The 144179-nt window shown below is 46.0% G+C and overlaps 1 protein-coding gene across 2 annotated transcripts; it reads right to left on the bottom strand.

The window, feature by feature from the left end:
* Positions 1-23262: 23262 nt before the first annotated feature.
* On the bottom strand, positions 23263-114999 carry LOC311227791 (phospholipid scramblase 2-like). Of its 2 annotated transcripts, none has more exons than XR_014619624.1 (9): positions 114455-114601; positions 111391-111479; positions 76000-76421; positions 75330-75372; positions 70101-70321; positions 52310-52471; positions 30039-30200; positions 25318-25571; positions 23263-25248 (listed from the first exon to the last, which is right to left on the bottom strand). XR_014619624.1 is itself a non-coding variant. In XM_084313602.1 (9 exons), exons 3-9 carry the CDS (start codon positions 111401-111403, stop codon positions 25512-25514), a joined length of 1083 nt encoding a protein of 360 aa, XP_084169728.1. In that variant the 5' UTR covers positions 111404-111479; positions 114455-114492; positions 114747-114999; the 3' UTR covers positions 23263-25511. The 2 variants fall into 2 exon arrangements, 1 of the variants encoding a protein (XP_084169728.1); XM_084313602.1 differs by adding an exon at positions 114747-114999 and having other exon boundaries at positions 23263-25571; positions 114455-114492.
* Between the last annotated feature and the right edge of the window lie 29180 nt (positions 115000-144179).

Below are 144179 nucleotides of genomic sequence, written 5' to 3' on the forward strand. Positions count from 1 at the left end.
GTGAGGAGATCCGTTTCCACGTCACTGAATCCCCCCATAACCCCATCGTGCTAGGCATGCCTTGGCTAAAGCTACACAACCCTGTAATAAATTGGCCAACGGGCTCAGTCACAAGCTGGAGTGCTCACTGTCACGCCTCTTGTCTACGGTCGGCGCGGTCATCACTGGGAGCCACAGGTTTTCCCGTTCCCAACGAACCTATTGACCTTTCGACTGTTCCTCCAATGTATCACGATCTAGAGGCTGTGTTTAGTAAACAACAGGCTCTCTCCCTGCCACCTCATCCCCAGTACGACTGTGCTATTGATTTGCTCCCGGGAGCCCCGCTCCCCGCTAGTCGCCTGTTTAACCTCTCACGCCCAGAGAGAGTCTATGGAGAAATACGTCCACGAGTCCCTGGCCTCTGGCATTATTACCCCCTCCTCCTCTCCTGTCGGTGTGGGGTTCTTTTTTGTGTCCAAAAAGGATGGCTCCCTTCGCCCCTGTATCGACTACCGGGGTCTCAACAACATCACGGTCAAGAACAAGTACCCCCTGCCATTGATAAACTCTGCTTTCGAACCCCTGCAAGGTGCCACCATTTTCTCGAAGTTGGACCTCAGAAATGCCTATCACCTTGTCTGCGACCGAGAGGGTGAAGAATGGAAGACAGCCTTTAAGACCCCGCTCGGACACTTCGAGTACAAGGTAATGCCTTTTGGGTTGACCAACGCCCCTGCTGTCTTCCAGGCCCTTGTCAACGACGTTCTCCGTGATGTCCTTAACCGCTCTGTCTTTGTTTATCTGGACGACATTCTGATTTTCTCCCGCTCTATGGAAGAGCACATCCAGCATGTCCGCCGGGTCCTCCAACGCCTGCTGGAGAACAAGCTGTTCGTCAAGGCGGAGAAGTGTGAGTTCCACGTCTCCTCCATCGGGTTCCTCGCTACATCATCGAGGGCGGCAAGATCCGGGCGGATCCCGAGAAGATCAAGGCGGTGACCGACTGGCCCCGTCCCACCAACGTCAAGCAGCTCCAACGCTTCCTGGGGTTTGCTAACTTCTACCGGCGTTTCATCAGGGACTACAGCTGGGTCGCTGCACCCCTCACCCAACTCACCTCGCCTTCCGTGCCCTTCGTCTGGTCAGACAGAGTGGACTCCGCCCTTCACCTCCGCGCCCATCCTCGTCCAGTCGGACACGTCCCGCCAGTTTGTGGTGGAGGTGGACACCTCATGTACCGGAGTAGGGGCGGTCCTTTCCCAACGCTCCACTCTTGACCAGAGACTGCATCCCTGCGCCTTCTTCTCTCGCCGCCTGACCCCGGCGGAGGTCAATTACGATATCGGGAACCTGGAGCTCCTGGCAGTCAAACTGGCCCTGGAGGAATGGAGGCACTGGCTGGAGGGATCGGAGATCCCCTTCCTGGTCTGGTCTGACCACAAGAACCTCGCCTACGTCCAGACGGCCAAGCGCCTGAACTCCCGCCAGGCACGCTGGGCACTGTTCTTCACCAGGTTCAATTTCACCCTGACCTACAGGCCAAGCCAGACGCCCTCTCCAGGCAGTTTGTTCCCGAGGAGGGTTCCGCGCACCCGGACACTATCCTCCCCTCCTCCTGCCTGGTGGCCGCCACCACCTGGGAGATCCAGTCCATCGTCCGGGAGGCCCAGCTCGTCCAGCCTGATCCAGGTAACAGCCCACCTAACCGGCTTTTTGACCCCGACCTTGTCCGCTCCCAGGTACTCCAGTGGGTCCACGCTTCCCGGTTCGCCTGTCATCCTGGGATCAACCGTACCCTGTCCCTGCTGAAGCAGCACTTCTGGTGGGTCACCATGAGGGAGGACACCCGCGACTTCGTCCTTGCGTGCACCGTCTGTGCTCGTGGGAAGGCTTCCCACCAACCACCTGCCGGGCTCCTCCGGCCGCTCCCTGTTCCCGGTCGGCCCTGGTCGCACGTCGCCCTGGACTTCGTCACCGGTCTGCCTCCCTCACACGGTAACAGTCATTCTCACTATCGTGAACCGTTTCTCGAAAGCCGTGCACTTTGTTGCTCTCCCCAAACTCCCCTCTGCTTCAGAAACCGCAGACCTGATGGTGCTCCACGTCTTCCGCCTCCACGGGATCCCGGTGGACATCGTCTCCGAACAGGGACCCGCAATTCATCTCTCAGGTCTGGAAGGCCTTCTGTCGGGCCCTGGGGGCCACGGTCAGTCTCTCCTTCGGGTTCCACCCACAGACCAACGGTCAGTCGGAGCGGGCCAACCAGGACCTGGGATCCGCCCTCCGCTGCGTGACGACCCGGGACCCCTCCGGCTGGAGTACGTTCCTGCCGTGGATTGAGTACGCCCACAACTCGCTGTCCTCCGCGGTCACAGGTCAGTCTCCCTTTGAGTCCTCTCTGGGCTACCAACCCCTGCTGTTCCCTGCACAGGAAGAGGAGATCGCCGTTCCTTCGGTGCAGGACTCACCCCCCGTTTTGTTGGTCCCTACAAGATCTTGTCCATTATTAACCCCTCGGTCGTTAAACTCCAGCTCCCCGCCATCATGCGCATTCACCCCTCCTTCCATGTCTCACAGCTGAAGCCGGTACTCTCCAGTCCCCTGTCTCCTCCTGCTCCAGAGCCTCCCCCTCCGCTGGTCATCGATGACCACCCGGCCTACATTGTCCGGCAGCTGCTGGACGTGCGTCCTCGTGGCCGTGGACATCAATATCTCGTGGACTGGGAGGGCTATGGCCCCGGAGGAGCGCAGCTGGGTCTCCCGCGGGATGATCCTGGACCCTGACCTCATCCGGGACTTCTATCAACGTCACCCGGATAAGCCTGGAAGGCCGCCAGGAGGTGCCCCGTCGAGGGGGGGGTCCTGTCACGATCGGGGCTCGAGCTTGCCAGATGAGGATCAATCAGCGCGGCTGCAAGGGATTACCTCATCAGGCGGGTCCTATATCACCTGGCAGATTCTGTCATCCGGTGTCGCAGTGTTAAACTGCCTTCCCAGGTACGACGTCTCAACCTGAGGCCCTGCTAACCCGCTCTTGTTGTTATTCCCTGTTCTAACCTCCCTCTCTTGTGCCCAAGGACTCCGTTCCAGCGTGCCCGTCTGGACCCCTGGTGCTGGACTACGGAGTTCCTGCTCTCACCCCTGACACAGCCAGTGTCCACGTTCTCCCGCATTGCACAAGGAGTGCATCTGCTTCAAGACCATCCTCCCGCACTGCACAAGGAGTGCACCTGTTCAAATAACATTATCTCGTACTGCACAAGGAGTGCACCTGTGCTACCCCCCAAGAACATTCATCCCCGTCTGTTGTACATTCCTGCATGTGATTCTTGTCTGCTTGGGGGAAACAATTAAAACACCCTAAACCGCTCCATTCTCTCTCCTCCTGTGTTCGCTATTGGGCTCCGCAAGAACCCCTATCCTCACATTTATGACGTCCAGTAAGCGATTTGCAGTTCCATTTGGCTCACAGTTTCCTGCTGTATGCCGTTTCAACCGGTTATCTGGCATTTCCAGCAGTCACCCAAGGTTACACAGTCTTCTTTGTTGAAATTACCCGTTTTATCAAGTCAATGATACCACAAGGGCACGCAGGTTAAGCACCATTGTGATTGTGTCGGGTTATTTGACATTTGGGAATGTTGGAATTAAAAGGGGGGGGGGGGAGTGTTATAACGTGAGTTTATTAAAACTGAGTTAATACTAATTAGGAATAGTAAATAAAACAAATCCGTTCTGGCCCATGGACTATAATGGTAGGAGTAACATTCCATGTCAGCCTTCTGATGAAGCTCAACACAGATGTGGGACATGCTGATGAGCTCCTGCTACCCGGACTGTTACAATCACAGCCAGGGCCTCTCTCTCACCTGCTGCTTCCACGCCCTTATATGGGCAGCTTCCTGTCGCTGCTTCCACACGCTGTCAGCCAGGTTCAATCTGCACACCTGAGGTCATCACCAGCCCTGACAAGAGACCTGCGTTTCCTGCCACTCCCTGTCCGAGTGTTGCTTGAATCTGGAGACAGCGGAGATGCAGCACCCTGGCAATCTTCTTTTTTGACACCCAGCGTCCATGGGGTCCTAACCCCCCCCCCCTGGGGCTGGGGTAAGAGGGGGAGGCGCTGTCGCCCAGCGTCATCGCCACTGGATCACAGCTGGAGCAACATCTCCTCTAGGGTTGGTCGGTCTGCAGGGTCTTTAGAGAGACATCTCCGCAACATATCCTTGCATCCTGGAGGGCGAGAGAGAGCTAGAGAGAGAGAGAGAGAGATTTTGGTGAAAATCTTTGCTGTGTGTAATATGTCTGCATTTACATGTTAAGCTCTTATCTAGAGCAACTATAAGTGCTTAAGTGCTCCAGTAAAGTTTGTGGGTGGGTGTGAGCGTGTGTGTGTGGGTGTGAGCGTGTGTGTGTCTGTGTGTGTGAACGTGTGTGTGTGCCTTACCAATGTAGGGATCAAGGTAGAGGATGTCTTTGCAGCTAAAGAAGGGGTTGTAACCATGTAGCATGTAGTACAACACCATCCCCAACTGCCACACTGTGAACTCCACTGCCTTGTAGGCCTTAGTGAGATACCACTCTGGAGGAATGAACGTTCCTGGAGAGAGACAGAGAAAGAAAACAATATGAAGAGAAGAAGAAGAAGAGAGAGAGAGAGAGAGAGAGAGAGAGAGAGAGAGAGAGAGAGAGAGAGAGAGAGAGAGAGAGAGAGAAACAATATGGAGAGAGAGAAACAATATGGAGAGAGAGATAGAGAGACAACACTTCTTAACAACCTGCCCACTATACCAAGACATCAGAGACATGCTTCCCACAAATTGCAGAGAGAAAAGAGACTTTGAAATCATTGGCAAATAACTCAGAACTCCTATACCTACTGGGAGAAATACAACAATGTGCAAACGCAGCAGCAAGATTTGTGAGCTGCTGTGACAAGAAAAGGACATCCAATGGAATGCAACCACCATAAAGACTGTTGTGGTACCATTGACTGGCATTTCATAAACAATATGTCTGTGTAAAGTAATTATGCAAAAACATAAGGGGGGCCCTTTTAGAGCAAGGGTGGTTTAAACTGCTGTAACCCCCTCCATGTTAAACTGTATCGCAAATAGGAATCAACCCCCACTCGAACAACTTCTCAACACCAGAACAAAGGGACTAAAATGTCACACCCAACTGTTAACAAATTTCAGCAGAGACAGCTGACAGGAAGAGCAGATACTGGCTCTGATAGTAAGACAGGAGTAAAGATCATTAATCAATAGGACATGTTTCAAAGTGAAATGAAAAAGCATGATACTTGATTGGCTTTGATTTAATTGACAACCCTATAAAGAAACCAAGAAAACAGCTATATAGATAATTAGAAATCAAGAATCCTGGTATATTTATCACAGTTATATTACAAAGATTCAGTCTGGCAAAAGCAGGCTTGTGATATTTCATATAGGCAATTTGGTATTAAAATATAGACAACGCCACATCGGTTTAATGCTGAATATAGATGTAACTCATTATATTAAAGCTACAAATTAGAAAAGGTTCTAGTGTTCAACTGCCAATTCATTCTCTCTTGGATGGGGGCCACGCCCCCCCCCCCCCCCCCCCCCCCCGTTGCTGCAGGCAACCACATGACGAGGAGATGTTGGGGCAGACAGCCCCAACAGAAGACCGCCTGTTTTTAGATACTTGTGATTGGTTGAACCAGTTTAAAAATAGTGAGGTCATTTAGCCTATAAATATTGGATCAGTAAAGTTAGTTGATAGGCCAGACCCCACCCAGGGGCCTGCGTCTCCACTGTTCTGCCAGGGAATGCTGTTGCCATACATGTGAGTAAAATCATGGAACCCACTGTTGGTGTTGTTTAGTGTAAAATGTAAAGATCCCTATCTTTGACCAGGTTTAACATGTATATGGCTCAGTACATTCTCTCTTCATTGACATAACATGACTACTGTTTTTGTGTACAAACTTGTTTGATGTGTAAATCTCAACAATCCTTTTGTACAGCATGTTTGATGTACTATGAATAAATCCCTGTATGTAAATAACCTTTTCTCCACCTTTGGCCCCGAGGCAATAAATATATGAGTTTGAATTAGAACTCTTGTTGTCTGACTACACGTTTATTCTCTTGCTGGCTATTGGAGTCAGATTGAGGACCTTTTCTATCATTCTGCCTTTTTCCCTCCAGTTAGCAACCTGTATGCACTGTGATTAATCTAATGTATTGACTTAAGATATACCACACTGTCAATCACACAAAAAAATCCTTCTGTACTACATGTAAACGTATGTTTCCCATGTCAATAAAGCAATAAAGAGATAGAGAGACAAAGGGCTGGGTAGTGAAGGGTCAGAACAGAACAGAACAGAAGGATGGAGGGCTGGGTAGTGAAGGGTCCAGTAGGATGGAGGGATGGGTAGTCAAGGGTCAGAACAGAACAGAAGGATGGAGGGCTGGTAGTGAAGGGTCCAGTAGGATGGAGGGATGGGTAGTCAACGGTCAGAACAGAACAGAACAGAACAGAAGGATGGAGGGCTGGGTAGTGAAGGGTCCAGTAGGATGGAGGGCTGGGTAGTGAAGGGTCAGAACAGAACCACATACCTTCTATATCCGTATACAGTCCATCATGCAGGTCGCAGCCAGAGCCAAAGTCTATGAGCCTGAGGCGCGGGACGTCAGAACCGGTTTCTACCAGGATGTTCTGAGGTTTAATGTCCCCGTGTAGAACTCCTCTAGAGTGGACCTCTATTACAGCCTGAACCAGCTGCCTCATGAAGACCTGGAACACAGAGAGAGAGAGAGAGAGGAGAGAGAGAGAGAGAGAGAGAGAGAGAGAGAGAGAGAGAGGAGAGAGAGAGAGAGAGAGAGAGAGAGTGTTGATGAAACAGAGAGACACACACACACACACACACACATACACACACACTTACACACACACATAACACAAACCACCTACCATGGCTTGGAGCTCCGGCAGCACCCCCCCTTCTCTCTACTCTCTATGTAATGGAGGAGGTCGGTGCACGGGACGGGTCTCTCTAGGACTAGCAGCACCTCCTGCTCCAGGCGGTACCAGTCCAACAGCGCCACGGCTGCGCTCTGTCCCGGCTCCCCTGCCACCCTCAGCAGTAGCTGCACCTCCAGGGGGACCTCATCCATTGTTGAGTCACTGAGCCTCACCTGGGTGTAGAGGACTCTGTCCTGGATGTAGCTGACGTTGTCCATGGGGATGTGTTTTATCGCCACCTACAGGACAGACACAAAAACACTCTTCTATTGTCTGCAACACTTAGAGACTTAAAGGGAAGATGAAGCAGTGCGATAAATACATATTCATAGCATCACATTAGTATTTAGATAAGCCACAGAAGAAGTCACGTTATAAAAATAAGCAGTTTCTAAGAAAAAACGATTTGTTGTGTACATTTCTGAAGCATTTAGCATTATGGGCGCGGCCATTTTGTTGCTGACGTCATACCGTGGCTTGGGTGTATACACTCTGGTTAGCTGCCTATATTGAATGGGTCAGTCAGCAAATAAAATGTTGCCTACAAAACAACGGGACCGCGGTGGTTCTGTTTGTATTGCTCCTGGCTGTTCAAACTAATTTTACCATGTGAGAGAGAGGAAAGTTGGTTAATTTCCACAAACTACCAGTGAAAAAAACAGTGTTGTTGACATGTTGGCTCGGGCTGCCTGCACCCAGACGGCGCGACCAGCCTGTTGGACAGGGAAGGAGGATCTGCAGCGAACACTTCATTGCCTCGGATTATGTTGTTGGGGTGGGATGTTTGTCCAGAAGACCACTAATCAGCTGAAGCCGGACGCGGTTCCCTCGGTCTTCGACAGACAGACCGGCGTTAGCTCTCGGGAGCGATCGCTAGCTAGTTGGCACCAGCCGGGGCCAGGCGTTAGCTCTCGCTAGCTAGCGTTAGCAACCGGAGCGTCGCGGAGCATTCAGCCTGCTGGCTACCTAGACCCACTTCAACCAGCGTCGCGGAGCATTCAGCCTGCTGGCTACCTAGACCCACTTCAACCAGCGTCGCGGAGCATTCAGCCTGCTGGCTACACAAGCTGTGTAGCCAGCAGGCTGAATGCTCCGCGACGCTCCGGTTGCTAACGCTAGCTAGCGAGAGCTAACGCCGGGCCCCGAGAGCTAACGCCGGTCTGTCTGTCGAAGACCGAGGGAACCGCGTCCGGCTTCAGCTGATTAGTGGTCTTCTGGACAAACATCCCACCCCAACAACATAATCCGAGGCAATGAAGTGTTCGCTGCAGATCCTCCTTCCCTGTCCAACAGGCTGGTCGCGCCGTCTGGGTGCAGGCAGCCCGAGCCAACATGTCAACAACACTGTTTTTTTCACTGGTAGTTTGTGGAAATTAACCAACTTTCCTCTCTCTCACATGGTAAAATTAGTTTGAACAGCCAGGAGCAATACAAACAGAACCACCGCGGTCCCGTTGTTTTGTAGGCAACATTTTATCTGCTGACTGACCCATTCAATATAGGCAGCTAACCAGAGTGTATACACCCAAGCCACGGTATGACGTCAGCCATGACGTCAGCAACAAAATGGCGGCGCCCATGTTGAAAACAGGGATATTATATTATATTTTTCAGACAAATAAGATAGATTTCACATTTGATTATAGAACCCTGTCTTACACAAGGTACACAACAAACAAACTAGGATCACATTGCTCACTGCTTCATCTCCACTTTAATGTCAAGCAAATGTTCTATGAATGTATGTATGTGTGTGCGTGTGTGTGTGTGTGTGTGTGTGTGTGTGTGTGTGTGTGTGTGTGTGTGTGTGTGTGTGTGTGTGTGTGTGTGTGTGTGTGTGTCAATTAACTTTGAATCTAATCAATTCAAAATGTAAACTGAAATTGTCATTTACATGTTAATGATGGGACATCCATTCTCATGTATTGTCAATAGGCTACATAATTCAACCTTCTCGTGCCTGAAAGTGTTTAAACGTTTTACTTTGAATACAAATCAACTTTCTTTCATTGAACTGATCCCAACCCAGGTGTATATGACTCACAGGTAGCTTGTCCTCTTTGCGATAGCCGGCCTTCACGGCTCCATAGCCTCCTTTCCCCAGAAACTCCTGTTCCTCATACCGGAGCTCAAAAGCCGCTTTGACCTGCTTTGACCATTCCTCCTCCTCCTCCTCTTCCTCATCCTCCTCTGTCACCACAAGATGGAGCCAGGGGTGCAGCAACAGCTCCTCTAGGGTCGGTCGGTCTGCAGGGTCTTTAGAAAGACATCTCCGCAACATATCCTTGCATCTTGGAGGGCAAGAGAGAGCTAGAGAGAGAGAGAGAGAGATTTTGGTGAAAATCTTTGCTGTGTGTAATATGTCTGCATTTACATGTTAAGCTCTTATCTAGAGCAACTATAAGTGCTTAAGTGCTCCAGTAAAGTTTGCACAAATTCCAGTATTGGCAACATAGCAAGTAGGCAGAGAAAGCGGCACTAAGAGCAGGCTAACAGCCCAGTCAACAGCTTGAGAACAGGAAGCCTAAAATAAAGATGTTCCACAATGAAGGACTATGCTACTAACAACAAGGACGCTTTTTGCGCATGTCTGTCTGTGTGTGTGTGTGTGTGTGTGTGTGTGTGTGTGTGTGTGTGTGTGTGTGTGTGTGTGTGTGTGTGTGTGTGTGTGTGTGTGTGTGTGTGCGTGCGTGCGTGCGTGCGTGTGCGTGTGTGTGTGTGTGTGCCTTACCAATGTAGGGATCAATGTAGAGGATGTCGTCGAGGGTCTTGAAGGGGCTGTCACCATATAGCATGTAGTACAGCACCACCCCCAACTGCCACACTGTGAACTCCACTGCCTTGTAGGCCTTAGTGAGATACCACTCTGGAGGAATGAACTCAATGGGTCCTGGAGAGAGACAGAGAAAGAAAACAATATGAAGAGAAGAAGAGAGAGAGACAGAGAAACAATATGGAGAGAGAGAGAAACAATATGGAGAGAGATAGAAATACTACACTTCTTAACAACCTGCCCACTATACCAAGACATCAGAGACATGCTTCCCACAAATTGCAAACACCCAAAGAGACTTTGAAATCATTGGCAAATAACTCAAAACTCCCATACCTACTGGGAGAAATACAACAATGTGCAAACACAGCAGCAAGATTTGTGAGCTGCTGTGACAAGAAAAGGACATCCAATGGAATGCAACCACCATAAAGACTGTCAATCACACAAAAAAATCCTTCTGTACTACATGTAAACATATGTTTCCCATGTCAATAAAGCAATAAAGAGATCGAGAGACAAAGGGCTGGGTAGTCAAGGTGTGGTATCCATTGACTTGAAATTATTAACTTCAATGAGCAATGTGTAAACTTTGGGTGACCAAATGCCCAAAAGGTGGGGTTAGATCCTGGGGGCAGTTTCAACTGACTGCCCTACACTAAACATCGTAAATAGCTCACCAGAGAGAGCTGTGTAATCACCAGGCCAAATCTGGGGTGTGACAGTTGCATTGCAGAATGGAGCAAACAACATTACAACAGGAAACTGTGAGCTAAAATGGGACTGCAGATCGCTTACTGGACATTGTAAAACCCCCACTAGGACAACTGTTCTGTTGTGTAAATAGCACCACATTCCGGGGTGTGAGCGTTGAATCAGTGAACAGGAGGCCAAATGGAACTGATGTGCCTCTTTGGAAACAGGACATTAATGTGTAGAACTGTACTATCAAAGGAGACAACTGAGAAAAGATAATCTGTGTTAAACAGGTATTCTCTAGTCATAAAGCTCAGCACTTTACAGGGTTTAAAGTATACTGTGAAAATTGGACAAAGGCTATTCTTAAAACATAATTGAATATAGGTACACGTAGAATATAAATATCTATAAATGTTAGATTCTGGGGTATCAACTGTGTCAACTGTTTATCATGTAGTCCATACAATTACATAAATAGAGACAGGCATTCTAAGTAACTACAAGCAGACTGTTGGTTCATCACTGAAACTGCCAATGTCTGTTATGATAGTTTAATTCAAAATATAGACTGCTCAGTATTGATGTCTGGTATTGAACCATAGATAAAGAATACACTGTGTTAATGCTGGATATCTCAAATTCATTACACGAACCATGTACATTAGAAATGCTTTAGTATTCAAATGGTACACAAGAAATGTCAATATCTGTTCATCCTCTTTTGGGGGGAGAAGCCAGCAAATGCCACCTCAGCAGAAGCCACAGATAACAAGGCCCCCTGGGCTGAAGGACAACACGCCCATATATGGACATGGAGGTCTTTGGGCAGACAGAGGAAGAACACAGGAACAGCAACCTCTTGTTTTATTATGGAGACATTTCATTGGTAAAGACCATATTTGGATGTAACTCTGATTGGCTGAAAATAGTCTAACTTGTGATGTCATGTTTAGTATATAAGAGAGAAACAGTGTTAAATCAGATTAGGCCAGACAACCCAGTACGTGAGTAACCATGATAACAACTGTTGGGTTGTCTAGTTTAATGTGAGGTCATTGCACTGGACCAGGGTTAACCATGTATTGCACAGTATATTCCTTTCATTTACAAACATGACTAATATGTGATTGCTATTCTGCTTGGAATGTTTAAAGTCTGTCAGAGGTCACCAGCGAATTGATAACCATGTATTAGTTATTTGTTTGATGAATGATTTAATCCCTGTATGTCTAACCTGCTTTTCCACCTTGGGCCTCTGGCAATAAATATGAGTTGAATTCTAGCTCGGTTGTCTTGACTACAAGCTTATTTCCTCTCTGGCTAGTGGAGTCAAAAGGGGGAAAACCACTTCACCATTCTTCTTCTATCCAATTCAGCAAGCTATGTACACTGTGAACTAACCTAGGATGTTTACATAATATACGACAAAGGGTCAGAACAGAACCACATACCTTCTAAATCCGTATACAGTCCATCATGCAGGTCGCAGCCAGAGCCAAAGTCTATGAGCCTGAGGCGTGGGACGTCAGAACCGGTTACCAGGATGTTCTCAGGTTTAATGTCCCGGTGCAGAACTCCTCTAGAGTGGACCTCTATTACAGCCTGAACCAGCTGCCTCATGAAGACCTGGAACACAGAGAGAGAGAGAGAGAGAGAGAGAGAGAGAGAGAGAGAGAGAGAGAGAGAGAGAGAGAGAGAGAGAGAGAGAGAGAGAGAGAGAGAGAGAGAGAGAGAGAGAGAGAGAGAGAGAGAGAGAGAGAGAGAGAGAGAGAGAGTATGTTGATGAAAGAGAGACACACACATATACACACAAACACACACATAACACACACCACCTACCATGGCTTGGAGCTCCGGCAGCACCCCCCCTTCTCTACTCTCTATGTAATGGAGGAGGTCGGTGCACGGGACGGGTCTCTCCAGGACTAGCAGCACCTCCTGCTCCAGGCGGTACCAGTCCAACAGCGCCACGGCTGCGCTCTGTCCCGGCTCCCCTGCCACCCTCAGCAGTAGCTGCACCTCCAGGGGGACCTCATCCATTGTTGAGTCACTGAGCCTCACCTGGATGTAGCTGACGTTGTCCATGGGGATGTGTTTTATCGCCACCTACAGGACAGACACAAAAACACTATTCTATTGTCTGCAACACTTAGAGACATAATGTCAAGCAAATGTTCTATGAATGTGTGTGTGTGTGTGTGTGTGTGTGTGTGTGTGTGTGTGTGTGTGTGTGTGTGTGTGTGTGTGTGTGTGTGTCAATTAACTTTGAATCTAATCAATTCAAAATGTAAACTGAAATTGGCATTTACATGTTAATGATGGGACATCATCAATAGGCTACATATAGTGCCTGAAAGTGTTTAAATGTTTTACTTTGAATACAAATCAACTTTCTTTCATTGAACTGATCCCAACCCAGGTGTATATGACTCACAGGTAGCTTGTCCTCTTTGCGATAGCCGGCCTTCACGGCTCCATAGCCTCCGGCCCCCAGACGCTCCTGTTCCTCATACCGGAGCTCGAAAGCCGATTTGACCTGCTTTGACCATTCCTCCTCCAAACTTTTAACAATACTAAACGACATGGCCCCCCCTAAGAACCACCAGGGTAAAAAATCGCGCCGAGCCGTGGATGCACACTGAAATACTGATCGCTATGAAAACCAGAGACAAAAAAATGCTCAGAGTTTCGTAAAAGTCAGTCAAAGCTTACCAAAAGCACGAGCAGTGAACTCCAAGCCCACGTGACTGAACTCAAACTGGAAAGAAACAGACTAAGAAATGACGTAAACTCTACTATTATTAGTATTATTATTATTATTATTATTATTATTATTATTATTATTATTATTATTATTATTATTATTATTATTATTTTATTTGTCAACGGTGGTTGGTGCAGGGGTTAGGGGGTAGGAGTTTTTTATTTTAAATGAGGCAAGGGGCAAGCCAATGCATGTAATTGGCAAATAATTTAAATGTATGTTTTATGTGCATTGTATGTGCATTGTATGTCCTGCCTTTTCTTCCAAAAAATGAAATAAAAATATATTAAAAAAAAAAAAAAATACGTGAACTCCATGATCAAAACTACAACAAAATATTTCATCAATGACAAAACTGAGGAAAACAAAAACATAGAATGGTCTATTATGACATCATACTGTGACATCACAAATGTTCTAGAATGTACTATTATGACATCATACTGTGACATCACAACGGAACATGTCTATTTGAATAATATAAATATAAAAACATTACATTACAGAATCCATTTCTGCATGCTTCAGAGTTGTACCAGAGGATATAGCGTTATTGTATTTATTAGTAGAGGCAAGAGGAGCAGAGAAGAAGGAGATAGTGTGTGTTGAAGATGAGAAGAAGAAGAGGGTAAACAATCAAAAGTAGGTTTACCAGAGGCCTAACTATGGCACATCACTAGCGTAGTATAAGAACTGAGGAGGGCAGTAATACGCCTGCGGGAAATTCAAAAGAAGAAAGAAGAAGAAGAAGAAGAAGAAGAGCTCATCAAAAGAATGGCGGAGGGCAGTAATACCATAGATATCTATAGAAGTAATACGCCACGATGCGTCTACACTGCCGGAAATTCTAAAGAAGAAGAAGAAAACAGAAATCAGGCACAGAGGCACTGAAAGAGGATTTCACCCATCTAATGAGCACACTAGACAAATATCAAGATGTATCCATCAGTGGACCAATTGCATGCTTTTGCAGAGGAAAATAAGCCTTCCGTCGACTCCTTCAGACATTAAGCACCCCCAGCCCAGATGGAATGATAAAAAAATATAAAAATAAAAAATATACTTTTATTTAAAAAAAAAATGTCATAGTCGACTAATAGTCAACTATCGGCTAATTTTGGCGACTACAAATCGACTATACAAATCCTTAGTCGGGGACAGCCCTACAGGCAGCTTCATTGCTTAAGGCAACCTTCTTGCGTTCAGCGCCCCACGTGACCACGCCTAGCACGCGCCCGCGGCGACACGGCAGCGCCAGAGCGGAGCGGCAGAGCGGCAGCGGCAGAGGCACGCAGGTTGCCGCGGCATTATGTATACGCAATCCCCCCTGTTTTAACATCGACGGTTAGCTCAACTCGTTCGCCAGCTTGCTGTGGAGCCTGCGGTCCAGTTGGTGACAAGTTCGAATCACTTCAATTTCTTTTTTTTACGTTTAAATAATTTATCGCCTCTCTATATAAACGTAACTAGAGTCTGTCTTTCTTTCGCCGGTTAAGTTTAGGCATTCTTTCGGAGTTGGTTAAGGTTAGAGTTTGTCTTAGAGCATGGCAATATTTCTTTCGCCGGTTAAGTTTAGGCATTCTTTCGGAGTTGGTTAAGGTTATGGTTAAGTTTAGGCATTCTTTCGGAGTTGGTTAAGGTTAGGGTTAAGTTTAGGCATTCTTTCGGAGTTGGTTAAGGTTAGAGTTTGTCTTAGAGCATGGCAATATTTCTTTCGCCGGTTAAGTTTAGGCATTCTTTCGGAGTTGGTTAAGGTTAGGGTTAAGTTTAGGCATTCTTTCGGAGTTGGTTAAGGTTAGAGTTTGTCGCAGAGCATGGCAATAGAATGCCTGTCTTTCGCCGGATCAGCAGCCTATTTCCGCTCTGCCGCTCTGCCTCTCTGGTCACATGGGCGTCGTGGCCAATCAGAGAAACGCTGAACGCAAGTAGGTTACCTTAAGTGTTCACGCCTACAGGCAACTACCGCCCTGTTTCTATCCTTACCTCCATCTCGAAAGTCATGGAAAAAATAGTATACGAACAGGTCGAAAAGTACCTTGCGGAAAAAAATCTAATCTACGAATTCCAATCTGGCTTCAGAACGTCCCACTCCACTGACACATGTCTCCTCTATTTAAATGACCACATCAAACAAGAGGTGGACGCGGGCATGGTCATGCTGGACCTACAAAAGGCCTTCGACACTGTCAATCACACCATTCTGATTGACAAGCTAAAAGCAATTGGTTTTGATAGTCTATCTGTTATGGTTTGTAAACAACCCCAACAGCACGACACAGACAGGTAGTTCAGAGTTAGCCAAAACCGAAGGGCGTATTTATTTTCACAAAACAGAAATGTGCAACCACAATGTTAATCCATTTGAGGGGAATGTCCTTTAGCCAGGTTGGGCTCTGCGGCTCTGCAGCACTGCCCTTAGCAGAGTTGACTCTGCGGCTCTGCAGCTTTATACTCTCCCACTCACGGGGAAAATAGAAATGGAGAATGTCATTAGTTCCAAAACGTAGGAAATACCAGGCAGAGTCCAGTAACAAAACAATCAACAATTCTTCAGTGTTTGAGGAAACACACAGGCAGAGTCCAGTAACAAAACAATCAACAATTCTTCAGTGTTTGAGGAAACACACAAAAAACAGACGAAGGCAGTGAGTCCAGGGCAAAAAACGAGGATATCGATTCATAGAAAAATAGTCTTCCAAAAGACTCACCAGAAGCAAGGTCGAAGTGGGAAGGAGGCAGAGAGAGAACACAGCAACAACCTCCAAGGGCGCACTGGAGGAACACGAGAGGGAACAGCAGTAGAGTATGTGGTGACAAAACGACCCGACACAGAAATGATCAGAAAACCGAGTATAAGAGTGCTCCCACCGAGCTGATTGGAAACTCCTCTCAGGTGCGTGATGGTAATTGGCACTGAGAAGCGCGCAGTACTGGACCAGCCCAGTGAGCTGGATGCAATCCTACCTGGAGGGGAGAGAACAGATGGTGGAGGTAAACGGTACCCTATCCCCCCCTCCCAGTGAGCTGTTCCACAAGGAAGCATACTAGGACCGCTAATGTTCCTAATTTATGCAAATGACATGTCGTCAGCTTGTGACTGCAACTTGTTCCTGTTCGCGGACGACTCAGCCCTGCTGGTCTCTGACAAGAACAAGTTACTGGTTGAAAAAACCCTCAGCTCGGAATTAGGCAAAATCTGCATATGGCTCGCTGATAACAAACTATCATTACACCTGGGCAAAACAGAGTCCATTCTCTTCGGTTCAAATAACAAACTCAGCAAGACCGACAGCTTCTCAGTTACAGTGGGTGACAATATTGTCACAAGGAAAGATGAAATAACATACCTAGGTTCCATCCTAGAGGCAAATCTTTCCTGTGACAAAATGGCATCCAATGTAATTAAAAAAGTCAACCAACAAACTCGATTCTTGTACCGGATCTCCTCTCTGGTAAACAAGAATACCCTGAAGACTCTGGCAGGAGCACTCATTCAAGGGTACTACGACTATGCTTGCACCTCAAAGCACCTCAAAGGCGCTAAAAACAAAATTACAAACATCTCAAAACAAACTGGTCAGACTACTGCTTGACCTTACTCCTAGAACCCACCTCACCCCTGCCCACTTTGACAACCTAGGATGTCTTAGAGTAGACGACAGAGTACAGCAACTTGCAATGGGCCTGGTCTACAAGATACACTACACGACTAAGGTACCCATGTACATGTCAAAATACTTCCCAAAGGTCAGTGAATATCACGATCACAACACCAGAGGGAGCTCCACAAATCATGTTAAACCCAGATTCGGCTCAAACAAGGGACTAAACACGTTTCGCAATTATGCCACATCAATGTGGAACGCCCTACCCAAAGCTGTAAAGGAATGTGAATCACTACCCACTTTCAAAACCACTCTCAAAGAACACCTACGGGAGACTGCAATTTGAAACTGGCCCCTGTAAATGTCCTAACCCAACCCCCTCCAATGTACAGTAAATGACCAAGTATGGTTGTCAATATTCCAATGTACAGTTTTGCTTGTACAGTGTCCCCCACCCACCCCTCCTACCCAACCACCTCCAATGTACAGTCCGTCCCCCCCCAACCCTACCTACACAACCTCCTCCAATGTAGTTTCTATGTCAAATGTATATACTCTCTTTTCTGGACTCTTTTTGTATCACAAACAGTACTGTATTTGCAAATCTGGTATGTCATAAATAAATGTATAGATGTAGCAGTACTGTCTATCTGTATGTCGTGTGTGTCATGTTATGATTAATTGAAAATGGGGGACCCTGATGTAAACAAGACGGAAGTCTTTCTCTGGTCTGCATCGCCTTAACAATTGTATGTATTGAGCTGTACTGTACTCATTCTGCAATCTGTTAATAAAGTTTTCAATAAATCAATACCGCCATTATAGAGAAAGGCGCGGGAAACTCGGTTGAACACGCACTTCCCACATGCAGCCAGGAGAGGGCGTGATGAGCTCATTATCGACCGGGAAGTGAGGTTTAGCGGCCAGGGCTCCGTTCCATTTCAGCCTGTTGCACCTTGTGACGTCACTGACTCGCCACAGGCTGAGTGAGCTAGGAAGCAGTTGACATACTGATGATACTGACCAACTACCTAAAGGACCCCCTTGAAAACAAGATAGCATATCTCAAGGGGTTTATCCTTCAAATAAATGTCAATATTGCTACGTAGCAGTGGCGTCGTTAGCCCTGAGCTTCCGGGGCTTTAGCCCCGGATGTTTTTCTCCTAGCCCCGGATCTAAAAAAAATTAAAAAATAGTTTACATTTTTTTTTTTTTCTTTTTTTTTTTTTTTACTTTTTCTTTTTTTAATGTCAGCATCCCCATTGTCTGTGCTGAATGTTTGTTAGTGTTTGGTATTTTTGGTTGGTTTTTAGTACTTTTAAACATCCATTTTTAGTAAGTAGTTTTCATTTGATCCTATAATTTTTTCATTCACCGATTTGTGGACTTTTTTTTAGTGTCCTGAAAGGCGCCTTATAAATCAAATGCATTATTATTATTATTATTATTATTATTATTATTATTATTATTATTATTATTATTATTATTATTATTATTATTATTATTATTATTATTATTATTATTATCATCCAGGAGGGAAAAGACACTTTGGATAGTAGGGACTGCATCTCTGCCTGTCCTGACCAGGAAACACTTTGCAACTGTGATCTCCTCTGGCAATAGTTGGATATTGTAATGTGTGGCGAGGGGTTGCAGCAAATCCACTGTGAGAAACTGGTCTGAGGCTGGATAACATGCCTGTATGCCTCTCATAAGTTGTTATCCAACTCATGAGAACCTGCTCTCAAGCTCTTGCAGCATTCTGTCGACGACTGGATAGAACAGTCTCTGTCTCAACCAGGGGCGTATCTAGACCCAGCACTTCAGTAGGGCACAGAAGGGCACCAACAACTACGAAGCAGGAGCGCGCAGCGCGACCGCGAAAAAAATTTGGCCGGTTTTGGCCGGTTTGTGGGCGAAAATGGGTGGATTTTGTAACTATTTTTTTTTAACTTTATTTCGGTTTTAGGGTTAGGTTAGGGTTATGTTATTTAATTATTTTGGGGAGCCAGCCCCCCAAACTCCTGAAATGCATAGAAATCTATGAAATAAATAAAACAATCTGACATTTATATTAAAAAGAGCTAGCCACCCAAACCCCTAAAATACATAGAAATCTATGCATTTTGGAACAGTTACTATATATATAGTCAATAAAGCATTTAGTCATACTTAAAGTTTAAAGTGCTTTACTTGCATTGAACATTGCATTGAACATTGAACATTGAGGAGACATCATTAGAAAGCACAATGTATGTTTCCATAGTTACGCAGATGACACACAATTGTACATCTCCGCTGAACCAAATGATCACACAGCTATAAACTCCATTTCCGCCTGTCTCTTAGCAATAAACAAATGGATGACGAACAACTTCCTAAAATTAAATGAGGGCAAAACTGAAATCCTACTAGTCGGTCCTATAACAAAAAGAGAAATGTTACAGAGCAATATGGGGCAACTTACTCCTTGGATCAAACCCGAAGTTACAAGTAAGTAACCTACACTGGCTTCTGGTAACATTTAGAATTGATTTCAAGGTCCTCCTCCTTATATACAAAGTATAAACATTGTGATCATCTACTACTGGTCTATTGAAGGTTCCAAGCCACAGTCTAAAGAAAATCAGGGATGCAGCCTTTGCTAACTATGCACCAAAGTTATGGAACACACTACCTATGGACATTAGGGAAGCTAGATCTTTTAATATTTTCAGAAATAGGCTAAAAACGTACCTCTTCACCATAGCCTTCTAATACACCCCGCTGTTGATTGTACTGTAGCACTATTTTACTCTGGCCATTCTATTGCATAATTTTACTATCTATTCTACTATTCTATTATTGCACTGTATTATTGGTGTGCAAACCAGTCAACTTACAAAAAAGAGCCTGTTGGAGGATTTCAACAAGATAAATGCAGTGCAAAATATTTCACTATAATATTTCAAAGCGAAGTAAAAAATATTATAATAATTATTTGATCATGTTAAATGATCATTGATCATGTTAAAAAAGGGAAAATAAAAAACATTTGTTAAAAAAAAAAAATAAAATAAAAATCATCACTGGGGCACAGATGATCATCACTAGGGCACGTGCCCTAGTGATAGTGGTCTAAATACGCCGATGGTCTCAACTGATCTCCTGAGCTGAGGTCTGAGCTTGTGCCACAAGATGACTCAACTACATACTCGTCCATCCTTTTCTGCTTCCTCCTTTGGCTGGTAGTATGTTCCTCAATCCATTATATGGCCTTTGTCCTGTCATACATGTCCACTGCCATCTCTGAGGTGCGATAACCTTTGAGTGTGTCCTGCACTGTGCTTTTAAATAGTACAGATATTGAAGATGTGCACTTTAACGCAGCAGCACCTGGAGCCATCCATACCCATGTCCAGTGTCCTATAATAAGCTTTAATCGAACCCTGGTTCATTTCCTCGGATAGTCCGGTTGGTTTGGGGTGGTGTGAAAGCTCATTCACTCTTGCAAGTGAACCCTGCTGCGGTTCATTTGATATGTGAATGCAAAGCGGACCAAAGGCAGGAAAAGACCCAAAAATCTAATATTTTTTTTATGAGAAGACTGAAACATATGTATATAACGAAACACACAATACAGTTTTTTTTGATTGCCTAATCATGATTTTGAAAACGGGGCCCGGTGTTTCAAAACACACAATTAGCACAACCACACACACAATTATCACCTCAGATCCTTTGCTAAATTAAAGACTTGTCAAAACCATACACTAATTTATAAAAACTACATTTTGTTACCATATGATACACACGTTTCATATGACTTAATTCTGTTTGAACCAGTTACACACACTGCTGTGCTTAACCTAAAACACATTTAGCAATTCTACTTCTCAGTGATTAGAGTACTGTAAGTGAAGTACGCAGAGAATGTGCAAATATACAATAAATTCACCAAACACTACACAAGACCAATGCTGTAGACTGAAAATATAATTTATTTATCTACATATACCCAAATCAATGATGCAGACTGATGAAAAAAATTACATTTTCTCTCCATATACCCAAATCAATGATGCAGACTGATGAAAATATAAATGTTCTCTCCATATAACCAAATCAGTCAACATTTCAACATGGAGAATCACAACAATACATGTCCCAGTTTTCATGCTACTATGTGCATAACACTGTAAGCTCAGCAAATATCAGACAAACATAAAATACTGTATCCAGTACAGGTTAAAATTACAGTAAAACAATTTTTTTTTGAAAAAATGTAAACAGAAAATATTATCTCTTTGCCTAGCTGGATCTGGCAAGATAATTTTTTGTGATTTTGACTGATTTGGGAAAATGGGAGAAAATGTATATTTTCATCAGTCTGCATCATTGGTAGTAGTGTTTGGTGAATGTATATATTTTCACGTTCTCTGTGTACAGTACTTCACTCTCCTTCCATTTTGGTTGAAGACAGGTGAACTCACCTGCTGCATTTTTATAGTGCTTAAACCTGATGGTGTATCTACAATTAAGCAATGGTGTGTTTGTGCATCTGATGGCTTAGTGTGTTTAACCAATTGGCTCATATGTGTGGTAATTTGACATTCTGTGTCTAATGTAATGCAAGTGTGTTTAGTGTTTTGCAAATCACTGTGTGTATTGTTTTGCAAAAAGTGTGAGGCTGACATTGTAGGGGTGCAAATCTGGGCCTATATTTTGCTCCTTGAGTGTAAGGTTTTGATAATTGTGTAATACTTTTGATTTGAGTGTTTATGCAATTGAAGAAAACTGTAAAGACTAGAGATGAACTGTTTATTTCTTTTGTACATAGGCTGTGCATATGTTTGTTTATTTGCTTATGTGTATGATTCTTAACTGTGTTTTTATTTTGTTATTGGTGTATATGTGTGTATGTATGTACAGTATATGTATATATATTATATATATATGTATATTTGTACTCCTGTTGGGGCTTCTTGGACCAGATCAATGTTTTATCTGGCTAAATAAAGGTTAAATAAATAAATAAGAAACTGATGATTTGGTCTTGTTAACTTTGAATTTTCTATGGGGACTGCCCAGATCCCTCTCATGGACCTGGACCTCACTTTGAGAACCTCGAATGATTCTAGTTATTCAGTATTCATCTCTAATTACTCTAAAATTGCCTATTTCTGTGTTTAAGAAAAACACATTGCGGGCTGAAGCCCCCAATGTTTTCTAACCCTAAAAACGCCCCTGCTACGTAGAGAGAGAGGGTAAATAAAATTCCACAAAGAATGGATTGTACGGAGCAAGTTGCACCCTTACTTAAAATTCATTATGAATTGAAAATGGGGGACCCTGATGCAAACAAGAGGAAAGTCTTTCTCTGGTCTGCATCCCCTTAACAATTGTGTGTATTGAGCCGTACTGTATTGTACCCATTCTGCAATCTGTTAATAACATTTTCATTCAATCAATCACCGTGCAGAATGACCAACTACCTAGATATTGCTACGTAGAGAGAGAGGGTAAATCAAATTCAGTTTAAGTCTATGTGTTTTACACACGTGTATAGTATATACAGTGTAGGATAGCAAAAGGACTGGACCTAAATGGAACTGTTGTCAGTACTTGGGTAGTGGTGGAGGTGGGGAAGGAGTGGAGATATCCCTGAAGGGCCAGTGTTTCCAATCGAAAACGGATGCAATCCAGAAGGTTTTGTGAGACCTGCTCTCCTCTCTCTACCCCCCCCCCCCCCCCGCTCTCCTCTCTCTACCCCCCCCCCCCCCCCCCCCCCTAACCCTAAAAACGCCCCTGCTACGTAGAGAGAGAGGGTAAATAAAATTCCACAAAGAATGGATTGTACGGAGCAAGTTGCACCCTTACTTAAAATTCATTATGAATTGAAAATGGGGGACCCTGATGCAAACAAGAGGAAAGTCTTTCTCTGGTCTGCATCCCCTTAACAATTGTGTGTATTGAGCCGTACTGTATTGTACCCATTCTGCAATCTGTTAATAACATTTTCATTCAATCAATCACCGTGCAGAATGACCAACTACCTAGATATTGCTACGTAGAGAGAGAGGGTAAATCAAATTCAGTTTAAGTCTATGTGTTCTACACACGTGTATAGTATATACAGTGTAGGATAGCAAAAGGACTGGACCTAAATGGAACTGTTGTCAGTACTTGGGTAGTGGTGGAGGTGGGGAAGGAGTGGAGATATCCCTGAAGGGCCAGTGTTTCCAATCGAAAACGGATGCAATCCAGAAGGTTTTGTGAGACCTGCTCTCCTCTCTCTACCCCCCCCCCCCCCCCCGCTCTCCTCTCTCTACCCCCCCCCCCCCCCCCACTGACCTGAGTCACACCCTGAGTTAGTGTGATTGATACAGTACTGTGTAAGAACTCATAGGTCCCTCACTGACAAAGAAAGGAAGCATGGCACAAGGACACTATATTTATTTGGACAAACAGACAGATGGTTTCTCTCATATACTGGGCAGTAGAAATGTACACTAGTCGCATAATGCTTTGAGGCAAAGATCACAAGGCATAGACTCTGAGGTATAGAAACTGAAAAAAAAAAGGTCCATCTTAACAAGTGTTAACTTCCTCTTTATTCCCCGTGGAACAGACTGCCTGCTTCCACCTGGTCCCCAGTTAGGTTTGTGTTTTCAAGTTCAGATGTCACAGTTTTCACAATTTAATCTTAAGAGTCGTCAAATCTTCTCGACCCCACTGGCGGTTTTTCTCTTTCTTAGTAAGATTTTCGACCCAATGCAAGCTTAAAATGACTTGTTAGAGCACTTTGATGACATCATCAACACGCAACAGATCTGCATAGCATCAATTCTTGCAACAACTCGCCTCTTGTTATTAACATTCTGAATAAGTTCTCCCATCAGTAACATAACTCCCCTTTCAAATCTCTGTTCACTGTGGCTAATATTTAGGTACATCATTTTGCTGTGTACACAAGACTAACTTCATAAAATAAGGTAGTTTATACAAAAACAGCTTCTATATTCATTATAGTAATCAAACGGTATGAGGGAAAGACTCATTCTGTTATACTGGCTTGATAAATATATGGCCATATAATGAAATGTTGATACAGTGTACAAAACTACATATTTATAAAAAGAAATAAGAAAAATGTTAAATGGTTAGTATATTCTTAGGCACTGAGCAACGTAGTGAGGTTAACTTATTATCCTTTGGCAAAGATATGTAGGTGAAAATATTGCACTGCAGGTTGTTTTCTGTTATATTGGAATTATTATGTTCTATCGAACATTTGGGGGGAAAATAAAAATAAAAGTGTCTTTTGTGAAATGTAAACAATGTAAATTTTTAGTGAAGGCTTGATGATATGCACATTGATAGTGGGTGCTACTGTGGGTTACGTGCACAACATTAATAGGAAGAACAACCCACACATCAAGGTATCATTTAGACCTCTTTATGGATCAAAATTATGACAATATTTGCATCCCTGTTGGATCACCGACCTGATGAAGATCCACTGTGGATAGAAACCTTCGTCATAATGATCGACAAAAGTCTAAATTATACCACAGTGTGGGTTTTACTTCCAAGTAGAAAATGTGAATTAGTTTTGCTTAATGGGATGTGAAAACACTACAGCTCAATATCTTAAAACTATTGTGAATGTAGATAGAACCTTGTAATTCCAAGCACAAGGGGAAAACACTGAAGTAAAAACGAATCATTTTCTTAGAAATTACTGGGGAAAAAGAAACCAGTACAGAAAGATAATATGAGAATTGCAATTTTTTTCCTTTTGGACGGAAGCACAATTTGAGACGAGGAACACCTTGACTCAAACGAAAGGCCAGGTAAAAAGGTATTGCAAAGTAAAAAATGATCAATTATCATAAAGATTATTGCTAAAAATTAAGGTTAAAGGAGAGTGCTTGTCGTAATTTTCACCTAAAAGGTTGTTTGTAAACCTGACCCTTACCTTAATCCAACCCTTAAAAAAACAAGGATTTATTTTGCACACATCCAAAACAGTTTTCCACACATTCATTTAAATTAGTTTCAATACGGCCACTAGTGATGTCATCAGGGACATTGAATCCTAGTAGTGTGTTGAAAGTATTCAACATATGTAGCAAATTATTTTGTCTCTTTTGTTTATAAAATTTTTTTTTAAAGAAAATTACATAATTTCATAGCTATAATTAACACAACACAAGGATTCAATGTGCCCACGGACATCAGTGGTGGCCACATTCATTCAAGCTCATTTACTCTGTCAAACTAAAATAATGTGTGCAAACCTGAGTTTTTGGATACATGTGAGGTTATGTGCAAAATAATTCAGCATTGTTTTTTGGTGAAGTGCCCTTTTAAGGTTTGGACTAAAGGTCAGAGGTGAAAATGATGACGAGCCTGACCCCCACCTGATGGACCCCCACCTGATGGACCCCCACCTGATGGACCCCCACCTGATGGACCTGATGGACCCCCACCTGATGGACCCCCACCTGAGTAGTAATAGTAATAATAGTAGTAATAGTGGTAAATGTGTGTCACAAAGGATTCTGGACTTGGCGGTGTGGCTGCTTCCCGCTGGCCTCGTGTGGCTGCTTCCCGCTGGCCTCGGGATGATGACGTTAAAGAGTTTAGAGAAAGTCCTCCTGGTTTCCCTCCACAGTTTCCTCCACTATGAGAAGACTGTGCTGCGCTGGTTCATCTCCCCGACCTTCTCGAAGAACATGAAGTCCTGTGAAGGATGAAGGATCTTTGATTAAACACCTGCTATCAGAAGAATAGACAGTCAGAGTGACAAGCTACAGAAGATGGCCACAAACGAGTGATGAAGAGGACGATGTCATTGCCCTGGAATAAAAAAAAATGTGACTTACTTTTTAGTACTTAAGTACATTTAAAAGTAGAAACTTTTTGACTTTTACTCAAGTGTGTTTTGAGCCAGATACTCTGACTTTTACTTGAGTAACATTTTGAGACGGTACCCATACTTTCACTTAAGTATAATTTCTGGATACTTTTTACACCCCTGCTTTCACCTTTTCACCAATCATGTCACTTCACTTTGTGTCTTACCGTATTACAGTATAGTGCAGATGTATTTTTCTTCATCAAGTACTTATGTTTTCTTTTTTCTTTTTTTACTCAATTTTTATTTGCATTTTTGGATTACAAGCATACAAACAACATCATCTTTGAATATTATTATCATCTCAGTCGGTCTTCCAGGTACATAATACATAGACATAATGTACAACACCGTTAAACAGACATAAACAATAAAGAAAAGATTTTAATACCCAAAAACAGAAATAAAAAATACCGACTTAAGCAAAAGTTCCACAGACATAAATAATAAATTGAAAAAACATAAAACAATTGTCATACCCAAATGATAGAGCTAGAAAATACTAACTAAAGCAAAAATGTGCGACATGGGTTCAGAGACCCTCCTTGAACCTCTTTCCTCCTTTACCCTTCTCCCTCTTGTGTTGCATTTGTTTCTTCCTCTGTGATGTCGTTTTCGTTCCCCTTTATAATCCTCCCACTTTCCCCATCTTAACCCCAAATTTCTCTTCCTGTAGCCTCAGCATGTGTGTTATCCTCTCCATATCCTGTATCTCCTCTACTATTCCTACCCATTGTGCTATTGTCGGTGGGTCTTCCTTGTACCACAGTCTCGTTATTGCTTTTCTGGCCGATATCAACATTATCTTTATTAAATATTTGTCCCCCCCTTGTATTCCCTCGTGCGTCAGGTCCCCTAAGTAAAGCACCAGTCCTGTTTGTGGTAACCTGTATCCTAATATTCTGATCATTGCTTCCCCTATATCCTCCCAATACCCCTTCAGCTTCTGACATCCCCAGAACATGTGCGTGTGATTTGCCCCCTCCTTCCCACACATCCTCCAGCATGCTCTTTGTGTTGGTGCATATTTTCCCTTCAGCTCTGGGGTTATAAAGAATCTAAGTACTCATGTTTTCATGAAATGTTACACAGTGAAGGTTTAAGCATAATAATAATAATAATAATAATAATAATAATAATAATAATAATAATAATAATAATAATAATAATAATAATAATAATAATAAGCCCATCATAAGTAATCGTAGAGCCATATGGAATCCGCGATCACGGAATCGCGGACGGAATCGCGGAATTGAGCAATAAAAATGGAATCAACATTTTTTTTTTTTTTGCTGTGAGACTTGTACAGCACTTTGTTCAACTTTGTCAGTGCTGTAAAGTTTAAACCTTTTTAAATCTTAGACAAACAAAACATTTCATGAAATATTGTAAGCCGTCATTTGAGGCTTTATAAAAGCAGCACAATGAACACAAATCTGTCAGTGCCGAGTCCGACCTCATCTTAAATAACAAACAGCATTGCTTGTTGTAGTTAACAAAGAGAGGCAGAGTTGATTTTGCAAAAATATATATAATATATATATATATTTTTTTAATAATCGAATTTTATTTTCATATTCGAATCCCATGCCCATCGAACGAAGCTTAGAAGCTTCGAAGTATTTAAGACAGCCCTATTAAATGGACTGTTATATCTTATTAAATTGTGGACATTTATTCATTCCCACTTATTAGACACTATTTCTGATGGTAAAATGAGCGTACAAAGCAAAATACAGAATTCTGAAATATTCAAACGTAAAAAACGGAACTTGGAAAAAAATTAAATGGAATTTGGAAAAAAATAAAACGGATTTCATATGGCTCTAATAATCGTTGTGAGCATACTAATAATACATTTTTAAAGACAAACATTGAAATGTATGGACATAGTGAAATTCAGAACTGCACAAATGATGTTCAAAGCAAGAAATAATGTACTGCCAGGTAATACTCAAAAACATTTTAGGGGTCGAGAGGGAAAATATGATTTAAGAAGGAATTATCATTTAAAACAACCCTATGTCCGCACTACTCTTAACACTTTCAGAGCCGGCCGTGTTTTCCTTTTTACCCCCTTGAATGCCCATCATCCACTTCAATGTTAGCGTTAATATCGCCTAATCTATGTTTTAAATTATGGCTATGTGTCTAATCTGCCCGTCGCTTATCAATGACTCATTTTCCAGTCAACATTGTCGAAGCGGATTGTTTTTTTATCGGTTCATTTCCGTTTTTATAGCATTTTGAAAAGCCCTCGTTTTCAAGGAAAATTAAAAGATTCCGTGATAAACGCTCTGTACTGGAATATTCTAGAACGTTGTCATTTTTCGGCCTATTTATGAATCGTTTTCAATTAAACGCTAGATTATCGATAGTATATGTGTACGTATGCATGCTATATAGGCAAGCTGAAAATCGATTATCTTAGTTCCTGATCGCTCGCACAGCCACACACACACAGGGGAAAAGCTTATATCTCCGTGAAAACAGGTCTGATTATCCTAAGACTGGTAAAATAGATTCCTTACCGGAGATCAGATGGTATCCAAAAAGATTATTCCAATTCCTGATCGCCATTCCAAAAATCGATCCTTTTATTGATCCAATGCTACATACTGTAAACACATATTACACGCTGTTCTGAAGCTCCACAATGAATCCGATCGGCTCGGGTACATGCGTGAGAAGTAAAATGTGGTTCCGGATTCTTTTTTTCTCATCCATTTTCATTGAGTCCATTCCAAAAGGGTGCATTACCATCTGGGAGACGATAGGGGGCGCTTTTTTCACATCTGAGCTCCTGATGGTTTCCCAACGGTAGACTCGGTTGATGAAATATGAATTCAGATCGCTAATAAAAAAATAAAACGATATTTGTCGTCGTGGGCATTCAGGGGGCGGGCTGATAACACGTGTTATGTCGTCTGTGGCATCCAAAGTGAAGGTTTGTGTGTTTCAGTTTGTGGTGTAATCCTGTGGAACGGCTTAGATGAAGAAACTAAAATGAACATTGTACAGTTCAGAAACAGGTTTAAGAAAACTCATTGATGAGTACAAAAACAAGGAGCTCTATAATGGTTACTTTATATATTTTAATTTCTACTAAAATGTGTTATTTCTATTGATGTTTATTTTGTTTGTTATTTTAGGTTGTAAGAGATTTAGTTTTATGTATGATATTGTGAGGAAGGGGCAAGACTAGATAAGCATTTGCTTCCTTCTGCTCCTTCTCAAACTCATTTGTTTATCATTTAACACTTTGATTACCACTGGTGAACATGGTAAAACGTGGTTGAATGCCGGCACCCACTTCAATGATAGCGTTGTGAACGCATAATCTCTGTCTTAAATTATGGCTATGTGTCTAATCTGCCCGTCGTTTATCAATGACTTGTTTGCAGTCAACATTGTCGAGACGGATTTTTTTTTTTTTTTTTTAATCGGTTCATTTCCGTTTATAGCATTTTGAAAAGCCCTCGTTTTTCAGGACAATATATAGATTCCGTGATAATCGCCCTTTACTGGAATATTCTGGAATACACAAAAACATTGTCATTTTTCGGCCTATTTATGAATCGTTTTCAAATAAACGCTAGATTATCGATAGTATATGTGTACTTATGCACGCTATAGAAGCGGGCTGAAATATCGATTCTCTCATTTCCTGATCAGTGCGCACACACAGACACACACACACATAGGGCACACGTTGATATATCTGAAAAAAGCTCAGATTACCCTAAGACTGGTAAAATAGATTCCTTACCTCAGATCAGATGTTCTCCAAAAAGATTATTCCAATTCCTGATCGCCATTCCAAATATCGATTGCGTTTATTGATTCAGCGTTGGGTGCTGGAAATACATAATCCACACGTTTTCCGGGCCGGCGATCAACTTGGATCTCTTCAGATGCTTCGCCGGAGAAGTAACATGAGGAGGCTGGACCCCCCCCCCCCCCCAGGGAGAGACGATAGGGGGCGGTATTTTCCCAATTGAGCTCAGAGAGAGTCTGCAACACTAGCGTGAGGCTCGATTGATGAAATATGAATTCAAATCGCCAATAAAAAAAAATACGACAAACAAACGCTATATAGCGTTGCCGGCACTCAACTGGCGGCATGAACTAACGACAAAACGCGTCGCTGGCACTCAAAGTGTTAATGAAGAATTTAAGATTTAATTTTAGATTTTTTTCTTTAGTTTATCCTTTTTATTGTGTTTTTTATATGGTTGATTGTTCGAGATAAAATAAACTCAGCTCAAGCAAAACAACATGAATACTTACAATGAGGAAGCAGGCTCCCATCAGCACGGCCTTCATCTTTACGTCCATGTCCAGGGGGAACTGGATGCCGAAGTTGTCCGTGTCGGTGAAGACCTCCTTCAGAAGGCCGCTCCACTGCTTACTGATGCGGCCGATGCGCTTCCCGCCATCTTTCCCCTTCAGCTGCAGAGGGTTAAAGTACAATACCATGTTGTTACCACTGATGCATAATAAAATGGATGGATTCATTTATTTATTCAAATGTATTATTAATTTATTATAATCAGTCTGTTAAAGTCTGTTACCGTATGTGCTACAGTACAGGGACTAAGGCTTATTATTATTAGGTATACTAGTATGAATCCACACAAACGGTATGTAGTATTTTAATACAATACTGTGGTATCCACATACTGCCAAGTGTATCTTTTAAAATACCGGCATCAATGATATATTTTATTGCTTTACAGTTGTAATTTTGATAAAGAATTTTGCGGTGGAAGTTGAATGAAAGTCTCATTACAATTCTATATCTAGAAAAAGACAAAGAAAAGGCACATGACATTGTAATATGTATTGGAAAGGCTGGAAACCATCAAATAATGTTATATAAAAAAGTATGGCCATATACTTCAGTCCAAACAGACATGGACCACACACATTGACAGTGTTATCAAGAAGGCATGACAACGCCTCTACTTCCTTAGGCACCTAAGGAAGTTCAAAGTGAGTCAGAAGATCCTCAATAACTTCTACTCATGCACAATAGAGAGCATCCTGACTGGCAATATCACCTCCTGGTTTGGGAATAGCACTGCACAAGACCGTAGCAGACTACAGAGAGTGGCCCGTTCAGCCGAACGCACAATTGGAGGGGGGCTTCCCACTCTCCAAGACATTTACAGCAAGCGCTGTATGGGTAAGGCTAAGAGAATAATCAAAGACCCCAGCCACCCAAACAACTGCCTCTTTGAACTGCTGCGGTCAGGCAAGCGATACCAGAGTCTCATGGCAAGCACAGAGAGACTCAGAAAGAGCTTCTATCCCCAGGCCATCAGGATGCTCAATGAACAATGAACAACACACACATCCACACGCACACACTCACTTTAAATAAACAACACACTGTAGCACCCACTTACCCACTTTAGACACTAACACACACTTTATATTTATTGGCATCAATCCCATGCACCTCATTGCACCTCACCACCACAAGGTGGCACCACAAGCTAAGCTATACCTCACCATTCTACACTGTACTGTATAGTAGCTGACTGTATAGACTGTACAGAAGTATAGACTGTACATATACTGTATATATGTATATTGATCATTTCTGTTTTGTTTACACTTGTTTACGTACTTGACTTTCTATTTTATACTTATATTATACTATTTTACACTATCTTGTTATTTTATCTAGCACACTCTCAGGAGCAAAACAGAAAGAAGCATTTCATGCAAAAGTATTTGTATTTCTGTATGACAACTAATAAAGAAACTTGAAACTTGAACTATAAAACCACCTATCACAATATAATTTGATTAATCACAATTATCTGGGTAATTCGACAGATTAGATTCTAGATTGCCATTACAAGGCTTCTAAATTGAGCTAATCTTGACAATCTGTAAGATTAAGCAAATGAATGATTTATAGTTCAACGGTGATGAGAACCTTAATTCTATGAAAAGACTGAAAACTGAAAAAAAAGGAAATTGGGAAATATCTTGGAAGCTAGAATCTTGATTATAATATCCATCAGTGTCAATTAAAGACCAGGTAAAGCTAATTCAGAGATGTGTTTCTAAACACATTACAGAAAATTGTTGCTGAAATGTGAAAATGTGAAAATATCAGACTACTGTATATATAACTGAACTGTGGAGTTTAACCTTTTTGTCGTCAGGATCTTTTGGGCGGACCTGGTCCGTCCAGTGTGTAGTTAGAAGATGCAGAGCGTAGGGGTCTTGAGGGTGTGTAGTTAGAAGATGCAGAGCGTAGAGGGTCTTGAGGGTGTGTAGTTAGAAGATGCAGAGCGTAGAGGGTCTTGAGGGTGTGTAGTTAGAAGATGCAGAGCGTAGGGGTCTTGAGGGTGTGTAGTTAGAAGATGTAGAGCGGAGGGGTCTTGAGGGTGTGTAGTTAGAAGATGCAGAGTGTAGGGGTCTTGAGGGTGTGTAGTTAGAAGATGCAGAGCGTAGGGGTCTTGAGGGTGTGTAGTTAGAAGATGCAGAGCAGAGTGTAGGGGTCTTGAGGGTGTGTAGTTAGAAGATGCAGAGCGTATGGGTCTTGAGGGTGTGTAGTTAGAAGATGCAGAGCGTATGGGTCTTGAGGGTGTGTAGTTAGAAGATGCAGAGCGTAGGGGTCTTGAGGGTGTGTAGTTAGAAGATGCAGAGTGTAGGGGTCTTGAGGGTGTGTAGTTAGAAGATGCAGAGCATAGGGGTATTGAGGGTGTGTAGTTAGAAGATGCAGAGTGTAGGGGTCTTGAGGGGGTGTAGTTAGAAGATGCAGAGTGTAGGGGTCTTGAGGGTGTGTAGTTAGAAGATGCACAGTGTAGGAGTCTTGAGGGTGTGTAGTTAGAAGATGCAGAGCATAGGGGTATTGAGGGTGTGTAGTTAGAAGATGCAGAGTGTAGGGGTCTTGAGGGGGTGTAGTTAGAAGATGTAGAGTGTAGGGGTATTGAGGGTGTGTAGTTAGAAGATGCAGAGTGTAGGGGTCTTGAGGGTGTGTAGTTAGAAGATGCAGAGTGTAGGGGTCTTGAGGGTGTGTAGTTAGAAGATGCACAGTGTAGGAGTCTTGAGGGTGTGTAGTTAGAAGGTGCAGTGTAGGGGTCTTGAGGGTGTGTAGTTAGAAGATGCAGAGCGTAGGGGTCTTGAGGGTGTGTAGTTAGAAGATGCAGAGTGTAGGGGTCTTGAGGGTGTGTAGTTAGAAGATGCAGAGCGTAGGGGTATTGAGGGTGTGTAGTTAGAAGATGCAGAGCGTAGGGGTCTTGAGGGTGTGTAGTTAGAAGATGCAGAGCGTAGGGGTCTTGAGGGTGTGTAGTTAGAAGATGCAGAGTGTAGGGGTCTTGAGGGTGTGTAGTTAGAAGATGCAGAGTGTAGGGGTCTTGAGGGTGTGTAGTTAGAAGATGCAGAGCGTAGGGGTCTTGAGGGTGTGTAGTTAGAAGATGCAGAGTGTAGGGGTCTTGAGGGTGTGTAGTTAGAAGGTGCAGAGCGTAGGGGTCTTGAGGGTGTGTAGTTAGAAGATGTAGAGTGTAGGGGTCTTGAGGGTGTGTAGTTAGAAGATGTAGAGCGTAGGGGTCTTGAGGGTGTGTAGTTAGAAGATGCAGAGTGTAGGGGTCTTGAGGGTGTGTAGTTAGAAGATGCAGAGTGTAGGGGTCTTGAGGGTGTGTAGTTAGAAGATGCAGAGCGTAGGGGTCTTGAGGGTGTGTAGTTAGAAGATGCAGAGCGTAGGGGTCTTGAGGGTGTGTAGTTAGAAGATGCAGTGTAGGGGTCTTGAGGGTGTGTAGTTAGAAGATGTAGAGTGTAGGGGTCTTGAGGGTGTGTAGTTAGAAGATGTAGAGCGTAGGGGTCTTGAGGGTGTGTAGTTAGAAGATGCAGAGGGCAGGGGTCTTGAGGGTGTGTAGTTAGAAGATGCAGAGCGTAGGGGTCTTGAGGGTGTGTAGTTAGAAGATGCAGAGCGTAGGGGTCTTGAGGGTGTGTAGTTAGAAGATGCAGAGCAAAGGGGTCTTGAGGGTGTGTAGTTAGAAGATGCAGAGTGTAGGGGTCTTGAGGGTGTGTAGTTAGAAGATGCAGAGCGTAGGGGTCTTGAGGGTGTGTAGTTAGAAGATGCAGAGCGTAGGGGTCTTGAGGGTGTGTAGTTAGAAGATGCAGAGGGCAGGGGTCTTGAGGGTGTGTAGTTAGAAGATGCACAGTGTAGGGGTCTTGAAGGTGTGTAGTTAGAAGATGCAGAGCGTAGGGGTCTTGAGTGTGTGTAATTAGAAGATGCAGAGCGAAGGGGTCTTGAGGGTGTGTAGTTAGAAGATGCAGAGTGTAGGGGTCTTGAGGGTGTGTAGTTAGAAGATGCACAGTGTAGGAGTCTTGAGGGTGTGTAGTTAGAAGATGCAGAGTGTAGGGGTCTTGAAGGTGTGTAGTTAGAAGATGCAGAGCATATGGGTCTTGAGGGTGTGTAGTTAGAAGATGTAGAGCGTAGGGGTCTTGGGGGTGTGTAGTTAGAAGATGCAGAGTGTAGGGGTCTTGAGGGTGTGTAGTTAGAAGATGCAGAGGGCAGGGGTCTTGAGGGCGTGTCATTAGAAGATGCAGAGCGTAGGGGTCTTGAGGGTGTGTAGTTAGAAGATGCAGAGCGTAGGGGTCTTGAGGGTGTGTAGTTAGAAGATGCAGAGGGCAGGGGTCTTGAGGGTGTGTAGTTAGAAGATGCAGAGCGTAGGGGTCTTGAGGGTGTGTAGTTAGAAGATGCAGAGGGCAGGGGTCTTGAGGGTGTGTAGTTAGAAGATGCAGAGCGTAGGGGTCTTGAGGGTGTGTAGTTAGAAGATGCAGAGGGCAGGGGTCTTGAGGGTGTGTAGTTAGAAGATGCAGAGGGCAGGGGTCTTGAGGGTGTGTAGTTAGAAGATGCAGAGCGTAGGGGTCTTGAGGGTGTGTAGTTAGAAGATGCAGAGTGTAGGGTCTTGAGGGTGTGTAGTTAGAAGATGCAGAGTGTAGGGGTCTTCAGGGTGTGTAGTTAGAAGATGCACAGTGTAGGGGTCTTGAGGGTGTGTAGTTAGAAGATGCAGAGCGTAGGGGTCTTGAGGGTGTGTAGTTAGAAGATATAGAGTGGAGGGGTCTTGAGGGTGTGTAGTTAGAAGATGCAGAGCGTAGGGGTCTTCAGGGTGTGTAGTTAGAAGATGCAGAGCGTAGAGGGTCTTGAGGGTGTGTAGTTAGAAGATGCAGAGCGTAGGGGTCTTGAGGGTGTGTAGTTAGAAGATGCAGAGCGTAGGGGTCTTGAGGGTGTGTAGTTAGAAGATGCAGAGTGTAGGGGTCTTGAGGGTGTGTAGTTAGAAGATGCAGAGCGTAGGGGTCTTGAGGGTGTGTAGTTAGAAGATGCAGAGTGTAGGGGTCTTGAGGGTGTGTAGTTAGAAGATGCAGAGCGTAGGGGTCTTGAGGGTGTGTAGTTAGAAGATGCAGAGTGTAGGGGTCTTGAGGGTGTGTAGTTAGATGCAGAGCGTAGGGGTCTTGAGGGTGTGTAGTTAGAAGATGCAGAGCGTAGGGGTCTTGAGGGTGTGTAGTTAGAAGATGTAGAGTGTAGGGGTCTTGAGGGTGTGTAGTTAGAAGATGCAGAGCGTAGGGGTCATGAGGGTGTGTAGTTAGAAGATGTAGAGTGTAGGGGTCTTGAGGGTGTGTAGTTAGAAGATGCAGAGTGTAGGGGTCTTGATGGTGTGTAGTTAGAAGATGCAGAGCGTAGGGGTCTTGAGGGTGTGTAGTTAGAAGATGCAGAGTGTAGGGGTCTTGAGGGTGTGTAGTTAGAAGATGCAGAGCGTAGGGGTCTTGAGGGTGTGTAGTTAGAAGATGCAGAGTGTAGGGGTCTTGAGGGTGTGTAGTTAGAAGATGCAGAGTGTAGGGGTCTTGAGGGTGTGTAGTTAGAAGATGCAGAGCGTAGGGGTCTTGAGGGTGTGTAGTTAGAAGATGCAGAGCATAGGGGTCTTGAGGGTGTGTAGTTAGAAGATGCAGAGGGCAGGGGTCTTGAGGGTGTGTAGTTAGAAGATGCACAGTGTAGGGGTCTTGAAGGTGTGTAGTTAGAAGATGCAGAGCGTAGGGGTCTTGAGTGTGTGTAATTAGAAGATGCAGAGCGAAGGGGTCTTGAGGGTGTGTAGTTAGAAGATGCAGAGTGTAGGGGTCTTGAGGGTGTGTAGTTAGAAGATGCACAGTGTAGGAGTCTTGAGGGTGTGTAGTTAGAAGATGCAGAGTGTAGGGGTCTTGAAGGTGTGTAGTTAGAAGATGCAGAGCGTATGGGTCTTGAGGGTGTGTAGTTAGAAGATGTAGAGCGTAGGGGTCTTGGGGGTGTGTAGTTAGAAGATGCAGAGTGTAGGGGTCTTGAGGGTGTGTAGTTAGAAGATGCAGAGGGCAGGGGTCTTGAGGGCGTGTCATTAGAAGATGCAGAGCGTAGGGGTCTTGAGGGTGTGTAGTTAGAAGATGCAGAGTGTAGGGGTCTTGAGGGTGTGTAGTTAGAAGATGCAGAGTGTAGGGGTCTTGAGGGTGTGTAGTTAGAAGATGCAGAGCGTAGGGGTCTTGAGGGTGTATAGTTAGAAGATGCAGAGCGTAGGGGTCTTGAGGGTGTGTAGTTAGAAGATGCAGAGGGCAGGGGTCTTGAGGGTGTGTAGTTAGAAGATGCAGAGCGTAGGGGTCTTGAGGGTGTGTAGTTAGAAGATGCAGAGGGCAGGGGTCTTGAGGGTGTGTAGTTAGAAGATGCAGAGGGCAAGGGTCTTGAGGGTGTGTAGTTAGAAGATGCAGAGCGTAGGGGTCTTGAGGGTGTGTAGTTAGAAGAGGCAGAGGGCAGGGGTCTTGAGGGTGTGTAGTTAGAAGATGCAGAGCGTAGGGGTCTTGAGGGTGTGTAGTTAGAAGATGCAGAGGGCAGGGGTCTTGAGGGTGTGTAGTTAGAAGATGCAGAGCGTAGGGGTCTTGAGGGTGTGTAGTTAGAAGATGCAGAGGGCAGGGGTCTTGAGGGTGTGTAGTTAGAAGATGCAGAGCGTAGGGGTCTTGAGGGTGTGTAGTTAGAAGATGCAGAGGGCAGGGGTCTTGAGGGTGTGTAGTTAGAAGATGCAGAGGGCAGGGGTCTTGAGGGTGTGTAGTTAGAAGATGCAGAGCGTAGGGGTCTTGAGGGTGTGTAGTTAGAAGATGCAGAGTGTAGGGTCTTGAGGGTGTGTAGTTAGAAGATGCAGAGTGTAGGGGTCTTCAGGGTGTGTAGTTAGAAGATGCACAGTGTAGGGGTCTTGAGGGTGTGTAGTTAGAAGATGCAGAGCGTAGGGGTCTTGAGGGTGTGTAGTTAGAAGATATAGAGTGGAGGGGTCTTGAGGGTGTGTAGTTAGAAGATGCAGAGCGTAGGGGTCTTCAGGGTGTGTAGTTAGAAGATGCAGAGCGTAGAGGGTCTTGAGGGTGTGTAGTTAGAAGATGCAGAGCGTAGGGGTCTTGAGGGTGTGTAGTTAGAAGATGCAGAGCGTAGGGGTCTTGAGGGTGTGTAGTTAGAAGATGCAGAGTGTAGGGGTCTTGAGGGTGTGTAGTTAGAAGATGCAGAGCGTAGGGGTCTTGAGGGTGTGTAGTTAGAAGATGCAGAGTGTAGGGGTCTTGAGGGTGTGTAGTTAGAAGATGCAGAGCGTAGGGGTCTTGAGGGTGTGTAGTTAGAAGATGCAGAGTGTAGGGGTCTTGAGGGTGTGTAGTTAGATGCAGAGCGTAGGGGTCTTGAGGGTGTGTAGTTAGAAGATGCAGAGCGTAGGGGTCTTGAGGGTGTGTAGTTAGAAGATGTAGAGTGTAGGGGTCTTGAGGGTGTGTAGTTAGAAGATGCAGAGCGTAGGGGTCATGAGGGTGTGTAGTTAGAAGATGTAGAGTGTAGGGGTCTTGAGGGTGTGTAGTTAGAAGATGCAGAGTGTAGGGGTCTTGATGGTGTGTAGTTAGAAGATGCAGAGCGTAGGGGTCTTGAGGGTGTGTAGTTAGAAGATGCAGAGTGTAGGGGTCTTGAGGGTGTGTAGTTAGAAGATGCAGAGCGTAGGGGTCTTGAGGGTGTGTAGTTAGAAGATGCAGAGTGTAGGGGTCTTGAGGGTGTGTAGTTAGAAGATGCAGAGTGTAGGGGTCTTGAGGGTGTGTAGTTAGAAGATGCAGAGCGTAGGGGTCTTGAGGGTGTATAGTTAGAAGATGCAGAGCGTAGGGGTCTTGAGGGTGTGTAGTTAGAAGATGCAGAGGGCAGGGGTCTTGAGGGTGTGTAGTTAGAAGATGCAGAGCGTAGGGGTCTTGAGGGTGTGTAGTTAGAAGATGCAGAGGGCAGGGGTCTTGAGGGTGTGTAGTTAGAAGATGCAGAGGGCAAGGGTCTTGAGGGTGTGTAGTTAGAAGATGCAGAGCGTAGGGGTCTTGAGGGTGTGTAGTTAGAAGATGCAGAGGGCAGGGGTCTTGAGGGTGTGTAGTTAGAAGATGCAGAGCGTAGGGGTCTTGAGGGTGTGTAGTTAGAAGATGCAGAGGGCAGGGGTCTTGAGGGTGTGTAGTTAGAAGATGCAGAGCGTAGGGGTCTTGAGGGTGTGTAGTTAGAAGATGCAGAGGGCAGGGGTCTTGAGGGTGTGTAGTTAGAAGATGCAGAGCGTAGGGGTCTTGAGGGTGTGTAGTTAGAAGATGCAGAGGGCAGGGGTCTTGAGGGTGTGTAGTTAGAAGATGCAGAGGGCAGGGGTCTTGAGGGTGTGTAGTTAGAAGATGCAGAGCATAGGGGTCTTGAGGGTGTGTAGTTAGAAGATGCAGAGTGTAGGGTCTTGAGGGTGTGTAGTTAGAAGATGCAGAGTGTAGGGGTCTTCAGGGTGTGTAGTTAGAAGATGCACAGTGTAGGGGTCTTGAGGGTGTGTAGTTAGAAGATGCAGAGCGTAGGGGTCTTGAGGGTGTGTAGTTAGAAGATATAGAGTGGAGAGGTCTTGAGGGTGTGTAGTTAGAAGATGCAGAGCGTAGGGGTCTTCAGGGTGTGTAGTTAGAAGATGCAGAGCGTAGAGGGTCTTGAGGGTGTGTAGTTAGAAGATGCAGAGCGTAGGGGTCTTGAGGGTGTGTAGTTAGAAGATGCAGAGCGTAGGGGTCTTGAGGGTGTGTAGTTAGAAGATGCAGAGTGTAGGGGTCTTGAGGGTGTGTAGTTAGAAGATGCAGAGCATAGGGGTCTTGAGGGTGTGTAGTTAGAAGATGCAGAGTGTAGGGGTCTTGAGGGTGTGTAGTTAGAAGATGCAGAGCGTAGGGGTCTTGAGGGTGTGTAGTTAGAAGATGCAGAGTGTAGGGGTCTTGAGGGTGTGTAGTTAGATGCAGAGCGTAGGGGTCTTGAGGGTGTGTAGTTAGAAGATGCAGAGCGTAGGGGTCTTGAGGGTGTGTAGTTAGAAGATGTAGAGTGTAGGGGTCTTGAGGGTGTGTAGTTAGAAGATGCAGAGTGTAGGGGTCTTGATGGTGTGTAGTTAGAAGATGCAGAGCGTAGGGGTCTTGAGGGTGTGTAGTTAGAAGATGCAGAGTGTAGGGGTCTTGAGGGTGTGTAGTTAGAAGATGTAGAGCGTAGGGGTCTTGGGGGTGTGTAGTTAGAAGATGCAGAGTGTAGGGGTCTTGAGGGTGTGTAGTTAGAAGATGCAGAGGGCAGGGGTCTTGAGGGCGTGTCATTAGAAGATGCAGAGCATGGGGCGGTTAGGTGGCCGAGCGGAGATTGCGTTCGTCACCAGCCCCGGAGCTGTGAGCTCGATTCGCCTGTTCGAATCCAGCTCACAGCTCCGGGGTTGTCACCAGCTTGGCTGGCCGTCTGCACTGATACAATTGGCTGTATCAGAGGGTGGGAGAAGCTGGCGGGGTGGGTCCGGGTCGTTGTAAACAGCGACTCCTACAGTTCGGTCGGGGCGCCTGCTAAGCGCGGATTGGACGTGAGGGGGATAGTGTGGTCCTCCCACACGCTACGCCCTCTCAATGAGAATCCGCGCTGCCAGGTGAAAAGAAGCGGTGATTGGCTGGACGTGTGTCGGAGGAAGCACGTGGTAGCCTCCACTCTCCCAGATGATCTGACTGTGGGGGGTAAGTGCGCAGCGATCAGGAAGGGACTGGGAATTGGCATACGACTAACATTGGGATGGGAGAAAATCGGAGGAAAATGGAGGGGGAAAAAGACCAATAAAAAAAAAAAAAAGATGCAGAGCATAGGGGTCTTGAGGGTGTGTAGTTAGAAGATGCAGAGTGTAGGGGTCTTGAGGGTGTGTAGTTAGAAGATGCAGAGTGTAGGGGTCTTGAGGGTGTGTAGTTAGAAGATGCAGAGGGCAGGGGTCTTGAGGGTGTGTAGTTAGAAGATGCAGAGCGTAGGGGTCTTGAGGGTGTGTAGTTAGAAGATGCACAGTGTAGGGGTCTTGAGGGTGTGTAGTTAGAAGATGCAGAGTGTAGGGGTCTTGAGGGTGTGTAGTTAGAAGATGTAGAGCGTAGGGGTCTTGGGGGTGTGTAGTTAGAAGATGCAGAGTGTAGGGGTCTTGAGGGTGTGTAGTTAGAAGATGCAGAGGGCAGGGGTCTTGAGGGCGTGTCATTAGAAGATGCAGAGCGTAGGGGTCTTGAGGGTGTGTAGTTAGAAGATGCAGAGTGTAGGGGTCTTGAGGGTGTGTAGTTAGAAGATGCAGAGTGTAGGGGTCTTGAGGGTGTGTAGTTAGAAGATGCAGAGCGTAGGGGTCTTGAGGGTGTATAGTTAGAAGATGCAGAGCGTAGGGGTCTTGAGGGTGTGTAGTTAGAAGATGCAGAGGGCAGGGGTCTTGAGGGTGTGTAGTTAGAAGATGCAGAGCGTAGGGGTCTTGAGGGTGTGTAGTTAGAAGATGCAGAGGGCAGGGGTCTTGAGGGTGTGTAGTTAGAAGATGCAGAGGGCAAGGGTCTTGAGGGTGTGTAGTTAGAAGATGCAGAGCGTAGGGGTCTTGAGGGTGTGTAGTTAGAAGATGCAGAGGGCAGGGGTCTTGAGGGTGTGTAGTTAGAAGATGCAGAGCGTAGGGGTCTTGAGGGTGTGTAGTTAGAAGATGCAGAGGGCAGGGGTCTTGAGGGTGTGTAGTTAGAAGATGCAGAGCGTAGGGGTCTTGAGGGTGTGTAGTTAGAAGATGCAGAGGGCAGGGGTCTTGAGGGTGTGTAGTTAGAAGATGCAGAGGGCAGGGGTCTTGAGGGTGTGTAGTAAGAAGATGCAGAGCGTAGGGGTCTTGAGGGTGTGTAGTTAGAAGATGCAGAGTGTAGGGTCTTGAGGGTGTGTAGTTAGAAGATGCAGAGTGTAGGGGTCTTGAGGGTGTGTAGTTAGAAGATGCACAGTGTAGGAGTCTTGAGGGTGTGTAGTTAGAAGATGCACAGTGTAGGGGTCTTGAGGGTGTGTAGTTAGAAGATGCACAGTGTAGGAGTCTTGAGGGTGTGTAGTTAGAAGATGCAGAGCGTAGGGGTCTTGAAGGTGTGTAGTTAGAAGATGCAGAGCGTAGGGGTCTTGAGGGTGTGTAGTTAGAAGATGCAGAGTGTAGGGGTCTTGAGGGTGTGTAGTTAGAAGATGCACAGTGTAGGGGTCTTGAGGGTGTGTAGTTAGAAGATGCAGAGCGTAGGGGTCTTGAGGGTGTGTAGTTAGAAGATATAGAGTGGAGGGGTCTTGAGGGTGTGTAGTTAGAAGATGCAGAGCGTAGGGGTCTTCAGGGTGTGTAGTTAGAAGATGCAGAGCGTAGAGGGTCTTGAGGGTGTGTAGTTAGAAGATGCAGAGCGTAGGGGTCTTGAGGGTGTGTAGTTAGAAGATGCAGAGCGTAGGGGTCTTGAGGGTGTGTAGTTAGAAGATGCAGAGTGTAGGGGTCTTGAGGGTGTGTAGTTAGAAGATGCAGAGCGTAGGGGTCTTGAGGGTGTGTAGTTAGAAGATGCAGAGCGTAGGGGTCTTGAGGGTGTGTAGTTAGAAGATGCAGAGCGTAGGGGTCTTGAGGGTGTGTAGTTAGAAGATGCAGAGTGTAGGGGTCTTGAGGGTGTGTAGTTAGATGCAGAGCGTAGGGGTCTTGAGGGTGTGTAGTTAGAAGATGCAGAGCGTAGGGGTCTTGAGGGTGTGTAGTTAGAAGATGTAGAGTGTAGGGGTCTTGAGGGTGTGTAGTTAGAAGATGCAGAGCGTAGGGGTCATGAGGGTGTGTAGTTAGAAGATGTAGAGTGTAGGGGTCTTGAGGGTGTGTATTTAGAAGATGCAGAGTGTAGGGGTCTTGATGGTGTGTAGTTAGAAGATGCAGAGCGTAGGGGTCTTGAGGGTGTGTAGTTAGAAGATGCAGAGTGTAGGGGTCTTGAGGGTGTGTAGTTAGAAGATGCAGAGTGTAGGGGTCTTGAGGGTGTGTAGTTAGAAGATGCAGAGCGTAGGGGTCTTGAGGGTGTGTAGTTAGAAGATGCAGAGTGTAGGGGTCTTGAGGGTGTGTAGTTAGAAGATGCAGAGTGTAGGGGTCTTGAGGGTGTGTAGTTAGAAGATGCAGAGCGTAGGGGTCTTGTGGGTGTGTAGTTAGAAGATGTAGAGTGTAGGGGTCTTGAGGGTGTGTAGTTAGAAGATGTAGAGCATAGGGGTCTTGAGGGTGTGTAGTTAGAAGATGCAGAGCGTAGGGGTCTTGAGGGTGTGTAGTTAGAAGATGCAGAGCGTAGGGGTCTTGAGGGTGTGTAGTTAGAAGATGCAGTGTAGGGGTCTTGAGGGTGTGTAGTTAGAAGATGCAGAGCGTAGGGGTCTTGAGGGTGTGTAGTTAGAAGATGCAGAGCGTAGGGGTCTTGAGGGTGTGTAGTTAGAAGATGCAGAGCGTAGGGGTCTTGAGGGTGTGTAGTTAGAAGATGCAGAGGGCAGGGGTCTTGAGGGTGTGTAATTAGAAGATGCAGAGTGTAGGGGTCTTGAGGGTGTGTAGTTAGAAGATGTAGAGTGTAGGGGTCTTGAGGGTGTGTAGTTAGAAGATGCAGAGTGTAGGGGTCTTGATGGTGTGTAGTTAGAAGATGCAGAGCGTAGGGGTCTTGAGGGTGTGTAGTTAGAAGATGCAGAGTGTAGGGGTCTTGAGGGTGTAGTTAGAAGATGTAGAGCGTAGGGGTCTTGGGGGTGTGTAGTTAGAAGATGCAGAGTGTAGGGGTCTTGAGGGTGTGTAGTTAGAAGATGCAGAGGGCAGGGGTCTTGAGGGCGTGTCATTAGAAGATGCAGAGCATGGGGCGGTTAGGTGGCCGAGCGGAGATTGCGTTCGTCACCAGCCCCGGAGCTGTGAGCTCGATTCGCCTGTTCGAATCCAGCTCACAGCTCCGGGGTTGTCACAAGCTTGGCTGGCCGTCTGCACTGATACAATTGGCTGTATCAGAGGGTGGGAGAAGCTGGCGGGGTGGGTCCGGGTCGTTGTAAACAGCGACTCCTACAGTTCGGTCGGGGCGCCTGCTAAGCGCGGATTGGACGTGAGGGGGATAGTGTGGTCCTCCCACACGCTACGCCCTCTCAATGAGAATCCGCGCTGCCAGGTGAAAAGAAGCGGTGATTGGCTGGACGTGTGTCGGAGGAAGCACGTGGTAGCCTCCACTCTCCCAGATGATCTGACTGTGGGGGGTAAGTGCGCAGCGATCAGGAAGGGACTGGGAATTGGCATACGACTAACATTGGGATGGGAGAAAATCGGAGGAAAATGGAGGGGGAAAAAGACCAATAAAAAAAAAAGAAGATGCAGAGCATAGGGGTCTTGAGGGTGTGTAGTTAGAAGATGCAGAGTGTAGGGGTCTTGAGGGTGTGTAGTTAGAAGATGCAGAGTGTAGGGGTCTTGAGGGTGTGTAGTTAGAAGATGCAGAGCGTAGGGGTCTTGAGGGTGTATAGTTAGAAGATGCAGAGCGTAGGGGTCTTGAGGGTGTGTAGTTAGAAGATGCAGAGGGCAGGGGTCTTGAGGGTGTGTAGTTAGAAGATGCAGAGGGCAAGGGTCTTGAGGGTGTGTAGTTAGAAGATGCAGAGCGTAGGGGTCTTGAGGGTGTGTAGTTAGAAGATGCAGAGGGCAGGGGTCTTGAGGCTGTGTAGTTAGAAGATGCAGAGCGTAGGGGTCTTGAGGGTGTAGTTAGAAGATGCAGAGCGTAGGGGTCTTGAGGGTGTGTAGTTAGAAGATGCAGAGGGCAGGGGTCTTGAGGGTGTGTAGTTAGAAGATGCAGAGCGTAGGGGTCTTGAGGGTGTGTAGTTAGAAGATGCAGATGGCAGGGGTCTTGAGGGTGTGTAGTTAGAAGATGCAGAGGGCAGGGGTCTTGAGGGTGTGTAGTTAGAAGATGCAGAGCGTAGGGGTCTTGAGGGTGTGTAGTTAGAAGATGCAGAGCGTAGGGGTCTTGAGGGTGTGTAGTTAGAAGATGCAGAGTGTAGGGGTCTTCAGGGTGTGTAGTTAGAAGATGCACAGTGTAGGAGTCTTGAGGGTGTGTAGTTAGAAGATGCACAGTGTAGGGGTCTTGAGGGTGTGTAGTTAGAAGATGCACAGTGTAGGAGTCTTGAGGGTGTGTAGTTAGAAGATGCACAGTGTAGGGGTCTTGAGGGTGTGTAGTTAGAAGATGTACAGTGTAGGGGTCTTGAAGGTGTGTAGTTAGAAGATGCAGAGTGTAGGGGTCTTGAGGGTGTGTAGTTAGAAGATGCAGAGTGTAGGGGTCTTGAGGGTGTGTAGTTAGAAGATGCAGAGCGTAGGGGTCTTGAGGGTGTGTAGTTAGAAGATGCAGAGTGTAGGGGTCTTGAGGGTGTGTAGTTAGAAGATGCAGAGCGTAGGGGTCTTGAGGGTGTGTAGTTAGAAGATGTAGAGTGTAGGGTCTTGAGGGTGTGTAGTTAGAAGATGCAGAGCGTAGAGGTCTTGAGGGTGTGTAGTTAGAAGATGCAGAGCGTAGGGGTCATGAGGGTGTGTAGTTAGAAGATGTAGAGTGTAGGGGTCTTGAGGGTGTGTAGTTAGAAGATGCAGAGTGTAGGGGTCTTGAGGGTGTGTAGTTAGAAGATGCAGAGCGTAGGGGTCTTGAGGGTGTGTAGTTAGAAGATGCAGAGTGTAGGGGTCTTGAGGGTGTGTAGTTAGTAGATGCAGAGCGGAGGGGTCTTGAGGGTGTGTAGTTAGAAGATGCAGTGTAGGCGTCTTGAGGGTGTGTAGTTAGAAGATGCAGAGCGTAGGGGTCTTGAGGGTGTGTAGTTAGAAGATGCAGAGCGTAGGGGTCTTGAGGGTGTGTAGTTAGAAGATGCAGAGCGTAGGGGTCTTGAGGGTGTGTAGTTAGAAGATGCAGAGCGTAGGGGTCTTGAGGGTGTGTAGTTAGAAGATGCAGAGGGCAGGGGTCTTGAGGGTGTGTAATTAGAAGATGCAGAGCGTAGGGGTCTTGAGGATGTGTAGTTAGAAGATGCAGAGCGTAGGGGTCTTGTGGGTGTGTAGTTAGAAGATGCAGAGGGCAGGGGTCTTGAGGGTGTGTAGTTAGAAGACGCACAGTGTAGGGGTCTTGAAGGTGTGTAGTTAGAAGATGCAGAGCGTAGGGGTCTTGAGTGTGTGTAATTAGAAGATGCAGAGCGAAGGGGTCTTGAGGGTGTGTAATTAGAAGATGCAGAGCGAAGGGGTCTTGAGGGTGTGTAGTTAGAAGATGCAGAGTGTAGGTGTCTTGAGGGTGTGAAGTTAGAAGATGCACAGTGTAGGGGTCTTGAGGGTGTGTAATTAGAAGATGCAGAGCGAAGGGGTCTTGAGGGTGTGTAGTTAGAAGATGCAGAGCGTAGGGGTCTTGAGGGTGTGTAGTTAGAAGATGCAGAGTGTAGAGGTCTTGAGGTTGTGTAGTTAGAAGATGCAGAGTGTAGGGGTCTTGAGGGCATGTCGTTAGAAGATGCAGAGTGTAGGGGTCTTGAAGGTGTGTAGTTAGAAGATGCAGAGCGTATGGGTCTTGAGGGTGTGTAGTTAGAAGATGTAGAGCGTAGGGGTCTTGGGGGTGTGTAGTTAGAAGATGCAGAGTGTATGGGGTCTTGAGGGTGTGTAGTTAGAAGATGCAGAGCGTAGGGGTCTTGAGGGTGTGTAGTTAGAAGATGCAGAGGGCAGGGGTCTTGAGGGTGTGTAGTTAGAAGATGCAGAGCGTAGGGGTCTTGAGGGTGTGTAGTTAGAAGATGCAGAGGGCAGGGGTCTTGAGGGTGTGTAGTTAGAATATGTAGAGTGTAGGGGTCTTGAGGGTGTGTAGTTAGAAGATGCAGAGGGCAGGGGTCTTGAGGGTGTGTAGTTAGAAGATGCAGAGTGTAGGGGTCTTGAGGGTGTGTAGTTAGAAGATGCAGAGGGCAGGGGTCTTGAGGGCGTGTCATTAGAAGATGCAGAGCGTAGGGGTCTTGAGGGTGTGTAGTTAGAAGATGCAGAGTGTAGGGGTCTTGAGGGTGTGTAGTTAGAAGATGCAGAGCGTATGGGTCTTGAGCAGGGGTGGGGAATTATTTTTCCCGGGGGGCCGAATGAGCAACTGAAAATATGTTCGAGGGCCGGGCCAAAATTCCAAACTCAATTATGCATAATATACATTTTATTTCTATATAAAAAGCAGTAAATGGCATTGTTTTGACCCCTGGTAAGAGTGTATGTTATTATTTGGCAATTAAAAGGTGAGGTTAGCTTTCAAAAATATCATTTATTCAAATAGAATTTATTTCCAATATGTGAAACATTAATAACAAACGGCATGTATGAAAAAGTGCTATACAAATAAAGTTATTATTTTGAGTTTCATATTGTGACGTACGTGGGTTGGTCATTATCATTATTACTGTATTTGGAAGACCATGTGAACATCAGATTAGTATCATTTGTATGTGTGTGTGTGTGTGTGTGAACATGAGAGCTAATGATATCTCTTCTTCTCTTCCTGTCAGGTGCTGCCCGTCCCTACACTGAAGGGTGCTGATTGCCTAATGAGTGACAGCTGATGGCAATCACATCAAGAGGGACGGGTGCACAAGTAGCTGACAGCACACACACGTCGGGGCGCCTCATTGTGTCACTTTCCAGTGACCACCGTGTATGAGGTTGCCTTTTTTGATCACATGAGTGTGGATTGATCCCCATAGCTGTGGTGTCCTAGGAGGGGCACGTGGTTGTGTTAGTTGTTAAGTGTTGTTTGTATAATATGTATATCTTGTTTGTCCTCCCCTACCTTTTCCCCTGTGCACCATGGAGGAGGTTTAAATCCCTACCTCCATTAAATACATGATTTACTATTTGGAAAACGTCTTGTGTTGTGTCTTTTTTACCTACCTGGGACATTGTTTTGAAAGCATTTACTGAGAGAGGCTGCTTTTGCTCATGTGCAGCCAGCTCCAGTGTTATTCTGTGTGGTCCTTAAACCTTCGTACATGACACATATACTATTGAAACAAGGATTTTCTTAGCTTTCTAAAGACATCACATCATCTTATAGCCAAAATAAACAAGACATGTCACTGAACTGTGTAAAGAAAAGTGTCCCAGTAGCCTTTTTTACTTTACATGCCTATATTAAACATTTAATGTTTTCAGAACTGTGCAAAAAAAAGAAAAAAAAATTTCACTTGCTATATTTCCACATTTTAGTGTTCTTCAGCTCTTTTTTTTTTTTTCATTCAGTGTGATAAATCCAGTCTCTGTTGAGCTTTAACAAGTCCATCAAAGTCAGGTTGCATGTCTGAGGTGGAGATGCGAAGCACAGCTGCCAGATGTTCATCAGTGAGAGAGGATCTGTACCTGGACTTGGTAAACGTCATGACTGAGAATGTCTGTTCACATATAGGTGGATCCAAAGAGAACCAACATCTTCTGAGCATGTCTCCTCATGTTTGGAAAGTTCTCCTCCTTGAGAGCAGAGTAGAACTCTAGCAGTGATGCTGACTTAAAGTGCTATTTCAGTAGTGAATCAGACTGCAGGTCAATGAGTTCAAGCTGAACAACTATCAACACTGCAGGTAAAGGGAGAGGAAACCAGCTGCATTTCATCCTCAACCTTTTTGAAATCTTGAAAACGCCTTGAAAATTCATCATGCAGTGCTCCCAACATGGATGAGTACCTGTGCCGGTGATCAGCTGATGGTTTGACTTCTTTCAGGGTTTTCATGTGTTTGAGATTGTTGCTGCCTATAGTTGCCTTGAAATTAATTGCAACTTTGTCATGAAGGCTTTCACATGGCTATGCATTTCATGAGCAAAAATGCCCTTGCCCTGCAGTTGTGTGTTCAGTAGGGATGGGTACCATTCACATTTGAACCGATACGGTACCGGTACCTGTGAATCGATACCGGTACCCAACGGTACCCCTTTTCTGTACTTTAGTCTCCAAAAATGTAATCTACCTACCTCAGTTGTGAAAAAAGAAATCCAAACTTCAAATAACCACACTTTCGACCGTTTTCGGCTTGCCCCGACTGCTTTGTTGTTGAATCAAGTCAAATCCTAGGTAAGCGTATATTGTGTGTGTGAACGTTGACACGAAAAAAAAAAAAAATAAAAAATATTATCATGTAATCTTTCGCGGGCCGGTCAGAATCATCCCGCGGTCCGTACAATGCCCAGGTCTGGTCTTGAGGGTGTGTAGTTAGAAGATGTAGAGCGTAGGGGTCTTGAGGGTGTGTAGTTAGAAGATGTAGAGCGTAGGGGTCTTGAGGGTGTGTAGTTAGAAGATGCAGAGCTAGGGGTCTTGAGGGTGTGTAGTTAGAAGATGCAGAGGGCAGGGGTCTTGAGGGTGTGTAGTTAGAAGATGTAGAGTGTAGGGGTCTTGAGGGTGTGTAGTTAGAAGATGCAGAGCTAGGGGTCTTGAGGGTGTGTAGTTAGAAGATGCAGAGTGTAGGGGTCTTGAGGGTGTGTAGTTAGAAGATGTAGAGCGTAGGGGTCTTGAGGGTGTGTAGTTAGAAGATGCAGAGGGCAGGGGTCTTGAGGGTGTGTAGTTAGAAGATGCAGAGCGTAGGGGTCTTGAGGGTGTGTAGTTAGAAGATGCAGAGGGCAGGGGTCTTGAGGGCGTGTCGTTAGAAGAGGCAGAGCGTAGGGGTCTTGAGGGTGTGTAGCTAGAAGATGCAGAGTGTAGGGGTCTTGAGGGTGTGTAGTTAGAAGATGCAGAGTGTAGGGGTCTTGAGGGTGTGTAGTTAGAAGATGCAGAGCGTAGGGGTCTTGAGGGTGTGTAGTTAGAAGATGCAGAGCGTAGGGGTCTTGAGGGTGTGTAGTTAGAAGATGCAGAGGGCAGGGGTCTTGAGGGTGTGTAGTTAGAAGATGCAGAGCGTAGGGGTCTTGAGGGTGTGTAGTTAGAAGATGCAGAGGGCAGGGGTCTTGAGGGTGTGTAGTTAGAAGATGCAGACGGCAGGGGTCTTGAGGGTGTGTAGTTAGAAGATGCAGAGCGTAGGGGTCTTGAGGGTATGTAGTTAGAAGATGCAGAGGGCAGGGGTCTTGAGGGTGTGTAGTTAATGCCATTACCCAAAGCATTCGGGTCAGCCCTACATAAGATAGCCAGCTTTGAAGGACATTGCGTTTCCTGGAGTGAAACAACATCTGCTAAGCCAAAAATTCAGGGCCCTCATTCATCAACGTGTCTTACGCACAGATTTGTGCTTACCCTGTGCGTACGATCATTTCTAAGCAAAGAGTGGGATTCATCAATTTCAACTTGAACTTGACTTTGTGCTTATGTCTACGCACAGCTCTGAGCACACTTAGCTGACGCCCAGTGGTAGAATATATTATTACAACAAGGAAATGAGCTTCTGTGCATTAGTTTCAACACTGGCGGAACTTCTGTATGAACCGTAATTCATTATAGTTCATTGTAAAATAGCAACAGTAGTGTAATTATGGTCAAAACCCTATAAATAGCATTTGGAATAATAGATCTTTCTCTCAGAATGAATGCAGCATGGTTTATATAGCGTTATCGGAATATACGGGGTGTAGGCTACTGACTGACTGCGCTCCGCGTATCTCAACTCGTTATTATTTTGCGCACAGACCGCAGAAACACGGGAACGTTTTGATTATATTTAAAAGGCTTTACGTTAAACGAAACAAGTGGAGTTTCGAAGCTGTAAGCAGAGTCATATGAACACCCACGATATAGTGTTCTTCCCCCTTTTTACTGCATAAGAAAGAATAGAAAACGCATTGCAATGACACCAGATAGTGGACAGACTATGTATATGATGGGATTCAAGTTCGCGTTTTTGTTGATCATAGGCATGCTGTCAGAGTATGATATCTTAATCAAACATTCTAGAACATTTGTCGTCACAGATCATGTCCTAATAGAACATAGGCTATGGCATGGTCCATCGTGATATTGTGTGGACTGTTATTATTACTGTACCGGTACCACCCATTGTGACAACAGCCTTGTGAGTCCCGCACACAAACATGATGGAATTCAAGTTCATGTATTGAAAGGCAGGCTACATCATACATGCAGTGAGATTCATTGTTCTTGTATATGCTCTCGTATTATTGTTTATATAGGCTACCCAATACTGACATCAAAATAGATTGTAGTATGCCTCTAGAAATCATATGCAGCAGGTAGAAAATTGACGGAAGATCCATCGCGATTTGGAATAAAATTGAGGAGAACTTTAATCCCTGGGTATTAATCAAACAACACGGGAAAAGGCAGTCATATTCCAGCGCGGTCTTTATTAGTGTTTGCGCTGCCCAGGCAGCAATGGTTAATAGATATCATATCCGACATCACCGTAAGTGTACACGTCTGTCAGCCTGTCTAACGAGTTGAGTCCTAACAAAGAACATATTACATGCTGGTATGCTGATAGAGTAAACTATTATATGAATATGATATGATATAAGGTATACACTGGTCCGTCGCATACACTGGTATGCGCAAGTTACTGTTGCATAATGTAGGCTATGGCTGCTATTATATGTAATTCATATAGGCTACCTAATAGTATATGATTTTTAGAGGCATCTATTTTGTTGTCGGTAATACCGACAACAAAATAGATGCCTCTAAAAATCATATTATAGCCAATCGAACACAACTAATAAAGGCATTCATATTACAGCACGGTTATAATGACACACAACCAACGCCAAACAGTGGTCAACGAACGGTCTTTATTAGTGTTTTGAGCTGTCCAGGCAGAATTGCAGCAATGGTCTTAGGGAGCCGTTGATATCTGACATCACCGTGTACAAGTCAGCCTTTTATTTATCCCATAACACGCGTTGTGTCTTCTTGGTTCGACAGCGCCTCAGTGAATAATCTCCCGTGGAGTTTCTCAGAGTTCCGCTCGGGTCAGTCCATTATTTCACATCCCAAGGGGGGTGTTTCATGACCATATATGGATAATCATGCACGAGCATTGACAGTAGAACAAAGTGGTATTCATCAACACGGGGGAGCATAGGACCTGTGTACGCACGGTTGATGAATCCCAATATTTCCGTGCGTACACTCATTCTACATTCTGTGCTTACGTGTGGAAATAGAACATATTCTACGCACACGTTGATGAATGAGGGCCCAGGTATCTAGAACATGTCTTTATCGTAGGTATCTAGAACATGTCTTTATCGTAGGTATCTAGAACATGTCTTTATCGTAGGTATCTAGAACATGTCTTTATCGTAGGTATCTAGAACATGTCTTTATCGTAGGTATCTAGAACGTCTTTATCGTAGGTATCTAGAACATGTCTTTATCGTAGGTATCTAGAACATGTCTTTATCGTAGGTATCTAGAACATGTCTTTATCGTAGGTATCTAGTACATGTCTTTATCGTAGGTATCTAGAACATGTCTTTATCGTAGGTATCTAGAACATGTCTTTATCGTATCTAGAACATGTCTTTATCGTAGGTGTTGTAGCCAATTTAATGATTGTCTGTTTTTGTATTACTGTATGAAGGCACCGTGTCATCATGAAAGTGTTGACCAATTAGCAGGCAGTGGGCTCAGGAGGCGGGGCTCACGTGTGCTCAAGTGCAATCTATATGTATGGGTTCACAGGTGTGCAGCGGCAGGGAATTTGGGTAATATTCACAGGGAAGCCACACTATCTTTTTACCGTGCTCGTTTGTTTGTTTTCAGTTACTTTGCGTCAATTTTTTAGTTTATTTTTTGTATGCTTATATTTGTCCACACCGCAAGTAGTAATAAAACACTCTCAACAGTGACCAAGGAGAAGACATCATTTATTATCAACAAGCGTCACGCGTAGGAAAGAGCTTCACCCAGTATTCCCTCACTGGCAACATTTTCTTGTTAGGTTGCCCTTACAGTAGGTATCTAGAACATGTCTTTATCGTAGGTATCTAGAAGCACTATCTTTATCATCATCAGCTTAGAGCGTAACAGTAAGAAGCATTTTGTATAAAAGTATTCTGTACTTCTGTATGACAACTATTAAAGAAACTTGATACGAGCATTACCTTGATGTCAGAGACCTGAATGGGAATTTGGCCGGGAACGTCGGGGAACGCCCCATTCTTCATGATATGACCGTGGTGAGTCGGTACCTCAGTTCAACATCTGATCCAAAGGACGGCACTCACAACCGTACGGTATCAACGTCACCGTAACAGCGATAGAGACGGTATAACGCCACAGAATTGAATCTGCTTCACCAGCCAAAACCCCCACACCTCCACACTTCCTCCCGACGGGCTCACCTCAAAGTTGACGTCCCCGCAACAGTTGCAGGCAAAGCAGGGTCCCTCCAGTTTCATAACCGTCTCCTTGTTGGGCCCCTGGATGGAGAAACGTGGAACACAGGGATTCCAATCCTGCTTCACGTAACCAATGGTGGTGCCGGGTGGAGCCTGGACCTCCATCTGTGGTGACAACACACATCCTGTTACACACATCTACACACATCCTGTTACACACATCCTGTTACACACATCTACACACATCATGTTACACACATCCTGTTACACACATCCTGTTACATACATCTACACACATCCTGTTACACACATCCTGTTACACACATCCTGTTACACACATCTACACACATCATGTTACACACATCCTGTTACACACATCCTGTTACACACATCTACACACATCCTGTTACACACATCCTGTTACACACATCATGTTACACACATCCTGTTACACACATCCTGTTACACACATCATGTTACACACATCCTGTTACACACATCATGTTACACACATTGTAACTGAGGGGTACAATTCCCTGACTGTATTACTAGATATGATACTTACTACCACTACCTTTGTACTTAATATTCGGCCACCCAGTACACGGCATAAATATATTATGATGAACACTGTCACGTAGATGAAACGGATCCAACACAAATGTACGAATTAGAAATAGGTCTTTATTTCTACACAGCGATGGTGTGTAGAGCAAGCACTTAATCAAATCAATCACATTTATGAATGGGAATTAGTATGCACTTTTATGGCAAGAGTATTCGTCGGTATATCAATAGAGAATGTCCAATCTCTGAAGGCGCAGGTGGTACATATACGACCTGGAATAGTTTAAGGAATAACAGCAATGATACTTTAATGATTATATACTGGATACACTAGGGGGGGTTAATCCGGTCGCTTGTAAGCCGACAGGAGTAGGAAGGGGGGGGGGGGGTAGAATCCGGCTGCCTCATCCGGCCAAGGGTATCCCAGGTGAACCCACTGTAGTGCCGTTCAATGCGCCGGCGATCCTTGGACCACAGATGAAAGCAGGTGGACTCTTTGTGGGCCGGCGTCCTCCGGTCCACGGAGGAGAGACGTGAAGCGACCTCGTCTTGCAGAGCGTCTCCTCACCTTGCGTCCTCTCCAGGGGGGGGGGTTCCAACACACGGCAGTGTCGGGGGTCTTTATCCATGGAATAATCAACGTATACAAAGCATAATCCGTGCCTGGGAAGGCGGGCTGTCGTCGGTAGAATAATCCGGTATACAGGTCCACTCGCTCGTCGGCTCTGGGGCTCCTCGGGTGCAGCTTCACGTGGGGTCAACCACCCTGGATAAGCAGCCAGTTCTCTGCCCGAAACGATGGGGTACTGACTACGGTAGTATTCTCACCGCACGAAGCACTATATATTAACAGACTATTATTAGCTTAATAGACTACGTCCAACTCGACGATATAGTGCCAAATATGACTATTCAAATATTAATATACACGATGTCTCAATACCGATGGTAAGCCGAACTTGGCCTTACTCCCACACGTGGCGTCGCGGGGAGGCTTTACGTCTGTGACTCTATTGGAGGGTAAGAAACTGGACTGAAAAGGAAGTCCTACTTTAGTAGCGCAGTATATATACGCACTATGAACAAATAGTCCCATTAGTGGTGCGGTAGCCAGATTCCTACGCGGAACTAGGACTTGTTCGTACATGTTGAGCGGTACGTTTGAACTGGGTCTAGGGGGTATGGCAGCCTGGCACCAAGGTCTCGACCAATAGTAGAATGGAGACTATTATGGGATGTTCAGTAGGCTAGAATGGATATTCAATGCATATTGTACAAGGAATATACAAGGGATATCAAGGAATATTAGAGAATATACAAATACAATTAAATATATATATATAAATAAATATATATATTCGGTTTAATCTGGCCCTTCACAACAGCCACCCCCTGATTGGTCCCAGACCTAATCAGTTAAGCAGAGACAGATTAATCGCGTTGTCTATTTACACATAAGGGTTTGCTGTAGGGTCAGTCAACTTCACAAAGTCATAGGGTTATAGGGTCATGGTCATCATCGATTGTGTCTGGGAGTCGGGGCAGTTCTATGAGCCTCGCCACGGGACGGGTGTAAGTGCGACCCTGGACAAGCACTTCAGCTGCTCGGACCTTGCCGTCGGCACCGGTGATCACTTTGCTTACGCGGCCGGCCGGCCACATAGCTCTGGGCAGTGATTGATCAATAATCATGACGACTGTTCCTTCTGTCAAATTGTCTCTCTCCTTTACCCACTTCTGGCGGGTCTGTAGAGACGGTAGGTAGTGCAGTAGGAAACTGCTCCAAAACTTGTCGGCTAATACTTGGCTGTACCTCCACATTCGTCGGGCCGTTCGCTTCTTCAGGCCGGTACATTGTCTGGGGTAATGCAGGATCTAGCCGCCCCATCAGGAGTGTGTTGGGGGTAACTGGGTAGATAACAGTGCTCAATCCACCGAACACAGGCTTCTTATTTTCCACCTCCTCTGGACTTGCTTCCCTCGGGATAGGCATGGGCCACTGTCCTTCCGGGAGTCTTAGGAATGCGGGGCCGTCACTGTAGACATTGCGACGGGTGAGGTCATCCAGGGGCATCCCCCGGGTGATGACGTCAGCTGGGTTCTGTTTTGTATCAACGTAGCGCCACTCTGTTTCTCCGGTTAACTCTTCGGTTAAGTCTTGAATCTCGGTGACTCTGACTCCCACGAAGACTTTGTACTTGCATGAGTCCGATTTGATCCAGGCGAGTACTGTCGTGGAATCTGACCACAGGATTGTTCTAGACACCGGTATGGTGAGCTCACGTTGGATGAGCGTGGCTAGGTGCGCTCCGGCTAGGGCTGCACAGAGCTCTAGGCGTGGGATAGATTGTTGCTTGCGTGGGGCTATTCTCGAGCGGGCGAGGACAAATGCTGTGTAGATCTCTCCCCCCCTTTCTTGGGCCCGCAAGTAGGCTACTGATCCGTATGCGACCTCTGAGGCGTCACTGAAGACGTGTAAGTCCATTTTACATGTCTCTGGCCTCACCGTGGGTGGGAAGTAGCTTCGGCGCATATTAACGCCTGGGAGTGAGTGGAGCTCCATCTCCCACTCTCTCCAGGTGGATGCAAGGTGTGCGGGAATGGGGTCGTCCCAGCCCTGGTCCTTGTCCCACAATGCTCGTACAATCATTTTTGCCCTGGTGGTGTACGGTAGAATACATCCTAGCGGGTCATATTGTCGGGCGAGTGTTGTGTACACACTCCGTCTGGTGGTCGGCGCCGCCGCCGGCCTTCCCTGCTCCGTAGTCAGGGGCTTGTGTCTGTAGTGAAGCGAATCTGTTTTGAATCGCCACACCAATCCCAGGGTCATCTCCTGGGCTTCTCCCGGGATTGTAGCCATCCAGGTCTCGCTGCTGGCTGCCTTGTCCTCGGAGGAGAGGCTGCGCAGTACTTGCGGATCGCTGCTGGCCCACTGCCTGAGATCAAAGCCGCCTTTGATCAATGAGGCGCGGAGTTTAATCAGGAGAGCCTCGGCTTCTTCCTGGGTTGAAAGGCTTTGTAGACAGTTGTCTACGTAGAAGCTGTTCTTTACGCTGTGTCGGACCTCTTCGTCCGCTGCTGGGTCCTCTGCTACATGTTTCTGTAGTGCAAATGTAGCACAGCAGGGGCTGCACGTCGTTCCGAAGGGGAGGACTTCCCATTGGTAGATGGCTGGGTGCTCATCTCCTGGCTTCTCTCTCCATAGGAACCGTAACAGGGGCTTGTCCTCCTCTACTAATCTCACCTGCAGGAACATTCCTTTAATGTCCCCGCTGATGGCCACCTTTTCCTGGCGGAAGCGGAGTAGAACGCCGAGTAGGGAGGGGCCGAGTGTGGGACCGGGCAGTAACTCTTTATTCAGATTTTGGGATCCGATCTGGTAGCTGCAGTTAAATACTATGCGGTCTTTACCGTTGTGATGGACCTTGTGGTGAGGCACGTACCACGATTCAGTGGTCTGGTCAGCCTCTTTAATGTCCATCTTTGTGACGTGTCCCGCTGTGATGAGCTTCTCAATCTCAGCGCGGTATACACTCTCTTGGGCGGGGTTCTTGGCTAAGCGCCGCTCCGTGTTCAGCAGGTACCGTTCTGTGGCATCTGTCTTGGCGTGGAAAGTAGGCATTCCTTCTCGCCGCAGGAGTGGCGTGGCGTATCTCAACACGCCGTTGACCGGGACTCTCTTGGTCCCTGTCTCGAGGAGGTGAATGGCGTAAATGTCATCTTTAGAGCGAATGTCGTTCTTTCCGTTCTTAAAGGGCATTTGTTCCAAGGTCCATAGCCGCTCTACGTGTTGCAGGAGTGCGGTTTCTCCCTCCGTGACTCGGGAGTGGAGACATCTAGTGGCTGTACTTCGGTTGAGAGATTTGGCGAGCGGGCCTTGGAGAGTCCATCCCAAACGGGTCTCGACTGCTGCAGGACAGCCTCGGGGTCCGGTATGAACCCGGTCTATCGGGACAATGAGGTCTGCATGGTCGGAGCCTATCAACAGGGTCGGCATAGCATTGTCTATGAGCGGGATCGGTAACTTGCGCAGATGTACATATTTCTCCATCAGCTTGGCGACGGGGTATGTGTACCGCGACAGTCCTATTTCTTGGCTGGTGAAAGCGTCTGTAATCTGGTACCGTCGCTCAGGCTGGCCGCTTGCTGCGATAGAGAATGAGACATTCTCGCCCTTTATCGTCTTCAAATCTCGTCTTATTGTCCGAATTGTCATTTGGGTTTCGCTTCCCCGCAGCCCTAGCTGGGCCGCAGCGGAGGCGAGCAGCAGGGTCTTCTCGGACCCGTCATCGAGGTCGGCGTAAGTGTCCAGGACTTTATTCTAGTAGCTTAGTGTCACACTCACTACTTTTAGGAGTACTCGGGCTCCACTGCTGCTGGCGGGATCGATGTACATGACGCTCGCTTTGCTGCTGGATGGTGCGGGTGAAGGGCGCCGTCTGTTACTGTCGTGAAGTATGTCCAGATGGGCTCCATCGCACTTGGTGCACCTTTTCTTTAAGCGGCATTCGGCTGCCATGTGTGAGCGCGCACAGCGAAAACAGCGCTTGTTGGACTTTATCCATTGACTTGCTTCCTCCGCGTTCAGCTTGGGGAAGGAGTCACATTGCGCTAGCCAGTGTTCTTTCTCACAGTAGGGGCACACTATCTTCCACTTCTCCGTTCTGGAGGGGGTACTGTGGCTCCTGCTGCTCGGTACTGACTCCGATTGGTGCATCACAGTCACCGATCTTCTTCCATCATTTAGTCGTCTGGTTCCTTCTCTGGAGCCAGGGGTGCTCCGTCCGAATGTATCTAGCCGTAGGCTGCTGACTTCTCTCGCCAGGAAGTCTGCTAGATCGAGGAGGTTCGGTTCGGGGCCATTCGGGTCTCGGTGGTCTCTCTGCCGCCTAAAACGCTCCTGTCGAGCGGGCGGCAGCTTCTCCAAGATCCTTTCCACATTTGAGTTGGCGTAAAGTTCATGCCTCCCCTTCTCTCTCAGCGCTCCCAACATCCCTACCAGGGACTGCACTCTGATGGACAGGTCGTCCAGTGCTCGATTGTCTATTGCTGGGGGTAAGCGGTCGATGTGTCGGATCTCCTGGATCACGTAATCCCATATGCGCCCATACCTCTGGTCCAATGCTACCAGCGCTGCTGTGTATGGGGTGGTGGAAGTTGCGTAGGCGAGCGCTATATTATGTGCGCGGGGTACCTTTAAGTGCTTCAGTAGGATGGTGTATTTATGGCGTTCATCCAATACATCCACCAACATGGTCTCCAGACACATGCGGAGTTCTGTATACTGGGCCCGGTTCTCTTGGGTGAAGTCGGGTACCATAGGCGTGCCAATGTATGACGCTGACTGTGGATACATCGGCGAGCGTTGGGGGAGAGGCCTCCTAGGCGAGTCTCCTCCCGCTCCTTGGTATGGGCTGGTACCGGCAGTGTACCATGGCCCGCTTGTCCAGGTGCTGTTCCTCGGTGCGGGTCGTGCGTCGTGCTCACCCGTGTATAGAGTCGGGGGTCTGTAGCGCAGCTCCGCGGGAGTATAGCCTGGGCTGTACCGGACCTCCTGGTCCGGTAGAGTACTGTGCTGTCGTCGGGCGTGGTTCTCCTCCTCTTCCTCTTCGTCTTCAGTTAGGTCATCCAGTGCTTGTAGTCTCTGGTTTAGCCTCTCCACAGGATATGCTGCTCCTTCCCGGTTGCTAGGTCTCGCTTGGACCGGTGGGGGGAGGTGGTCTGTGGGGGGTATAGACCTCGTCTGTTGGTCAAGTTCAGGGTTGTTTACTCGGCTAGGGGATGCCGCCCTGGAGGTGTGTCTAGACGAGTTCCTGGAGCCTCTGGCGGAGGGAGAGGGTGTTGTCCGTCTGATCAGCTGTTCTATTAGTTGCGCTTGCTGTCTGTCGCGCTCTGCGTCCCGTAGAGCACCAGCAGCTGCTCGCTGGCTGTCTGCTCGGTCTCGGGCCACATTCTCTTCCCTCTGGATGCGTCTTATTTCTAGACGTATATGCTCTTCTTCGCTCCGCTGCTGGATCTGCAGTCGGTCGCGTTCAGCAGCGGCGTTCAGGCTGATGAGGAAGGCCTGCTGTAGGGTCCTCTCTGCCTCGCTGGGAGAAGGCGGTTGTATAGGGGAGCCTTCCCTCGGGGTACTCCTTGCGGAGCCTTGGAGCTCTATCTCCACGGTGCTCTCCCCGTCTTCTTCCGTGCCGAGTTCTCTCTCGGTAGCGTTGTATTCCTCCCGGGACTCGTCGGGGACTACTTCTTCAGTACTGGCGGGGTGTGAAGTCATGTCTGGTTCCCACTGGTCCCCACCGTGAACTTGGTCAGTTACATTAGAACCCGTAGGGGCCTCTATGGTCGGGGTAGTCTGGGCGTTGGGGTTAGACATACTTTTACTTTCTAGTTTTACCGCGTTTACTGTTAGTAGAAGACTAGGTTGTTGACTGACAGCGTAAGCCTCTAAGTACTGAGGGAGCCGTCGTTCGCGCTGCGGGCGTTGGTTAGGAGGATCGTTTCGTGGAGTGTTCATCATAGGCCATTTCAATATTAATAACACTATATTAATATTACACTGATTACCCTCCGGCTCGAAGGACCAATTGTAACTGAGGGGTACAATTCCCTGACTGTATTACTAGATATGATACTTACTACCACTACCTTTGTACTTAATATTCGGCCACCCAGTACACGGCATAAATATATTATGATGAACACTGTCACGTAGATGAAACGGATCCAACACAAATGTACGAATTAGAAATAGGTCTTTATTTCTACACAGCGATGGTGTGTAGAGCAAGCACTTAATCAAATCAATCACATTTATGAATGGGAATTAGTATGCACTTTTATGGCAAGAGTATTCGTCGGTATATCAATAGAGAATGTCCAATCTCTGAAGGCGGAGGTGGTACATATACGACCTGGAATAGTTTAAGGAATAACAGCAATGATACTTTAATGATTATATACTGGATACACTAGGGGGGGTTAATCCGGTCGCTTGTAAGCCGACAGGAGTAGGAAGGGGGGGGGGTAGAATCCGGCTGCCTCATCCGGCCAAGGGTATCCCAGGTGAACCCACTGTAGTGCCGTTCAATGCGCCGGCGATCCTTGGACCACAGATGAAAGCAGGTGGACTCTTTGTGGGCCGGCGTCCTCCGGTCCACGGAGGAGAGACGTGAAGCGACCTCGTCTTGCAGAGCGTCTCCTCACCTTGCGTCCTCTCCAGGGGGGGGGGTTCCAACACACGGCAGTGTCGGGGGTCTTTATCCATGGAATAATCAACGTATACAAAGCATAATCCGTGCCTGGGAAGGCGGGCTGTCGTCGGTAGAATAATCCGGTATACAGGTCCACTCGCTCGTCGGCTCTGGGGCTCCTCGGGTGCAGCTTCACGTGGGGTCAACCACCCTGGATAAGCAGCCAGTTCTCTGCCCGAAACGATGGGGTACTGACTACGGTAGTATTCTCACCGCACGAAGCACTATATATTAACAGACTATTATTAGCTTAATAGACTACGTCCAACTCGACGATATAGTGCCAAATATGACTATTCAAATATTAATATACACGATGTCTCAATACCGATGGTAAGCCGAACTTGGCCTTACTCCCACACGTGGCGTCGCGGGGAGGCTTTACGTCTGTGACTCTATTGGAGGGTAAGAAACTGGACTGAAAAGGAAGTCCTACTTTAGTAGCGCAGTATATATACGCACTATGAACAAATAGTCCCATTAGTGGTGCGGTAGCCAGATTCCTACGCGGAACTAGGACTTGTTCGTACATGTTGAGCGGTACGTTTGAACTGGGTCTAGGGGGTATGGCAGCCTGGCACCAAGGTCTCGACCAATAGTAGAATGGAGACTATTATGGGATGTTCAGTAGGCTAGAATGGATATTCAATGCATATTGTACAAGGAATATACAAGGGATATCAAGGAATATTAGAGAATATACAAATACAATTAAATATATATATATAAATAAATATATATATTCGGTTTAATCTGGCCCTTCACAACACACATCATGTTACACACATCATGTTACACACATCCTGTTACACACATCCTGTTACACACATCATGTTACACACATCCTGTTACACACATCATGTTACACACATCCACACACATCAAATGCTTTATTAGAATCCGCAGATCAAATCACACAACGCATGGGATTCAAATATTAGGTTCAATTTGCTTTCAGGACATCCATGTATACAAAAACCATCTTCTCTGCCCCATAACCCCCAAACCCCCCCCCCCCCCCCCCCCCCCCCCCCCACCACCTCAATAATAGCATGTCATCGCAATGCACTTAAGCCTGTTGTGGTCCCCTGACAGTGTAACCAGAAATAGTCTGTACTAGAGTTACACGCTATGCCACATGGGGGACAGCAGGGACGACACGATTGGTCACTGGTCACTTAGCAACCGCTAATGTGTTTTGCATGGCTCCGGCTCACGTACAATTATGTAAAAATAAAAGTGGTCAGATGAGAGACGTGTGCTCAGGCCCCACGGGGACATCCTGTCTGTCACTGATGTGATTAAACAGAGACAGAGGAAGGCTTTGAAGGTTCTGGTGGACAGATGGTCGACAGAGGACCAGGACGTGTCCAGGAGACGGTTCTGTCGACAGAGGACCAGGATGTGTCCAGGAGACGGTTCTGTCGACAGAGGACCAGGATGTGTCCAGGAGACGGTTCTGTCGACAGAGGACCAGGATGTGTCCAGGAGATGGTTCTGTCGACAGAGGACCAGGATGTGTCCAGGAGACGGTTCTGTCGACAGAGGACCAGGATGTGTCCAGGAGACGGTTCTGCCGACAGAGGACCAGGATGTGTCCAGGAGACGGTTCTGCCGACAGAGGACCAGGATGTGTCCAGGAGACGGTTCTGTCGACAGAGGACCAGGACGTGTCCAGGAGACGGTTCTGTCGACAGAGGACCAGGACGTGTCCAGGAGACGGTTCTGTCGACAGAGGACCAGGATGTGTCCAGGAGACGGTTCTGTCGACAGAGGACCAGGATGTGTCCAGGAGACGGTTCTGTCGACAGAGGACCAGGATGTGTCCAGGAGACGGTTCTGTCGACAGAGGACCAGGATGTGTCCAGGAGACGGTTCTGCCGACAGAGGACCAGGATGTGTCCAGGAGACGGTTCTGTCGACAGAGGACCAGGATGTGTCCAGGAGACGGTTCTGTCGACAGAGGACCAGGATGTGTCCAGGAGACGGTTCGGACCGACCAGCGGGCCACCGGAATTAAGAAAATCCACATTTGCACCGAAACTACCAGGAACTGTTCAATAGCCACGAAGTGCATTGCACAGAACATCAAGTACATAATTGGGCGAACAAGAAAAAATACAAACATTTTATAGCAATGGATCTTTTGTGCGTAGATCACTAGATATATCGGCTTGTAAAATGTTCGGTTGAAAGCAGATGACGTTGGCAAAATGGACGTTAAATACTTAAGTTACAAACCTAGGACTGCTCTGGCAGCTGGGGGGGGGGGGGGGGTAATACTTAGCTCAATTAAACAAAAAAAATTCTGCTGCGTATTTTAAGACTTTTGGTTGAAATGAAATGCTGATGTTCAGTGCGGCAAGCACCCCAAGCTTCCTGGACTACTACCCCCAGAGTGAAGTACTACCCCCAGAGTGAGGTCTTTATGGGGGTAAAATAATCTCCTGGAACTTCTGTTTAGACCCTGGTCCCTGTAGTGCAAAGCAGTTCCTGAACAAGTCCCTAGTTCCCGGGGAAGGTTCCTGCGGTTCTACAAACATTAGCAGGTCATCAGCATAGTCTGTGATTTAGCTGCACAGACAGTGTGTGTGTAACACTGTAGATAACATGGGTGTGTTCGCTCAAGTGTATTATGATTGATTATTTTTTAGGGTGGGGTTGGCACTCAATGCGATACAGTATTTGAGCTGCATAGGACTTGGGATATTTACAATCCCGCTTGTAGTAATCTGCGCTTACTTGAGTCTTGGTGTATTGAGATATTGAGAATCGGGGGTCACGAGAGAGGGCGGTACGGTGGCACAGTGGTTAGCACCGCCGCTTCACAGCAAGAAGGTCCCGGGTTGGAACCCCAGCAGGGGGCCTTTCTGTGTGGAGTCTGCAATTGTTCTCCCCGTGTTCGTGTGGGTTTCCTCCAGGCAGTGGTGCAGTGGTGATTTCATAAGGGGTTGCACTGTGTTTTAATGACATCACGTGCGTACGCGCGTGCTCCCGCACATGCGCATAAATGTTCCCTCGCGAATAAAGACAATGCCTGATTGCCTCTAGGAATGGAATGTAACACGTTTCATTCAAAGGATTTGTGTGAATGGTCCAACTGTAGTATTTGAACACACCTGACGACCTGAGCTATTGCCATTCTCCCATTTCCCCAAGAGTCAACCTCAGTGCACTCATCCACTTCAGGGTCGATGAGTGGACACGATTCTCAGTAAAACCTCAGTTCTACTGCGTTTAACGTGCGCTTACTGGTTGTCGCGTAGTAACAGTGCTTTCACTTTGACAATTAGGAACGTCTGTTCCCTCTCTTCTTCTCTTTAACCCTAACATGCACTCATAGGTTGAAGTATAACCGGCCAGTTGTGTTGACAAAGGCCTGTGTCAAAACACTCCTTCACTTCATAAAGGCGTGGGCGACAATACTCTGGTGTTCTACCATGTTCAACACGAGTCACCATGGAGACACTAGCACATGACTAAGAGGTTACAATATCTGTTTCTGCCTGCCATGGCATCATGGATGTTGTGTGGGCTGTTTCAAATCAAAAATCAAATCAAAAAATCAAATCAAAATCAAAAGAGCATGTGAGCGGAGGGCGGCTACGTGGCGTAGTGGGCAAGGCGCAGCTGGTCGTTCATACTAATACACATTGGCCGTATTAGGGGGTGGGAAACTGATGGGTGGGGATCGGGCGTTGTGGACAGCGACTCCTACAGGTCGGTTGGTGCGCCTGCGCAGTAGAATCAGGAAGTGTCGGGGGCAGCGTGAGCCTCCCACGCGTTACTCCTCGCCACTGAGAGATCGAGCTGCGCAGGTGAAAAGATGCAACTGCTGTTACCTCAAGTACCGGAGGGGACTCGTGCTATGTATGACTTAGTCCACATTGCAGCCGGCTTGTGGGAGGCAAGAAACAGCGTTCGTGACAGGGGAGGGTTGAATTGGATGATACGAAATTGGGATGGGAGAAAATATAGAAAAAATGGGAGAAAAAGTGGATAAAAAAAAAAGAGCATGTGAGCGGAGCGGAGCGAGGAGTGGAGCGGTGGATTTTGAAGTGAGCGCGGAGTGGGCTTTAAAGAGCTCTCCTCCGCTCCGAGCCGCTCAGTGCACACCATCACACAGTGGTTTAAACTGACCTAATATACATGTAGTACAATGCCAAAGCAATAGGTGGCGAACTGGCGATGTAGTTCAAACATGAAGGCCATTTTCAACCAATCAGAAGGGTGAACGCGCTCACTACACATCCTGCTAACAAGTCAAAACAGAAATGAAATCTGCTTTAAATCTTTAAATCACCTCGGGACTCAGGTGAGCTAGTATTTAGCAACATTTATTTTCAGCAAGAAACAAACAAAGTGCAATAAAAAAAAAGGTGTTCTGCCTCATTTATTGATGAAACGAAACCAACATCAACACAATGTACCACCAAGAGCGGAGAGTTTAGTCTCACAAAAAGAGCGCCGCTGACGTTGTTAGCTTACATGCTAACGTGAATGGGATCTGCCAGTATAAACACTTAGCATTGCGGCTAGGCTAGCTACATTAGCATAGTAAAGCTAGTAGAATGGTTGCAAACGTTATTTAACAGATTTCAGAACGGGTACAATACAATACGGCTCAATACAAACAATTGTTAAGGGGCCCAGGGGGTGCAGACTGTTGTAGTTTGGTCAAATCAAGCTAATTTACATCATGCTCCAAAAAAAAGAATTCTGCTGAGCGGGCCAGAGCACTGAGCGCTTGATGCGCAAATGAAGATGGAACTAAGCCGTCCCGAGCGAAGAGCGGATTTCTCGGCCGCTCCGCGCCGCTCACATGCTCTGTACAGTATGTAGGGCTGGGCGATATGGAAAAAAATCATATCGCGCTAACGATATGATAATTTTATTTTATTTCTCGATATCGATAATTATCGAGTTGTTATAAGTATAAAAAAAAAAAAATTTTTTTTTTTTTTTTTTTAACAACAGATGTATGTTTATTTTGCAGCAATTCTTTGTCGTTGCCGCCATCTTTAGTGTTACATCCCCTCACACTCCAGTTCTCAGGCTGCAGCTGGTTTAAAAGCTAAAGTAAACCGGCTTCTCTGCTGGCTGTGGCTCCAGAGGAGTTGAACAGTTCTGGCTCTGCTAGTTTATTTTCGATCTTTTGGCGCTTTTTTGGTGGACAAACCACCGCACATGTGCACCGTGACTCGTGACTGGAGTCTAGTTCTGCTAGCACACATAGCCTACTGTGTACAGACGGTTTCAAAATGGTTCCTCTGGGAGAGTCCCTGCTCTGAGATGGTTCCTCTGGGAGAGTCCCTGCTCTGAGATGGTTCCTCTGGGAGAGTCCCTGCTCTGAGATGGTTCCTCTGGGAGAGTCCCTGCTCTGAGATGGTTCCTCTGGGAGAGTCCCTGCTCTGAGATGGTTCCTCTGGGAGAGTCCCTGCTCTGAGATGGTTCCTCTGGGAGAGTCCCTGCTCTGAGATGGTTCCTCTGGGAGAGTCTCTGCTCTGAGATGGTTCCTCTGGGAGAGTCCCTGCTCTGAGATGGTTCCTCTGGGAGAGTCTCTGCTCTGAGATGGTTCCTCTGGGAGAGTCTCTGCTCTGAGATGGTTCCTCTGGGAGAGTCCCTGCTCTGAGATGGTTCCTCTGGGAGAGTCCCTGCTCTGAGATGGTTCCTCTGGGAGAGTCCCTGCTCTGAGATGGTTCCTCTGGGAGAGTCCCTGCTCTGAGATGGTTCCTCTGGGAGAGTCCCTGCTCTGAGATGGTTCCTCTGGGAGAGTCCCTGCTCTGAGATGGTTCCTCTGGGAGAGTCTCTGCTCTGAGATGGTTCCTCTGGGAGAGTCCCTGCTCTGAGATGGTTCCTCTGGGAGAGTCCCTGCTCTGAGATGGTTCCTCTCGGAGAGTCTCTGCTCTGAGATGGTTCCTCTGGGAGAGTCCCTGCTCTGAGATGGTTCCTCTGGGAGAGTCCCTGCTCTGAGATGGTTCCTCTGGGAGAGTCGTCCTCAGTTCCTGCAGTCAGAACTACAGTCGTCCTCAGTTCCTACAGTCAGAACTACAGTCGTCCTCAGTTCCTACAGTCAGAACTACAGTCACTCAGTTCCTGCAGTCAGAACTACAGTCGTCCTCAGTTCCTGCAGTCAGAACTACAGTCAGAACTACAGTCAGAACTACAGTCACTCAGTTCCTGCAGGCAGAACTACAGTCACTCAGTTCCTACAGTCAGAACTACAGTCACTCAGTTCCTACAGTCAGAACTACAGTCACTCAGTTCCTACAGTCAGAACTACAGTCACTCAGTTCCTGCAGTCAGAACTACAGTCACTCAGTTCCTGCAGTCAGAACTACAGTCACTCAGTTCCTACAGTCAGAACTACAGTCACTCAGTTCCTACAGTCAGAACTACAGTCACTCAGTTCCTACAGTCAGAACTACAGTCACTCAGTTCCTACAGTCAGAACTACAGTCACTCAGTTCCTGCAGTCAGAACTACAGTCACTCAGTTCCTGCAGTCAGAACTACAGTCACTCAGTTCCTGCAGTCAGAACTACAGTCACTCAGTTCCTGCAGTCAGAACTACAGTCACTCAGTTCCTGCAGTCAGAACTACAGTCACTCAGTTCCTGCAGTCAGAACTACAGTCACTCAGTTCCTACAGTCAGAACTACAGTCGTCCTCAGTTCCTGCAGTCAGAACTACAGTCACTCAGTTCCTGCAGTCAGAACTACAGTCACTCAGTTCCTGCAGTCAGAACTACAGTCACTCAGTTCCTGCAGTCAGAACTACAGTCGTCCTCAGTTCCTGCAGTCAGAACTACAGTCGTCCTCAGTTCCTGCAGTCAGAACTACAGTCACTCAGTTCCTGCAGTCAGAACTACAGTCACTCAGTTCCTACAGTCAGAACTACAGTCACTCAGTTCCTACAGTCAGAACTACAGTCACTCAGTTCCTACAGTCAGAACTAGTCACTCAGTTCCTACAGTCAGAACTACAGTCACTCAGTTCCTACAGTCAGAACTACAGTCACTCAGTTCCTGTAGTCAGAACAAAAAGGGGGAACTTCCACCAACAGTTCCTGAACTATGAAAAGATCACAGACCAACATTGTGATAGGTGAGATCAGACCAACATTGTGATAGGTGAGGGGTCAGACCAACACAGTGATAGGTGAGATCAGACCAACATTGTGATAGGTGAGGGGTCAGACCAACACAGTGATAGGTGAGATCAGACCAACACAGTGATAGGTGAGGGGTCAGACCAACACAGTGATAGGTGAGATCAGACCAACATTGTGATAGGTGAGATCAGACCAACACGGTGATAGGTGAGGGGTCAGACCAACACAGTGATAGGTGAGATCAGACCAACATTGTGATAGGTGAGATCAGACCAACACAGTGATAGGTGAGGGGTCAGACCAACACAGTGATAGGTGAGGGGTCAGACCAACACAGTGATAGGTGAGGGGTCAGACCAACACAGTGATAGGTGAGGGGTCAGACCAACACAGTGATAGGTGAGATCAGACCAACACAGTGATAGGTGAGATCAGACCAACATTGTGATAGGTGAGGGGTCAGACCAACACGGTGATAGGTGAGGGGTCAGACCAACACAGTGATAGGTGAGATCAGACCAACATTGTGATAGGTGAGATCAGACCAACATTGTGATAGGTGAGATCAGACCAACATTGTGATAGGTGAGATCAGACCAACACGGTGATAGGTGAGATCAGACCAACATTGTGATAGGTGAGGGGTCAGACCAACACAGTGATAGGTGAGATCAGACCAACATTGGTCTGGTCACCCTCGATCAATATATGATGGGGTGTAAAAAGTACCCAGAAATTATACTTAAGTGAAAGTATGGGTACCGTCTCAAAATCGTACTCAAGTAAAAGTCAGAGTATCTGGCTAAAAACACACTTGAGTAAAAGTAAAAAACGTTTCTACTTTTAAATGTACTTAAGTACTGGCGGCTATGTGGCGTAGTGGGCAAGGCGCTCGCCACGAAATGCTGGAGACGCTGGGCTCGTCAGTTCGAGCCCAGCGCTCCACATTTGCTTTCAGTTTAGCTGGTCGTCCGTACTAATACACATTGGCCGTATTAGGGGGTGGGAAACTGATGGGTGGGGATCGGGCGTTGTGGACAGCGACTCCTACAGGTCGGTTGGTGCGCCTGCGCAGTAGAATCAGGAAGTGTCGGGGGCAGCGTGAGCCTCCCACGCGTTACTCCTCGCCACTGAGAGATCGAGCTGCGCAGGTGAAAAGATGCGACTGCTGTTACCTCAAGTACCGGAGGGGACTTGTGCTATGTATGACTTAGTCCACATTGCAGCCGGCTTGTGGGAGGCAAGAAACAGCGTCCGTGACAGGCGAGGGTTGAATTGGATGATACGAAATTGGGATGAGGGGAAAATATAGAAAAATGGGAGAAAAAGTGGATAAAAAAAGAATGTACTTAAGTAGAGCTGCCGCGATAACCGCATTACCGCGGTATCGCTGTTGCATCACGCTCACCGCAGAGTTAGGCTGAATACCGCGTCACCGCTGTTTTTTATCATAATAATAAAGTTGGCTTGCGGCTTGCGGCTTTGCAGATATACCCTACTCGGTTCCAAGCGACCCTATTGGGTAGAAGTGGTACCAGAAAAGTCATGTGAAACATTGCAGACCACTGACTGGTCAGAAGAGAGACGCGTCACAGTTTGGAGGCTCTGAACAAAAACAGAACGCCGCCATCTTTACTGCCTCGCTAAGGATGCATTTCATTCAGGATTTGTTTGCGACAGGACAGAACCAAGTGCAATAAACAAAAAATAATGGATTCACTGTGTATTCTGCCTTATTTATTGATGAAACAAAACCGACATCAACCCAATTTACCACCGAGCGGAGAGTTTAGTGTCACAACAAGATCGCTGATGTGTTAAGTTTGTTGTTGTTATTAGCCTAATACTACCGTCAGCCGATATACACGAGAGGTAACGTTAAACCCGGGTTGCTTGGTAGAATACACAATGAGAGGTAACGTTAGCTTTGGCAGAATAGACGCAACGAGAGTATGGTTAATGTTGTTATTGATTGATTGATTGATTTAAACTGTGTTAAACTCTGGCTTGCTGCAAGCTCTCGGACATGGCTATGCCCACGGAGCTTTCAGTGTACACAAGCGAGCGGCCCCGCCTGCATCCCCACACGGAGACAAACGGAGTAGTACCTGGCTGCAGTGGAAAAGGAACGAAGTACCAGGTGCCTAAAGCGGGTCGAGTCGAGTAGGTACTATGCAGTGGAAAAGCGCCATTAGACTAGAGGCAGGCTATAAGAGTAGACTACTAAAAAAAAAAAAAATGCATTCAAACTTTTTTTTTTTTGTGCGCACTGTGCGGTAATAACCGCGGCGGTAGGAAATATTTCGCAAATTTGTGCGGTAAGGAAAATATCAATACCGCGGCAGCTCTATACTTAAGTACTAAAAAGTTAAAGTAAAAAAGAAAAAAAGTATTCCGGGGCCATGTTCCGTGTCGTCCTCTTCATCACTCGTACCATCTTCTGTAGCTCGTCACTCTGGTGTTTAATCAAAGATCCCCGCTTTCTGGTCTTTGCACAAGGACCAATCAGCATGGGGATGGGCGGGTTCATTTTCCATTGATGGGGATTTGATTGGCTGTTTTTAAATAAAGTGCGGCCGCAGGATTAATAACGTTAACGTTAGTTCGGCCAGAGAAACAAATATACTAATTAAAATTGTTGGACCTGCGAGATTTTTGTACTTTGTACTTTGTAGGTCTGCATTTTAAATGTAAGGAGTAAAAAGTACGTTTTTTTTCTCTGAAATGTAATTGAGTAAAAGTACAAGTATACAAACCTAATAATACTCGAGTAAAGTACAAATCCCCCAAAACGGTACTTAGGTATTGTAACAAAGTACAATTACTCGAGTACTTTCCCCCCCTGGATGCCCAGGCGTGTCACACCCACCTCTTGCAGGCAGCAGGGGCACCAGCAGGAGACGCAGCGGAAAGGTCGTATGAGGCGGATGACCTCTCGGTCCGTGTTGTCCTTGATCTTCATGTCAAAGCTCCGCAGCGAGCCGCAGCAGTTGCGGGTGCAGCAGTCGTTCTTCTCCTTGGCCTTGTAGATCTTCTGGCCCAGGCTGTTCTTGATCTCGTACTGGTTGTTGGTCTCGAAGCCGATGAACGCTGAGGAGGAAGGAGAGGAAACATGTTCATCATCCATCATTTAATCATCATCATCATCGCAGACGTCGTTGTGTACAATTAACAGGCGATTGTAACCAAATAACATGGTTATCATTGATAATGTCAACCGTGGCCCAATGAGCTGCGTTTGTGGCATTGTGGCAAATTTTTTGGAAATGCATGTATAGCATAGAATACTATGGATAGCTTCGGCTATTAGTTGAACAGTCACATCCACACTGTGCTCATACTATACTGTACGTAAACAATGACCGACTGAATTTAATCTGACGGGTTACGTTTGTGTCGTCACAATGTTGAATCACGCAAGCAATGCACGTTTCATTTCCCCCCTCAGGTTTAGTGAGGAGAAGATTCACACCAATGGCATCTCTCGGTTCACGCTGGCCACGGTGACCGTCCAACGAGGAGCTTTCTATCGTCAGCGGCAACACTGGACCGTCCAATGAGGAGCTTTCTATCGTCAGCGGCAACACTGGACCGTCCAATGAGGAGCTTTCTATCGCCAGCGGCAACACTGGACCGTCCAATGAGGAGCTTTCTATCGCCAGCGGCAACACTGGACCGTCCAATGAGGAGCTTTCTATCGTCAGCGGCAACACTGGACCGTCCAATGAGGAGCTTTCTATCGTCAGCGGCAACACTGGACCGTCCAATGAGGAGCTTTCTATCGTCAGCGGCAACACTGGACCGTCCAATGAGGAGCTTTCTATCGTCAGCGGCAACACTGGACCGTCCAATGAGGAGCTTTCTATAGTCAGCGGCAACACTGGACCGTCCAATGAGGAGCTTTCTATCGTCAGCTGCAACACTGGACCGTCCAATGAGGAGCTTTCTATCCAAAGTTGCAAAAACCATTTAACTACGTTTCCAAAACAGAAATATCCTTAAAAATAATCCACAAGTGTGTCTGCTGATGAGGCCTGAGCACCATGCATGCTCTACCCACCGAGAGGATCAAGTGAGGAATCAGGGGGAAAAGGGAGACGAGGGAAGAATGAAGGAAGGAGATGTGGGAGGAGACAATGGTGTTATAATTATATTATATGACATTTTATTGTCACATATACCGTACCAGTACAGTACACAAAGTGAACTAATGTGAAAACACAAGTAAATGTGATAGATATATAACAAGCTACTGGGTAATGTGCTAAACTGTACATCAGTACATTCAGATTCAGATTCCTTTATTAAGCCATTTGTGTAAACACATAGGAAATTGCTGCGGCATTACAGTGTATACAGAAATTACAATTGCACATCATTGAAGGTCCACACTGGTCTGTGTCTATGACAATTGCGTGTCATTGGAATTCGCTTTATTTTCTAACTTGGCGGGTCTTAATCTATCAGCTCTCAAGGTACCGAAATGTGGCACCGATTGATCTAACGTGAATTGGTACTTGGTAGTACCGACGTAATTCGGTCGGTACCCTTAACATTCGTTGTATATTGTCAGACAGGGAGGAGTGCGCTCCCCCCGTCTGCACCGGGCGGCGGTCGGGCTCTGGCTATGGGCGTTCTCCATCTGCTCTGCCTGAGGGCTCTCCACATCCCCGGCAGGGTGAATGTGGGTGCAGGTGTGATGTCGCGGGGCGGTCCTCACCCTGACGAGTGGGGACTACGTCCAGACATAGTCGGGCAGGTCTGGGACCGATTCCGTGGCCGTCCGGGATTCTGTACGCATTCCCCCCCTTACACCTAATAGCTCAGCTGTTGGGGCAGGTATGTTGGCAGCGCGGGACTTGGTCCTGGTCGCACCGGGCCGGGGCTCAGCTGTTTGGTCCCCGGCCCTGATTCAGCTCTTGGTGGCCCCGCCGTGGCCTGTTCCGTGGTCACCGCGGGCCCTCTCTCAGGCACACGGAACTCTGTTCTGCCTCCTGTTCTGGGGCAGCCTCTGGGCTTGGCTGTTGACAGTGTGAATCTGGTGGGGATGCGTCTTGACTATTCTGTGGTTAACGCTATCTGGTATGCGCGCGCTCCGTCCTCTACCGCGGCTTACGCTGGGGAGTGGCGTATGGTCGAGTGTGGGGGCAGAACATTGTTCAGCCACCCTCTCGTAGAACATTCCTGCTTGGCGCTCGGTGTCTCAAGCCTGTGGAACGTTCTCGGTTGTCGGAGGCCCCGTTTGAGCCTCTTGAGCAGGCGCCATTGGATCTGCTGTCTTGAAGACCGCATTATTTTTGGCCATCACCTCCGCTAAGCGTGTGGGTGAGCTGTGTGCTCTCTCGGTGCGGCCTGAGTGCCTGTCTATTCGGCCGATAGCGGTGCGACTCTGAGGCCTAATCCAGTCTTCATGCCAAAGAATATCCGGAGCTCTTTCGCTCCAGGGATATTGTGGTTCAGGCGTTCGTCCGCCTCCTCACGCTAGTGAGTTGGAGGCGGGCCTTCACCTGTTGTGTCCTGTCCGTGCGCTGGGGGTTTACCTCAGTCGGACTCGGGATCTCAGGGCTTCCATTCAACTGTTTATTTGTTACGGTGGCCCTTGCGCGGGTGAGGCGCTGTCCAAGCAGCACCTGTCACATTGGTTGTGCGGGGGCGTTGCCCTTTGCTGCACGTTGGCTGGACAGGTCCCCCCTCGGGCTGCTGCCCTGTTAGGGGGGGCCTCGGTGGAGGACATCTGTGCTGCGGCCTCCTGGTCCTCCCCGGGTCCCTTCGTTAAGTTTTACCTCATGGACATGACTGGGGGTTCTGTCTCCCAGCCGGTTCTGAGGTCTGGGACCTCCCCTGCGTCCCGCCAGTTGGTGGGCTAGCAGGGGTGTGTAGGTGTGTGCCACGGGGTGCTGTGTCACACGTGGTCCCGCCTGTACTGTGCGTTTTCAGGGGTCTTTGGTTCCCCCTTTTTCCGCACTTTGGTGGAGTTGACTGCCTCTCCCCCTTCATTAGGACGGTCGGGTGGACGGGACTCCCCTCCTCCCTGGTAGTGGGGCTTACGGGCCCTCAGGGGGTACACTTGTCGGGTCACACGTCTGCTCTGCCCCATATCTCATAATGGCAGGAGCGAGACGCGATGACCAGTATGATAATATAACGAAAGGTTATCCTATAACCTAGTTATATGAATACTGGCAGAGCGTCTCGCTCTTGGCGCCCTGAGGTCCCTTGGTTGGGTTTTCAGTGTTGGAAATTTTTTTCCGAGGAAGGTAGAGTGTGACCATGTCCGGCGTCTTATAGCAGGACGCGGGGGCGTGGCCTGGTCACGTGCATGGGTGCAAATTGTTTGTTCATGAGCACAGTAGGTGCTAGGAGATAAGAGTTATCTCATAATGGCAAAGAGCGAGACGCTCTGCCAGTATTCATATAACTAGGTTATAGGATAACCTTTCGATATAGTTTATGCGTTCGCAAATGTGATCACCCTCCCATTGACTACAGCGCTGGCACTCAAGCGCTATTTTTGGCTCCCCCTGCTGGCACGGAAAGTGTTAAAAGTACAGAGTTCGGTGCCCAACCCTAATGGGTAGATATGAGGTAGGTAGTTATGATTAGACTATATGAGGTAGTTAGTTATGATTAGACTATATGAGGTAGTTATGATTAGACTATATGAGGCAGGTAGTTATGATTAGACTATATGAGGCAGGTAGTTATGATTAGACTATATGAGGTAGTTATGATTAGACTATATGAGGCAGGTAGTTATGATTAGACTATATGAGGTAGTTATGATTAGACTATATGAGGTAGTTATGATGAGACTATATGAGGTAGTTATGATTAGACTATATGAGGTAGGTAGTTATGATTAGACTATATGAGGCAGGTAGTTATGATTAGACTATATGAGGTAGGTAGTTATGATTAGACTATATGAGGCAGGTAGTTATGATTAGACTATATGAGGCAGGTAGTTATGATTAGACTATATGAGGTAGTTATGATTAGACTATATGAGGCAGGTAGTTATGATTAGACTATATGAGGTAGTTATGATTAGACTATGAGGTAGTTATGATTAGACTATATGAGGCAGGTAGTTATGATTAGACTATATGAGGTAGTTATGATTAGACTATATGAGGTAGTTATGATTAGACTATATGAGGTAGTTATGATTAGACTATATGAGGCAGGTAGTTATGATTAGACTATATGAGGTAGGTAGTTATGATTAGACTATATGAGGCAGGTAGTTATGATTAGACTATATGAGGCAGGTAGTTATGATTAGACTATATGAGGTAGTTATGATTAGACTATATGAGGCAGGTAGTTATGATTAGACTATATGAGGTAGTTATGATTAGACTATGAGGTAGTTATGATTAGACTATATGAGGCAGGTAGTTATGATTAGACTATATGAGGTAGTTATGATTAGACTATATGAGGTAGTTATGATTAGACTATATGAGGTAGTTATGATTAGACTATATGAGGCAGGTAGTTATGATTAGACTATATGAGGTAGTTATGATTAGACTATATGAGGTAGGTAGTTATGATTACAGTGTAAGGCAGTTACAGTTGTGAAGAGTGAGGAGGGATGGGTACCGAATTCGGTACTTTTGAGGTACCGAACCGAAACACGTCGGTACTACTGAGTATCGATTCAAGTGAGATACCAAAAACAAAAAACAAAAAGAAATTACTTTTTTTTATTTTTTTTTACCTTTTTATTTTCATGTCAACGTTCACACGCACAATAATGCTTACCTAGGATTTGACTTGATTCAACAACAAAGCAGTCGGAGCAATGGCAAGCCGAAAACTGTCGAAATTGTAGTTATTTGAAGTTTGGATTTTTTTTTCACAACTGAGGTAGGTAAATAAAATGTCTTGAGACTAAAGTACCGAAAAAAGGTACCGTTGGGTACCGGTATCGATTCACAGGTACCGGTACTGGTACCGTATCGGTTCAAATGTGAAAGGTACCCATCCCTATGAGTGAGGAGGCTTGAAACTTCGTTATGAATAATTAAAAGACAAAGATGGCGCTCCCTGGTTACTTCCTGTTCACAAAGTGCCCAGAAACGAGCTTTACCTTCTAGAAGCTCCACTTTTTGGTGAATCAAGATCTGGTCAATCTAGAATAGAGAAAAAGCAAATGTGAGATATTGTGATATTGTGCCAAACAACATCCTAGTCATATCTACATGACGGTGATAATTCAATCTAGATGGAATCTGTACAAATGGGTAGTAAATGAACAGAGACTTCAGATGCCCTTAAAATTGGGATTACTGAGAAATATAAATAATAATAATTAAATTGCCAATGTAGTAGAAATTGTATGCCTCCCATTTGCCCCCCCCCCCCCCCCAGCTATTTTTAATAATCGATTAGTTGGGTCTATGATGCACTGTTGTCGAAGCCATTTGATGTGAAGCAAAGCCTGTTAACACGTTATTTTTCTTTATTAGTATCTAAACCGTTCAGCTCCTTTTGAACTGAAGACTTAAACAGGTTTTAGTTTTGAGAACAAATTTAAAAAGACCTGCTATGTGCCCTTCATGAAAAAATAAATATATATATTTTTCCTACTCTTTGATGTATAGCATCAAGCATCAATTTGCTCTTGTTGACCCCAACATCCCCCCCTGCTGTTGACCCCCGCCCCCCCCCCCCTGCTGTTGACCCCAACACTCCCCCCCCCCCCTGCTGTTGACCCCAACACCCCCCCCCCCCCCCCTCCGCTGTTGACCCCCCCCTACCTGGGCTAGGTACTCCAGACCGGGAGGGACTCCTACAGGGACCACAGGGCCGGCAGCTGGAGCAGGAGCAGGGGAGATGCCACCCGGGGACCCCCCCATGTTGGGGCCTCCTCCATACTCGTGGCCCATGTTGGGGCCTCCTCCATACTCGTGGCCCATGTTGGGGCCTCCTCCATACTCGTGGCCCATGTTGGGGCCTCCTCCATACTCTGGCCCCGGCATGGGCCCCACCGCTGCCGGCTGGAACATGACGGGCGGGGCCGGCTGGGCGTGGGGGTCGTAGCCCATGTTGAAGCCTGCTGGAGGGGGCGCCTGGCCTGGGCTCCCGTACTCCCCTCCCTGGGGCACTGGGTAGGGCGCCATGGAGTAGCTGCCAGGCTGGGGCGTGGGGTAGGGCGCCTGGTGAGGAGAGCCTGGGTACACTGGAGGAAACACAGAGAACCATCACAGTGTCATCAGCATACAGCTTCACATCCAGGAGAAAACACAGAGAACCATCACAGTGTCATCAGCATACAGCCTCACATCCAGGAGAAAACACAGAGAACCATCACAGTGTCATCAGCATACAGCCTCACATCCAGGAGAAAACACAGAGAACCATCACAGTGTCATCAGCATACAGCCTCACATCCAGGAGAAAACACAGAGAACCATCACAGTGTCATCAGCATACAGCCTCACATCCAGGAGAAAACAGAGGTACACTGGAAGAAACACAGAGAACCATCACAGTAGGGGTGGACGGTATAAACGGTATACGGTATAAACGGTATTAATTTGCTCTACGGTATGGATTTTGACTATACCGTGTAACCGGTACAGCAGCTCTAAAATAGCAATGACGTCATGTAACCACAGCGCGACTATTTCAATCACATTTGCCCCTAAAAATAGATAGAATTAGTCATAGATAATAGATATGTGCAAACTGGAAAAAGTTATTTAGGAGGCTTCGCGCAGTGGGCGTGTCAACACGCAATTGTCATTTCATAATAAACACATATCACTGCGGCGCACAGCAAGTTTCAATTTCAGTTCCTGGCATTTTTAACCAGTGGAGAAAGGTAAGATATTTCCCTATCGTTTTTCTTATATGAATTATTCTACGTTAATAAAACATACCTGGTGATCAACTACAGTTTGCTGTAAACATTACGATATGTGTGTAGTGTTATGATAACGACGGCAGCAGCGGGAGCCGGGAGGACGGCTGCAGCAGTGGATTTGCGAATAGCATGCAGCTGCAGAGCCGCAGAGCCAGGGGCTCTTTCAGGTCTGGTCACAGGCCCGTCAAACATCACCATTTTGTGTGTCAATTTGTTGACACATGTGTCAATTTGTTGACACAATTGTCAATTCTTAAAGCTGAGGATGAATGGCACCTTTGTCTCAATTCTTATTCAATTCAATTCGCTCTGCGGCTCTGCAGCTACATATGCTTCTAGCAAAATCCAGCCCCGCTGTTTGCAATGGGAGCAGGAGTCTCGACTCGGGACTTATTTTATTTGGAATATAATGACTTTATACGCAAAAGTAGCCTAGTTTTAAGTTAAAATATTATAAATCTACATGCCTTGAGGATGTCATTCTTTATATAGCCTGCCTATCAGGCAAAAAAAATTATTCTAACAGAAACACTGATACCGTGATATATACCGTTACCGTCTATGCTTCAAATTATACCGTGATATAAATTTTAGACCATACCGTCCACCCCTACATCACAGTGTCATCAGCATACAGCCTCACATCCAGGAGAAAACAGAGGTACACTGGAAGAAACACAGAGAACCATCACAGTGTCATCAGCATACAGCCTCACATCCAGGAGGAAACAGAGGTACACTGGAAGAAACACAGAGAACCATCACAGTGTCATCAGCATACAGCCTCACATCCAGGAGGAAACAGAGGTACACTGTGCGTGCGTGCGTGTGTTCCCCCTGCCAAGAACCTGAGGTGTTCTGTACATTTCCCTAGGACAGCAATTGACTGATACCAAGCTCCACCCTCTTTTCTTGACCCTCCAATCACAACCTCAATCAAGGAGAGAGGGATCAGTCAATTCCACTGACAGCTCTGTCTGCCATCAGGAGTACATCAGGAGTACATCAGGAGTACATCAGGAGTACATCAGGAGTACATTAGTACATCAGGAGTACATCAGGAGTACATCAGGAGTACATCAGGAGTACATCAAGAGTACATCAGGAGTACATCAGGAGTACATCAGGAGTACATTAGTACATCAGGAGTACATCAGGAGTACATCAGGAGTACATCAGGAGTACATCAGGAGTACATCAGGAGTACATTAGGAGTACATTAGGAGTACATCAGGAGTACATCAGGAGTACATTAGGAGTACATCAGGAGTACATCAGGAGTACATCAGGAGTACATCAGGAGTACATCAAGAGTACATCAGGAGTACATCAGGAGTACATCAGGAGTACATTAGGAGTACATCAGGAGTACATCAGGAGTACATCAAGAGTACATCAAGAGTACATCAGGAGTACATTAGGAGTACATTAGGAGTACATCAGGAGTACATCAGGAGTACATTAGGAGTACATCAGGAGTACATCAGGAGTACATTAGGAGTACATCAGGAGTACATTAGTACATCAGGAGTACATCAGGAGTACATCAGGAGTACATCAGGAGTACATCAGGAGTACATTAGGAGTACATCAGGAGTACATCAGGAGTACATTAGTACATCAGGAGTACATCAGGAGTACATCAGGAGTACATTAGGAGTACATCAGGAGTACATTAGTACATCAAGAGTACATCAAGAGTACATCAGGAGTACATCAGGAGTACATCAGGAGTACATTAGGAGTACATCAGGAGTACATCAGGAGTACATTAGTACATCAGGAGTACATCAGGAGTACATTAGGAGTACATTAGGAGTACATCAGGAGTACATTAGGAGTACATCAGGAGTACATCAGGAGTACATTAGGAGTACATCAGGAGTACATCAGGAGTACATCAGGAGTACATCAGGAGTACATCAGGAGTACATCAGGAGTACATTAGGAGTACATCAGGAGTACATTAGGAGTACATTAGGAGTACATCAGGAGTACATTAGGAGTACATCAGGAGTAAATAAGAGAGTACATCAGGAGTACATCAGGAGTACATTAGTACATCAGGAGTACATCAGGAGTACATCAGGAGTACATCAGGAGTACATCAGGAGTACATCAAGAGTACATCAGGAGTACATCAGGAGTACATCAGGAGTACATTAGGAGTACATCAGGAGTACATTAGGAGTACATCAGGAGTACATCAGGAGTACATCAGGAGTACATTAGGAGTACATTAGGAGTACATCAAGAGTACATTAGGAGTACATCAGGAGTACATCAGGAGTACATTAGTACATCAGGAGTACATCAGGAGTACATTAGGAGTACATCAGGAGTACATCAGGAGTACATCAGGAGTACATCAGGAGTACATTAGTACATCAGGAGTACATCAGGAGTACATCAAGAGTACATTAGGAGTACATTAGTACATCAGGAGTACATCAGGAGTACATCAGGAGTACATCAGGAGTACATTCGTACATCAGGAGTACATCAAGAGTACATTAGGAGTACATTAGGAGTACATCAGGAGTACATCAGGAGTACATTAGGAGTACATCAGGAGTACATTAGTACATCAGGAGTACATCAGGAGTACATCAAGAGTACATCAGGAGTACATCAGGAGTACATTAGGAGTACATTAGGAGTACATTAGGAGTACATTAGGAGTACATCAGGAGTACATCAGGAGTACATCAGGAGTACATTAGGAGTACATTAGGAGTACATTAGGAGTACATCAGGAGTACATTAGGAGTACATCAGGAGTACATCAGGAGTACATTAGGAGTACATTAGGAGTACATCAGGAGTACATCAGGAGTACATCAGGAGTACATTAGTACATTAGGAGTACATTAGGAGTACATCAGGAGTACATCAGGAGTACATTAGGAGTACATTAGTACATCAGGAGTACATCAGGAGTACATTAGGAGTACATCAGGAGTACATTAGGAGTACATCAGGAGTACATTAGTACATCAGGAGTACATCAGGAGTACATTAGGAGTACATTAGGAGTACATTAGGAGTACATTAGGAGTACATCAGGAGTACATCAGGAGTACATTAGGAGTACATCAGGAGTACATTAGGAGTACATCAGGAGTACATTAGGAGTACATTAGGAGTACATTAGGAGTACATTAGGAGTACATCAGGAGTACATCAGGAGTACATTAGGAGTACATTAGGAGTACATTAGGAGTACATCAGGAGTACATTAGGAGTACATCAGGAGTACATTAGGAGTACATCAGGAGTACATCAGGAGTACATTAGGAGTACATCAGGAGTACATTAGGAGTACATCAGGAGTACATCAGGAGTACATTAGGAGTACATCAGGAGTACATCAGGAGTACATCAGGAGTACATTAGTACATCAGGAGTACATCAGGAGTACATCAGGAGTACATCAGGAGTACATTAGGAGTACATTAGGAGTACATCAGGAGTACATCAGGAGTACATCAGGAGTACATCAGGAGTACATTAGTACATCAGGAGTACATCAGGAGTACATCAGGAGTACATTAGGAGTACATTAGGAGTACATCAGGAGTACATTAGGAGTACATCAGGAGTACATCAGGAGTACATTAGCAGTACATCAGGAGTACATTAGGAGTACATCAGGAGTACATCAGGAGTACATCAGGAGTACATTAGGAGTACATCAGGAGTACATCAGGAGTACATCAGGAGTACATTAGGAGTACATTAGGAGTACATCAGGAGTACATTAGGAGTACATTAGGAGTACATCAGGAGTACATCAGGAGTACATCAGGAGTACATCAGGAGTACATTAGTACATCAGGAGTACATCAGGAGTACATCAGGAGTACATTAGGAGTACATCAGGAGTACATCAGGAGTACATTAGGAGTACATTAGGAGTACATCAGGAGTACATCAGGAGTACATTAGGAGTACATTAGGAGTACATTAGTACATCAGGAGTACATCAGGAGTACATCAGGAGTACATCAGGAGTACATTAGTACATCAGGAGTACATCAGGAGTACATCAGGAGTACATCAGGAGTACATCAGGAGTACATTAGGAGTACATTAGGAGTACATTAGGAGTACATCAGGAGTACATTAGGAGTACATTAGTACATCAGGAGTACATCAGGAGTACATTAGGAGTACATCAGGAGTACATTAGGAGTACATTAGTACATCAGGAGTACATCAGGAGTACATTAGGAGTACATTAGGAGTACATTAGGAGTACATCAGGAGTACATCAGGAGTACATTAGGAGTACATCAGGAGTACATCAGGAGTACATCAGGAGTACATTAGGAGTACATTAGTACATCAGGAGTACATCAGGAGTACATTAGGAGTACATCAGGAGTACATCAGGAGTACATCAGGAGTACATCAGGAGTACATTAGGAGTACATTAGGAGTACATCAGGAGTACATTAGGAGTACATTAGTACATCAGGAGTACATCAGGAGTACATCAGGAGTTCAGGAGTACATCAGGAGTACATCAGGAGTACATCAGGAGTACATCAGGAGTACATTAGGAGTACATCAGGAGTACATCAGGAGTACATCAGGAGTACATTAGGAGTACATCAGGAGTACATTAGGAGTACATCAGGAGTACATCAGGAGTACATTAGGAGTACATTAGGAGTACATCAGGAGTACATCAGGAGTACATCAGGAGTACATTAGGAGTACATCAGGAGTACATCAGGAGTACATTAGGAGTACATCAGGAGTACATCAGGAGTACATCAGGAGTACATCAGGAGTACATTAGGAGTACATCAGGAGTACATCAGGAGTACATCAGGAGTACATCAGGAGTACATCAGGAGTACATCAGGAGTACATTAGGAGTACATCAGGAGTACATCAGGAGTACATTAGGAGTACATCAGGAGTACATTAGGACACCCGCAGCTTCACTTAGTTAGCCAGTAGCCACAAACCAATGCAAAATCAATGGAGCCACGTTCCCCTCTCTGCAAGCTGACTGAAACTAATGGACATCCATAGAGTAGGTCTCGGTCAGCGTGAACAGCAGGGTTTCCGTTAGAAAAAATTGTTGCCGGTCTCCGTGACCTGCAAGATTTCAATCTACCGGACAAATGAGATTAATTCCGGTCATAGTTTATTGAGCTTTAAAACAATTGATAGGCAGGCTATATAAAGAATGTCATCCTCAAGGCATGTAGATTTATAATATTATTACTTAAAACTAGGCTACTTTTGCGTATACAGTCATTAATATATTCCAAATAAAATAAGTCCCTCGATACTCCGTGCTGCTGCTGACTTGAAATAAAATAGACCGCGTATGTGGGCAGTCGGTCCGACACTAAACAGCAGTCTGTTATAATCACATTTTTATGAGCTAACGAATTCCGTTATATTGGACATTTGTATTAATTATATCAAGCGAAGAACTGAGAAAGCAGAGAGACGGCAACATTATCGTGGTTTGCGTGACGACTCTCTCCACCTCGCAACGACTTATTTGCAAAGAGTATGGCGCTGCAGAGCAGCTGATTCAGTGTTATTGGCTCTTTTCTGGGAACCGCACAGCAGCGCCCCCCACCCAACATTGGCTGAAAATGGCTGAATTGGAGTACTGCTGGAATACTGCATTGTGCTGATAGTGCTCTGGCTCTGCAGCTTCACAAAAGTTCGCACACCCAGCACTAAGCTCTCGCTGACGACGTCGTTGTCATTATTAGAAGCAACGAGGAAACAAATGTAATGATCGTTTCGTTCATCGCATAGGCTATTTAATTTTAGCCTATTTTAATACAATTCAAATAATCAAATTGTGCTTAGACTCAGGGAATTATTTTCACCGGACATTAAGACCGGAGAGAGTAAATATGTCGGACTTCAACAGATTTTGCCGGTCAAATACCGGTAATTACCGGCTAACGGAAACGCTGGTGAACAGACAGTACAGTAGGTCTCGGTCAGCGTGAACAGAGAGTACAATAGGTCTCGTCAGCGTGAACAGAGAGTACAGTAGGTCTCGGTCAGCGTGAACAGACAGTAGGTCTCGGTCAGCGTGAACAGACAGTAGGTCTCGGTCAGCGTGAACAGAGAGTACAATAGGTCTCGGTCAGCGTGAACAGACAGTACAATAGGTCTCGGTCAGCGTGAACAGACAGTAGGTCTCGGTCAGCGTGAACAGACAGTACAATAGGTCTCGGTCAGCGTGAACAGACAGTAGGTCTCGGTCAGCGTGAACAGAGAGTACAATAGGTCTCGGTCAGCGTGAACAGACAGTAGGTCTCGTCAGCGTGAACAGACAGTACAGTAGGTCTCGGTCAGCGTGAACAGACAGTAGGTCTCGTCAGCGTGAACAGACAGTACAGTAGGTCTCGGTCAGCGTGAACAGACAGTACAGTAGGTCTCGGTCAGCGTGAACAGACAGTAGGTCTCGGTCAGCGTGAACAGACAGTACAGTAGGTCTCGGTCAGCGTGAACAGAGAGTACAGTAGGTCTCGGTCAGCGTGAACAGACAGTACAGTAGGTCTCGGTCAGCGTGAACAGACAGTACAGTAGGTCTCGGTCAGCGTGAACAGACAGTACAGTAGGTCTCGGTCAGCGTGAACAGACAGTAGGTCTCGGTCAGCGTGAACAGAGAGTACAGTAGGTCTCGGTCAGCGTGAACAGACAGTAGGTCTCGGTCAGCGTGAACAGAGAGTACAGTAGGTCTCGGTCAGCGTGAACAGACAGTACAGTAGGTCTCGGTCAGCGTGAACAGACAGTACAGTAGGTCTCGGTCAGCGTGAACAGACAGTACAATAGGTCTCGGTCAGCGTGAACAGAGAGTACAGTAGGTCTCGGTCAGCGTGAACAGACAGTACAGTAGGTCTCGGTCAGCGTGAACAGACAGTACAGTAGGTCTCGGTCAGCGTGAACAGAGAGTACAGTAGGTCTCGGTCAGCGTGAACAGACAGTACAGTAGGTCTCGGTCAGCGTGAACAGAGAGTACAGTAGGTCTCGGTCAGCGTGAACAGACAGTAGGTCTCGGTCAGCGTGAACAGACAGTAGGTCTCGGTCAGCGTGAACAGACAGTACAATAGGTCTCGTCAGCGTGAACAGACAGTACAATAGGTCTCGGTCAGCGTGAACAGACAATAGGTCTCGGTCAGCGTGAACAGACAGTACAGTAGGTCTCGTCAGCGTGAACAGACAGTGCAGTAGGTCTCGGTCAGCGTGAACAGACAGTAGGTCTCGGTCAGCGTGAACAGACAGTACAATAGGTCTCGGTCAGCGTGAACAGACAGTAGGTCTCGGTCAGCGTGAACAGACAGTACAGTAGGTCTCGGTCAGCGTGAACAGAGAGTACAGTAGGTCTCGTCAGCGTGAACAGACAGTACAATAGGTCTCGGTCAGCGTGAACAGAGAGTACAGTAGGTCTCGGTCAGCGTGAACAGAGAGTACAATAGGTCTCGGTCAGCGTGAACAGACAGTACAGTAGGTCTCGGTCAGCGTGAACAGACAGTACAGTAGGTCTCGGTCAGCGTGAACAGACAGTACAGTAGGTCTCGGTCAGCGTGAACAGAGAGTACAGTAGGTCTCGGTCAGCGTGAACAGACAGTACAGTAGGTCTCGGTCAGCGTGAACAGAGAGTACAGTAGGTCTCGGTCAGCGTGAACAGACAGTAGGTCTCGGTCAGCGTGAACAGACAGTAGGTCTCGGTCAGCGTGAACAGACAGTACAATAGGTCTCGTCAGCGTGAACAGACAGTACAATAGGTCTCGGTCAGCGTGAACAGACAATAGGTCTCGGTCAGCGTGAACAGACAGTACAGTAGGTCTCGTCAGCGTGAACAGACAGTGCAGTAGGTCTCGGTCAGCGTGAACAGACAGTAGGTCTCGGTCAGCGTGAACAGACAGTACAATAGGTCTCGGTCAGCGTGAACAGACAGTAGGTCTCGGTCAGCGTGAACAGACAGTACAGTAGGTCTCGGTCAGCGTGAACAGAGAGTACAGTAGGTCTCGTCAGCGTGAACAGACAGTACAATAGGTCTCGGTCAGCGTGAACAGAGAGTACAGTAGGTCTCGGTCAGCGTGAACAGAGAGTACAATAGGTCTCGGTCAGCGTGAACAGACAGTACAGTAGGTCTCGGTCAGCGTGAACAGAGAGTACAGTAGGTCTCGGTCAGCGTGAACAGACAGTACAGTAGGTCTCGTCAGCGTGAACAGACAGTACAGTAGGTCTCGGTCAGCGTGAACAGAGAGTACAGTAGGTCTCGGTCAGCGTAAACAGAGAGTACAGTAGGTCTCGGTCAGCGTGAACAGACAGTACAATAGGTCTCGGTCAGCGTGAACAGAGAGTACAGTAGGTCTCGGTCAGCGTGAACAGAGAGTACAGTAGGTCTCGTCTCCAGTGTGAAGAACAGCATGGATCGCCCTGAGACAAGACTCTTACCGATGGACAACATCACCGATCAGAAGGCAACAGGGCTAGCGTTAAGAGATTCTGAACTAACCCGCTTTAACACATTAGGTGCCACGCCCCTTCCGGGAAGTGCATAGGCCTTGCCACCCATTAACCTCATGTAAGCGCTCACCTTGTTTGTAGAGCTAAACCTATATTTTATATTATAGCTCACTGATTCTTGAGAGTCGGGACAAAACATGTCCTACATAGAAAAGTCTAATTTATATAAAAAATAAAGAAATTAATAATGATTGACATACTCACAAAGTTCAATCTAAAGGTATTGTGTATACTGATGTTATGTTTTAGCACATATATTTGTTTTTTGGGGGATATTTGTTTAAATGTATAATCTGTGGTTAGAAGCTCCCATGTTAATTATCTTGTCCTCAGCAAGGGGTTACATTATTGACCAGCCCAAAAAAGCTTGAAAAACCTCTCCACTTGTGAAAACATACATATCAAATCAAGGATAAGGGTTATAAATGTATAAAACAATGCATGTCATGAAACTCAAATAATATTTTCCATAGAAATCTGCCTATCAAAGTTGTGTCCTCAGTTTATGTCAACTCCGTCAGACTTTTTCATAAACCTAATTAAACCAGGCAATAGCATGGCCAGCTCTATCCCTGAGGACCCCTTTTCCTTTCCCTGCCTGTGGTGAATGCAACACTACCACACATAGTCTGGTAAATTTGATACGTTTTGATATTTTAGACAAACAATGTCAATATTCCTATGGTCACAGCTGGAACATGTCAACACCATCTCTCCGTTATTATACTTTTAAAAAACAATAGTGGATTGAATTCAAGTGTTTCAGTGAGATTATTAAGACAGCTAGCAACTGCCAAAAAACTAGCTATCTGTAGTGCACAATACAGGCTTGGAGGGAAAATGTGTGCCTTTTTGTCAACTCCGTCAGACATCAACTCCGTCAGATTTTGTGTCTGACGGAGTTGACGTGTAAGCTGACGGAGTTGACAAATCCATCAATAACCTCATAATATGCTATTATTATACTATTTTTGAACATGGTAAATGATTTAAATGTTATTTCAGAGTTGTATCTGCACAGAAGTGTGCATATAATAGCATGCATTACAATACACTTCTGACTTTTAGAGCATGGGCAGGCTGTGGTCTGCTTATTGAATAATTGTCTTACTTTCCCAGCACATGTGTTAATACATAAATATAAATATATCACTTGTCTACGTGGTTGATTGATTGATGTAAAATTTCATAACCCAGTAGGGATACAAGACAGAAAACAGTTATTCTTGTTCTTATACTGTTTGGTGGTAAACTGTGGATATTTCATCTTAATATCTTTATAATAATTCTTAATATAGGACTGGTCCATGTGTGTCTACTGTAGATTGCTACATCATCCTTTATCTGACTCTTTCCATCCATAGTGTAATACATTATGGTATGGAGTGATCAACAGGATAATATTTTGCTAGTCAGTTGTCTCAATCTTATCAGTTGTCACAAGTGTAGAGTTCAAGAAAAATCAGGATCAGATAAAAATCAGATCAGGATATTCTAGATAACAATGCCAGACAGTGCAGGGAGTCTCTCAGACAGGAAAAGCAACGAAGTAAAATGCGAAAAAGGCATTCAAGAGAAATAAAAACTATGAAAGAGAATATTACAAATGTAACAAAGCAACGAAACAACCTGATAAAAACAATAATGCGCAGAAAAAAGGCTACAAATACATCACCACTGGACTCTCCAGGCACAGAAACAAAGAAGATGCTATCAGGAAGCAAAGTAAGGAATCCGAAAATCCAAAAGACCCTTCTATTCCACAACATCCCCAGAAGAGAGCTGAAGACAAACAAACTCCTGGCCCACGGCGCCAAAAACCAGCACTGAGTGTGTCATCAGGCACGATTCTTAAAAAGTATCGTCTTCTTCAACAAATGAAAGAGTTTGGGTTAACCTACAAGTTAATGAGAGAAAAGGAGCAGCCTCAGAAAAAGCCAACATTAATACAGGGTATAACACAGACTGTTCAGGATTTCTTCCTGAACTCTACACGTGTGACAACGGATAATACTGACACAATCACCAGGAACAAGATCAAGCGGCACATAATGATCCTGCTAGACTCCATGCTCAACCTCCACACTGAATTCCAGATTAAGAACCACTGTAAAGCTGAGCTATTCTTCATTCTGTGCTCTGAGACCCTTCTATGTCACAGCACCAAAAGCATCTGATCGGAAGACATGTCTGTGTCAAATACATGAAAATGCATGCTTAATGCTCGAGGTCCTTAAAATGTGTGTTGTGAAGTCAAACAAACTGGATGACAGTTTTCAATTAGTTTGTTGCTCTCCAGCAAGTGAGGCCTGCCTTCTTCGCGCCTGTTCACAATGTCTAAACAAAGGTACAGTTACAACCCAAGAGCAAGACAAAATCGATGTTCAATGGAGGCAGTGGGAGAGAGTTCAAGAAGACACATGCAATGGAATCGACATGAACACTAAGCTCGTCGAACACCGAGGCAGCCTTTCATTGCTCATCAAACTCTATGAGCAAAAACTCAGAAAGGAAACCACAACACATGTGTGTTCATTGCGAAACCAGTCAAAAGAATACAGCAACACAATTGAGTCCTGTGATGAGAGTACAGCAATCGTCCATGTTGACTTTTCAGAATCCTGGAAATTCAAATATAAAGCTGAAGTTCAGGCCTGCCATTTCGGACAAAATCTGCCACAGATAACACTCCATACCAGAATGTATTACACTAAGGGTGGAAAGGCAGGGTTTTGCACACTGTCAGAGTCAAAGAGACAGGATGCTGCAGCAATCTGGACACAAATGGATCCAGTCCTAAAAGATATCAAGACAAAATATCCACAGGTTACCACCGTGCACTTTTGGTCTGATGGTCCAAGCAAACAAGAACAAGAAGAACTTTTTTCTTCTGTCTGGTATCCCACCTACACTGGGGTTTGAAAGGACAACGTGGAACTTCTTCCCCATTTCTCATGGTAAGGGCGCACCAGACGGCATTGGCGGAACAGTAAAAAGAACAGCTGACAACCTGGTCCTGAGAGGAAATGATGTGACGGATGGACACATATTCTTCAAAAAGGTCTCAAACAGTCTGAATGGTGTTCAGCTGTATCATATTGTGGAAGAAGACATGCAAAGATACGACACACTTCTCATGAATCCTCTCAAACCGGTTCCCTCAACAAGACAAATACACCAGATCATCGCACATAAGGACAGGATCCACAACAGACAACTATCCTGCTTTTGCAGCGAGATGTTGGATTGCCAGTGCTTCTGCCCAGCTACCTCCTATTACCATGGCAACCCAGGAGAACAGCAGAGTGATACACGGAGGGCAAGGAAGAAGAGACCTCTGGCCATGTTGTGGGAGGAGATGGAAAATGAGATGGAAGAGGGTATGGAGATGGAAGATGTAATGGAGGAGTTGGACGAAGAACCTTTGAAAGGTCCTGAGGGTACGGTGACAGTAACGACTGTTAGCAGCCTTAGTAATGGAGACTGGTTAGCAGTAGTATATGATGACCACTGGTGGCTAGCCAAGACCATCGATGTGGATAATGAGCAACAAGATGTGAAAGTGGAATTTCTGCATCCCCATGGTCCAACAGAAATGTGGTTCAGCCCAAATGTGGCAAGAAGGATGTCTGTTTCTGCCCAGTTCAAGACATCATAGTGAAACTAATCAGAAATGCAGAAGGAAAGGAAGAGGAGAAGTGGGTGAGAAAGTGGAGATCAGGAAGTGGTGTAGAGGAGATAGATGAAAACAGGGATGAGAAGAAGGGGTCCTGTTCTCCATTACTGTTTTTGTTGTTGGAAACGGAACATTTTGTAATAGTTGGAAACAGTGTATGTAAAGTTTGTTGTTTATTACAATTGAGTTAACAAAATGTTCAGTATAAGACAAGGAGTTATTAGTTCTTATTATTGTCACTTCCATCTGTTTAAAAAATTGAGCAGAGATGCAAATCCAATTTTGTCAACTCCGTCAGTTTCTCGTCAACACCGTCAGATCATTGTCAACACCGTCAGATATTTATTTTTGTTAATCTTGGGGAAAATACAAATTCCTTCTTCAGTTTATGTTGTTTAAAGGGGAACTATTTTACTATTTCTTTCACTATTTGGGCACTTTTACACAATTCCTGTGAGTCTATGGAACACCTCTGTAATATATATATTTTTTTTATTCATTGTTTTGTATTTCTAATCAAGTCCTCAAAAACAGCATTTTTCTACCTCAAGATTTCGAGCTGTTTTGCAGCCGCAGCTGCAGGTGCCACCTAAACCACTGTGTGGCCTGCGCCGTCTGCTGAACATTAACATGCAGCAGTGTCTCTCTGACATCACATATAGGCACATTTTCAAACGACTCAGTTCAGTGAGGGTGAATATTGTGAGAGGAGAATTGGAAGAATGCGCCAATATGAGAATTTTGAGACATAGATCATATTAATATAAGTTCACATAGCTAGGAAACAATGCTAAACACTCAAAAAGGCCATTTATAAGATAGTTCCCCTTTAAGTAATAAAGGATCATTAGATCTTCATCCTCTTGTGTCTTATTTACTTAATGATCTTTTTTTTATCATATCAAAATTAAAAACAAAGTTTGAAAATGCTAATATTTCTAACTCTGGGTTTTCAGAATAGTGTGAAATTACACCTGAGGTTTATATATTATATTTTATTGCATACCAGAGTAACTAAACACTATTACAACATACTTCAGAACTTTAGATTCTTGTTGGACTGGAATAATTAGAATTATATACTTTTTTGTGTGTCTGACAGAGTTAACACAAATCAAGTTTCAAAGGGAAACATGTGAATTTGTTGAAAATGTTTTTCTATGTAGAGCCCGCACCTTTACATGGTTAAATAGCTCAGACCTTTCTCTACATGAATATATAACTCTAATTAATATAGTGTGCATTCTCAAAATATAATATTTAAAAAGTGTTTTGTCCCGACTCTCAAGAATCAGTGAGCTATGGATCTAATAACGCTGTCGATTGTCAGTGGGTTTCTTCCGGTCAACGTGCAAAAAACAGATCATTTTTTCATCTATACATTTACGTTTTATACCGTGGTGAATATGAGTATAGTTTGAGTGAGTAATCCCAGGAAAAGACGCGAAAACAGCGTTTTTGTGTAATTCAATAAACACGTTGCCATTCCTCGCTTGGATCAACAATCAATCTGAAATCAACGCTAGATTATCGGTATTATCTTTCATCATGCACGCATGAAAGGTGGTTTGGAGCGGGGCGCCCATCCGTGCCGTGATGTGACCAACGGGACACAGCACACACATACCACACAGACACGCTTCGATCGCGGGCAAAAAAATATTGGATCAACGCAAGATTGGTAATATAGAGTCCTTACCTTGTCTCTCACGTACTGCAAAAAGAATAATCCAATTATCTGATCGTCATTCCAAATATTCATCGCAATCGTTTGTCCGATGTTACCCAGCATTGCACATGAACGGGCGGGCGGATGAACTCGAGGCAACCGTGGTGACCGCTTGTCTTGCCGGAGTGTTTAGAACCAAATAGTTTCAAATGGAGTGCAATAGCGGCCGCAAGGCGTTAGGCGGCGGTATTGACCGTCTGCGATCTCGGACACATTCAGGGCAGCATGCACAAGGTGCCTCGATGGGTTATGAATGGCAATAGCGAATAAAAGAAATAACGAAACAGAAACGTAGATCTACGTTTCCGGCACTCAGCGGTCGGGCCGCAGAAACGTAGAACTACGTGAACGGCACAGAAAGTGTTAATATCCTCATCAGGCATAAGGATAAGGCCGTCTAGTCCACATCACAGCACAATGAGAGATGACCTGGGTGACCTCCTTGTGTGCTAGGGTTGCCCCTTGATGTGGGTGACCTCCTTGTGTGCTAGGGTTGCCCCTTGATGTGGGTGACCTCCTTGTGTGCTAGGGTTGCCCCTTGATGTGGGTGACCTCCTTGTGTGCTAGGGTTGCCCCTTGATGTGGGTGCAGGGTTTCCGTTGTCCGGTAATTACAGTTTTTTTTACCAGGGAAATCTGTTGAAGTCCGACATATTTAAATATCTCCGGTCATAATGACCTGTGAAAATAATTCCCTCTAAGCACAATTTGAATTGTATTAAAATAGTTACATTTGTTTCATTGTTGCTTCACCAAGCAGGTCTAATAATGACAATGATGTGTGTTCTATTATGATATGTGTGTAGTGTTCTGATAACGACTATTGGTGAAGCGATGTCGAGATTCATTTGGTTTGGCAGCAGGAGCTAGATTTGCGAGAAGCATGCAACTGCAGAGCCGCAGAGCTGACAGTTGTGCGCACACAGTGCAATACTCCAATTCAGCCATTGGCAATTCAGCTGTTGGGTGGGTGGCGCTGCTGAGCGGTCCCCAGACCGGACCTGAGAGCGCCGCTGGCTCTGCGGCTCTGCAGTTGCATACTATTGGTATGTTCTTCATTGGGAGGCGGAGATATAATAGTCATCACGCAACGTTTATATTTCACGATAATGTTGCCGTCTCTCTCTGCCAAATTTCTCAGTTCTTCGCTTGATATAATTAATACAAATGTCCAATATAACGGAATTCGTTAGCTCATAAAAATGTGATTATAACAGACTGCTGTTTATTAATGTGGGGCCGACTGCCCACAGACACCTATTTGATTTCAAGTCAGCAGCAGCACGGAGTCTCTGGACTTATTTTATTTGGAATATAATGACTGTATACGCAAAAGTAGCCTAGTTTTAAGTTAAAATATTATAAATCTACATGCCTTGAGGATGTCATTCTTTATATAGCCTGCCTATCAATTGTTTTTAAGCTCAATAAACTCTGACCGGAATTGATCCCATTTGTCCGGTAGATTGAAATCTTGCAGGACACGGAGACCGGCAACAATTTTTTCTAACGGAAACCCTGTGTGGGTGACCTCCTTGTGTGCTAGGGTTGCCCCGTGACGTGGGTGACCTCCTTGTGTGCTAGGGTTGCCCTGTGACGTGGGTGACCTCCTTGTGTGCTAGGGTTGCCCCGTGACGTGGGTGACCTCCTTGTGTGCTAGGGTTGCGCCTTGATGTGGGTGACCTCCTTGTGTGCTAGGGTTGCCCCTTGATGTGGGTGACCTCCTTGTGTGCTAGGGTTGCCCCTTGATGTGGGTGACCTCCTTGTGTGCTAGGGTTGCCCCTTGATGTGGGTGACCTCCTTGTGTGCTAGGGTTGCCCCTTGATGTGGGTGGCCTCCTTGTGTGCTAGGGTTGCCCCTTGATGTGGGTGGCCTCCTTGTGTGCTAGGGTTGCCCGAATGCTTGGAAGATTCGATACACTGTCATGGCAATCAATACCAAAATCAAGACCAGAGTGCTTCCTTTTCCTTCTTAGTATAGCCGAAACGCCATTCGATTTAACGTTATTAGCTTAGCACCCTATATCTCGCATTCCAGGAAATACCCCAGAACATTCTGCTATAACGTTCATATTCAAGACGCTATAAAATGGGAACGTATTGATGAAAAAATTATTTATTTAAGGCATATTGAAGGGACGGTTTATAGTGTCAATTGACAATGATAATGGACAGATAGCAATAATATAAAGTATAGATTTAGCTCTACAAACAGCCTCACGCACAATGAAAGACTGTTTTGATATGCTGGCCGTATAGTGGGCCCCGTCTAATCCCAATGGCCCTGAATGTGTTAAGTATAGTCTAGCCAAAACCCTATCAGCTGATTCAAAATAAGTTCCGTATAAGGCTAGAAGCCCAATAGTAACCAAACATTCCTTGAAATGGTCAATAGATTCAGAAATAGTCAGACATGGAATGGAACATATTCTGATTTAAATTGCATATTTATTTTTTTAACCAACAAAGCAACAATAGGATAGTGTAAATACACAGTACACACCGATTGCAATTCTCACTGGGACCTACTGTACAAATTTCACACACGTACAGTTACAGTTTTTAGTGTGCTTCAAGCGCTAAAGGGATTCATTAACAACATATACTATCGATTAGCCGGAAACGGAAATGCTGAAATAATAACGTGAATTATTCTAAAAGTTATAATAATTTGATCTCATCTCGTTTTAGTCAACATAAATTAAGAGAATTCGTCATGGTTTTTGTAAAGTACATTTTTGTGTCCTCAGATGTAGTCAACGATCATGCATAAATAATTTTGTCACGTTAGTGTCACATGATCTACATTAACGTGACGTCATGTCTCGTTGTCGTCGGGGGGAAAAGCTTAGTTGACGACCATATATAGTCATAATTTTCGTTGACAAAATTAACACTGCCTCTCATGGTAATCATATCTACCCCACACCTCTCATGGTAATCATATCTACCCCACACCTCTCATGGTAATCATATCTACCCCACACCTCTCATGTTAATCATATCTACCCCACACCTCTCATGGTAATCATATCTACCCCATACCTCTCATGGTAATCATATCTACCCCACACCTCTCATGGTAATCATATCTAACCCATACCTCTCATGGTAATCATATCTACCCCACACCTCTCATGGTAATCATATCTACCCCACACCTCTCATGGTAATCATATCTACCCCATACCTCTCATGGTAATCATATCTACCCCACACCTCTCATGGTAATCATATCTACCCCATACCTCTCATGGTAATCATATCTAACCCATACCTCTCATGGTAATCATATCTACCCCATACCTCTCATGGTAATCATATCTACCCCACACCTCTCATGGTAATCATATCTACCCCACACCTATCATGGTAATCATATCTACCCCATACCTCTCATGGTAATCATATCTACCCCACACCTATCATGGTAATCATATCTACCCCATACCTCTCATGGTAATCATATCTACCCCATACCTCTCATGGTAATCATATCTACCCCACACCTCTCATGGTAATCATATCTACCCCATACCTCTCATGGTAATCATATCTACCCCATACCTCTCATGGTAATCATATCTACCCCACACCTCTCATGGTAATCATATCTACCCCATACATCTCATGGTAATCGTATCTACCCCATACCTCTCATGGTAATCATATCTACCCCACACCTCTCATGGTAATTGGGACACACTTTGTAAAAATGCAATGAACTGAAGCCCTGAGACGCCACTCAAGATTCCTAACAGCTGAAAACATACTATAGAAACCAAACCAGTAACAGATTCCTAACAGCTGAAAACATACTATAGAAACCAAACCAGTAACAGATTCCTAACAGCTGAAAACATACTATAGAAACCAAACCAGTAACAGATTCCTAACAGCTGAAAACATACTATAGAAACCAAACCAGTAACAGATTCCTAACAGCTGAAAACATACTATAGAAACCAAACCAGTAACAGATTCCTAACAGCTGACTATAACCAAGTTCTGTTAGTATAGCGACGCTCGGCATCGCTCTCTGCACTATCTCGCATACGTGCACGCGCACTGAATAAAGACCACAATGTACCTTTAATCCCAATATTTGTCTGACCACACCCCTATCAGCTTACCCATATAAGCAGGGGTGGGGCCACCCACTCTCCTCCTTCCCAAGCTTTCGCCACAAGGCGAGGTCAAAGGCTGCAGCGGCGTCGGATGCCGAGCGTCGCTATACTAACAGAACTTGGTTATAGTCATAACCTAACGTTCTGTATCGTATCGCTCTCGCTCGGCATCGCTCTCTGCACAAGGGAGGCCGAGCGAGAGCCAACGGCCGACAAATACACCCCGCTGACAGCCCCCCACAAACCATCAGAACAGGGAGGGCCGAGCCCCCCCGACCCACCCTAATGGCGGGCACCCCCCCTATTAGGGGCTTCACGGGAGGGCGACGGACCCGACCGTGCGAAGAGGCACTCAAGCAACTCAACGCACAGGGTGAGCAGACCGTGGCTTGACCCCACGACTACACACACGCACAACCCGCATGCCACCCGGGAACGAACGGAGGAACAACCTCGTTACTGCCCCCAGAATCACGGGGTCAAGGGCAAACCCAACCCCGTGGCAAGGCCGTAGCAGCGGAGCACGAAGGAAGACCCAGACCCACCAAAAGGACTGGACTCCCTAGAATGGGGGCCCGGAGAAGTCCATGATGCCAGCATCAAGACCCCACCAGGTGGGCACGTAGTGCCCCGCCCCCCACATCGCCAGCGTATTCGGACAAAGGCCCCTCAGTTACTGCACCTGGTATTCCCAGGCGGAATCCCATCCAAGTACTAACCAGGCCAGAACCTGCTTAGCTTCCGAGATCGGACGAGATCGGGCGTGTTCAGGTTGGTATGGCCGTAAGCCGAGCGGGCCCCGTCCCCCCAATAGTACACCGCCTGGCACACTGACCCTGCAGAACAGGCAGTCAGCATGGCCGTAAGCACACAAAAAGGTTAACCAACGGAAGCAGGCAGCGCACCGGGGAAAAACCAGGCAACAGGCTGTTAACCCTAGCCTGGAGACTGCGGACGAGACAGGCGCCAGAGGGGACAGCTGAACACAGCCGCCCCGGCGGAAGGAGCGTAAGCTGGCGGTGTTGCATGACCAAGCCTCCATTTAAAAACCCCCACCCAGAGGGGTCGAGGCAGAGAAGGCTGACACGATTGGCAGACGTCATGAACGTGCAGGGGCACCCTCAAACGGTGAACCCGGGAGTTGACACTGCTCCAACACACCAGGGAATCAACCACCTCGGTGTTACCCAATGCGGTGGTTGTTCCTATAACCCCTCAAGAAAAAACTCCAAAACACACCTGCGGGTATACACCGGCTATACCGCAGTACAAGTGTTTCAGTTTCCAAAAAGGGTTAACCCAGGCCTACGGGTCGCAAACATCACTTCGGACCGGGCCTGGCGGTACGGGAAGCACAGGGTCACCAGAGGAGGTCAAAAAACCACCCCCACAGGCCCCTCTTCGCCATGCGTGAGAGAGGAGCGAAAAATAATGGAGAACCAGCCCCTAAGCACACCGTACCTGGTATTCCCCGGCGGTCTCCCAACCAAGTACTAACCAGGACCAACCTGTGTAGCGGCCGAGATCCGACGAGATCGAGCGCGTACAGAATGGCATGGCTGTAAGCCATGACGACAGTGCTGAGTAAAAACATACCCAACCAGGGTCTCCATAGCGCTTAACCCTGTGACACCCAGACCGACCTGGCATTTTTCCCCCTGAAAAAAGCCCAAGTCCCTCAGGGTACCAGAACAGCAGATCTGCATCCCCGGCGGACAACGGGTTCAACTGATCTGGACCAGCGTGACCAGAACCAGTCCCGTGCCCTAACCACGCCGACATGCCTACTCCAGGAGAAGGGCAGATATGCGTGTCGATCTTAACATGAAAAGAAGGCGCCACCCAGACGTTCGGACGAACCGCGCCTGGTGGCTCACCCCAAGGGCGTGAGACCCCACCACATATGTTCAGATCCATCCCGTCATCATCCCCCAGACATGAACGAGAATCCGTCGACAACCCACCCAGGTCATGGGATGTGGTCGTCGGAAGAGGAAAAACCCCCATCTCAGTTGCTTTATAAAAACGCTGTTTCAACCACAAGCAACCAAGGCGTGCCAGTCAATCGCCTGTTTACAGCGAGCTAGCACTATACGTGCGTCGGGACACACCCCCATCAATGAACAGGCTAATTAGACCTGTCATTGAATCCCCAAGGCGCCCAGGGGAACGACAAGAGGGGTGTGACACTCCCTAACTCCAACACTTCTGGAATAGAAAGAAGGAAGCATCAACAGTATGTATCCCAGTCTACACAGCCGGGGTAAAAAATTTTCACATTTTTACATCCCACCACCCTCCCATAGGAAAGAGACGGGGATCCCCAGAGAGACTTCCCACGCGAGCTGTACAGATTGAAAAGAATATATTGCACCTTGAGCCATGTAAAAAACTGGTTTTAGGGCCTCCGGGGAAGAGGCACTGAACCCATACACACTCAATAAACGAATTGAATCGAATATACATACAATAGAAAAGGACCCTTCTAGAGGGTCCACTCACTTTGACAATATGAGGAGGAAGGCTCTGTACTCTGATGGAGGCTTCCTCACATGGAAGAAGGAGTCCGAACTCACAGAAGGCCTGAATAGGCGCTTGGTGAGGAGGAGCCCTGACCACCCCCCCTGAAAACAGATCCATCACATGGACCTGAACAGCACACGGAAGTCCTACCAACAGAGACGCGCACGGTGACGTACTCTATGGCGGGGGAATTCCTGCGGTGCACACGCCCAATATACCAGGCCGTGGGACCAGGAACTCCCTCCCCCCCCCCCCCCCCCCCCCGTAACGTGCCGAACCGCCACGTGACGGGAACCTTGAAGGACAGGGGGTGTACCCCTGACCGACAGAACAATGGGGAGAGGAAAGGTTACCAGTTCACCCCTTTACGACCCCACACCCATGATACGATGTAACGACAAAAAGAGAATATGACACAGTCATAGTCAGCTCTATGAAGCGTTTCACAGCTCCACACAGCGCATGAGCTAACCTGCTATCTGATTTTTACTAAGGAAAAACACAGAATAGAGAGGGCTCTAAGAACCCCGGTCCAACATACACATGTGCTTCTGTGGCCAGTACAACCCAGTTGTAGGTCACATGACACACACAACCCATCATCACCTACAAAAAATGGCAAAAACACTCAACAGAGGAACGCCGTTTTTTTCACAATGAGAGAATACATCATTCTTGATTAGTATCGACCACAGGCCTTGCTAAGCACACATGACAGCAACCAAACCAATTTCCCTTTAGGAAATAAGTTTCTCCAGCAGATTTAGCACAACCTCAGCAATCAAGCTAAGAGTTACATCGTATCCCTACCACACAAAAGACACAATTAATGCACAACATGTCTGACAGGAGGATGAAAAAGTCCCCAGGGAACCGGGGGGGAAACACAATCCTCCTATTTTACCCTCAATACGGCCAGTTAAAACAGGAAAACCTGTTAATGTGTGAACACACTGTTCATTGTCATTACAGTCTGAGAAAGAACATTCTTTTACTCACTTGTCACCAAGCATAGCTTCATAGGTTAGTTACCTTAGTTGTGAGCATATAAACACCATGATGTTTCTCACACAACAACCAGATCCGATTTGCACGGAGAAGCTAACTGCCAGTGACAAAAAACAGCTCACACATAACCCGCAACGTATCCTAAATGCATTGCAACAACACACGTTTTGGGAAAAAACACCGTTATTCACAATACACTTAGCAAAGTAAAACCAGAAGACGTGTTATGAGGTCTGGTCAACCCCGTACCTACCCGGAACGCAGATCAGCGAAGTGCAGTCACAGACACCGTAGGAAACACAGCCGCTCCTGTGTTGTCCGAACTGGGTAGCGTCACCGCCCCAACCCGTACTACAGTCCCCCGTTGATGCAACCTTGCCGTCCAGGCTCAGGGCAGGGTCGACGAAACATCCCCTGTCAAGGATGACGTCGCGGTCAAGAGTGTAAAACATGTTAAAATCAAAGCACGTTCAACAGAATAGCCTAACGACGCACGCGATCAGAAGCGAGCTCACGGCGGCGCGCGAGAAGCTAAGCTACCCCGCGCCAGCCATGGCCCATAGCAGCAAGCTAACGTTACCTAGCGACCACGACATGCTAGCCCCGCAGCTAACAGCTGACTGGCTAATAGTAGGCCCTAAGCAGGCCATGCAGCGATCCAGCAGGCTAACGCAGCAGTTAACAGCTGACTGGCTAACCGTAAGCTATGAACATGTAAACAATGACATAACACTCACCCAGACAGGCCGCCGTTCTGAACCTCTCCTCACTTTTTAAGAGAAAAGAGAAAACAAGATGTCAACACCGCTTCACAACGGTGACTTTACCACATCCGACGGAATCAGCACAGTACCAACTGGCCTGTGTAGCTGACTTTGAACATGAATCTGCCGCTATCGCACATTACATGCACATATCCCCTCGTGAAGGAATACTCTCATTTGGATATGAAAGATGGGGCCTTAACACGGTGACAGAGAGAATCCACTCGTCCAGAACACACAGGGATCACCAGTGTCAATGGTCGTGGCCCACTAGTTAAAACTATAATGGTCTTCAGACCAAGGCCTTCCGTCGCCTAGGTGGCTAAACAAAGGACCCTAGCCTGGGGCCGGTTTCCATAAACTTTGTCAAGTAGCCCCCATAGCACTAACAGACAAGTGGAGCCCGCCAGCAAACACTACTCACCCAACCTGGAACGCACCGCTTCTCACAACAGCGGCATGTCCGACAGTTCAGCTGTGGCCTGACAGGTTTCACCCCAACAAACACAGCAAGGAACTGCAGTTGAGAAGCATGCAGCGGCGTGCTCCCAATACGAAAACCGGTGGAGGGTTTTTAGAATGATCATCATCTTCCAGACACTCCAGTACGAAGACAATATCGCCGTATTTTCTCGAAAATAGTGAGAGAGAAAATAAAGATATGATGTCAACGTATCCTTGTTTCCCAAAGCTGCTCCTAAACCTTTCTTCCATCATGGTGTCAAGTGTGGGGATCTACCGAGGCACTTCTTCCTTGTGGTGAAAGCGAGAAGGAGGAGAGTGGGTGGCCCCACCCCTGCTTATATGGGTAAGCTGATAGGGGTGTGGTCAGACAAATATTGGGATTAAAGGTACATTGTGGTCTTTATTCAGTGCGCGTGCACGTATGCGAGATAGTGCAGAGAGCGATGCCGAGCGAGAGCGATACGATACAGAACATACTATAGAAACCAGTAACAGGTTCAAACGGTGCTGTAAAGCACCCACCATCAAACACCTATTTATTTGTTTATTTGTAGTGTGTTAGTTATTGACCATATTCACACGGCAGCTATTCTGTTCATGTCAGGTTGGGATTCCTTTCAGGTGGGAACAGGGTGAGCATGACATGAGAACAAAACACCCGCTGTGTGAATATGGTCGTCAAGGGGTGTGCATTCTTGTACGTTGGTACAATTACGTTGGTACTACAGAGCACCGTGTCACGTTATATCAATCCGTGCCACATTTTGGTACCTTGAGCGCTGATAGATTAAGACCTGCACAGTTAGAAAATAAACCAAAATCCAATGACGTGCAATTGTCATTTCATAATAGACACAGACCAGCGCGGACCTTCCCTTTTAGAAGCCATGAGATCTAGCTCTTCAGCCCTGCGCTCGACAGCCCTGTGACAACTCCTCTTTTAGAAGCCATGAGATCTAGCTCTTCAGCCCTGCGCTCGACAGCCCTGTGACAACTCCTCTTTTAGAAGCCATGAGATCTAGCTCTTCAGCCCTGCGCTCGACAGCCCTGTGACAACTCCTCTTTTAGAAGCCATGAGATCTAGCTCTTCAGCCCTGCGCTCGACAGCCCTGTGACAACTCCTCTTTTAGAAGCCATGAGATCTAGCTCTTCAGCCCTGCGCTCGACAGCCCTGTGACAACTCCTCTTTTAGAAGCCATGAGATCTAGCTCTTCAGCCCTGCGCTCGACAGCCCTGTGACAACTCCTCTTTTAGAAGCCATGAGATCTAGCTCGACAGCCCTGTGACAACTCCTCTTTTAGAAGCCATGAGATCTAGCTCGACAGCCCTGTGACAACTCCTCTTTTAGAAGCCATGAGATCTAGCTCTTCAGCCCTGCGCTCGACAGCCCTGTGACAACTCCTCTCGCGAGTCACACTGTTTCTATGTGCAGTGCAAACTCCGCGAGCAATGGGTCCAATGCGTTTAACATGCTTTACATCCTCGCCATTCCTGTACGTCTCTCTCTCTCTCTCTTAATGATTTTAAGTAGCCAAACGTTACACTATAATAACTAACTGGATAGTTGATGATAAACATTTAACTTAATTAGCTGAAATATTCTAAGATCATTAAGTCTGCTATAAGCCGGGAGCCAGCCAGGGTGGCGCACCAGGTACAGCGCCAGGTACAGGTTCGACTCCCGGACCCGGCCACCTTTAGCCGAATGTCTTCCCCCCTCTATCCTCCCATACTTCCTCTCCCTCTCTGCCGGACTGCCCAGAGAAAAACAATAAAAATCTACCAAAAACATAATAATAAAAAAAAAATTGTAAGTCTGCTATAAGCCATTCTCTGTGTGTGTGTGCGTGTGCGTGTGCGTGTGCGTGTGCGTGTGCGTGTGTGTGTGTGTGTGCATCCCATCTCTAGTCTTTGGAAAGACCAGATGAAGTCAGAGGAGTTTGGTACTGTAGTATTTACTGAGTTTGATAGTATTATACGTTGATATTTAAAAATAATAATAATTAAAAAAAAAAATACATAATAAATGTATACATGATCATGCAACATAAAATAAATGGTTGTAGGAACAGTTTGGGAGAGGGGGTTTTAGTTTGTGTGGTGCGATAACAATGTTGAAATTGAGAAGTTTAGACTTAGTTTTACAACTGAAATAATTTTTTTTAGTTATAACTTATTACAGAGAGTAAAGTACCCGAAAAAAGGTACCGTTGGGTACCAGCATCGATCCCCAGGTACTGGTATCAGTTCAAATGTGAACGGTACTCGACCCTACTCACCACACCAAACACATTTTATTTATTATTATTAATAATTCACACACTATTATCCATTTCATTAGTATGTCACTAGATTAGATTCCATCCACCTCTTTTTATCGTATTTGAATTTGTACATCAGAAAACCTGAATGGAAATGAGGAGAAAAGGGGGCGAGATATCAGAAAGCAGTCTTCATGCTCGGCCGATGTGGATCATAGAGAGAAGACGGAAACAAGATGTCTCTCTAATAAATGATGAAGTGTCAGGGACAGATGCCTCCGCTTTCTGATGCTTAACCCTTTCACTGCCGCACTACCAAACGGTTAACCCTTTCACTGCGACAATACACAGAAGGTTAACCTGGTAACCTTCTGTAGTGTGGCAGTGAAAGGGTTAAAGGAACATGATGGGAAACGTGCTCATCCTCTTCTCCAGAGTCAGACGAGAAGATAGACACCACTTCCCAATCTGTGTGTTCAGTAGAAAGCTATCCAACTGCAAACTAGCCTAGCTTAGCACAAATGAATGGAAGCGGATATGGATCAGCTAGCCTAGTTGCTGGCCAGAAAACACCTCTCCTGGTGTTTGAAACTAGGCTAGTGGTCCATATCCGCTTCCATTAATTTGTGCTAAGCTTTATGACAACTCCCTGGCCATAAGTGTTGGTTGTTGTTGTGTAGTATATTTTTATTAAGGCTGTCAATCGATTAAAGGGGACATGCATTGCTATTCCTTGCACTATTTGGGCAACTTTACACAATTCCTGAGAGTCTATGGAACACATCAGAAAGGTTTTTTTTCAAAAAAAATCATTGTTTTATATTTTTTATAAAGTACTCAAAAGCATCATTTTTTGGCTATTATTGGATGGGCTCCGCCCATAAGCGCTTTCAGTGACAGTCACCCACACAGCGTGATACATACGAGAGAGAGAGAGAATGAGCAAGCGAGAGAGAGAGAGAGAGAGGGAGAGAGAGGGGAGAGATGCGTCCCCGACACACACGCAGTCAAGTTTGTGTGTGTGTGTGTCCGACGAGGGAGAGATGGCGCACACACATTTACACACTTCTGCAGTCCCTCCCGCCGTCCCTCTCTCTCTATCTCTCTCTCTCTATCTCTCTCTCTCTCTCCCTCTCGCTCGTTCTCTGCCTGTCAAACCCCGTTTGAGGAAGTGTCGGGTTACACTGCACTACAACCATAGAGGGGGCGTTACTGCAGATCAGTACCCTATTCACGTCAGGAATACCGTCAAATCAGAACGGCTTAGTTTTATTATTTTTTTATTATCTTTTTTCCCCCCTCCTTTTTCCGATTTTTCTCCCATCCCACTGTTAGTCGTTATGCCAATTCCCAACCTCCTTCCTGGTTGTTGCCCCCCCCCCCCCCCCCCCCCCCCCCTTTACTGTTGGTCCGGGAGGCCGGAGACTATCACATGCTTTCCTCCGACACATGTGCAGCCAGCCGGCAGCCAGCCTGGCAGCGCAGACTCTCACTGGGAGAGTGTTTGATTGATTGATTGATTGATTGATTGATTGATTGAACATTTTATTAACAGATTGCAGAATGGGTACAGTACAGTACAGCTCAATACATACAATTGTTAAGGGGATGCAGACCAGAGAAAGACTTTCGTCTTGTTTACATCAGGGTCCCCCATTTTCAATTCATCATAACATATATGACATACAGGGCTGTACGCTAAGCTTTTTCACTAGGGGCACACTTGCCCCTAAATGAGAAATTTAGGGGCAAAAAATATTTTTTAGTGGCACATTTTTTAATAACAATTTTACCATTATTAAAAAAATATGTTCCTCCTGCCTCATTACTGTGGTCCCTTTATTTAATATTTAAGTGCGTTTGTTTTCAGGTTTGTATCTTTTATAATGAACCAACTGAGAAAGTGTGTAAATCACTAATAGAACAAAAACAACAAACTGTGTGTGTGTGTGTGCGCGTTTGTGTAGTGCTCCTTGAATGAGATCATCACAACACACACACCATTGCATTAATCAGGAGGACAAGAAACTCTGCATACATTTGTTTCACAATGAAAAGTGCTTTAGAAATCAAATTAATTGTTATTATTGTAAATAACCCCATGAAAGGTTTATTATTTGTATGGGTAATTACCTGCTTCATATTTGTGATGTTACTGGTTTCAGTGTGTGCCTAAAGTGATCAATGTGTTGGGCCGTTTATAGAGATCTATGCCAATTAATGTTTATGTATATCCGGGACTTTTTTTTATAAGAATTGAGAGGTATTTGTATATGTGACCTTTATTTTGAAAACAGTGTTGCGACGCAACCTTATTTACATTTGCGCTTTTGACAGTGAAATGTTCAGTCCAACTTAGCTAGAAGGAAAGACTAATAAAAAAGGTTTAATTGACCCGTATGAGGCTCTTACGGTAGGACTTTATAGAAGTGGAATGTAATACTATGCAAAACGAGAAATAAACAGTGATTTTACCAGCAGTAAAGTTGCAAGCCACTTTCATTTCATATACGGGAACTGACAATTATTAGTATTATCTTATTTGCATATTGTCTCATTATTAGATAGATAGATAGATAGATAGATAGATAGATAGATAGATAGATAGATAGATAGATAGATAGATAGATAGATAGATAGATAGATAGATAGATAGATAGATAGATAGATAGATAGATAGATAGATAGATAGACGGTATGGTCTAAAATTTATATCACGGTATAATTTGAAGGCAGGCTATATAAAGAATGACATCCTCAAGGCATGTCGATTTATAATATTTTAACTTAAAACTAGGCTACTTTTGCATATACAGTCATTATATTCCAAATAAAATAAGTCCAGAGTCGAGACTCCGTGCTGCTCCCAACGAATCCCAATAGTATGCAACTGCAGAGCCGCAGAGCAGGGGCGCTTTCAGGTCCGGTCACAGGCCCGCTCAACAGCGCCCCCACCCAACGGCTGAATTGCCAATGGCTGAATTGGAATATTGCACTGTGCAGGCAAAGCTGTCCAGCTCTGCGGCTCTGCAGCTGCATGCTTCTCGTAAAATCCAGCATCCAGCTCCCGCTGCCCAGCCGTCGTTATCAGAACACTACACACATATCATAATGTTCACAGCAAACTGTAGTTGATCACCGGGTATGTTTTATTAACGTAGAATAATTCATATAAGAAAAACGATAGGGAAATCTCTTACCTTTCTCCACTGGTTAAAAATGCCAGGAACTTAAATTGAAACTTGTACACTGTACAACTGAACAAGCAAAACTGTACATTGGAATATTGACAAGACCATACTTGGTCATTTCCTGTACATTGGGGGGGGTAATGTGTAACGTGTGGAAGGTCCCTCCAGATCCTTCCCTCGCTGTGCAGGCGCCCCGACCGAACTGTAGGAGTCGCTGTTTACAACGACCAGGACCCACCCACCAGCTTTCCCACCCCTAACACTGCCAATTGTGTTAGTATGAGCGGCCAGCCAAGCTGGTAGCAACGCCGAGAGCTGGGCTCGAACCCAGCGTCTCCTGCGTTGGTGGCGAGTGCCTTGCCCACTACACCACCTAGCCACCCCCAGAACGGCTTAGTTGAGTGAGGGAAGATCTCGTGAACTCGAGACTAGACTGATGAGTCAATATGGTAATTAGAGACACAGACCCATTGATACTAACCCATATTGCTATACAACAATGGTAAATACTGAAAAGAGCCATTTATAATGCATGTCCCCTTTAAAATATTGAATAGAATAGAGTAGAATCTTTATTGTCATTGTTGGTACAATGAAATTTTGTTTGGAACATACTAAACATAAAATATAGCATGTGCAAAATAATAATGTCAATAATAATAATATAATAATATAGTATCCATGTCCCAATGTCCTCAATAATAATAATTAGGGCTGTCAGTTTATCGCGTTAATTAGATTAATTAATTACACAGCAAATTATCGCGTTATGAAAATTAACTCAAAATTTATTACAAAAACTTTTTTTTTTTTTTATATAATTTTCTTTTTATCTCATTCATTCCATAAGAATGTAGAATACACATTTACAGACTTTTTTTAATATGGTCCATTTGCATGTTCTTGGTATCTGTGGCTTGGTATCTATGAATCTCAGGGAATGTATTCCCAGTGTCAGAAATACTGTGGGCTAGATCCACAAAGAATGGATTGCACGGTGCAAGTTGCACCCTTACTTACAATTCATTATGAATTGAAAATGGGGGACCCTGATGTAAACAAGACGAAAGTCTTTCTCTGGTCTGCATCCCCTTAACAATTGTGTGTATTGAGCCGTACTGTATTGTACCCATTCTGCAATCTGTTAATAACATTTTCATTCAATCAATCAATCTGCGCTGTGATTGATTGAATGGACATTTTATTTTGAGTAAATTGTAATGAACCAAATGAGAATATCAATTTTTTTTCTTCGACTGTGAATAACACCATGCTCAAATTGACCAGACCTGAAAAATCTAAGCAAATTAATAGATGGAAGATCATTAAACAGAAGGTTTTGTAGATACAGTACTGAATTCTGCCATCCGGACACATGCAATTTGAAATATGATTATAGAATATAGAATATCAGGCATAAAATGGTTATGGGATTAAAATGCGATTAATTAGATTAATTAATTACAAATTAGCGCCTGACAGCACTAATAATAATATACCATCAATGTCCCAAGTGCAATAGTGCTAGTGCAAATAAATAAATATTACAGTGATAGTCCAGTGAGTTAATGGATGGAGGGGGGGGGGGGCGTTGACTTGCAATGGATGAAATAGTGTATAGTGCAGCAATGCAAGTCCGGTTCACAGTTATTGTTGTAATGGAGAAGTGGGAGTTATGTCACCGGGGGTTGGGGGGGGGGGGGGGGGGCGAGGGGGGGGGGGGGTGCGGTGCGGCAAGTTGATGTTGATGGTTGAGCAGCCTGACAGCCCGTGGATAGAGGCTGTTGGTCAGTCTGCTAGTTCCGGACTGGATGGATCTATACCTTCGACCAGAGGGCAGCAGTTGAAAAAGATGGTGTGCTGGGTGGTACTGGTCCTGTAAGATGTTATTCACACGACGTAGGCAGCGGGAGGTGATTAATCCCATGATTGTCCATAGTTAACTCGTGATTAATCGCATATTTTTTATATAATATAAACCAAAAGGACTCATGTTTACCCTATTGTAGTTGAACAGCTGTTGGGGTAGCGATGACCTCACATGACCTTTTGTTTACATTCCTAACTTTTAGAGTTCACCTACGTGTTTTAAGGATAAGTGTTTTACTGATCTGTATCTATCATAAGGAATTCCCTAAGAAAGGGCAAAGGGACTGAACAGCCATTATCTGTATGACTGTAGGGGCTGGTTTGTTTGGCTCAGAGGTATAAAGAGGAGACCAGAGCGTTCGACAGCAGACGACTCCAGAGAGGTTCCACGTCTCGGCCAGAGTGTCTCGTCATTTGTTAAAGGGGGACTATTTTACTATTTCTTTCACTATTTGGGCACTTTTACACAATTCCTGTGAGTCTATGGAACACCTCTGTAATATATATATTTTTTTTATTCATTGTTTTGTATTTCTAATCAAGTCCTCAAAAACAGCATTTTTCTACCTCAAGATCTCCTCTCCGTTTTGAGCCTGGGCTCCAACCACAATGGTTGCACCTGGTTCGCCTGAACATTATCATGCAGCAGTGTCTCTCTGACATCACAGATCAGCACATGTTCAGATGACTCAGTTCAGTGAGGGTGAATATTGTGAGAGGAGAATTGGAAGAATGCGCCAATATGAGAATTTTGAGACATAGATCATATTAATACAAGTTCACATAGCTAGGAAACAATGCTAAACACTCAAAAAGGCCATTTATAAGATAGTTCCCCTTTAAAGATGCTTTTTGGTGTCTTCAATAAACTTTTGCTGACGCGCACCAACGGAGTGCGACGGTTTTTCTCTCTCTACAGTTGTTGCGTGTTGTAAAATATCACACAATCACCACTTCCTTTTCAACATAAAGACACCACACCAGTAGATATTTGTTCTGCTAATATTATATATAATATATAACTAACAACAGATGGAACAAGTCTCTCTTCCTCACTGCATATACTGTACTAAACCCGTTTCCATACAGCGGGCAAATAGTTGGAAAAGGAAACTTGCCAGTCAAATTGCACACAACTAAAATACTAGCCTTCTGCTATGTGGAAAACCTCAAAAAAGGGAAACTGATATTTTCCCGTCACCACTGTAGTGCTGTCTTTGCATTACCTCTGTCCTCTAGTCTACAACGATCAGTAAACTACAGGGGTATTTTTTTGTCGATAGTCAGACAAATAGTCAATCGTATGACTGCCACAGCTGAGGTCTCTGTTTAAAAAGATTCTCATGTTGTCAGCCAACATAAGTTCCCAAAAGACCTCAGAAACCATTTAGTATGTCGTTAATAGGGATGGGTCCCAAATCCGGTACTTTTAAGGGTACCGACCGAATCACGTTGGTACTACCGAGTACAGATTCACGTGAGATCCTCCGGTGCCACATTTCGGTACTGTAAAAAAAAAGAAATATATAGTATATATATTTTTTTTTTTAAGTCCGATGACGTCAAAGTTCAGTTTACCGCGAAGCGAAACCTATGAAGTGTGCCGCACGTTCACACGCACAATACACGCTTACCTAGGATTTTAATTGATTCAACAACAAAGCAGTCGGGGCAATGGCAAGCCGAAAACGGTCGCAAGTGTTGTTACACTTTACAAAGCTAGATGCAGACAACTGAGGTAGGTAGATTACATTTTTAGAGACTAAAGTACCGAAAAGAGGTACCGTTGGGTACCGGTATCGGTTCAAATGTGAACGGTACCCAACCCTGGTCGTTAGTGGTGAGTGTTTTACAGGTTATACTCATCAAGAATGTACAAGAAACGACAGGACAGCCCTTAACCATATTCACACAGCGGGCGTTTTGTTCTCATGTCATGCTCAGGTTGGGATTTCTTTCCACCCTGTTCCCACCTGAAATCCCAACCTGAGCATGACATGAACAAAGTAGCTGCCGTGTGAATGGTTGCAGTTAGGATGGGAAAGGGTTTTCAGTTAGGGCGGGAAAGGGTTTTCAGTTAGGGCGGGAAAGGGTTTTCAGTTAGGGCGGGAAAGGGTTTTCAGTTAGGGCGGGAAAGGGTTTTCAGTTAGGGTGGGAAAGGGTTTTCAGTTAGGGTGGGAAAGGGTTTTCAGTTAGGGTGGGAAAGGGTTTTCAGTTAGGGTTAGAGCTGCCGCGGTATTGATTATTTCCTTACCGCACAAATTTGCAAAATATTTCCTACCGCCGCGGTTTTTACCGCACGCACACAAAAAATTTAAAAAAAAAAGTTTGAATGCATTTTTTTTTTTAGTAGTAGTCTACTCTTTATAGCATATAGCCTGCCTCTAGTCTAAATGTCTATCTTTAGAGGATGACTTTGCAGCATGAATATTGTTTGGGATTCGGCAAGCACGCATTAGTTATTGAAAGTGAAACACGGATGCGCAGTTCACTCGGTGTCGCGGGCAGGGGTGGTTACCCCTAACCCCCCCGACCCTTTCTTATTATTATTACTATAAAGTTACTACTTTATAATAAAGGCATTCGTTTTGTGGCATTGACATTATATAGTTATACGTTCAATAACATCAGCGTATTTACCGGACCATAGCAAGCAATACTCTATTCATATCTCAGTTCCTTTCTTTGCTCAGAGCGTGCTGAGTTGTCCCATTCTGCGGTCTGTTAATAAAGTTTTCAATCAGACAAGTGTATAGAACGAAGGGCTTTTATTATAACATTCGTTGCAGACAGTAAAATCATTATGTCTCGTTTAGTACTCCTGAGGCGCGATGTTAGTCCACTCCGGCGGAGAGTTAAAGCTAACGTTATTAGCCGTGTTGTGATGATCTGACATTCAGGACGTAAAAACGTGTGACGCGTCTCTCTTCTGACCAATCAGTGGTCTGCAATGTTTCACGTGACTTTTCTGGTACCCAATAGGGTCGCTTGGAACCTCGATAGACGAGTAGGGTATATCTGCAGAGCCGCAAGCCCAACGAGAGGAGGGTAATTTATTATTATTATTATAAAAAACAGCGGTGACGCGGTATTCAGCCTACTCTGCGGTGGCCGTGATGTAACAGCGATACCGCGGTAATGCGGTAATCGCGGCAGCTCTAGTTAGGGTGGGAAAGGGTTTTCAGTTAGGGTGGGAAAGGGTTTTCAGTTAGGGCGGGAAAGGGTTTTCAGTTAGGGTGGGAAAGGGTTTTCAGTTAGGGTGGGAAAGGGTTTTCAGTTAGGGCGGGAAAGGGTTTTCAGTTAGGGTGGGAAAGGGTTTTCAGTTAGGGTGGGAAAGGGTTTTCAGTTAGGGTGGGAAAGGGTTTTCAGTTAGGGCGGGAAAGGGTTTTCAGTTAGGGCGGGAAAGGGTTTTCAGTTAGGGCGGGAATGGGTTTTCAGTAGGGATGTCCGATATTATCGGCCGACCGATATTATCGGCCGATATCGGCAGTAAAATGTGATATCGGAAAATATCGGTATCGGTTTAAAAACAAACAAAAAAACAATAACAATATTTGTTATATATATATCCAGTGAAATGATTAGTTACCTGAAATTATTCAGTTTTTTGGACGGGGAAACCCTGCATATATCGGTATCGGTTGATATCGGTATCGGAAATTAAGAGTTGGACAATATCGGAATATCGGTATCGGTAAAAAAGCCAATATCGAGCATCCCTAGTTTTCAGTTAGGGCGGGAAAGCTTGTGTCCCACCTCTTGTAGTTTCCATCAAATCTCACAACAGCTCTCCATCCCCTGAACCAGACTGCGGACCTCTGGGGACAGAGCTTTCAGCGTGGCAGCTCCCACCCTCTGGAACTCCCTCCCTGCAGAACTCCGCAACGCCCCAACTCTGGACTGCTTCAAATAACTCCTCAAAACTCACCTCTTCAACATGGCCTTTGACCTCTAGCTTCCTATATTTGATGTTGTGTGTCTGTCTACCATGTTTGTCTCTTGTCTGTTATTGCCCTATGTAAAGCGACCTTCATGAAAGGCGCTATATAAAACGAAGTTATTATTACAACACACAATTTTTTTTTAAAGTTGACTTCTACCCACAAACATTTGTTAGGAGAAGCGTTGGAGCCGTCTCTACTCACCAGGAGCTGACATGGTGAGTATCTCTGGACGCAGAGGGGAGGGAGGCCACGCTGTCTCCCTTGTCCACTCCCCACGTTGCTATGAGAACCTAGAAAAATTAGAGGAGGGGGCTATAATAATTATTATTGATCATTATTTTATGATATGGGGACTATTCATTTTCAACCCTGTTATGGACACTATGAAAGTTGTCTGAATAGGATTATAAAATGTACTTGTAATGAACATTTTCCTGGCATGGCGATGATTCAGATGTCCCTCGAACCAATTAAATAATACACTGCAAAATTGCAAGCACTGCAAATACAAAGAATTACATAAAATCTCACACAGATACACACACACACAGCTTTAACACGGACATTATTACATTCAACACGTGGTATAAGAATGTTGATCAAATACAATTATTCATTTAAATAATTGGATAACTTCACAACCAAGATGTTCAAAACATCTTGTAATAGTTTTCTTTTGCCCAAGCCGATCGTTGCTCTACGTGTGGCGAATAATAGGAGAGCACGTGAGATTAAGAAATCATATTGTTGAAATAACAAAGATAATTTCCATCTTTATTTCATGTACCGGAGTCGAGTCGTTGAGCTTGACGACCACGATATAAATGACATGAAATATAGTTAGAAATGCAGCTAGTAGCCTGCCTGTTCCTGCACCCATGTTTACTTTACATTTACATTTAACTTTACATAAAGTCCTGTACGACAAGTCAGCAGGAAGGGCACAACTCTATCAGCTGAGTAACAATGTTCAAACAGTGCTGAAACTTGGGTGCTGCAGTGATGAGTGCACAGACATGAGATACATTAGTATAGTAGGAGGAGTGCACGGTAGTATAATGGGACAATGTACAGTGCTGTGCAGAAGACTTCTACATGTTACTTCCTGTTGATAATGTCACATAAGTATCAGTTCATTATATTTTTGAGGGAAGAATGATTTGTGTAACGGGGTCGAGGGGTTACTGAGGTACGGAACTAAATAATGTGATTTTATTGAATAATCATGAACTCATAGAGAGAAATAAAACATTACAATAAAAAAGCACAGATAGTTGTTCCTGTGAACGGCGAAATGTATGAACCTTTTTCTAATTGTATTAGTCATACCCCAAGTTTTATGATGAATTGAAAATGGGGGACCCTGATGTAAACAAGACGAAAGTCTTTCTCTGGTCTGCATCCCCTTAACAATTGTGTGTATTGAGCTGTACTGTACTGTACCCATTCTGCAATCTGTTAATAAACTTTTCAATCAATCAATCAAAGTACACTTTCATCGAAGGCCATGATGAGGGACATGACAAAATAGGTGGGGTGTAAGGCTGAGGCTGAGCCCGAACGTTCGAACGTTCGAACGTTCGTTCGTTACGTTGACATTCGGACTTTAATTAATAGGTTCGAACGTTCGGTGAAAAAAAAAAAAAAAGCAGGCGCGCGACGTTGAGGCGATGTGAAGCGGCGCGTCCCCCGAGTGCGCTCGGCTCAACCAGTGTGGTCTCTGCCGGGCTGTAGCTGGATACTATTGTCTCAACCAATGCAATAGAACCATTTTGATTGACAGGCGATTCTGCCAATTACGTCACACCGCTTGCACCCGCTTCTGCTGTTACCACCAATCGGCAAGCGTTTATATATTTTTTTACTTCCGGCAATACATTTATCTGCTTGCGAGACCGAGAAGCACAACTCCCCGCTGAGGAAGGATCATTAATAAATGAATGAATGAATGAATGAAGCGCGAGCTTCATGGCGGGAGGTGGTTGCGTTGTAAACAACTCTGGCCGAGGGCGGACGGGCGGCAGGCGTGTTGGGAGCCCGGCGGCACCCCGCCGGTGTCTCTCTGTCGTCCCCCGTTCCTAGGTAGACGGTGGAAGGAGCTGAGGCGCGCGCCTCTCTCCTTCCCGTCGACCAAGAGTGAATACCTGTTATTGAATGTGTAACACTAACTATATAACGCTAATGCCACAAAACGAATGCATTTGTTTATCTAGCCTCTTACGTGACTGCGGTGTGCAAGGGCTATTGTTTATCATAAGTAGGAACTTTATGCAGTACTCAGTAGCTTGTTTATTTTCTTCTGAGTGCTTTGTTTAATTACATGTTTACATGAACAGCCACCACTGTAAACAACATGTTTTTTCACCAATAGATTATGCAATGCCGCCCAAAGATTTACAAAAAACGAACGTTCGAACGTTCGTTCGGTAACCCTGGCGAACGTTCGAACCCTAAAAACAGGGTTCGGGCTCAGCCTTAGTGGGGTGTCACTGTCAACTGAAAAAACAAGATCATTTCTGATATAAAAATAAAATGTATGTGATTTTTTTTCTTCTTTTTTTTTACATTTTATTAAAAAAAGGGGACATTTTAATTGATATGAAAAGCTTTTTAAATATGTATATATATTTTGGTGACCCAATAGATAAAAAGGTCAGAGGGACTCAATGTGTACCGGTTTCGTGGAATGATCCCACTACTATTATTCCTAGTAAAATCCTGATTGTTGTTCACTGATTTGTTTACAACTAACTATGCAAGGAATTATGAGTCACTGAGTCCAATTTGCCTCACACTATGAAATAATGTAATTTAGTGACACACTGGGAAGACATAAGGAGCTCATTATTATCATGTTGTCCCTCATGCTGCCTGTTAGTCAGGGCGAGATGCAGGAGACTGGGTGCGGCTGTGTGGTTAGCTGAGGCTTATTCATACATACCAACAACATGCTACAAACATGTACAATATCACACTCATGTCAGGAGAGGTGGATGTTTTAAGTAGAATTGTGTTTACTGGCAATGAGTCAGTAACTAATGCTAATAATGAAACTATGCGGAAGGATCATTTCCAGTTTCGAGAAACACCAACATTCACACTGGAGGCGAAAGATAAAACAGAACAAACTATCATAAAATCTTTCAGGTCACAACTTTTCAAATTCACAGACCATACAGTAAAACCCTCACAACAACAACAACAACCCCCCCTACCTTGAAGAAGTACAAAAAATCTATATGAGAGAAATGGTCAAGAATCTTACCTCAAGTACTTAAGATCACCGTCTTCTGCAACAAGTACCTGTTACGGCAAACCATAAAATAAACAACTGGAGTTATAATAATAATAATAATAATAATAATCAACAGCGTTCTGTCGTCTTTCGCTGGTTCTTTGTGGAGAGTTTGCTCCCCGATCTAACTACAGCTCAGCCACTCCTCTTGATGTTCTCCTCCCACTAAATCATGTGTCGTCAAGTTTCCATGTACAGTAACTACATTAACATAATCGTGTAGTATCTTCTGATGTAATAATAATCACAGATCAATGTTTACCTTTTTGCAACGCTGTCGTCGAGTGAGGAGCAGAAACCTTGGCGCTTCTTCAGGCGACAATACAATCAAAACCCCACTTAGTTCCGACAGTCTAGCAGCCCATGGGTGTTATTCCAAGTATGTTCTAGAAATATTCCAACTGTCTACATTGGCACTACTGTACAATATATATCCACATCCACATGATCAAAAGCTGATGTACTTAAACGAGTTAAATCTTCAACAGCGACACCGACTGCGTCATGCACTGCTGTCGTGCCTGCCTTCAACCACCAGTGGGAGACAGTGACTCAATGTTTGCAAATGTTTTGCTCCTATTGATTGATTGATTGATTGATTGATTGAAAACTTTATTAACAGATTGCATAAAGGGTACAATACAGTACGGCTAAATACACACAATTGTTAACATCAGGGACCCCCATTTTCAATTCATCATGACATTTATGACATACATGACATACAGATATATAGCATGATATTTATGACATACACGACATACAGATACTGTATACAGTACTGTTACATCCAGACATTTATGACACACAAGATTGAAGATATACAAATATACAGTACTGTTTATGAGACGGAGATCCTAAAAAAGAAAGTATATACATTCGAGGGGGAAGAAACTGTACATTAGGAGGGGGTTTGGGTGGGTGGTTGGGGGGGTTTGGACATTTACGGGGGTCCAGTTTCGAATTGCAGCCTCCCGTAGGTGCTCTTTGATCTATGAGAACTGCTTTATGAACTAAACATAAAAATCATATTTAGCTTGACAAAGGCTGGGTTTAATCAGTTCTCTCCGAGTCTCATAGCTAGTTATTATCTTATCAACCATGCAGTCCCCCCCTCGCTACACCAGGACAAACAGCCAACACCAATCCATACTTGAACCACATTTAAATGCATTTGGGAAACGGGCGCCAATAACTGCAGCCAAACCATTATTTTCTTTTTAAGGGGAACTTAACCAAAAAACGATGTAAAATCTAATTAAATTAAATGTATTTGTAAAGCCCGAAATCACAAGGTAATGCCCCCATGGGATGTACAAGTCTTCTTTAAACAAGTCAAGAAGAAACATCACAATAAATCAGGAACAAAATCCACCATAAAATCCAAATATGCAACACTCCCAGACATACCCCCAGCGAAGGTAAGGAAAAACTCACTAAAAACCTAGCAATAGGAAAAAAGCACCACAGGCGATGTGGAGGAGAGAAACCTTAGATGGGCTGTTCAAAGGGGGATCCCCCAACTTGGATGTTCAAGTTCAAGTTCTTTAATAGTTGTCATACAGAAGTACAGAATACTTTCATACAAAATGCTTCTTACTGTTACGCTCCAGAGACTGTGCTAGACAAGATAGTATCAAATAACATAATAACATAATATAGCATGAATTTAGAAGAAGAAAAATGAGGTCACAGTGTTCGGTATAGACATATGTACAATGTTCTGAGTTACCATATAATATACAATACACAATACTATGCAGTGTACTAATGTACAGTACTATCTAGTGCAAAGCAGAAATGGGATGAGGTACAATTTTAGGTACAATTTACAGTAAGGTGTACGAGTTGTAGTGCAATCCTTCATCCATAAATATAAAGTGTGGGGAGTGGGTGCTACAGTGTGTTTGTTTAAAGTGGGTGTGTGCTATAAGTGTGTGGAGTGGGTGCTACAGTGTGTTTGTTTAAAGTGAGTGTGTGCGTGTGGATGTGTGTGCTATGTGCGTTTGGTGGTTGTTGTTGTGTAGTGTTCATTCATTGTTCGTTTAGCAGCCTGATGGCCTGGGGATAGAAGCTTCTTCTGAGTCTTTCTGTGCTCGCCTTGAGACTCCGGTATCGCTTGCCTGACCGCAGCAGTTCAAAGAGGCAGTTGTTCGGGTGACTGGAGTCTTTAATGATTCTCTTAGCCTTGCCCTTGCAACGCTTGTAGTAAATGTTCTGGAGGGTGGGGAGCCCCCCTCCAATTGTGCGTTCGGCTGAACGTGTCACTCTTTGTAGTCTGCTTCGGTCTTGTGCAGTGCTATTCCCAAACCAGGAGGTGATGTTGCCGGTCAAGATGCTCTCTATTGTACATGAGTAGAAGTTCTTAAGGATCTTCTGGCTGACTTGGAACTTCCTTAGGCGCCTGAGGAAGTAGAGGCGTTGTCGTGCCTTCTTCACAACACTGTCAATGTGTGTGGTCCATGTCAAGTCCTCGGATATGTAGGCTCCGAGGTACTTAAAGCTGTTGACTCTCTCAACCGGTGCCCCGTCGATGCTGAGGGGGCTGTAGTCCTTGACCCCCGACCTCCTGAAGTCCACAATCATCTCCTTTGTTTTGCTGACGTTCAGGGAGAGGCTGTTTTCCTGGCACCATCCCGCCAGGACCTTGACCTCTTCCAGGTAGGCCCTCTCGTCGTTGGCAGAGATCAGGCCCACCACCACTGTGTCGTCAGCAAATTTGATGATTGTATTGCTACTCCGCTGAGCCACACAGTCGTGTGTGTACAGGGAGTAGAGGAGGGGACTCAGAACACAGCCCTGGGGGGCCCCTATGTTGAGGGTGATGGATGAGGAGGTGCAGTTGCCTGCTCTCACCACCTGGGGTCTGCCAGTCAGGAAGTCCAAGACCCACTGGCAGAGGTCATAGCCCAAGCCCAGGTCCCTGAGCTTGGCTATGAGTATGGAGGGGACTATGGTATTGAATGCCGAGCTGTAGTCGATGAATAGCATTCTCACATAGTTCCCCTGCCTCTTGTCCAGGTGTGATGCTGCTGTGTGCAGCACATGGGATATGGCGTCCTCCGTGGACCTGTTGGGGCGGTATGCAAATTGCAGGGGGTCCATGTTGATGGGGAGGGAGGAGCAGATGTAGCCCTTTACTAGCTTCTCAAAGCACTTCATGGCTATGGAGGTGAGAGCTACAGGGCGGTAGTCGTTGAGACAAGCAGGCTTGGATTTTTTGGGTACAGGGATAATAGTGGACTTCTTCAGGCAGGTGGGGATGACAGCCTGTTCTAAGGACAGGTTAAATATGTCAGTGAATACTGGGGCCAGTTGGTCGGCACAGACTTTTAGGACGCGGCCGGGGATGCCGTCCGGACCTGCTGCCTTCCTGATATTCACTTTTTTAAAGGTCCGCCTCACCTCATGCTCTGTTACCCTGAACACTGCGCCTCCATCCGCAGCCGACCCCCCCCCCCCCCCCCCCCATTGCCGAGGCTTGTGAGCTGGTGTTGTTATTCCCAGCATCAAACCTCGCATAGAAGGTATTGAGGTCATTTGCTAAGGAGATGTCACTGTTCAGTTTGAGGGAGGCGCCTTTGTAGTCTGTCATCGTTTTGAGCCCCTGCCACATAGCTCTAGAGTCAGCTTGTTCAAACTGGAGTTCAATTTTATCCCTGTAGCGTCGTTTGGCCTCTGACACTGTCCTCCTTACGTTGTATCGCGCCACCTTGTGGTCATTCATGTTGCCTGCCACTAGGCCGTCGTTGTATGCTTTGGTGCGCTCTCTCAGAGCTTCACGGACGGATTTGTCTACCCAGGGTTTTTGATTTGGGTAAACTGTCGGTGATAATATAGTGTTGCTATGGATGATCGACGGGGGGAGAAATAAAACAGGCGAATAGTTGGTGTGTATGTACATATGTGTAATAAAACGTATCCTGATTTATTTTGCACATAATCTCACAAAGAGTGACACGTTCAGCCGAACGCACAATTGGAGGGGGGCTTCCCACCCTCCAGAACATTTACAACAAGCGGTGCAAGGGGAAGGCTAAGAGAATTATTAAGGACTCGAGCCACCCGAACAACTGCCTCTTTGAACTGCTGCGGTCAGGCAAGCGATACCGGAGTCTTAAGGCGAGCACAGAAAGACTCAGAAGAAGCTTCTATCCCCAGGCCATCAGGCTGCTAAACGAACAATAAACACTATGCAACAACCATCAAATGCACACAGCACACACACCCACACGCACACACTCACTCAAACAAACAACACACTGCAGCACCCACTCTCCACACTTTAGATCACACAAACACACTTTACACTTTATATTTATTGATAAAGGATTTGCACTACAACTCGTACACCTACTGTGAATTGCACCTAAATTGCACCTCGTCCCATTTCTGCCTTGCACTATATAGTATTGTATATTAGTACACTGCACAGTATTGTATATTGTATGGTAACTCAGTTACGTCTATTCTGCATCGAACATTGTACATATGTCTAAACTGAACACTGTGACCTAATTTTTTTACTTCTAATTTTACTATGTTATTTTATTTCATACTTATCTTGTCTTGCACAGTCTCTGGAGCGTAACAGTAAGAAGCATTTTGTATAAAAGTATTCTGTACTTCTGTATGACAACTATTAAAGAAACTAAACTAAACTAAACATCAATTTTTATTTTACATCTACATCATTTCATTTCATGGAACTGTAAGTAACACAACACAAGGATTCAATGTCCTCGATGACATCACTGGTGGCCATATTCTAACTAATTTACTCTCAATAACTGTCAAAAACGAAATGAATGTGTGCAAAACTATTTAAGAGTTATTTATATATATATATTTGTGCTAAATAAATGGTGGCCCTCAAAAAAAAAGAAAAAAAAAAGTGGCCCTTTAAAACAGACTTACAATATACATGTCTTTGTCTTAAAGGGATTTCACATATTTTCTTCCTGAGCCCCAGGACAGTCCAGTCAGTATGTTCTTCCTGTGCCCCAGGACAGTTCAGTCAGTATGTTCTTCCTGTGCTCCAGGACAGTTCAGTCAGTATGTTCTTCCTGTGCCCCAGGACAGTTCAGTCAGTATGTTCTTCCTGTGCTCCAGGACAGTTCAGTCAGTATGTTCTTCCTGAGCCCCAGGACAGTTCAGTCAGTATGTTCTTCCTGTGCCCCAGGACAGTTCAGTCAGTATGTTCTTCCTGTGCCCCAGGACAGTTCAGTCAGTATGTTCTTCCTGTGCCCCAGGACAGTTCAGTCAGTATGTTCTTCCTGTGCTCCAGGACAGTTCAGTCAGTATGTTATTCCTGTGCTCCAGGACAGTTCAGTCAGTATGTTCTTCCTGAGCCCCAGGACAGTTCAGTCAGTATGTTCTTCCTGTGCCCCAGGACAGTTCAGTCAGTATGTTCTTTCTGAGCCCCAGGACAGTTCAGTCAGTATGTTCTTCCTGTGCCCCAGGACAGTTCAGTCAGTATGTTCTTCCTGTGCCCCAGGACAGTTCAGTCAGTATGTTCTTCCTGAGGACAGTTCAGTCAGTATGTTATTCCTGTGCCCCAGGACAGTTCAGTCAGTATGTTCTTCCTGAGGACAGTTCAGTCAGTATGTTATTCCTGTGCCCCAGGACAGTTCAGTCAGTATGTTCTTCCTGTGCCCCAGGACAGTTCAGTCAGTATGTTCTTCCTGAGGACAGTTCAGTCAGTATGTTCTTCCTGTGCCCCAGGACAGTTCAGTCAGTATGTTATTCCTGAGGACAGTTCAGTCAGTATGTTCTTCCTGTGCCCCAGGACAGTTCAGTCAGTATGTTCTTCCTGTGCCCCAGGACAGTTCAGTCAGTATGTTCTTCCTGTGCCCCAGGACAGTTCAGTCAGTATGTTCTTCCTGTGCCCCAGGACAGTTCAGTCAGTATGTTCTTCCTGTGCCCCAGGACAGTTCAGTCAGTATGTTCTTCCTGTGCTCCAGGACAGTTCAGTCAGTATGTTATTCCTGAGGACAGTTCAGTCAGTATGTTCTTCCTGTGCCCCAGGACAGTTCAGTCAGTATGTTCTTCCTGTGCTCCAGGACAGTTCAGTCAGTATGTTATTCCTGAGGACAGTTCAGTCAGTATGTTCTTCCTGTGCCCCAGGACAGTTCAGTCAGTATGTTCTTCCTGTGCCCCAGGACAGTTCAGTCAGTATGTTCTTCCTGTGCCCCAGGACAGTTCAGTCAGTATGTTCTTCCTGAGCCCCAGGACAGTTCAGTCAGTATGTTCTTCCTGTGCCCCAGGACAGTTCAGTCAGTATGTTCTTCCTGTGCCCCAGGACAGTTCAGTCAGTATGTTCTTCCTGAGCCCCAGGACAGTTCAGTCAGTATGTTCTTCCTGTGCCCCAGGACAGTTCAGTCAGTATGTTCTTCCTGTGCCCCAGGACAGTTCAGTCAGTATGTTCTTCCTGAGCCCCAGGACAGTTCAGTCAGTATGTTCTTCCTGTGCCCCAGGACAGTTCAGTCAGTATGTTCTTCCTGTGCCCCAGGACTATTTGTGAACACACACCACTCTCTCCTAAAGAGAGAAAACTCTCCAATCTGTGACGTCACCTGGATGTAAAATCTCACTGCAGAAGTGGCGTTGCATTCGGCTCCGCCCCCCGGTAAGGAAAAGTTCCTCTACTTTCCTATAGTGACTGCATGATATTTGACATTCATTGGATCAGCTTGAAATGTGTCTTGACAATGATATGTCTGCTTAAAACTATGAATAAAACCCCCAAAATAGTAACTCTGCACGTTTCCCTACGGCTGCTTGATGGTGTTCTGAACAGACTGCTTGATGGTGTTCTGAACAGACTGCTTGATGGTGTTCTGAACAGACTGCTTGATGGTGTTCTGAACAGACTGCTTGATGGTGTTCTGAACAGACTGCTTGATGGTGTTCTGAACAGGCTGCTTGATGGTGTTCTGAACAGGCTGCTTGATGGTGTTCTGAACAGGCTGCTTGATGGTGTTCTGAACAGACTGCTTGATGGTGTTCTGAACAGACTGCTTGATGGTGTTCTGAACAGGCTGCTTGATGGTGAACAGGCTGCTTGATGGTGTTCTGAACAGACTGCTTGATGGTGTTCTGAACAGGCTGCTTGATGGTGTTCTGAACAGGCTGCTTGATGGTGTTCTGAACAGACTGCTTGATGGTGTTCTGAACAGGCTGCTTGATGGTGAACAGGCTGCTTGATGGTGTTCTGAACAGGCTGCTTGATGGTGTTCTGAACAGACTGCTTGATGGTGTTCTGAACAGGCTGCTTGATGGTGAACAGACTGCTTGATGGTGTTCTGAACAGGCTGCTTGATGGTGAACAGACTGCTTGATGGTGTTCTGAACAGGCTGCTTGATGGTGTTCTGAACAGGCTGCTTGATGGTGAACAGACTGCTTGATGGTGTTCTGAACAGGCTGCTTGATGGTGTTCTGAACAGGCTGCTTGATGGTGAACAGACTGCTTGATGGTGTTCTGAACAGGCTGCTTGATGGTGTTCTGAACAGACTGCTTGATGGTGTTCTGAACAGGCTGCTTGATGGTGTTCTGAACAGACTGCTTGATGGTGTTCTGAACAGGCTGCTTGATGGTGTTCTGAACAGGCTGCTTGATGGTGTTCTGAACAGACTGCTTGATGGTGTTCTGAACAGGCTGCTTGATGGTGAACAGGCTGCTTGATGGTGTTCTGAACAGACTGCTTGATGGTGAACAGACTGCTTGATGGTGAACAGGCTGCTTGATGGTGTTCTGAACAGGCTGCTTGATGGTGAACAGGCTGCTTGATGGTGTTCTGAACAGACTGCTTGATGGTGTTCTGAACAGACTGCTTGATGGTGTTCTGAACAGACTGCTTGATGGTGTTCTGAACAGACTGCTTGATGGTGTTCTGAACAGACTGCTTGATGGTGTTCTGAACAGACTGCTTGATGGTGTTCTGAACAGGCTGCTTGATGGTGTTCTGAACAGGCTGCTTGATGGTGTTCTGAACAGGCTGCTTGATGGTGAACAGGCTGCTTGATGGTGTTCTGAACAGGCTGCTTGATGGTGAACAGGCTGCTTGATGGTGTTCTGAACAGACTGCTTGATGGTGTTCTGAACAGGCTGCTTGATGGTGAACAGGCTGCTTGATGGTGTTCTGAACAGGCTGCTTGATGGTGAACAGGCTGCTTGATGGTGTTCTGAACAGACTGCTTGATGGTGTTCTGAACAGACTGCTTGATGGTGTTCTGAACAGGCTGCTTGATGGTGTTCTGAACAGACTGCTTGATGGTGAACAGGCTGCTTGATGGTGTTCTGAACAGACTGCTTGATGGTGTTCTGAACAGACTGCTTGATGGTGAACAGGCTGCTTGATGGTGTTCTGAACAGGCTGCTTGATGGTGAACAGGCTGCTTGATGGTGAACAGACTGCTTGATGGTGTTCTGAACAGGCTGCTTGATGGTGTTCTGAACAGACTGCTTGATGGTGTTCTGAACAGGCTGCTTGATGGTGTTCTGAACAGGCTGCTTGATGGTGTTCTGAACAGACTGCTTGATGGTGTTCTGAACAGACTGCTTGATGGTGTTCTGAACAGGCTGCTTGATGGTGTTCTGAACAGGCTGCTTGATGGTGTTCTGAACAGGCTGCTTGATGGTGTTCTGAACAGACTGCTTGATGGTGTTCTGAACAGACTGCTTGATGGTGTTCTGAACAGGCTGCTTGATGGTGAACAGGCTGCTTGATGGTGTTCTGAACAGACTGCTTGATGGTGTTCTGAACAGGCTGCTTGATGGTGTTCTGAACAGGCTGCTTGATGGTGTTCTGAACAGACTGCTTGATGGTGTTCTGAACAGGCTGCTTGATGGTGAACAGGCTGCTTGATGGTGTTCTGAACAGGCTGCTTGATGGTGTTCTGAACAGACTGCTTGATGGTGTTCTGAACAGGCTGCTTGATGGTGAACAGACTGCTTGATGGTGTTCTGAACAGGCTGCTTGATGGTGTTCTGAACAGGCTGCTTGATGGTGAACAGACTGCTTGATGGTGTTCTGAACAGGCTGCTTGATGGTGTTCTGAACAGGCTGCTTGATGGTGAACAGACTGCTTGATGGTGTTCTGAACAGGCTGCTTGATGGTGTTCTGAACAGGCTGCTTGATGGTGAACAGACTGCTTGATGGTGTTCTGAACAGGCTGCTTGATGGTGTTCTGAACAGACTGCTTGATGGTGTTCTGAACAGGCTGCTTGATGGTGTTCTGAACAGACTGCTTGATGGTGTTCTGAACAGGCTGCTTGATGGTGTTCTGAACAGGCTGCTTGATGGTGTTCTGAACAGACTGCTTGATGGTGTTCTGAACAGGCTGCTTGATGGTGAACAGGCTGCTTGATGGTGTTCTGAACAGACTGCTTGATGGTGAACAGACTGCTTGATGGTGAACAGGCTGCTTGATGGTGTTCTGAACAGGCTGCTTGATGGTGAACAGGCTGCTTGATGGTGTTCTGAACAGACTGCTTGATGGTGTTCTGAACAGACTGCTTGGTGGTGTTCTGAACAGACTGCTTGATGGTGTTCTGAACAGACTGCTTGATGGTGTTCTGAACAGACTGCTTGATGGTGTTCTGAACAGACTGCTTGATGGTGTTCTGAACAGGCTGCTTGATGGTGTTCTGAACAGGCTGCTTGATGGTGTTCTGAACAGGCTGCTTGATGGTGAACAGGCTGCTTGATGGTGTTCTGAACAGGCTGCTTGATGGTGAACAGGCTGCTTGATGGTGTTCTGAACAGACTGCTTGATGGTGTTCTGAACAGGCTGCTTGATGGTGAACAGGCTGCTTGATGGTGTTCTGAACAGGCTGCTTGATGGTGAACAGGCTGCTTGATGGTGTTCTGAACAGACTGCTTGATGGTGTTCTGAACAGACTGCTTGATGGTGTTCTGAACAGGCTGCTTGATGGTGTTCTGAACAGACTGCTTGATGGTGAACAGGCTGCTTGATGGTGTTCTGAACAGACTGCTTGATGGTGTTCTGAACAGACTGCTTGATGGTGAACAGGCTGCTTGATGGTGTTCTGAACAGGCTGCTTGATGGTGAACAGGCTGCTTGATGGTGAACAGACTGCTTGATGGTGTTCTGAACAGGCTGCTTGATGGTGTTCTGAACAGACTGCTTGATGGTGTTCTGAACAGGCTGCTTGATGGTGTTCTGAACAGGCTGCTTGATGGTGTTCTGAACAGGCTGCTTGATGGTGTTCTGAACAGACTGCTTGATGGTGTTCTGAACAGGCTGCTTGATGGTGTTCTGAACAGACTGCTTGATGGTGTTGCTTGATGGTGTTCTGAACAGACTGCTTGATGGTGAACAGGCTGCTTGATGGTGTTCTGAACAGGCTGCTTGATGGTGAACAGGCTGCTTGATGGTGTTCTGAACAGACTGCTTGATGGTGTTCTGAACAGGCTGCTTGATGGTGAACAGGCTGCTTGATGGTGTTCTGAACAGGCTGCTTGATGGTGTTCTGAACAGTCTGCTTGATGGTGTTCTGAACAGACTGCTTGATGGTGTTCTGAACAGACTGCTTGATGGTGTTCTGAACAGGCTGCTTGATGGTGTTCTGAACAGTCTGCTTGATGGTGTTCTGAACAGACTGCTTGATGGTGTTCTGAACAGACTGCTTGATGGTGTTCTGAACAGACTGCTTGATGGTGTTCTGAACAGACTGCTTGATGGTGTTCTGAACAGGCTGCTTGATGGTGTTCTGAACAGACTGCTTGATGGTGTTCTGAACAGGCTGCTTGATGGTGTTCTGAACAGGCTGCTTGATGGTGAACAGGCTGCTTGATGGTGTTCTGAACAGACTGCTTGATGGTGTTCTGAACAGGCTGCTTGATGGTGAACAGGCTGCTTGATGGTGTTCTGAACAGACTGCTTGATGGTGAACAGGCTGCTTGATGGTGTTCTGAACAGGCTGCTTGATGGTGTTCTGAACAGGCTGCTTGATGGTGTTCTGAACAGACTGCTTGATGGTGTTCTGAACAGGCTGCTTGATGGTGTTCTGAACAGACTGCTTGATGGTGTTCTGAACAGACTGCTTGATGGTGTTCTGAACAGACTGCTTGATGGTGAACATGCTGCTTGATGGTGTTCTGAACAGGCTGCTTGATGGTGAACAGGCTGCTTGATGGTGTTCTGAACAGACTGCTTGATGGTGTTCTGAACAGACTGCTTGATGGTGTTCTGAACAGACTGCTTGATGGTGTTCTGAACAGACTGCTTGATGGTGTTCTGAACAGGCTGCTTGATGGTGTTCTGAACAGGCTGCTTGATGGTGTTCTGAACAGGCTGCTTGATGGTGTTCTGAACAGGCTGCTTGATGGTGTTCTGAACAGGCTGCTTGATGGTGAACAGGCTGCTTGATGGTGTTCTGAACAGGCTGCTTGATGGTGAACAGACTGCTTGATGGTGTTCTGAACAGGCTGCTTGATGGTGTTCTGAACAGACTGCTTGATGGTGAACAGGCTGCTTGATGGTGTTCTGAACAGGCTGCTTGATGGTGTTCTGAACAGGCTGCTTGATGGTGTTCTGAACAGACTGCTTGATGGTGTTCTGAACAGGCTGCTTGATGGTGTTCTGAACAGACTGCTTGATGGTGTTCTGAACAGGCTGCTTGATGGTGTTCTGAACAGGCTGCTTGATGGTGTTCTGAACAGGCTGCTTGATGGTGTTCTGAACAGGCTGCTTGATGGTGTTCTGAACAGGCTGCTTGATGGTGTTCTGAACAGACTGCTTGATGGTGTTCTGAACAGGCTGCTTGATGGTGTTCTGAACAGACTGCTTGATGGTGAACAGGCTGCTTGATGGTGTTCTGAACAGACTGCTTGATGGTGTTCTGAACAGACTGCTTGATGGTGAACAGGCTGCTTGATGGTGTTCTGAACAGGCTGCTTGATGGTGAACAGGCTGCTTGATGGTGAACAGACTGCTTGATGGTGTTCTGAACAGGCTGCTTGATGGTGTTCTGAACAGACTGATTGATGGTGTTCTGAACAGGCTGCTTGATGGTGTTCTGAACAGGCTGCTTGATGGTGTTCTGAACAGACTGCTTGATGGTGTTCTGAACAGACTTCTTGATGGTGTTCTGAACAGGCTGCTTGATGGTGTTCTGAACAGGCTGCTTGATGGTGTTCTGAACAGGCTGCTTGATGGTGTTCTGAACAGACTGCTTGATGGTGTTCTGTACAGACTGCTTGATTGTGTTCTGAACAGGCTGCTTGATGGTGAACAGGCTGCTTGATGGTGTTCTGAACAGACTGCTTGATGGTGTTCTGAACAGGCTGCTTGATGGTGTTCTGAACAGGCTGCTTGATGGTGTTCTGAACAGACTGCTTGATGGTGTTCTGAACAGGCTGCTTGATGGTGAACAGGCTGCTTGATGGTGTTCTGAACAGGCTGCTTGATGGTGTTCTGAACAGACTGCTTGATGGTGTTCTGAACAGGCTGCTTGATGGTGAACAGACTGCTTGATGGTGTTCTGAACAGGCTGCTTGATGGTGTTCTGAACAGGCTGCTTGATGGTGAACAGACTGCTTGATGGTGTTCTGAACAGGCTGCTTGATGGTGTTCTGAACAGGCTGCTTGATGGTGAACAGACTGCTTGATGGTGTTCTGAACAGGCTGCTTGATGGTGTTCAGAACAGGCTGCTTGATGGTGAACAGACTGCTTGATGGTGTTCTGAACAGGCTGCTTGATGGTGTTCTGAACAGACTGCTTGATGGTGTTCTGAACAGGCTGCTTGATGGTGTTCTGAACAGACTGCTTGATGGTGTTCTGAACAGGCTGCTTGATGGTGTTCTGAACAGGCTGCTTGATGGTGTTCTGAACAGACTGCTTGATGGTGTTCTGAACAGGCTGCTTGATGGTGAACAGGCTGCTTGATGGTGTTCTGAACAGACTGCTTGATGGTGAACAGACTGCTTGATGGTGAACAGGCTGCTTGATGGTGTTCTGAACAGGCTGCTTGATGGTGAACAGGCTGCTTGATGGTGTTCTGAACAGACTGCTTGATGGTGTTCTGAACAGACTGCTTGATGGTGTTCTGAACAGACTGCTTGATGGTGTTCTGAACAGACTGCTTGATGGTGTTCTGAACAGACTGCTTGATGGTGTTCTGAACAGACTGCTTGATGGTGTTCTGAACAGGCTGCTTGATGGTGTTCTGAACAGGCTGCTTGATGGTGTTCTGAACAGGCTGCTTGATGGTAAACAGGCTGCTTGATGGTGTTCTGAACAGGCTGCTTGATGGTGAACAGGCTGCTTGATGGTGTTCTGAACAGACTGCTTGATGGTGTTCTGAACAGGCTGCTTGATGGTGAACAGGCTGCTTGATGGTGTTCTGTACAGGCTGCTTGATGGTGAACAGGCTGCTTGATGGTGTTCTGAACAGACTGCTTGATGGTGTTCTGAACAGACTGCTTGATGGTGTTCTGAACAGGCTGCTTGATGGTGTTCTGAACAGACTGCTTGATGGTGAACAGGCTGCTTGATGGTGTTCTGAACAGACTGCTTGATGGTGTTCTGAACAGACTGCTTGATGGTGAACAGGCTGCTTGATGGTGTTCTGAACAGGCTGCTTGATGGTGAACAGGCTGCTTGATGGTGAACAGACTGCTTGATGGTATTCTGAACAGGCTGCTTGATGGTGTTCTGAACAGACTGCTTGATGGTGTTCTGAACAGGCTGCTTGATGGTGTTCTGAACAGGCTGCTTGATGGTGTTCTGAACAGGCTGCTTGATGGTGTTCTGAACAGACTGCTTGATGGTGTTCTGAACAGGCTGCTTGATGGTGTTCTGAACAGACTGCTTGATGGTGTTGCTTGATGGTGTTCTGAACAGACTGCTTGATGGTGAACAGGCTGCTTGATGGTGTTCTGAACAGGCTGCTTGATGGTGAACAGGCTGCTTGATGGTGTTCTGAACAGACTGCTTGATGGTGTTCTGAACAGGCTGCTTGATGGTGAACAGGCTGCTTGATGGTGTTCTGAACAGGCTGCTTGATGGTGTTCTGAACAGTCTGCTTGATGGTGTTCTGAACAGACTGCTTGATGGTGTTCTGAACAGACTGCTTGATGGTGTTCTGAACAGGCTGCTTGATGGTGTTCTGAACAGTCTGCTTGATGGTGTTCTGAACAGACTGCTTGATGGTGTTCTGAACAGACTGCTTGATGGTGTTCTGAACAGACTGCTTGATGGTGTTCTGAACAGACTGCTTGATGGTGTTCTGAACAGGCTGCTTGATGGTGTTCTGAACAGACTGCTTGATGGTGTTCTGAACAGGCTGCTTGATGGTGTTCTGAACAGGCTGCTTGATGGTGAACAGGCTGCTTGATGGTGTTCTGAACAGACTGCTTGATGGTGTTCTGAACAGGCTGCTTGATGGTGAACAGGCTGCTTGATGGTGTTCTGAACAGACTGCTTGATGGTGAACATGCTGCTTGATGGTGTTCTGAACAGGCTGCTTGATGGTGTTCTGAACAGGCTGCTTGATGGTGTTCTGAACAGACTGCTTGATGGTGTTCTGAACAGGCTGCTTGATGGTGTTCTGAACAGACTGCTTGATGGTGTTCTGAACAGACTGCTTGATGGTGTTCTGAACAGACTGCTTGATGGTGAACATGCTGCTTGATGGTGTTCTGAACAGGCTGCTTGATGGTGAACAGGCTGCTTGATGGTGTTCTGAACAGACTGCTTGATGGTGTTCTGAACAGACTGCTTGATGGTGTTCTGAACAGACTGCTTGATGGTGTTCTGAACAGACTGCTTGATGGTGTTCTGAACAGGCTGCTTGATGGTGTTCTGAACAGGCTGCTTGATGGTGTTCTGAACAGGCTGCTTGATGGTGTTCTGAACAGGCTGCTTGATGGTGTTCTGAACAGGCTGCTTGATGGTGAACAGGCTGCTTGATGGTGTTCTGAACAGGCTGCTTGATGGTGAACAGACTGCTTGATGGTGTTCTGAACAGGCTGCTTGATGGTGTTCTGAACAGACTGCTTGATGGTGAACAGGCTGCTTGATGGTGTTCTGAACAGGCTGCTTGATGGTGTTCTGAACAGGCTGCTTGATGGTGTTCTGAACAGACTGCTTGATGGTGTTCTGAACAGGCTGCTTGATGGTGTTCTGAACAGACTGCTTGATGGTGTTCTGAACAGGCTGCTTGATGGTGTTCTGAACAGGCTGCTTGATGGTGTTCTGAACAGGCTGCTTGATGGTGTTCTGAACAGGCTGCTTGATGGTGTTCTGAACAGGCTGCTTGATGGTGTTCTGAACAGACTGCTTGATGGTGTTCTGAACAGGCTGCTTGATGGTGTTCTGAACAGACTGCTTGATGGTGTTCTGAACAGGCTGCTTGATGGTGTTCTGAACAGACTGCTTGATGGTGTTCTGAACAGACTGCTTGATGGTGTTCTGAACAGGCTGCTTGATGGTGTTCTGAACAGACTGCTTGATGGTGTTCTGAACAGGCTGCTTGATGGTGTTCTGAACAGGCTGCTTGATGGTGTTCTGAACAGACTGCTTGATGGTGTTCTGAACAGACTGCTTGATGGTGTTCTGAACAGGCTGCTTGATGGTGTTCTGAACAGGCTGCTTGATGGTGTTCTGAACAGACTGCTTGATAGTGTTCTGAACGGGCTGCTTGATGGTGAACAGGCTGCTTGATGGTGAACAGACTGCTTGATGGTGTTCTGAACAGACTGCTTGATGGTGTTCTGAACAGACTGCTTGATGGTGAACAGGCTGCTTGATGGTGAACAGACTGCTTGATGGTGTTCTGAACAGACTGCTTGATGGTGTTCTGAACAGGCTGCTTGATGGTGTTCTGAACAGACTGCTTGATGGTGTTCTGAACAGGCTGCTTGATGGTGTTCTGAACAGGCTGCTTGATGGTGTTCTGAACAGACTGCTTGATGGTGAACAGGCTGCTTGATGGTGTTCTGAACAGACTGCTTGATGGTGAACAGGCTGCTTGATGGTGTTCTGAACAGGCTGCTTGATGGTGTTCTGAACAGGCTGCTTGATGGTGTTCTGAACAGACTGCTTGATGGTGAACAGGCTGCTTGATGGTGTTCTGAACAGGCTGCTTGATGGTGTTCTGAACAGGCTGCTTGATGGTGTTCTGAACAGACTCCTTGATGGTGTTCTGAACAGGCTGCTTGATGGTGTTCTGAACAGACTGCTTGATGGTGAACAGGCTGCTTGATGGTGTTCTGAACAGACTGCTTGATGGTGTTCTGAACAGGCTGCTTGATGGTGAACAGACTGCTTGATGGTGTTCTGAACAGACTGCTTGATGGTGTTCTGAACAGGCTGCTTGATGGTGTTCTGAACAGACTGCTTGATGGTGTTCTGAACAGGCTGCTTGATGGTGTTCTGAACAGGCTGCTTGATGCTGTTCTGAACAGACTGCTTGATGGTGTTCTGAACAGACTGCTTGATGGTGTTCTGAACAGGCTGCTTGATGGTGTTCTGAACAGACTGCTTGATGGTGAACAGGCTGCTTGATGGTGTTCTGAACAGACTGCTTGATGGTGAACAGGCTGCTTGATGGTGTTCTGAACAGGCTGCTTGATGGTGTTCTGAACAGGCTGCTTGATGGTGAACAGGCTGCTTGATGGTGTTCTGAACAGACTGCTTGATGGTGAACAGGCTGCTTGATGGTGTTCTGAACAGGCTGCTTGATGGTGAACAGGCTGCTTGATGGTGTTCTGAACAGGCTGCTTGATGGTGTTCTGAACAGGCTGCTTGATGGTGAACAGGCTGCTTGATGGTGTTCTGAACAGGCTGCTTGATGGTGTTCTGAACAGGCTGCTTGATGGTGAACAGGCTGCTTGATGGTGTTCTGAACAGACTGCTTGATGGTGTTCTGAACAGACTGCTTGATGGTGTTCTGAACAGGCTGCTTGATGGTGTTCTGAACAGACTGCTTGATGGTGTTCTGAACAGACTGCTTGATGGTGAACAGGCTGCTTGATGGTGTTCTGAACAGGCTGCTTGATGGTGTTCTGAACAGGCTGCTTGATGGTGTTCTGAACAGACTGCTTGATGGTGAACAGGCTGCTTGATGGTGTTCTGAACAGACTGCTTGATGGTGTTCTGAACAGACTGCTTGATGGTGTTCTGAACAGGCTGCTTGATGGTGTTCTGAACAGACTGCTTGATGGTGTTCTGAACAGGCTGCTTGATGGTGTTCTGAACAGGCTGCTTGATGGTGAACAGGCTGCTTGATGGTGTTCTGAACAGGCTGCTTGATGGTGTTCTGAACAGGCTGCTTGATGGTGTTCTGAACAGGCTGCTTGATGGTGTTCTGAACAGGCTGCTTGATGGTGTTCTGAACAGGCTGCTTGATGGTGTTCTGAACAGGCTACTTGATGGTGTTCTGAACAGGCTGCTTGATGGTGAACAGACTGCTTGATGGTGAACAGGCTGCTTGATGGTGTTCTGAACAGGCTGCTTGATGGTGAACAGACTGCTTGATGGTGTTCTGAACAGACTGCTTGATGGTGTTCTGAACAGACTGCTTGATGGTGTTCTGAACAGGCTGCTTGATGGTGAACAGGCTGCTTGATGGTGTTCTGAACAGACTGCTTGATGGTGAACATGCTGCTTGATGGTGTTCTGAACAGGCTGCTTGATGGTGTTCTGAACAGGCTGCTTGATGGTGTTCTGAACAGACTGCTTGATGGTGTTCTGAACAGGCTGCTTGATGGTGTTCTGAACAGACTGCTTGATGGTGTTCTGAACAGACTGCTTGATGGTGTTCTGAACAGACTGCTTGATGGTGAACATGCTGCTTGATGGTGTTCTGAACAGGCTGCTTGATGGTGAACAGGCTGCTTGATGGTGTTCTGAACAGACTGCTTGATGGTGTTCTGAACAGACTGCTTGATGGTGTTCTGAACAGACTGCTTGATGGTGTTCTGAACAGACTGCTTGATGGTGTTCTGAACAGGCTGCTTGATGGTGTTCTGAACAGGCTGCTTGATGGTGTTCTGAACAGGCTGCTTGATGGTGTTCTGAACAGGCTGCTTGATGGTGTTCTGAACAGGCTGCTTGATGGTGAACAGGCTGCTTGATGGTGTTCTGAACAGGCTGCTTGATGGTGAACAGACTGCTTGATGGTGTTCTGAACAGGCTGCTTGATGGTGTTCTGAACAGACTGCTTGATGGTGAACAGGCTGCTTGATGGTGTTCTGAACAGGCTGCTTGATGGTGTTCTGAACAGGCTGCTTGATGGTGTTCTGAACAGACTGCTTGATGGTGTTCTGAACAGGCTGCTTGATGGTGTTCTGAACAGACTGCTTGATGGTGTTCTGAACAGGCTGCTTGATGGTGTTCTGAACAGGCTGCTTGATGGTGTTCTGAACAGGCTGCTTGATGGTGTTCTGAACAGGCTGCTTGATGGTGTTCTGAACAGGCTGCTTGATGGTGTTCTGAACAGACTGCTTGATGGTGTTCTGAACAGGCTGCTTGATGGTGTTTTGAACAGACTGCTTGATGGTGTTCTGAACAGGCTGCTTGATGGTGTTCTGAACAGACTGCTTGATGGTGTTCTGAACAGACTGCTTGATGGTGTTCTGAACAGGCTGCTTGATGGTGTTCTGAACAGACTGCTTGATGGTGTTCTGAACAGGCTGCTTGATGGTGTTCTGAACAGGCTGCTTGATGGTGTTCTGAACAGACTGCTTGATGGTGTTCTGAACAGACTGCTTGATGGTGTTCTGAACAGGCTGCTTGATGGTGTTCTGAACAGGCTGCTTGATGGTGTTCTGAACAGACTGCTTGATAGTGTTCTGAACGGGCTGCTTGATGGTGAACAGGCTGCTTGATGGTGAACAGACTGCTTGATGGTGTTCTGAACAGACTGCTTGATGGTGTTCTGAACAGACTGCTTGATGGTGAACAGGCTGCTTGATGGTGAACAGACTGCTTGATGGTGTTCTGAACAGACTGCTTGATGGTGTTCTGAACAGGCTGCTTGATGGTGTTCTGAACAGACTGCTTGATGGTGTTCTGAACAGGCTGCTTGATGGTGTTCTGAACAGGCTGCTTGATGGTGTTCTGAACAGACTGCTTGATGGTGAACAGGCTGCTTGATGGTGTTCTGAACAGACTGCTTGATGGTGAACAGGCTGCTTGATGGTGTTCTGAACAGGCTGCTTGATGGTGTTCTGAACAGGCTGCTTGATGGTGTTCTGAACAGACTGCTTGATGGTGAACAGGCTGCTTGATGGTGTTCTGAACAGGCTGCTTGATGGTGTTCTGAACAGGCTGCTTGATGGTGTTCTGAACAGACTCCTTGATGGTGTTCTGAACAGGCTGCTTGATGGTGTTCTGAACAGACTGCTTGATGGTGAACAGGCTGCTTGATGGTGTTCTGAACAGACTGCTTGATGGTGTTCTGAACAGGCTGCTTGATGGTGAACAGACTGCTTGATGGTGTTCTGAACAGACTGCTTGATGGTGTTCTGAACAGGCTGCTTGATGGTGTTCTGAACAGACTGCTTGATGGTGTTCTGAACAGGCTGCTTGATGGTGTTCTGAACAGGCTGCTTGATGCTGTTCTGAACAGACTGCTTGATGGTGTTCTGAACAGACTGCTTGATGGTGTTCTGAACAGGCTGCTTGATGGTGTTCTGAACAGACTGCTTGATGGTGAACAGGCTGCTTGATGGTGTTCTGAACAGACTGCTTGATGGTGAACAGGCTGCTTGATGGTGTTCTGAACAGGCTGCTTGATGGTGTTCTGAACAGGCTGCTTGATGGTGAACAGGCTGCTTGATGGTGTTCTGAACAGACTGCTTGATGGTGAACAGGCTGCTTGATGGTGTTCTGAACAGGCTGCTTGATGGTGAACAGGCTGCTTGATGGTGTTCTGAACAGGCTGCTTGATGGTGTTCTGAACAGGCTGCTTGATGGTGAACAGGCTGCTTGATGGTGTTCTGAACAGGCTGCTTGATGGTGTTCTGAACAGGCTGCTTGATGGTGAACAGGCTGCTTGATGGTGTTCTGAACAGACTGCTTGATGGTGTTCTGAACAGACTGCTTGATGGTGTTCTGAACAGGCTGCTTGATGGTGTTCTGAACAGACTGCTTGATGGTGTTCTGAACAGACTGCTTGATGGTGAACAGGCTGCTTGATGGTGTTCTGAACAGGCTGCTTGATGGTGTTCTGAACAGGCTGCTTGATGGTGTTCTGAACAGACTGCTTGATGGTGAACAGGCTGCTTGATGGTGTTCTGAACAGACTGCTTGATGGTGTTCTGAACAGACTGCTTGATGGTGTTCTGAACAGGCTGCTTGATGGTGTTCTGAACAGACTGCTTGATGGTGTTCTGAACAGGCTGCTTGATGGTGTTCTGAACAGGCTGCTTGATGGTGAACAGGCTGCTTGATGGTGTTCTGAACAGGCTGCTTGATGGTGTTCTGAACAGGCTGCTTGATGGTGTTCTGAACAGGCTGCTTGATGGTGTTCTGAACAGGCTGCTTGATGGTGTTCTGAACAGGCTGCTTGATGGTGTTCTGAACAGGCTACTTGATGGTGTTCTGAACAGGCTGCTTGATGGTGAACAGACTGCTTGATGGTGAACAGGCTGCTTGATGGTGTTCTGAACAGGCTGCTTGATGGTGAACAGACTGCTTGATGGTGTTCTGAACAGACTGCTTGATGGTGTTCTGAACAGACTGCTTGATGGTGTTCTGAACAGGCTGCTTGATGGTGTTCTGAACAGGCTGCTTGATGGTGTTCTGAACAGACTGCTTGATGGTGTTCTGAACAGACTGCTTGATGGTGTTCTGAACAGGCTGCTTGATGGTGTTCTGAACAGGCTGCTTGATGGTGAACAGGCTGCTTGATGGTGTTCTGAACAGGCTGCTTGATGGTGTTCTGAACAGGCTGCTTGATGGTGAACAGGCTGCTTGATGGTGTTCTGAACAGACTGCTTGATGGTGTTCTGAACAGACTGCTTGATGGTGTTCTGAACAGGCTGCTTGATGGTGTTCTGAACAGACTGCTTGATGGTGAACAGGCTGCTTGATGGTGTTCTGAACAGGCTGCTTGATGGTGTTCTGAACAGGCTGCTTGATGGTGTTCTGAACAGACTGCTTGATGGTGAACAGGCTGCTTGATGGTGTTCTGAACAGACTGCTTGATGGTGTTCTGAACAGACTGCTTGATGGTGTTCTGAACAGGCTGCTTGATGGTGTTCTGAACAGACTGCTTGATGGTGTTCTGAACAGGCTGCTTGATGGTGTTCTGAACAGGCTGCTTGATGGTGAACAGGCTGCTTGATGGTGTTCTGAACAGGCTGCTTGATGGTGTTCTGAACAGGCTGCTTGATGGTGTTCTGAACAGGCTGCTTGATGGTGTTCTGAACAGGCTGCTTGATGGTGTTCTGAACAGGCTGCTTGATGGTGTTCTGAACAGGCTACTTGATGGTGTTCTGAACAGGCTGCTTGATGGTGAACAGACTGCTTGATGGTGAACAGGCTGCTTGATGGTGTTCTGAACAGGCTGCTTGATGGTGAACAGACTGCTTGATGGTGAACAGGCTGCTTGATGGTGTTCTGAACAGGCTGCTTGATGGTGTTCTGAACAGGCTGCTTGATGGTGAACAGGCTGCTTGATGGTGTTCTGAACAGGCTGCTTGATGGTGAACAGGCTGCTTGATGGTGTTCTGAACAGGCTGCTTGATGGTGTTCTGAACAGACTGCTTGATGGTGTTCTGAACAGACTGCTTGATGGTGTTCTGAACAGGCTGTTTGATGGTGTTCTGAACAGGCTGCTTGATGGTGTTCTGAACAGGCTGCTTGATGGTGTTCTGAACAGACTGCTTGATGGTGTTCTGAACAGGCTGCTTGATGGTGAACAGGCTGCTTGATGGTGTTCTGAACAGACTGCTTGATGGTGTTCTGAACAGACTGCTTGATGGTGTTCTGAACAGGCTGCTTGATGGTGTTCTGAACAGGCTGCTTGATGGTGTTCTGAACAGACTGCTTGATGGTGTTCTGAACAGACTGCTTGATGGTGTTCTGAACAGGCTGCTTGATGGTGTTCTGAACAGACTGCTTGATGGTGTTCTGAACAGGCTGCTTGATGGTGTTCTGAACAGACTGCTTGATGGTGAACAGGCTGCTTGATGGTGAACAGGCTGCTTGATGGTGTTCTGAACAGGCTGCTTGATGGTGTTCTGAACAGACTGCTTGATGGTGTTCTGAACAGGCTGCTTGATGGTGTTCTGAACAGACTGCTTGATGGTGAACAGGCTGCTTGATGGTGTTCTGAACAGACTGCTTGATGGTGTTCTGAACAGGCTGCTTGATGGTGTTCTGAACAGGCTGCTTGATGGTGAACAGGCTGCTTGATGGTGTTCTGAACAGGCTGCTTGATGGTGAACAGGCTGCTTGATGGTGTTCTGAACAGACTGCTTGATGGTGAACAGGCTGCTTGATGGTGTTCTGAACAGGCTGCTTGATGGTGTTCTGAACAGACTGCTTGATGGTGAACAGGCTGCTTGATGGTGTTCTGAACAGGCTGCTTGATGGTGTTCTGAACAGACTGCTTGATGGTGAACAGGCTGCTTGATGGTGTTCTGAACAGGCTGCTTGATGGTGTTCTGAACAGGCTGCTTGATGGTGAACAGGCTGCTTGATGGTGTTCTGAACAGGCTGCTTGATGGTGAAGAGACTGCTTGATGGTGTTCTGAACAGACTGCTTGATGGTGTTCTGAACAGGCTGCTTGATGGTGTTCTGAACAGGCTGCTTGATGGTGTTCTGAACAGGCTGCTTGGTGGTGTTCTGAACAGACTGCTTGATGGTGTTCTGAACAGGCTGCTTGATGGTGTTCTGAACAGGCTGCTTGATGGTGTTCTGAACAGGCTGCTTGATGGTGAACAGACTGCTTGATGGTGTTCTGAACAGGCTGCTTGATGGTGTTCTGAACAGGCTGCTTGATGGTGAACAGGCTGCTTGATGGTGTTCTGAACAGGCTGCTTGATGGTGTTCTGAACAGGCTGCTTGATGGTGTTCTGAACAGACTGCTTGATGGTGAACAGGCTGCTTGATGGTGTTCTGAACAGACTGCTTGATGGTGTTCTGAACAGACTGCTTGATGGTGAACAGGCTGCTTGATGGTGTTCTGAACAGGCTGCTTGATGGTGTTCTGAACAGGCTGCTTGATGGTGTTCTGAACAGGCTGCTTGATGGTGAACAGGCTGCTTGATGGTGTTCTGAACAGACTGCTTGATGGTGAACAGGCTGCTTGATGGTGTTCTGAACAGACTGCTTGATGGTGAACAGACTGCTTGATGGTGAACAGGCTGCTTGATGGTGTTCTGAACAGGCTGCTTGATGGTGTTCTGAACAGACTGCTTGATGGTGTTCTGAACAGGCTGCTTGATGGTGTTCTGAACAGACTGCTTGATGGTGTTCTGAACAGGCTGCTTGATGGTGTTCTGAACAGACTGCTTGATGGTGTTCTGAACAGACTGCTTGATGGTGTTCTGAACAGGCTGCTTGATGGTGAACAGGCTGCTTGATGGTGTTCTGAACAGGCTGCTTGATGGTGAACAGGCTGCTTGATGGTGTTCTGAACAGGCTGCTTGATGGTGTTCTGAACAGACTGCTTGATGGTGAACAGGCTGCTTGATGGTGTTCTGAACAGGCTGCTTGATGGTGTTCTGAACAGGCTGCTTGATGGTGAACAGGCTGCTTGATTGTGTTCTGAACAGGTTGCTTGATGGTGTTCTGAACAGGCTGCTTGATGGTGTTCTGAACAGGCTGCTTGATGGTGTTCTGAACAAGCTGCTTGATGGTGAACAGGCTGCTTGATGGTGTTCTGAACAGACTGCTTGATGGTGTTCTGAACAGACTGCTTGATGGTGTTCTGAACAGGCTGCTTGATGGTGTTCTGAACAGGCTGCTTGATGGTGAACAGGCTGCTTGATGGTGAACAGGCTGCTTGATGGTGTTCTGAACAGGCTGCTTGATGGTGTTCTGAACAGACTGCTTGATGGTGTTCTGAACAGACTGCTTGATGGTGTTCTGAACAGGCTGCTTGATGGTGTTCTGAACAGACTGCTTAATGGTGTTCTGAACAGACTGCTTGATGGTGTTCTGAACAGGCTGCTTGATGGTGAACAGGCTGCTTGATGGTGTTCTGAACAGGCTGCTTGATGGTGAACAGGCTGCTTGATGGTGTTCTGAACAGACTGCTTGATGGTGTTCTGAACAGGCTGCTTGATGGTGTTCTGAACAGACTGCTTGATGGTGAACAGGCTGCTTGATGGTGTTCTGAACAGGCTGCTTGATGGTGTTCTGAACAGGCTGCTTGATGGTGAACAGGCTGCTTGATGGTGTTCTGAACAGGCTGCTTGATGGTGAAGAGACTGCTTGATGGTGTTCTGAACAGACTGCTTGATGGTGTTCTGAACAGGCTGCTTGATGGTGTTCTGAACAGGCTGCTTGATGGTGTTCTGAACAGGCTGCTTGATGGTGTTCTGAACAGACTGCTTGATGGTGTTCTGAACAGGCTGCTTGATGGTGTTCTGAACAGGCTGCTTGATGGTGTTCTGAACAGGCTGCTTGATGGTGAACAGACTGCTTGATGGTGTTCTGAACAGGCTGCTTGATGGTGTTCTGAACAGGCTGCTTGATGGTGAACAGGCTGCTTGATGGTGTTCTGAACAGGCTGCTTGATGGTGTTCTGAACAGGCTGCTTGATGGTGTTCTGAACAGACTGCTTGATGGTGAACAGGCTGCTTGATGGTGTTCTGAACAGACTGCTTGATGGTGTTCTGAACAGACTGCTTGATGGTGAACAGGCTGCTTGATGGTGTTCTGAACAGGCTGCTTGATGGTGTTCTGAACAGGCTGCTTGATGGTGTTCTGAACAGGCTGCTTGATGGTGAACAGGCTGCTTGATGGTGTTCTGAACAGACTGCTTGATGGTGAACAGGCTGCTTGATGGTGTTCTGAACAGACTGCTTGATGGTGAACAGACTGCTTGATGGTGAACAGGCTGCTTGATGGTGTTCTGAACAGGCTGCTTTATGGTGTTCTGAACAGACTGCTTGATGGTGTTCTGAACAGGCTGCTTGATGGTGTTCTGAACAGACTGCTTGATGGTGTTCTGAACAGGCTGCTTGATGGTGTTCTGAACAGACTGCTTGATGGTGTTCTGAACAGACTGCTTGATGGTGTTCTGAACAGGCTGCTTGATGGTGAACAGGCTGCTTGATGGTGTTCTGAACAGGCTGCTTGATGGTGAACAGGCTGCTTGATGGTGTTCTGAACAGGCTGCTTGATGGTGTTCTGAACAGACTGCTTGATGGTGAACAGGCTGCTTGATGGTGTTCTGAACAGGCTGCTTGATGGTGTTCTGAACAGGCTGCTTGATGGTGAACAGGCTGCTTGATTGTGTTCTGAACAGGCTGCTTGATGGTGTTCTGAACAGGCTGCTTGATGGTGTTCTGAACAGGCTGCTTGATGGTGTTCTGAACAAGCTGCTTGATGGTGAACAGGCTGCTTGATGGTGTTCTGAACAGACTGCTTGATGGTGTTCTGAACAGACTGCTTGATGGTGTTCTGAACAGGCTGCTTGATGGTGTTCTGAACAGGCTGCTTGATGGTGAACAGGCTGCTTGATGGTGAACAGGCTGCTTGATGGTGTTCTGAACAGGCTGCTTGATGGTGTTCTGAACAGACTGCTTGATGGTGTTCTGAACAGACTGCTTGATGGTGTTCTGAACAGGCTGCTTGATGGTGTTCTGAACAGACTGCTTAATGGTGTTCTGAACAGACTGCTTGATGGTGTTCTGAACAGGCTGCTTGATGGTGAACAGGCTGCTTGATGGTGTTCTGAACAGGCTGCTTGATGGTGAACAGGCTGCTTGATGGTGTTCTGAACAGACTGCTTGATGGTGTTCTGAACAGGCTGCTTGATGGTGTTCTGAACAGACTGCTTGATGGTGTTCTGAACAGGCTGCTTGATGGTGTTCTGAACAGGCTGCTTGATGGTGTTCTGAACAGGCTGCTTGATGGTGAACAGGCTGCTTGATGGTGTTCTGAACAGGCTGCTTGATGGTGAACAGGCTGCTTGATGGTGAACAGACTGCTTGATGGTGTTCTGAACAGGCTGCTTGATGGTGTTCTGAACAGGCTGCTTGATGGTGAACAGGCTGCTTGATGGTGTTCTGAACAGACTGCTTGATGGTGTTCTGAACAGGCTGCTTGATGGTGTTCTGAACAGACTGCTTGATGGTGTTCTGAACAGGCTGCTTGATGGTGTTCTGAACAGGCTGCTTGATGGTGAACAGGCTGCTTGATGGTGTTCTGAACAGACTGCTTGATGGTGTTCTGAACAGACTGCTTGATGGTGTTCTGAACAGGCTGCTTGATGGTGTTCTGAACAGACTGCTTGATGGTGTTCTGAACAGGCTGCTTGATGGTGTTCTGAACAGACTGCTTGATGGTGTTCTGAACAGGCTGCTTGATGGTGTTCTGAACAGACTGCTTGATGGTGTTCTGAACAGGCTGCTTGATGGTGTTCTGAACAGGCTGCTTGATGGTGTTCTGAACAGGCTGCTTGATGGTGTTCTGAACAGACTGCTTGATGGTGTTCTGAACAGGCTGCTTGATGGTGTTCTGAACAGGCTGCTTGATGGTGTTCTGAACAGGCTGCTTGATGGTGTTCTGAACAGACTGCTTGATGGTGTTCTGAACAGGCTGCTTGATGGTGAACAGGCTGCTTGATGGTGTTCTGAACAGGCTGCTTGATGGTGTTCTGAACAGGCTGCTTGATGGTGTTCTGAACAGACTGCTTGATGGTGTTCTGAACAGGCTGCTTGATGGTGTTCTGAACAGACTGCTTGATGGTGTTCTGAACAGGCTGCTTGATGGTGTTCTGAACAGGCTGCTTGATGGTGTTCTGAACAGGCTGCTTGATGGTGTTCTGAACAGACTGCTTGATGGTGTTCTGAACAGGCTGCTTGATGGTGTTCTGAACAGACTGCTTGATGGTGTTCTGAACAGACTGCTTGATGGTGAACAGGCTGCTTGATGGTGTTCTGAACAGACTGCTTGATGGTGAACAGGCTGCTTGATGGTGTTCTGAACAGACTGCTTGATGGTGTTCTGAACAGGCTGCTTGATGGTGTTCTGAACAGACTGCTTGATGGTGTTCTGAACAGACTGCTTGATGGTGAACAGGCTGCTTGATGGTGTTCTGAACAGGCTGCTTGATGGTGAACAGGCTGCTTGATGGTGTTCTGAACAGGCTGCTTGATGGTGTTCTGAACAGACTGCTTGATGGTGAACAGGCTGCTTGATGGTGTTCTGAACAGGCTGCTTGATGGTGAACAGGCTGCTTGATGGTGTTCTGAACAGACTGCTTGATGGTGTTCTGAACAGGCTGCTTGATGGTGTTCTGAACAGGCTGCTTGATGGTGTTCTGAACAGACTGCTTGATGGTGTTCTGAACAGGCTGCTTGATGGTGTTCTGAACAGACTGATTGATGGTGTTCTGAACAGGCTGCTTTATGGTGAACAGGCTGCTTGATGGTGTTCTGAACAGGCTGCTTGATGGTGTTCTGAACAGACTGCTTGATGGTGTTCTGAACAGACTGCTTGATGGTGTTCTGAACAGACTGCTTGATGGTGTTCTGAACAGGCTGCTTGATGGTGTTCTGAACAGGCTGCTTGATGGTGTTCTGAACAGGCTGCTTGATGGTGTTCTGAACAGGCTGCTTGATGCTGTTCTGAACAGACTGCTTGATGGTGTTCTGAACAGGCTGCTTGATGGTGTTCTGAACAGGCTGCTTGATGGTGTTCTGAACAGGCTGCTTGATGGTGTTCTGAACAGACTGCTTGATGGTGTTCTGAACAGACTGCTTGATGGTGAACAGGCTGCTTGATGGTGTTCTGAACAGGCTGCTTGATGGTGTTCTGAACAGGCTGCTTGATGGTGAACAGGCTGCTTGATGGTGTTCTGAACAGGCTGCTTGATGGTGAACAGACTGCTTGATGGTGTTATGAACAGGCTGCTTGATGGTGAACAGGCTTCTTGATGGTGTTCTGAACAGACTGCTTGATGGTGTTCTGAACAGGCTGCTTGATGGTGTTCTGAACAGGCTGCTTGATGGTGTTCTGAACAGGCTGCTTGATGGTGAACAGGCTGCTTGATGGTGTTCTGAACAGGCTGCTTGATGGTGAACAGACTGCTTGATGGTGTTCTGAACAGACTGCTTGATGGTGTTCTGAACAGGCTGCTTGATGGTGTTCTGAACAGGCTGCTTGATGGTGTTCTGAACAGACTGCTTGATGGTGAACAGGCTGCTTGATGGTGTTCTGAACAGACTGCTTGATGGTGAACAGGCTGCTTGATGGTGTTCTGAACAGGCTGCTTGATGGTGTTCTGAACAGACTGCTTGATGGTGTTCTGAACAGACTGCTTGATGGTGAACAGGCTGCTTGATGGTGTTCTGAACAGGCTGCTTGATGGTGTTCTGAACAGGCTGCTTGATGGTGTTCTGAACAGGCTGCTTGATGGTGAACAGGCTGCTTGATGGTGTTCTGAACAGGCTGCTTGATGGTGAACAGACTGCTTGATGGTGTTCTGAACAGACTGCTTGATGGTGTTCTGAACAGGCTGCTTGATGGTGTTCTGAACAGGCTGCTTGATGGTGTTCTGAACAGACTGCTTGATGGTGAACAGGCTGCTTGATGGTGTTCTGAACAGACTGCTTGATGGTGAACAGGCTGCTTGATGGTGTTCTGAACAGGCTGCTTGATGGTGTTCTGAACAGACTGCTTGATGGTGTTCTGAACAGACTGCTTGATGGTGAACAGGCTGCTTGATGGTGTTCTGAACAGGCTGCTTGATGGTGTTCTGAACAGACTGCTTGATGGTGAACAGGCTGCTTGATGGTGTTCTGAACAGGCTGCTTGATGGTGAACAGGCTGCTTGATGGTGTTCTGAACAGACTGCTTGATGGTGTTCTGAACAGACTGCTTGATGGTGTTCTGAACAGACTGCTTGATGGTGTTCTGAACAGGCTGCTTGATGGTGTTCTGAACAGGCTGCTTGATGGTGTTCTGAACAGGCTGCTTGATGGTGTTCTGAACAGACTGCTTGATGGTGTTCTGAACAGGCTGCTTGATGGTGTTCTGAACAGACTGCTTGATGGTGAACAGACTGCTTGATGGTGTTCTGAACAGACTGCTTGATGGTGTTCTGAACAGGCTGCTTGATGGTGTTCTGAACAGGCTGCTTGATGGTGTTCTGAACAGGCTGCTTGATGGTGTTCTGAACAGGCTGCTTGATGGTGTTCTGAACAGACTGCTTGATGGTGTTCTGAACAGACTGCTTGATGGTGTTCTGAACAGGCTGCTTGATGGTGTTCTGAACAGACTGCTTGATGGTGTTCTGAACAGGCTGCTTGATGGTGTTCTGAACAGACTGCTTGATGGTGAACAGACTGCTTGATGGTGTTCTGAACAGACTGCTTGATGGTGTTCTGAACAGGCTGCTTGATGGTGTTCTGAACAGGCTGCTTGATGGTGTTCTGAACAGGCTGCTTGATGGTGTTCTGAACAGGCTGCTTGATGGTGTTCTGAACAGACTGCTTGATGGTGTTCTGAACAGGCTGCTTGATGGTGTTCTGAACA

The sequence above is a fragment of the Notolepis coatsorum genome (assembly GCF_963971535.1).
Source record: "Notolepis coatsorum genome assembly, chromosome: 4".
In the NCBI taxonomy this organism is placed as follows: domain Eukaryota; kingdom Metazoa; phylum Chordata; class Actinopteri; order Aulopiformes; family Paralepididae; genus Notolepis; species Notolepis coatsorum.

Excerpts from the sequence above, each read along its gene's own strand:
- LOC311227791 (XM_084313602.1), bottom strand. Across the intron at positions 70,322-75,329 it reads AAAAGTGGAGCTTCTAGAAG|CGTTCATCGGCTTCGAGACC; the intron begins GTAAAGCTCGTT and ends CTTCCTCCTCAG. Across the intron at positions 52,472-70,100 it reads GCCCCTGCTGCCTGCAAGAG|ATGGAGGTCCAGGCTCCACC; the intron begins GTGGGTGTGACA and ends TTGTCACCACAG.